The following is a 144,179-nucleotide window of genomic DNA, read 5'->3' on the forward strand; positions in this document are numbered from 1 at the left end:
TGTTCTCTACACACGCGATGACCTGTAATCTACATACGTGTTCTCTACACACGCGGTACCTGTTCTCTACAAACGTGTTCTCTACACACGCGGTGACCTGTGATCTACAGACGTGTTCTCTACACACACGGGTACCTGTGCTCTACAAACGTGTTCTCTACACGTGGGGACCTGTGATCTACATATGTGTTCTCTACACACAGGTACCTGTGCTCTACAGACGTGTTCGCTACACACACGGGTACCTGTGCTCTAAATACGTGTTCTCTACACATGCGGTGACCTGTGATCTACATACGTGTTCTTTACACATATAAATACCAGTGTTCTACATACATGTTCTCTACACACATGGTGCCCTGTGCTCTACATAAGTGTTCTCTACACACATGGGGACCTGTGCCCTACATACGTGTTCTCTACACACATGGGGACCTGTGCTCTACATACTTGTTCTCTCCACACATGGGGACCTATACCCTACATACGTGTTCTCTACACATATAGAGACCTTTGCTCTACATACGTGTTCTCTACACACACATGGGGACTTGTGCTCTACATACGTGTTCTCTACACACACATGGGGACCTGTGCTCTACATATGTGTTCTTTATACACACAGGGATCTGTGATCTACACATGTGTGTTCTCGTTACATACTTGGGACCTGTGATATACATATGTATTTTCTACACACACAGGGACCTGAGCCCTACATATGTGTTCTCTACACACATGGAGACCTGTGATCTACATACATGTTCTCTACAAACATGGGGACCAGTTCCCTACATATGTACATATTGGTTATACTGTGCATATAACAAGGCTGATACAGGAGAAGAGAGGTTATACTGTGCACATAACAAGACTGATACAGGACAGGAGAGGTTACACTGTGCATATAACAAGACTGATACAGGACAGGAGAGGTTACACTGTGCATACAACAAGGCTGATACAGGACAGGAGAGGTTATACTGTGCATACAGGGTCGGACTGGCCCACAGGGGTGCAGGATAAACCACCGGTGGGCCCTACTGCCTGGGGGCCCTCCTCCTCCTCTGGGCATCAGGTTCCATACTGTGCTGTTACTAATCTAGTACATTATCTTGCATGCACTACAGCATTTACTGTATATTTTTATCTAGGGGACCAGCACTTGCAAAATGGTTAAGCAAACCAATGTGGCGGCAGGGCACACCCCCTCTAGAGACTGGCCACACCCCTAAACATGGGCCCCTTACCACTGTATTCCCCCGGTGGGCCCTCCATGCCCCAGTCCGACACTGTGTGCATACAACAAGGCTGATACAGGAGAGGAGAGGTTATACTGTGCATATTACAAGGCTGATACAGGACAGGAGAGGTTATACTGTGCATATTACAAGGCTGATACAGGAGAGGAGAGGTTATACTGTGCATATAACAAGGCTGATACAGGACAGGAGAGGTTATACTGTGCATATAACAAGGCTGATACAGGAGAGGAGAGGTTACACTGTGCATATAACAAGGCTGATACAGGAGAGGAGAGGTTATACTGTGCATATAACAAGGCTGATACAGGAGAGGAGAGGTTACACTGTGCATATAACAAGGCTGATACAGGAGAGGAGAGGTTACACTGTGCATATAACAAGGCTGATACAGGAGAGGAGAGGTTATACTGTGCATATAACAAGGCTGATACAGGACAGGAGAGGTTATACTGTGCATATAACAAGGCTGATACAGGAGAGGAGAGGTTACACTGTGCATATAACAAGGCTGATACAGGACATGAGAGGTTATACTGTGCACATAACAAGGCTGATACAGGAGAGGAGAGGTTATACTGTGCATATAACAAGGCTGATACAGGACAGGAGAGGTTATACTGTGCATATAACAAGGCTGATACAGGAGAGGAGAGGTTACACTGTGCATATAACAAGGCTGATACAGGAGAGGAGAGGTTACACTGTGCATATAACAAGGCTGATACAGGAGAGGAGAGGTTACACTGTGCATATAACAAGACTGATACAGGACAGGAGAGGTTATACTGTGCATATAACAAGGCTGATACAGGAGAGGAGAGGTTATACTGTGCATATAACAAGGCTGATACAGGAGAGGAGAGGTTATACTGTGCATATAACAAGGCTGATACAGGAGAGGAGAGGTTACACTGTGCATATAACAAGGCTGATACAGGACATGAGAGGTTTTACTGTGCACATAACAAGGCTGATACAGGAGAGGAGAGGTTACACTGTGCATATAACAAGGCTGATACAGGACATGAGAGGTTATACTGTGCACATAACAAGGCTGATACAGGAGAGGAGAGGTTATACTGTGCATATAACAAGGCTGATACAGGACATGAGAGGTTATACTGTGCACATAACAAGGCTGATACAGGAGAGGAGAGGTTACACTGTGCATATAACAAGGCTGATACAGGAGAGGAGAGGTTATACTGTGCATATAACAAGGCTGATACAGGAGAGGAGAGGTTATACTGTGCATATAACAAGGCTGATACAGGAGAGGAGAGGTTATACTGTGCATATAACAAGACTGATACAGGAGAGGAGAGGTTATACTGTGCATATAACAAGGCTGATACAGGAGAGGAGAGGTTACACTGTGCATATAACAAGGCTGATACAGGAGAGGAGAGGTTATACTGTGCATATAACAAGGCTGATACAGGAGAGGAGAGGTTATACTGTGCATATAACAAGGCTGATACAGGAGAGGAGAGGTTACACTGTGCATATAACAAGACTGATACAGGAGAGGAGAGGTTATACTGTGCATATAACAAGGCTGATACAGGAGAGGAGAGGTTATACTGTGCATATAACAAGGCTGATACAGGACAGGAGAGGTTACACTGTGCATATAACAAGGCTGATACAGGAGAGGAGAGGTTATACTGTGCATATAACAAGGCTGATAAGGGAGAGGAGAGGTTATACTGTGCATATAACAAGGCTGATACAGGAGAGATTATACTGTGCATATAACAAGGCTGATACAGGACAGGAGAGGTTACACTGTGCATATAACAAGGCTGATACAGGAGAGATTATACTGTGCATATAACAAGGCTGATACAGGACAGGAGAGGTTACACTGTGCACATAACAAGGCTGATACAGGAGAGGAGAGATTATACTGTGCATATAACAAGGCTGATACAGGAGAGGAGAGGTTATACTGTGCATATAACAAGGCTGATAAGGGAGAGGAGAGGTTATACTGTGCATATAACAAGGCTGATACAGGAGAGGAGAGGTTATACTGTGCATATAACAAGGCTGATACAGGAGAGGAGAGGTTATACTGTGCATATAACAAGGCTGATACAGGAGAGGAGAGGTTACACTGTGCATATAACAAGGCTGATACAGGAGAGGAGAGGTTACACTGTGCATATAACAAGGCTGATACAGGACAGGAGAGGTTACACTGTGCATATAACAAGGCTGATAAGGGAGAGGAGAGGTTATACTGTGCATATAACAAGGCTGATAAGGGAGAGGAGAGGTTATACTGTGCATATAACAAGGCTGATACAGGAGAGGAGAGGTTATACTGTGCATATAACAAGGCTGATACAGGAGAGGAGAGGTTATACTGTGCATATAACAAGGCTGATACAGGAGAGGAGAGGTTATACTGTGCATATAACAAGGCTGATACAGGAGAGGAGAGGTTACACTGTGCATATAACAAGGCTGATACAGGACAGGAGAGGTTACACTGTGCATATAACAAGGCTGATACAGGACAGGAGAGGTTACACTGTGCTAGTGATGAGCGGGTTCGGTTTCCGAGAAACCGAACCCCCCCGAACTTTACCCTTTTTACACGGGTCCGAGCCATACTCGGATTCTCCCGTATGGCTCGGTTAACCCGAGCGCGCCCAAACGTCATCATCCCGCTGTCGGATTCTCGCGAGATTCGGATTCTATATAAGCAGCCGCGTGTCGCTGCCATTTTCACACGTGCATTGGAGATGATAGGGAGAGGACGTGGCTGGCGTCCTCTCCGGTTATATACTAGTAGAAGACAGTTGATCTGATTTCTTGTTTATTACTATAATTGTGGGGAGGATTGGGGAGCAGCTGTTAGGAGGAGTACAGTGCAGAGTTTTGCTGACAGTGACCACCAGTATACGTTGTCTGCCTGAAAAACACTCCTGTGGTGGCTTTTTTTTAGACTAGTTTAGCAGTTTGCTGACAGTGTCCACTAGGTCCAGTATACTGTATATAGCAGTACGGTAGGCCACTGCTGTACCTACCTCTGTGTCGTCACTCGTCATCCATTAAGTATACTATCCATCCATCTACATTGTATACCTGTGGTGGCTTTTTTTTAGACTAGTTTAGCAGTTTGCTGACAGTGTCCACCAGGTCCAGTATACTGTATATAGCAGTTCGGTAGGCCACTGCTGTACCTACCTCTGTGTCGTCACTCGTCATCCATTAAGTATACTATCCATCCATCTACATTGTATAACTGTGGTGGCTTTTTTTTAGACTAGTTTAGCAGTTTGCTGACAGTGTCCACCAGGTCCATTATACTGTATATAGCAGTACGGTAGGCCACTGCTGTACCTACCTCTGTGTCGTCACTCGTCATCCATTAAGTATACTATCCATCCATCCATCTACATTGTATACCTGTGGTGGCTTTTTTTTAGACTAGTTTAGCAGTTTGCTGACAGTGTCCACCAGGTCCAGTATACTGTATATAGCAGTACGGTAGGCCACTGCTGTACCTACCTCTGTGTCGTCACTCGTCATCCATTAAGTATACTATCCATCCATCTACATTGTATACCTGTGGTGGCTTTTTTTTTAGACTAGTTTAGCAGTTTGCTGACAGTGTCCACCAGGTCCAGTATACTGTATATAGCAGTACGGTAGGCCACTGCTGTACCTACCTCTGTGTCGTCACTCGTCATCCATTAAGTATACTATCCATCCATCTACATTGTATACCTGTGGTGGCTTTTTTTTGACTAGTTTAGCAGTTTGCTGACAGTGTCCACCAGGTCCAGTATACTGTATATAGCAGTACGGTAGGCCACTGCTGTACCTACCTCTGTGTCGTCACTCGTCATCCATTAAGTATACTATCCATCCATCTACATTGTATACCTGTGGTGGCTTTTTTTTAGTCTATTTTGGACTATTTTAGACTATGGATACTGGCATATAATTCCACACATTAAAATATGGAGAACAAAAATGTGGAGGTTAAAAAAATAGGGAAAGATCAAGATCCACTTCCACCTCGTGCTGAAGCTGCTGCCACTAGTCATGGCCGAGACGATGAAATGCCATCAACGTCGTCTGCCAAGGCCGATGCCCAATGTCATAGTAGAGAGCAGGTAAAATCCAAAACACAAAAGTTCAGTAAAATGACCCAAAAATCAAAATTAAAAGCGTCTGATGAGAAGCGTAAACTTGCCAATATGCCATTTACGACACGGAGTGGCAAGGAACGGCTGAGGCCCTAGCCTATGTTCACGGCTAGTGGTTCAGCTTCACATGAGGATGGCAGCACTCATCCTCTCGCTAGAGAAAAGAAAAGACTTAAGCTGGCAAAAGCACAGCAAAGAACTGTGCGTTCTTCGAAATCCCAAATCCACAAGGAGAGTCCAATTGTGTCGGTTGCGATGCCTGACCTTCCCAACACTGGACGGGAAGAGCTTGCGCCTTCCACCATTTGCACGCCCCCTGCAAGTGCTGGAAGGAGCACCCGCAGTCCAGTTCCTGATAGTCAAATTGAAGATGTCACTGTTGAAGTACGAAATTGACAAGGAGGATTCTGATGGTTGAGGTCAGGGGTGTATCTTCCTATTAGCCAGGATGGCACTCGCCAGGGGCGCCAGCCGAGGAGGGGCGCCATCCAGGGGTGCCACCCACGGGCAGTAGGTAGATTCACTTTTAGAGGCAGCAGCTATCCCCCCACCCCCGTGTAGTTTCTCACCAGCAGGGATGCCCAGTAATGATCACAGTATGCAGCAGCGGCTGCTGGGTGGTGTAGTTTATGTAGAGTTTCTTGTCTGTATTGTGGTGCGGTGCTGGACCCTGGCGTCAATTACAATGGCTGTTGCTGCATTCTTTGATCATTAATGGTCATCCCTGCTGTCGCCTCTAAAAGTGAATCTACCTAAAAGTTCTGCCTTTAATAGTAAAATCAACATGGGGGCCTATGTGTGTCTGGCACTGTGGGGGCATACGTGTATCTGACACTGTGGGGGCATAGGTGTATCTGACACTGTGGGGGCATAGGTGTATCTGGCACTGTGGGGGCATTTGAGTGTCCGGCACTGTGAGGGCATTTGAGTGTCCGGTAAAGTGGGGGCATTTGAGTGTCTGGCACTGTAGGGGCATACGAGTGTCTGGCTCGGTGGGGGCATATTTTTATCTGGCACCGTGGGGGCATATGTGTATCTGGCACTATACTTGGAGGCATTATGTGTATCTGGCACTGCACTACTGGGGTCATTATGTGTAACTGGCACTATACTGGGGGGACATTATGTGCATCTGACACTATACTGGGGACATTATGTGTAATGAGAACTACTGTGAGTATTGTGTGTAAGGCTGCTAATTGTGTGTGTGCATGTGTAGGGGGTGTGATTATATATTTATAGTTTGATATCATAATATAAAATTGTGAGGCCACGCCCACTTTCCCAGGAGCGTGCACGCCTTCCCATATATATATATGGGCACTACTGTGTGGCATAATGTGTATAAGGGGTACTACTGTGTAGCATAACGTGAATAATGTACAGTACTGTTCTGTGTAATGTGAGTAAGGCACACTACTGTGGTGTAATTTGAATTGGGGTACTATTGAGTGGCCACGCCCCCTTTTGTTGGCACACGTGCCTTCCCTATTTCAAATATGGGGGGGGGGGGGGCACCAGTCCTTTACTTTGCCAGGGGCGCTCGGACACCTGAATACACCCCTGGTTGAGGTGGTTTGTTTAAGTCAGGCACCCAGGGAGACACCTGTTGTCCGTGGGAGGAATATGGCCATTGACATGCCTGGTCAAAATACAAAAAAAAATCAGCTCTTCGGTGTGGAATTATTTCAACACAAATGCGGACAACAGGTGTCAAGCCGTGTGTTGCCTTTGTCAAGCTGTAATAAGTAGGGGTAAGGATGTTAACCACCTCGGAACATCCTCCCTTATATGTCACCTGCAGCGCATTCATCATAAGTCAGTGACAAGTTCAAAAACTTTGGGTGACAGCGGAAGCAGTCCACTGACCAGTAAATCCCTTCCTCTTGTAACCAAGCTCACGCAAACCACCCCACCAACTCCCTCAGTGTCAATTTCCTCCTTACCCAGGAAAGCCAATAATCCTGCAGGCCATGTCACTGGCAAGTCTGACGAGTCCTCTCCTGCCTGGGATTCCTCCGATGCATCCTTGAGTGTAACGCCTACTGCTGCTGGCGCTGCTGTTGTTGCTGCTGGGAGTCGATCGTCATCCCAGAGGGGAAGTCGGAAGACCACTTGTACTACTTCCATTAAGCAATTGACTGTCCAACAGTCCTTTTTGCGAGGAAGATGGAATATCACAGCAGTCATCCTGCTGCAAAGCGGATAACTGAGGCCTTGGCAGCCTGGGCGGTGAGAAACGTGGTTCCGGTATCCATCGTTAATTCAGAGCCAACTATAGACTTGATTGAGGTACCGTGTCCCCGGTACCAAATACCATCTAGGTTCCATTTCTCTAGGCAGGCGATACCGAGAATGTACACAGACCTCAGAAAAAGACTCACCAGTGTCCTAAAAAATGCAGTTGTACCCAATGTCCACTTAACCACGGACATGTGGACAAGTGGAGCAGGGCAGACTCAGGACTATATGACTGTGACAGCCCACTGGGTAGATGTATTGCCTCCCGCTGCAAGAACAGCAGCGGCGGCACCAGTAGCAGCATCTCGCAAACGCCAACTCGTTCCTAGGCAGGCTACGCTTTGTATCACCGCTTTCCAGGGTGTCCGGGGTTGGCGACGTGGCATTAGGGGGTAGGAGATCAGAGGTGTGTCATGGCTATTTTCGGGGGTGGTTTGCATTTGCTGCGTATGGAAAGATGGCAGCTGTGCCCCGATCTACGCAGCCAGGCTGCAACGGCAGGGGTCATACTCTATTCAATGCATTTGGAATTATATTTCGAACACATGGGGGGGAAGGGGGGGGGGGGGAGGGAGACCTTCAGCATATTAACCAGCTCTTAATAATCCCCAATGTTCTCCCAGTGACATGCGGTGATGTGCAGTGACATGCGGTGATGTGAGGTGATGTGAGGTGATGTGAGGTGATGTGCGGTGATGTGCGGTGACGTGTGGTGACATGCGGTGACGTGTGGTGACGTGCAGTAACGTGTGGTGATGTGAGGTGATGTGAGGTGACGTGTGGTGACATGCGGTGAGGTGAGGTGATGTGAGGTGACGTGCAGTGATGTGTGGTGACGTGTGGTGACATGTGGTGATGTGAGGTGACGTGCAGTGACATGCGGTGACGTGTGGTGACGTGTGGTGACATGCGGTGATGTGAGGTGACGTGCGGTGACATGCGGTAATGTGAGGTGACGTGCGGTGACGTGTGGTGACATGCGGTGATGTGAGGTGACGTGTGGTGACGTGTGGTGATGTGAGGTGACGTGTGGTGACGTGTGGTGATGTGAGGTGATGTGCGGTGACGTGCGGTGATGTGAGGTGATGTGTGGTGACATGCGGTAATGTGAAGTGACGTGCGGTGACGTGTGGTGACATGCAGTGATGTGAGGTGACGTGTGGTGATGTGAGGTGATGTGCGGTGACATGCGGTGATGTGAGGTGATGTGTGGTGACGTGTGGTGACATGCGGTGATGTGAGGTGACGTGTGGTGACGTGTGGTGATGTGAGGTGATGTGAGGTGACGTGCGGTGATGTGACGTGATGTGCGGTGATGTGAGGTGATGTGCGGTGATGTGAGGTGATGTGAGGTGATGTGAGGTGACGTGTGGTGACATGTGGTGATGTGAGGTGATGTGAGGTGATGTGAGGTGACGTGTGGTGACATGTGGTGATGTGAGGTGATGTGAGGTGACGTGCGGTGATGTGAGGTGATGTGCGGTGATGTGAGGTGATGTGCGGTGATGTGAGGTGATGTGCGGTGATGTGTGGTGATGTGTGGTGATGTGTGGTGATGTGTGGTGACGTGTGGTGATGTGCAGTGATGTGAGGTGACATGCGGTGGTGTGAGGTGACGTGTGGTAATGTGTGGTGACGTGCGGTGGCGGGAGGTGACGTGCGGTGATGTGCGGTAACATGCGGTGATGTGAGGTGACGTGTGGTGACGTGCGGTTATGTGCAGTGACGTGTGGTGACATGCGCTGATGTGCGGTGACGTGCGGTGACATGCGGTGATATGAGGTGACATGCGGTGATGTGTGGTGATGTGTGGTAATGTGTGGTGGTGTGCGGTGATGTGTGGTGACGTGTGGTGATGTGTGGTGACGTGAGGTGGCGTGCGGTGACGTGTGGGGACGTGCGGCGATGTGTGGTGACGTGCGGTGACGTGTGGTGATGTGCGGTGGCGTGTGGTGACGTGCGGTGACGTGTGGTGACGTGCGGTGATGTGTGGTGACGTGTGGTGACGTGTGGTGATGAGTGGTGACGTGAGGTGGCGTGCGGTGACGTGTGGGGACGTGCGGCGATGTGTGGTGACGTGCCGTGACGTGTGGTGATGTGCGGTGGCGTGTGGTGACGTGCGGTGACGTGCGGTGACGTGTGGTGACGTGCGGTGATGTGTGGTGACGTGTGGTGACGTGCGGTGAAATGAGGTAACATGCGGTGACGTGCGGTGGCGTGCGGTAACATGTGGTGGACTAAGAGCCCGGTGCTGGTTGTATAAATACTGGGGATACCTACACATCGCCCCCCCGGTATTTTATTTAACAACCAGGATTGGTTCTAAGAGCCTGAGGCTGGTTATACATAGGAGGGGACCCCACGCAATTTTTATTATTAACTATGTTAGACACTTTTACACAGAGAAGCGTGCCCGGATCTCACTGATCTGTATATGACTATCTGTCTGCAGTGATAGAGAATGCGAATACTTAGTAAATTCCTGGGTTGTATAAAATAACAGCCGTGTTTGACCGATGGTCTATTGATTCGTATTTGTGTGGTCAGCTGTGTATCTCAATACGAACACTGCCGAGATTTGTGTTTAGTAAATTCCCGAGATACCACTTAGAAAAAAAAGACAAACTAGAACGGATTTGGAACCTTAGTAAATTTCCACCATTGTGTGTAAATCTAGCTGTGGTACTAGCCAGTGCCTCCTGAGCCATTAACCTCTCCGCACCTCCCTGATCCTGGGCCTGATTGCGGGTCGTACACCGAGCCTGATGATGGAACGTCTTCCCTGAGATGTGACACTCACAGTAAACGTGACACAACGTCTCTGAGTGATTGTGCATTAGATGTGTAATAATAGTGTGTGCTGGAGCAGTCCCCGTCAGAGGAAGAGTGCAGGAGGAGAGGTCCTTTAGGAGCGTTCCCAAGCACACATCAAAGGCCAGCAGTATACCACACACCTGGGCGGAGGCCCTGTACACAGCGTGACACCCAGCTTTCATCTCCGGCAGGCCAGGGGAATAGTGCCTCCCTTTGATGTGTGCTTGGGAACCTCGTACCGCAGCATCATTATATAATCCCGTGCGCAGTCATTTCTGGGGGGAGATTACGGACCTTACCATGCGCACTCATAGGGCCTGAATCAGCCTTGTACGCACATGGCTTTCCTCATTGCGAGCGGGAACACAGCGGCACCTTGGCGCATGCGCAGTCTGCCAATAATCGCTCTGCTGCATGAACATCGGACACGGTGTACACACCTGAATTACGCCCATAGATGTTACCACCTTGTGTGATTTGTCATCTATCAATCTGGGGATGATCTTTTTGCTTTTAGTTTGGGGCTGCGGTTGTTAGTCTGGGGCTGCGGTTGTTAGTCTGGGGCTGCGGTTGTTAGTCTGTGGCTGCGGTTGTTAGTCTGGGGCTGCGGCGGTTGTTAGTCTGGGGCTGCGATTGTTAGTCTGGGGCTGAGGTTGTTAGTCTGGGACTGCGGTTGTTAGTCTGGGGCTGCGGTTGTTAGTCTGGGGCTGCGGCGGTTGTTAGTCTGAGGCTGTGGTTGTTAGTCTGGGGCTGTGGTTGTTAGTCTGTGGCTACGGTTGTTAGTCTGGGGCTGCAGCGGTTGTTAGTCTGGGGCTGCGGCGGTTGTTAGTCTGAGGCTGTGGTTGTTAGTCTGGGGCTGCGTTGTTAGTCTGGGGCTGCGGTTGTTAGTCTGGGGCTGCTATTGTTAGTCTGGGGTGGCGTTGTTAGTCTGGGGCTGCGTTGTTAGTCTGGGGCTGCGGTTGTTAGTCTGGGGCTGCGGTTGTTAGTCTGGGGTGGCGTTGTTAGTCTGGGGCTGCGGTTGTTAGTCTGGTGCTGCGTTGTTATTCTGGGACTGCGGTTGTTAGTCTGGGGCTGCGTTGTTAGTCTGGGGCTGCGGTTGTTAGTCTGGGGCTGCGTTGTTATTCTGGGGCTGCGTTGTTATCTGGGGCGGCGTTGTTAGTCTGGGGCTGCGGTTGTTAGTCTGGGGCTGCGGTTGTTAGTCTGGGGCTGCGGTTGTTAGTCTGGGGCTGTGGTTGTTAGTCTGGGGCTGCGGTTGTTAGTCTGGGGCTGCGGTTGTTAGTCCGGGACTGCGGTTGTTAGTCCGGGACTGCGGTTGTTAGTTTGGGACTGCGGTTGTTAGTCTGGGGCTGCGGTTGTTAGTCTGGGGCTGCGGTTGTTAGTCCGGGACTGCGGTTGTTAGTTTGGGGCTGCGGTTGTTAGTCTGGGGCTGCGGTTGTTAGTCTGGGGCTGCGGTTGTTAGTCTGGGGCTGTGGTTGTTAGTTTGGGACTGCGGTTGTTAGTCTGGGGCTGCGGTTGTTAGTCTGGGGCTGCGGTTGTTAGTCCGGGACTGCGGTTGTTAGTTTGGGGCTGCGGTTGTTAGTCTGGGGCTGCGGTTGTTAGTCCGGGACTGCGGTTGTTAGTCTGGGGCTGCGGTTGTTAGTCTGGGGCTGCGGTTGTTAGTCCGGGACTGCGGTTGTTAGTCTGGGACTGCGATTGTTAGTCTGGGGCTGCGGTTGTTAGTCCGGGACTGCGGTTGTTAGTCTGGGGCTGCGGTTGTTAGTCTGGGGCTGCGGTTGTTAGTCCGGGACTGCGGTTGTTAGTCTGGGACTGCGATTGTTAGTCTGGGGCTGTGGTTGTTAGTCTGGGACTGCGATTGTTAGTCTGGGGCTGTGGTTGTTAGTCTGGGGCTGCGGTTGTTAGTCTGGGGCTGCGGTTGTTAGTCTGGGGCTGCGGTTGTTAGTCCGGGACTGCGGTTGTTAGTTTGGGGCTGCGGTTGTTAGTCTGGGGCTGCGGTTGTTAGTCCGGGACTGCGGTTGTTAGTCTGGGGCTGCGGTTGTTAGTCTGGGGCTGCGGTTGTTAGTCCGGGACTGCGGTTGTTAGTCTGGGACTGCGATTGTTAGTCTGGGGCTGCGGTTGTTAGTCCGGGACTGCGGTTGTTAGTCTGGGGCTGCGGTTGTTAGTCTGGGGCTGCGGTTGTTAGTCCGGGACTGCGGTTGTTAGTCTGGGACTGCGGTTGTTAGTCTGGGGCTGTGGTTGTTAGTCTGGGACTGCGATTGTTAGTCTGGGGCTGTGGTTGTTAGTCTGGGGCTGCGGTTGTTAGTCTGGGGCTGCGGTTGTTAGTCTGGGGCTGCGGTTGTTAGTCCGGGACTGCGGTTGTTAGTCTGGGACTGCGATTGTTAGTCTGGGGCTGTGGTTGTTAGTCCGGGACTGCGGTTGTTAGTCTGGGACTGCGGTTGTTAGTCTGGGACTGCGATTGTTAGTCTGGGGCTGCGGTTGTTAGTCTGGGACTGCGGTTGTTAGTCTGGGGCTGCGGTTGTTAGTCTGGGGCTGCGATTGTTAGTCTGGGGCTGCGGTTGTTAGTCTGGGACTGCGGTTGTTAGTCTGGGGCTGCGGTTGTTAGTCTGGGACTGCGGTTGTTAGTCTGGGGCTGCGGTTGTTAGTCTGGGACTGCGGTTGTTAGTCTGGGGCTGCGGTTGTTAGTCTGGGGCTGCGGTTGTTAGTCTGGGGCTGCGGTTGTTAGTCTTTGGCTGCGGTTGTTAGTCTGGGACTGCGATTGTTAGTCTGGGGCTGCAGTTGTTTTTGGATGTGCTGCTACTTACTGTATCTTCATTTTGCTATAATTTATGCAAATGCTGCGTCTGGACGCACCCGGGAAACTTTCCCCAGCCTAATACCAGGGGCAGATTCTTCATCAGAGTGATGTGTGAGATTACAACCACTACAGTGACACATGCAATGACCATAACACGGACTATCTCCATGTGCACACATAGCCGCCACCCAGTCACCTCCCCTCCCAGTCACCACCCTGTCACCTCCCAGTCACCTCCCAGTCATGGCCCAGTCACCTCCCAGTCACCTCCCTGTCACCTCCCAGTCACCACCCTGTCATCTCTCTGTCACCTCCCTGTCACCACCCTGTCACCTCCCAGTCACCTCCCTGTCACCTCCCAGTCACCTCCCAGTCACCACCCTGTCACCTCCCAGTCACCTCCCTGATACCACCCTGTCACCTCCCAGTCACCTCCCTGTCACATCCCAGTCACTGCCCAGTCATGACCCAGTCACCTCCCAGTCACCACCCTGTCACCACCTAGTCACCGCCCAGTTACCACCCAGTCACCTCCCAGTTACCACCCAGTCACCTCCCAGTTACCACCCAGTTACATCCCAATCACCTCCCAGTCACCGCCCTGTCACCACCCTGTCACCACCTAGTCACCGCCCGGTTACCACCCAGTCACCTCCCAGTTACCACCCAGTCACCTCCCAGTTACCACCCATTTACATCCCAGTCACCTCCCAGTCACTGTCCAGTCACCGCCCTGTCACCACCCTGTCACCACCTAGTCACGCCCGGTTACCACCCAGTCACCTCCCAGTTACCACCAAGTTACATCCCAGTCACCTCTGAGTCACTGTCCAGTCACCGCCCTGTCACTACTCTGTCACCACCTAGTCACCATCCTGTCATCTCGCAGTCACCACCCAGTCACTGCCCAGTCACCTCCCAGTCACCTCCCTGTCATCTCCCAGTCATCTTCCTGTCACCTCCCAGTCACCTCCCTGTCATCTTCCAGTCATCTCCCTGTCACCGCCCAGTCATCTCCCAGTCATATCCCTGTCACCGCCCAGTCACCACCTAATCACCTCCCAGTCACCACCCAGTCACCTACTCACCACCCTGTCACCACCCAGTCACCATCCTGTCACCACCTAGTCACCGCCCAGTCACCACCGTCACCACCCAGTCACCTCCCTGTCACCGCCTAGTCACCGCCCAGTCACCACCCAGTCACCTCCCTGTCACCGCCTAGTCACCGCCCAGTCACCACCGTCACCACCCAGTCACCTCCCTGTCACCGCCTAGTCACCGTCCAGTCACCACCCAGTCACCTCCCTGTCACCACCGAGTCACCAGCCAGTCACCTCCCTGTCACCGCCCAGTCACCACCTAATCACCTCCCAGTCACCACCCAGTCACCTACTCACCACCCTGTCACCATCCAGTCACCATCCTGTCACCGCCTAGTCACCGCCCAGTCACCACCCAGTCACCATCCTGTCACCGCCTAGTCACCGCCCAGTCACCACCGTCACCACCCAGTCACCTCCCTGTCACCGCCTAGTCACCGCCCAGTCACCACCCAGTCACCTCCCTGTCACCGCCTAGTCACCGCCCAGTCACCACCGTCACCACCCAGTCACCTCCCTGTCACCGCCTAGTCACCGTCCAGTCACCACCCAGTCACCTCCCTGTCACCACCGAGTCACCAGCCAGTCACCTCCCAGTAACCGCCCAGTCACCTCCCTGTCACCTTCCAGTCACTTCCCTATCACCTCCCAGTCTCCGCCCAGTCACCTCCCTGTCACCGCCCATTCACCTCCCTGCAACCTCCCAGTCACCTTCCTGCCACCGCTCAGTCACGTCCAGTCACCTACCTGCAACCTCCCAGTCACTACCTTGTCACCACCCTGTCATCTCCCAGTCAGCACCCTGTCATCTCCCAGTCAGCACCCTGTCACCACCCAGTCACCTCCCAGTTACCCCCCAGTCACCTCCCAGTTACCACCCAGTCACCTCCCAGTTACCACCCATTTACATCCCAGTCACCTCCCAGTCACTGTCCAGTCACCGCCCTGTCACCACCCTGTCACCACCTAGTCACGCCCCGTTACCACCCAGTCACCTCCCAGTTACAACCCAGTTACATCCCAGTCACCTCCCAGTTACCACCCAGTTACATCCCAGTCACCTCCCAGTCACTGTCCAGTCACCGCCCTGTCACCACTCTGTCACCACCCAGTCACCATCCTGTCATCTCCCAGTCACCACCCAGTCACTGCCCAGTCACCTCCCAGTCACCTCCCTGTCATCTCCTAGTCATCTCCCTGTCACCTCCCAGTCACCTCCCTGTCATCTCCCAGTCATCTCCCTGTCACCGCGCAGTCATCTCCCAGTCATCTCCCTGTCACCGCCCAGTCACCACCTAATCATCTCCCAGTCACCACCCAGTCACCTACTCACCACCCTGTCACCACCAAAGTCACCATCCTGTCACCACCTAGTCACCGCCCAGTACCACCGTCACCACCCAGTCCCCTCCCTGTCACCGCCTAGTAACCGCCCAGTCACCACCCAGTCACCTCCCTGTCACCGCCTAGTCACCGCCCAGTCACCACCGTCACCACCCAGTCACCTCCCTGTCACCGCCTAGTCACCAACCAGTCACCACCCAGTCACCTCCCTGTCACCGCCCAGTCACCACCTAATCACCTCCCAGTCACCACCCAGTCACCTACTCACCACCCTGTCACCACCCAGTCACCATCCTGTCACCTCCTAGTCACCGCCCAGTCACCACCGTCACCACCCAGTCACCACCCTGTCACCACCCAGTCACCATCCTGTCACCTCCTAGTCACCGCCCAGTCACCACCGTCACCACCCAGTCACCTCCCTGTCACCGTCCAGTCACCACCCTGTCACCGCCTAGTCACCGCCCAGTCACCACCGTCACCACCCAGTCACCTCCCTGTCACCGCCTAGTCACCACCCAGTCACCACCCAGTCACCACCCAGTCACCTCCCTGTCACCACCGAGTCACCAGCCAGTCACCTCCCTGTCACCGCCCAGTTACCACCTAATCACCTCCCAGTCACCACCCAGTCACCTACTCACCACCCTGTCACCACCCAGTCACCATCCTGTCACCTCCTAGTCACCGCCCAGTCACCACCGTCACCACCCAGTCACCTCCCTGTCACCGCCCAGTCACCACCCAGTCACCTCCCTGTCACCGCCTAGTCACCGCCCAGTCACCACCGTCACCACCCAGTCACCTCCCTGTCACCGCCTAGTCACCGCCCAGTCACCACCCAGTCACCTCCCTGTCACCGCCTAGTCACCGCTCAGTCACCACCGTCACCACCCAGTCACCTCCCTGTCACCGCCTAGTCACCACCCAGTCACCTCCCTGTCACTACCGAGTCACCAGCCAGTCACTTCCCAGTAACCGCCCAGTCACCTCCCTGTCACCTCCCAGTCACTTCCCTATCACCTCTCAGTCTCCGCCCAGTCACCTCCCTGTCATCGCCCATTCACCTCCCTGCAACCTCCCAGTCACCTTCCTGCCACCGCTCAGTCACGCCCAGTCACCTACCTGCAACCTCCCAGCCACCACCTTGTCACCACCCTGTCATCTCCCAGTCAGCTCCCTGTCACCACCCACTCACAGCCCTGTCACCTCCCAGTCACCTCCCTGCCACCGTCCCAGGAATGCGCTGTATGTATTTAAGACATTTATTAGAGAGCTGCCGCCGAGTCTGTTCAAAAATGGCGATTTGAAGGGAATTATTTTCAGTCAGCAGTAATGTCCTGCTCTATATATGTGATGTCCTGCTCTATATATGTGATGTCCTGCTCTATATATGTAATGTTCTGCTCTATATATGTGATGTCCTGCTCTATATATATGTGATGTCCTGCTCTATATATGTGATGTTCTGCTCTATATATGTGATGTTCTGCTGTATATATGTGATGTCCTGCTCTATATATGTGATGTCCTGCTCTATATATGTGATGTTCTGCTGTATATATGTAATGTCCTGCTCTATATATGTGATGTCCTGCTCTATATATGTGATGTCCTGCTCTATATATGTAATGTCCTGCTCTATATATGGAATGTTCTGCTGTATATATGTGATGTCCTGCTCTATATATGTGATGTCCTGCTCTATATATGTGATGTCCTGCTCTATATATGTAATGTTCTGCTGTATATATGTAATGTTCTGCTCTATATATGTGATGTCCTGCTCTATATATGTAATGTCCTGCTCTATATATGTGATGTTCTGCTGTATATACGTGATGTCCTGCTCTATATATGTGATGTCCTGCTCTATATATGTGATGTCCTGCTCTATATATGTAATGTTCTGCTGTATATATGTCATGTCCTGCTCTATATATGTGATATCCTGCTCTATATGTGTGATGTCCTGCTCTATATATGTGATGTCCTGCTCTATGTATGTAATGTCCTGCTCTATATATGTGATGTCCTGCTCTATATATGTGATGTCCTGCTCTATATATGTAATGTCCTGCTCTATATATGTGATGTCCTGCTCTATATATGTGATGTCCTGCTCTATATATGTGATGTCCTGCTCTATATATGTCAGCCGTGCACGAATCAATGTTTCCAAAATTCAGATGAGGCTTCCTTTTATTCTCTTATTTTTATATCATTTATATTTTTAGTAACTTTGTTAAATGTTGGATGAACCTTATAATGGAAACAGGCTGCAGAGGTATTATGTCGCTCGCTAAAAGAGACCATGGGGGTCATTCCGAGTTGTTCGCTCGCAAGCTGTTTTTAGCAGCTTTGCACACGCTAAGCCGCCGCCTACTGGGAGTGAATCTTAGCATCTTAAAATTGCGAATGAAAGATTCTCAAAATTGCGATTACACACCTCTTAGCAGTTTCTGAGTAGCTTCAAACTTACTCGGCATCTGCGATCAGTTCTGTGCTTGTCGTTCCTGGTTTGACGTCACAAACACACCCAGCGTTCGCCCAGACACTCCTCCGTTTCTCCAGCCACTCCCGCGTTTTTCCCAGAAACGGTAGCGTTTTTTCACACACACCCATAAAACGGCCAGTTTCCGCCCAGAAACACCCACTTCCTGTCAATCACATTACGATCACCAGAACGATGAAAAAAACGTGAGTAAAATTCCTAACTGCATAGCAAATTTACTTGGCGCAGTCGCAGTGCGAACATTGCGCATGCGCACTAAGCGGAAAATCGCTGCGATGCGAAGAAATTTACCGAGCGAACAACTCGGAATGACCCCCCATACACAGTATTATTCACATTTCTGAAACTGTGTCTGCATCACAACTGCGACTCTGCACACAGACTCAGGACGCAGACGCAGTGACACTCTATGCACACAGACTCAGGACCCAGACGCAGTGTGACTCTGCGCAAAGAGACTCAGGACGCAGACTCAGTGCTATTTCCATGGGTAGAAAGGAGGAGGTCCGTATGAGACTTATTGGCGTCTAGCCCCTCTGGTACATATGTTCCTAAATTCACATGCCGGCGTAAGGCCACTAAGTCACCAGTATAATTTGGGGCTATTTGAGGAAGATACAGGCAGAACATACACACTGTGCGCACATAGCACCCTGGGCCAGCCTGGAGACACGCGCCCCGTCCTCTCCGGACACCTGCAGAGCAGAGTGTGTGTGACACCTGGCACAGGTAAGGTAGGAGGCCAGCTACAAGGAAGGAGCGAGGGGACCCGCCCGCCTGCAGATTCCTCAGCACACTTCCTTGTAGTCACAGTCTGCTGCTCCAGGTGCAGACACACAGGACGGGGATGGGGCTGACTATGTGCAAGAGACCCTGCTGCCCGTGTTCCTGCTGCAGGACCCCCTCACCGGTCACTGAGAGACCAGGCCGAGGTGTGGACATCAGAACCAGCAACACAGACATAAAGAGAGCCAAGCCCACCTTCCATTCCTTCATCACTCCCAATGCAGAAGACCAACCAGACAACAAAGAGGAGTCCCTGAAGATGTACAGACCCCATAACCCCAATCCCGCGCCCACTATTACCCTGCAAAAGATGGAGGATGATCTGTCCGGACTGGACAACCCAGGATACGTACCCGGCGCGGACTTTACTGAGAAATCCAGAGATGAGGGTCTGAAGAATCCCAATGGAAGACCCCCCAGCAACGAATTCGATGGCAGCAATCTCAGACTGAGTACCGGGGGGCTGAGGCGATCCACAAAGGTGTCTAGGTACAGTTACAAGCCCCGATCTGCCGATGACCTGGAGGTGGCCAAGGGGCAGCGTCTACAAATCATCAACTCCCTCGGAGAATGGCTAATTGCGCGGACGGTGAACCAGAACGGAGAGAGCAGAACCGGATACATCCCCCGGACTTATCTGGCCGACGCTGGGAGCCTGGAGGCCGAGGAGTAAGTCTTACACCACTAGAAAGCTGCTCTCTGGTTTGGGGAGTGGGGCCCCCCGCATTAGGCAGGGTGTACCACCAGGGCCACAAAACCAACCGGCTAAAGAGAAAATATCTGGAATAAGCAGCAGGCGTGACACAGATTCCTGCGTTATACTGGCGCACTGAGCCAGGGTGACAGGGGCAGAACCGCGCTGAGCACATACCTCCCAACATGACCCTCTCCAGCAAAGACACGGTACTCCCGTCTGTCACCTGTGCTGAACAGGTTATGGATGAGAGAGGTGTCAGCACAGGTGATGGTAATCTTACAGTGAGAGAAAAGTCCAGGGGCAAAGCATTGTGTCCCTGCTGGAGACGGTCATGTTAAGAGGTATGCTGAGCGGTAAGCCGCAGTTACTGAGAATCATATGTCATTGCACAGATCACATTGCACAGACCACATTGCACACACCACATTGCACAGATCAAATTGCACACACCACATTGCACACATCACATTGCACAGATCACATTAAACACATCACATTGCACAGATCAAATTGCACATATCATATTGCACAGATCACATTGTACACACCACATTGCACAGATCACATTGCACACACCACATTGCACACACCACATTGCACACATCACATTGCACAGATCACATTAAACACATCACATTGCACAGATCAAATTGCACATATCATATTGCACAGATCACGTTGTACACACCACATTGCACAGATCACATTAAATACATCACATTGCATGCATCACATTGCACAGATCAGATTGCACACACTACATTGCACAGATCACATTGCACAGACCACAATGCACAGATCACATTGCACAGGTCACATTGCACACACCACATTGCACAGATCACATTCCTCGCACCACATTGCACAGATCACATTAAACACATCACATTGCACAGATCACATTGCACGCATCACATTGCACAGATCACATTGCACGCATCACATTGCAAACACTACATTGCACAGATCACATTGCACAGACCACATTGCACACACCACATTGCACAGATCCCATTGCTCACACCACATTGCACAGATCACATTACACAGATCACATTAAACACATCACATTGCACAGATTACATTGCACAGACCACATTGCACTTTTCTTCTTCGTACTATTATTTATTTTATTTTATTGTCTTGCCCGGACCTAACATTGCTTTCCATAGTGATAGTATAGGTATTACTGTATAGGGGTGTGCTATAGGTACATCGCTTAACATACTGTCCCTTCATACTGGGACACTCATGGATTACACAGGTTCTGTGGCTGCTGACTGTATGGAGAGTACTGTATGATGTGTACAGTATGAAATGTCCTATATAGGGGCTCCGTATGGGGAGTACTGTATGGGGCGTACTGTATAGGGAGTACTGTATGATGTGTACAGTATGGAATTTCTGCTATGGAGAGTACTGTATGAGGAGTAATGTATGGAATGTCCTGTATAGAGGAGTACTGTATGGGGAGTACTGTATGATGTGTACAGTATAGACTGTCCTATATGGGGGCACTGTATGGGGAGTACTGTATGATGTGTACAGTATAGACTGTCCTATATGGGGGCACTGTATGCAGAGTACTGTATGGGGAGTACTGTATGATGTGTACAGTACAGACTGTCCTATATGGGGGCACCGTATGTGGAGTACTGTATGGGGAGTACTGTATGATGTGTACAGTATAGACTCCTATATGGGGGAACTGTATGTGGAGTACTGTATGGGGAGTACTGTATGATGTGTACAGAATAGACTGTCCTATATGGGGGCACCGTATGTGGAGTACTGTATGATGTGTACAGAATAGACTGTCCTATATGGGGGCACTGTATGGGGAGTACTGTATGGGGAGTACTGTATGATGTGTACAGTATGGAATGTCCTGTATGGGGAGTACTGTATGGGGAGTACTGTATGATGTGTACAGTATAGACTGTCCTATATGGGGGCACTGTATAGGGAGTACTGTATGGGGAGTACTGTATGATGTGTACAGTATGGAATGTCCTGTATGGGGAGTACTGTATGGGGAGTACTGTATGATGTGTACAGTATAGACTGTCCTATATGGGGGCACTGTATAGGGAGTACTGTATGGGGAGTACTGTATGATGTGTACAGTATGGAATGTCCTGTATGGGGAGTACTGTATGATGTGTACAGTATGGAATGTCCTGTATGGGGAGTACTGTATGATGTGTACAGTATGGAATGTCCTGTATAGGGAGTACTGTATGGGGAGTACTGTATGATGTGTACAGTATGGAATGTCCTGTATGGGGAGTACTATATGGAGAGTACTGTATGATGTGTACAGTATGGAATGTCCTGTATGGGGAGTACTGTATGATGTGTACAGTATGGAATGTCCTGTATAGGGAGTACTGTATGGGGAGTACTGTATGATGTGTACAGTATGGAATGTCCTGTATAGGGAGTACTGTATGGGGAGTACTGTATGATGTGTACAGTATGGAATGTCCTGTATGGGGAGTACTGTATGATGTGTACAGTATGGAATGTCCTGTATAGGGAGTACTGTATGGGGAGTACTGTATGATGTGTACAGTATGGAATGTCCTGTATGGGGAGTACTGTATGATGTGTACAGTATGGAATGTCCTGTATAGGGAGTACTGTATGGGGAGTACTGTATGATGTGTACAGTATGGAATGTCCTGTATGGGGAGTACTGTATGGGGAGTACTGTATGATGTGTACAGTATGGAATGTCCTGTATGAGGAGTACTGTATGGGGAGTACAGCATACTTGCTTACTTTTGAATAAGCATTTCAGGGAGATGTGAAAGTAACAGCTAGCAGTGCAGACGTGTATGGCTACATCTGACCGGCGTGTCATGAAAATGACTGACATGCAAATGTAAACGAGACCCAGCGTTAGTAAGATCTACTTGTTGAAGAAAAGACTCTGATATTTTGCAGGATGTGTTTGTGTATTGTGTTCTACAAGAGGTTCCATATACTGTAAGTGGCCACGAGAAACCTTATTTTATATGGTGCAGTTGAAGATTATTAAAGTAAGAGAAGGATAAGCACATGAGGGAAGAGGGCCCTGCTCGTCAGAGCTTAGATTTTAAAGGGGAGGGGCAGACGGGTGACACAGATGGAGTAGACAGTGAGCATAGAACAGAGAGAATGAGATTAGGTTGGGTTTGGTGAAGAAGTGGGTCTTGAGAGCACGTTTGAAGTTTTGTAGAGGTGGAGAGTCTGAGGGGGAGAGGTAGGGAATTCCAGAGAAAAGGAGCAGCACGTGAGAAATCTTGGAGGTAAGAGTGGGAGGAAGTAATCAGAAGACAGGAGAGATGGTGTGCATTAGCAGAGGGAAGAGGACGGGCGGGAGTGTAAGGGGATATAAGGGCAGAAATGTAAATGGGAGAGGAGTGGGTGAGGGCTTTGTAAGTGAGTGTGAGAAGCTTGAAATGGATTCTGAAAAGGAAGGGTAGCCAGTGAAGGTCTTGTAGGAGAGGAGAGGTGGACGTAGTGCATTTGGTGAGGAAGATGAGCCGGGTGCAGCATTGAGGATAGATTGGAGTGGAGAGAGGTAATTGCCAGGGAGGCCAGTCAGGAGGAGATTACAGTAGTCCAGTCTGGAGATGACCAGTGAGTGAATAAGGGACTCAGTGGCATCCTGGGTGAGAAAAGGTCTGATCCTGGTAATATTTGTGAGATGGAAGCAGCAGGTGTGTGATAGGAGCTGAATGTGTGGTTTGAAGGAGAAGGAGGAATCAAGGATTACTCCAAGACAGCGCACTTGGGGGCTAGAGGAGACAGTAGTGCCATCAATAGATAATGATATTGTGGGAGGTGAAGTTATGCGGGATGGAGGGAAGATGATCAGCTCAGTCTTAGACATTTTAAGTATAAGAAAGAGCTGGGACATTCAGGAAGACATAGCAGAGCAGCGGTGCAAGTGGGCAGGTACGGGTGGGTACGGCGTACCCTTAAGAATTTAGCCGTGGGTACGCCGTACCCACCGCTGACGGGCCGCCGCTCCTCGTCGCTTGCTCCCCTCCGTCGCTCACTGCTGCTGCTACATGAAGGGGTATATGCAATTGCGGTCGAATTCCCGAAAATGTCGAAAAACGGGACATTTTCGCCCAAAAAAAAATTCGACAATGCAATTCAGTACTTTCCGTCAAAAAAACGGACTTTCCAAATTCGACTTTTTGAAATTCGACATTTGTCAAATTCGACATTTCTGCAATGGTACAAATGCGGCAATTCGCCAAAAGTATATTCAATTGAAGTTTGTAAATTCGACAACAGTGCTTTTAGACAGTAAATTTGTCATTTTCAATCCGCCACAGTTTGGTGGCGGAATCTAATAAAAAAATTTAAAAACATGTTTTTTTTGGTGTTTTTTTATATTGGTAATAGCATATCTATTTATATTAGAAGGGATTAGGTACTTGGTTTGTCTATTTTGGAGGCACAAGTATTATTTATATATTTAAAAAATATATATTTTTTTTTTATTTTTTTTTAAATGGAATGGTAAAAATCAGAAAAAATATTGCGTGGGGTCCCCCCTCCTAAGCATAACCAGCCTCGGGCTCTTCGAGCCGGTCCTGGTTCTAAAAATCCGGGGTAAAAACTGACATTGGATCCCCCGTATTTTTAAAACCAGCACCGGGCTCTGCGCCTGGTCCTGGTGCAAAAAATACGGGGGACAAAAAGCGTAGGGGTTCCCCGTATTTTTTACACCAGCATCGGGCTCCACTAGCTGGACAGATAATGCCACAGCCGGGGGTCACTTTTATACAGCGCCCTGCGGCCGTGGCATTAAATATCCAACTAGTCACCCCTGGCCGGGGTACCCTGGGGGAGTGGGGACCCCTTCAATCAAGGCCCCCCCCAGCCACCCAAGGGCCAGGGGTGAAGCCCGAGGCTGTCCCCCCCATCCAAGGGCTGCGGATGGGGGGCTGATAGCCTTGAGAAAATTGAAAGAATATTGTTTTTTCCAGTAGTACTACAAGTCCCAGCAAGCCTCCCCCGCAATCTGGTACTTGGAGAACCACAAGTACCAGCATGCAGGAGAAAAACGGGCCTGCTGGTACCTGTAGTTCTACTGGGAAAAAAATACCCAAATAAAAACAGGACACGCACACCGTGAGAGTAAAACTTTATTTCACACATGTCGACACACATACTTACCTATGTTCACACGCCGACCTCTGTCCACTTGTCCAAGTAGAATCCACGTGTACCTGTGAATAAAATTATACTCACCGGCTGGTTATGCTTTGGAGGGGGGACCCCACGCAATTTTTTTTCGGGTTTTTCTGGGGATATGTGTATCTGGCACTGGGGGCATATCTGGCACTGGGGCATATTTAGCACTTGTGGGGCATGTGTATCCGGCACTGGGGGCATATCTGGCACTGGGGGCATATCTGGCACTGGGGGGACATGTGTACCTGGCATTGGGGCATAGCTGGCACTTTGGACATATCTGGCACTGGGGGCATATCTGGCACTGGGGGACATGTGTATCTGGCACTGGGGGCATATCTGGCACTGGGGGGACATGTGTATCTGGCACTGGGGGGACATGTGTATCTGGCACTGGGGGGGGGTGTATACCTGGCACTGGGGGGATATCTGGCACTGGGGGGACATGTGTATCTGGCACTGGGATCATATCTGGCACTGGGGGGACATGCGTATCTGGCACTGGGGGGCATATCTGGCCCTGGGGGGACATGTGTACCTGGCATTGGGGCATAGCTGGCACTGGGGACATATCTGGCACTGGGGGTATATCTGGCACTGGGGGACATGTGTATCTGGCACTGGGGCATATCTGGCACTGGGGGGACATGTGTATCTGGCACTGGGGGGACATGTGTATCTGGCACTGGGGGGGGGTGTATACCTGGCACTGGGGGGATATCTGGCACTGGGGGGACATGTGTATCTGGCACTGGGATCATATCTGGCACTGGGGGGACATGCGTATCTGGCACTGGGGGGCATATCTGGCCCTGGGGGGACATGTGTACCTGGCATTGGGGCATAGCTGGCACTGGGGACATATCTGGCACTGGGGGTATATCTGGCACTGGGGGACATGTGTATCTGGCACTGGGGCATATCTGGCACTGGGGGGACATGTGTATCTGGCACTGGGGGGACATGTGTATCTGGCACTGGGGGGACATGTGTATCTGGCAGTGGGGGGGGGGGCATGTATACCTGGCACTGGGGGGATATCTGGCACTGGGGGGACATGTGTATCTGGCACTGGGATTATATCTGGCATTGGGGGGACATGTGTATCTGGCACTGGGGGCATATCTGGCACTGGGGGGACATGTGTATCTGGCACTGGGGGCATATCTGGCACTGGGGGCATATCTGGCACTGGGGCGTATTTAGCACTGGGGGACATGTGTATCTGGCACTGGGGGCATATCTGGCACTCTGGGGATATGTGTATCTGGCACTGGGATCATATCTGGCACTGGGAGCATATCTGGCACTGGGGGGGACATGTGTATCTGGCACTGGGGGCATATCTGGCACTGGGGGGACATGTGTATCTGGCACTGGGGGGACATGTGTATCTGGCACTGGGGGGGTGTATACCTGGCACTGGGGGGATATCTGGCACTGGGGGGACATGTGTATCTGGCACTGGGATCATATCTGGCACTGGGGGGACATGCGTATCTGGCACTGGGGGGCATATCTGGCACTGGGGGGACATGTGTACCTGGCATTGGGGCATAGCTGGCACTGGGGACATATCTGGCACTGGGGGTATATCTGGCACTGGGGGACATGTGTATCTGGCACTGGGGGCATATCTGGCACTGGAGGGACATGTGTATCTGGCACTGGGGGGACATGTGTATCTGGCACTGGGGGGGGGGCATGTATACCTGGCACTGGGGGGATATCTGGCACTGGGTGGACATGTGTATCTGGCACTGGGATCATATCTGGCACTGGGGGGACATGTGTATCTGGCACTGGGGGCATATCTGGCACTGGGGGGACATGTGTATCTGGCATTGGGGGCATATCTGGCACTGGGGGCATATATGGCACTGGGGCGTATTTAGCACTGGGGGACATGTGTATCTGGCACTGGGGGGCATATCTGGCACTCTGGGGATATGTGTATCTGGCACTGGGGGCATATCTGGCACTGAGGGGACATGTGTATCTGGCACTGGGGGCATATCTGGCACTGGGGGGACATGTGTATCTGGCACTGGGGGCATATCTGGCACTGGGGGCATATCTGGCACTGGGGCGTATTTAGCACTGGGGGACATGTGTATCTGGCACTGGGGGCATATCTGGCACTCTGGGGATATGTGTATCTGGCACTGGGATCATATCTGGCACTGGGGGCATATCTGGCACTGGGGGGACATGTGTATCTGGCACTGGGGGCATATCTGGCACTCTGGGATATGTGTATCTGGCACTGGGATCATATCTGGCACTGAGGGCATATCTGGCACTGAGGGGACATGTGTATCCGGCACTGGGGGCATATCTTGCACTCTAGGGATATGTGTATCTGGCACTGGGGTCATATCTGGCACTGAGGGGGCATGTGTATCTGGCACTGGGGACATATCTGGCACTGGGGGATATCTGTATCTGGCATTGGAAGTATATCTGACACAGTGGGAACATTTGTGTATCTGGCACTGTGAGGCAATGTATATCTGGCACTCTGGGGGCATTTGTGCATCTAGCACTGGGGGCATATCTGGCACTGTGGGAACATGTGTATCTGACACTAGGGGCATATCTGACAATGAGGGCATATCTGGCACTGGGGGGACGTGTATCTGGCACTGGGGCATTTGTGTATCTGGCACTGTGAGGCAATGTGTATCTGGCACTCTGGGGGCATTTGTGTATCTGGCACTCTGGGGGCATTTGTGTATCTGGCACTCTGGGGGCATTTGTGTATCTGGCACTGTGAGGCAATGTATATCTGGCACTCTGGGGGCATTTGTGTATCTGGCACTCTGGGGGCATTTGTGTATCTGGCACTGTGTGGTAATGTATATCTGGCACTCTGGGGGCATTTGTGTATCTGGCACAGTGAGGCAATGTGTATCTAGCACTGTGGGGCAACGTGTATCTGGCACTATTGGGGTCATATGTGTATCTGCCCTCCCCATATGTGTATCATGCCCCCATTTTCATTGACCACGCACCAAGTGGCATTTGGCCACACCCATTTTTTGTCACGTGCACCTTCAGCGCTCTCATACAGTACCTATAAGACATATTTTCTACTTGCACCACTGTAGCAGAGAGACAGCTGGAGATATGAGTGAGGTGAGCCGGTGAGAGCTCCGGAGAGGAAAGGTAGATTTGAGTGTCAACAGCATAGATGTGATATTGGAAGTAAAAAGAGCTAATGAGTTGTCCTAGAGAGGACGTGTAGAGAGAGAGAAAAGTAGAGGACCAAGAACAGAGCCTTGGAGGGACACCTACAGTTAGTGGAAGTGGGGGGGAGGTAGTGTCATGAGAAGAGACAGAGAAGGAACGATCAGAGAGGTAGGAGGACAGCCAGGAGGGGGCAGTATCACGCAGACCAAGGTATGTGGGAATGTGAGGCCCTCAGCAGAGAGAGCAGCAGGAGTAGTGGGGTCAGTGGGGTAATCCAGGTTTCTGTAATGGCCAGGAGATGAATGGAGTTGAAGATGAAAAGATCTGGCATTCCAGAGGGCACAGAATAGGGGGTGTGAGTTTGAGAGAGAGATGTGAATGAGATTGTCATGGTTGCTGTAGTGTTGAGGTGATATTAATTTGTATGGCAGGGATAAAGTGGGCATAGTGTTGGTGCAGGCTTTTGAGCTAGGAGGAGAGACTGCAGGAGGAGTGCAGGGATGGAGTACAGCGTGATGTAGATGGAGATAAGGTGAGGTGACAGAGAATGGCGAGAGGGAACTGGGATGAGTGGTGGGGAAGTAGGACCATGGTGGGACAGAGGTGGCTGAAAGTGGGGTGACAGGAAGGTAAGGAGGGGAGGGAGAGGGGTGGATAGCAAACAGAGGAGGGGAGAGAGTAGGAGATGTAGGAGACTAGGGGGGAGAGATAGATGTGGAAGGAAGGTGCAGTAGAAAGAATTAGGTAGACAAGGGGTGATGGGGAGGGTAGATGTAAATTTGAACATAGTATGGGTGAGGTAAATAGGTGTAGATTTTTTTTTTTTTAAAAAGGGCAGCTCTGAAGGATGAGAGCATAAGTGTGAAATGGAGGAAGTCTTCCTTAGAGCGTGATTTCCTCCAGTGTCGCTCAGCAGTACGTGAGCATTTTTGCAGATATCTGGTGCATTTGGTGTGCCAGGGTTGAGGTGTTGATCTGTGAGGGTGAGTAGTGCTTGCTGGAGTCATGAGCAGAAGTAAGAGATGCATTGTATAGGGAAGTGGCTGGTTCAGGGCAAGAGAGAGACAGTATAGGAGAGAGAAGTGAGTTGAGTAGGGAGGATAGGGATGAGGTGTCAATAGCCTCAATGTTACGCTTAGGGATGGTAGCCTTAGGAGGTAGAGATGGGGAAGCAGAGAGAGATGAGGTAAAGAAGAGCAGGTGATGGTCAGAGAGGGGGAACAGGGAGTTGGAAAAATCAGAAATATCACAACAGTGAGTGAAGACCAGATCCAGTGAGCTCCCACTCACATGGGAGGGTGAGGAGGTCCACTGGGAGAGACCAAGTGAAGAGGTGAGGATAAGGAGTTTAGAGGCAGGGGATTGTGTGGGGATATCAATAAGGATGTTGAAGTCACCCAAGATATTGGAGGGAATGTCAGAAGAGAGGAAGTGAGGAAGCCAGGAAGCAAAGTTGGCGAGGAATTTGGAGACAATGCCAGGGGTCGGTAAATGACAGCTACTCTAAGATGGACGGGTTGTAAGAAGCATGTGGCATGGACCTCAAATGTAGAGAATGTAAGGGACGGTTCTGGGAGTTTATGTTGGTAGTAGGGAGGCCGATCCCGGAGCTTTTTTCCAATCCTGGGTATCGGAATTGATAAATGATCAGTCCTGGGATTCCCAGGATACCCGGGATTGAGTTGAAGATTTTAAAATTAAAATCTTTAGTGCTCCCCACCCCCTCTCGGACCCTCCCAGCCCACAGAACTACTCACCATCCTCTGGGAGTGCGGGCAGGTTCACTTGCTGCAGGTGGTGGGCGGTGAAGTGCGATCTGGGCAGCACGGTTGGCTGGTATCAGACTGTGCAGCGTGACCTCTGACTTCACATCACATTGCGCAGTGCGCACAGCTGGGGGCAGGAGGAGCCGAGAGGAGGGAACTGGGCAGCGTCTGAGCCTCCTGAGGATGCTCAACGCTGCCTGGCATTGAAAAAACAAGGGGGCTTTCTAATCCTGAAATCCCCGGGATTGGAAACTCGTCCCGGGATTGAATCCCAGATAATTTTAGGCCTAAATCTAATCCCAATCCCAGGATTGTCCACCCTAGTTGGTAGGAGTAGAGGATAAGAGGACCCCAACACTACCACCATGTAGGGGGTACTATATAAGGGTACCTTGTGATGTGTACAGTATGTGTAATAAGACACTGGTAGTCGTGTGTCGATGAGAGGGTTACACCTGTTTCCCGGCCATGCCTGCGGTCTCCCCTCCGCTGCTGCTTCCAGGATCCGATGGTGCATGACAGCGAGATGAGGACCCCCAAAAAACCCTGAAAAAATGAATAACTTGTGAGGACAGTGACTTGTAAGTGTATTACCTGAAACAAGGTGTCACTGTTCTGGGGTTTAAAAGGTTAACTTGGCAAAGGACATGCACAATATTACTCTCATGTAGGAGAACAATGGCTTCCTTATCTTCACTTGGTTTACGCACACAAAGCACACAATGGGGAATATCTCATCAATATTGCAGATTCTCAGCATCGTACACACGTCACAGAACCATAAGACGGCACACTCTACCCCGGCTCCCTGAGCGGCTCTGTAATAACGCCGGTGCTGGAGCCTAGAACTGTCTCTAGTCCTGTCCTTAGTCCTGTCTCTAGTCCTGTCTCTAGTCCTGTCCTTAGTCCTGTCTCTAGTCCTGTCTCTAGTCCTGTCCCTAGTCCTGTCTCTAGTCCTGTCTCTAGTCCTGTCTCTAGTCCTGTCCCTAGTCCTGTCTCTAGTCCTGTCTCTAGTCCTGTCCCTAGTCCTGTCCCTAGTCCTGTCTCTAGTCCTGTCTCTAGTCCTGTCTCTAGTCCACTCCCTAGTCCTGTCTCTAGTCTTGTCTCTAGTCCTGTCCCTAGTCCTGTCTCTAGTCCAGTCTCTAGTCATGTCCTTAGTCCTGTCTCTAGTCATGTCTCTCTAGTCCTGTCCCTAGTCCTGTCTCTAGTCCAGTCTCTAGTCCTGTCCCTAGTCCTGTCCCTAGTCCTGTCTCTAGTCCTGTCTCTAGTCCTGTCTCTAGTCCACTCCCTAGTCCTGTCTCTAGTCCTGTCTCTAGTCCTGTCTCTAGTCCTGTCTCTAGTCCTGTCCCTAGTCCTGTCTCTAGTCCAGTCTCTAGTCATGTCCTTAGTCCTGTCTCTAGTCATGTCTCAAGTCCTGTCCCTAGTCCTATCTCTAGTCCTGACCCTAGTCCTGTCTCTAGTCCTGTCTCTAGTCCCTCTAGTCCTGTCTCTAGTCCTGTCCCTAGTCCTGTCTCCAGTCCTGTCTCTAGTCCTGTCCCTAGTCATGTCTCTAGTCCCTCTAGTCCCTCTTGTCCTGTCCCTAGTCCTTTCCCTAGTCCTGTTTCTAGTCCTTTCCCTAGTCCTGTTTCTAGTCCTGTCCTTAGTCCTGTCTCTAGTCCTGTATCTAGTCCTGTCCTTAGTCCAGTCTCTGGTCCTGTCTCTGGTCCTGTCCTTAGTCCTGTCTCTAGTCCTGTCCTTAGTCCTGTCATGCCTCTAGTCCTGTCCTTAGTCCAGTCTGTTGTCCTGTCCCTAGTCCTGTCTCTAGTCCTGTCCCTAGTCCTGTCTCTAGTTCTGTCCCTAGTCCTGTGTCTAGTCATGTCTCCAATCCTGTCCCTAGTCCTGTCTCTAGTCCTCTCCCTAGTCCTGTCCCTAGTCCTGTCTCTAGTGCTGTCTCTAGTCCTGTCCCTAGTCCTGTCTCTAGTCCTGTCTCTAGTCCTGTCTCTAGTCCTCTCCCTAGTCCTGTCTCTAGTCCTGTCCCTAGTCCTGTCTCTAGTCCTGTCTCTAGTCCTGACTCTAGTCCTGTCCCTAGTACTGTCCCTAGTCCTGTCTCCAGTCCTGTCCCTAGTCCTGTCTCTAGTCCTGTCTCTAGTCCTGTTCCTAGTCCTGTCTCAAGTCATGTCCTTGGTCCTGTCTCTAGTCCTGTCCCTAGTCCAGTCTCTAGTACTGTCCCTAGTCCTGTCTCCAATCCTGTCTCTAGTCCTGTCCCTAGTCCTGTCCCTAGTCCTGTCTCTAATCCCTCTAGTCCTGTCTCTAGTCCTGTCCCTAGTCCTGTCTCCAGTCCTGTCCCTAGTCCTGTCTCTAGTCCTGTCCCTAGTCCTGTCTCTAGTCCCTCTAGTCCTGTTTCTAGTCCTGTCTCCAGTCTTGTCCCTAGTCCTGTCTCTAGTTCTGTCCCTAGTCCTGTGTCTAGTCATGTCTCCAATCCTGTCCCTAGTCCTGTCTCCAATCCTGTCTCTAGTCCTGTCCCTAGTCGTGTCTCTAGTCCTGTCTCTAGTCCTGTCCCTATTCCTGTCTCTTGTCCTGTCCTTAGCCCTGTCTCTAGTAATGTCTCTAGTCCTGTCCCTAGTCCTGTCCCTAGGCCTGTCTCTAGTCCTGTCTCTAGTCCTGTCTCTAATCCTGTCCCTAGTCCTGTCCCTAATCCTATCTCTAGCCCTGTCTCTAGTCATGTCCTTAATCCTGTCCCTAGTCCTGTCCCTAGTCCTGTCTCTAGTCCTGTCCCTAGTCCTGTCTCTAGTCCCTCTAGTCCTGTCTCTTGTCCTGTCCCTAGTCCTGTCTCAAGTCCTGTCCCTAGTCCTGTCTCTAGTCCTGTACCTAGTCCTGTCTCTAATCCCTGTAGTCCTGTCTCTAGTCCTGTCCCTAGTCCTGTCTCCAGTCCTGTCTCTAGTCCTGTCTCTAGTCTTGTCCCTAGTCCTGTCTCTGGTCCTGTCCTTAGTCCTGTCTCTAGTCCTGTCCTGTCCCTAGTCCTGTCTCTAGTCCTCTCCTTGATCCTGTCTGTAGTCCTGTCTCTAGTCCCGTCCACAGTCCTGTCTCTAGTCCTGTCCCTAGTCCTGCCCCTAGTCCTGTCTCTTGTACTGTCTCTAGTTCTGTCTCTAGTTCTGTCCCTTGTCCTGTCTCTAGTCCTGTCCCTAGTCCTGTCTCTAGTCCAGTCTCTAGTCATGTCCTTAGTCCTGTCTCTAGTCCTGTCCCTAGTCCTGTCTCTAGTCCAGTCTCTAGTCATGTCCTTAGTCCTGTCCTTAGTCCTGTCCCTAGTCCTGTCCTTAGTCCTGTCTCTAGTCCTGTTCCTAGTCCTGTCTCTAGTCCTGTCTCTAGTCCCTCTAGTCCTGTCTCTAGTCCTGTCCCTAGTCCTGTCTCCAGTCCTGTCTCTAGTCCTGTCCCTAGTCATGTCTCTAGTCCCTCTAGTCCCTCTTGTCCTGTCCCTAGTTCGTTCCCTAGTCCTGTTTCTAGTCCTTTCCCTAGTCCTATTTTTGGTCCTGTCCTTAGTCCTGCCTCTAGTCCTGTCCTTAGTCCAGTCTCTAGTCCTGTCTAGAGTCCTGTCCCTAGTCCTGTCCTTAGTCCTGTCCTGTCCCTAGTCCTGTCTCTAGTCCTGTCCTTAGTCCAGTCTGTTGTCCTGTCCCTAGTTCTGTCTCTAGGCCTGTCCTTAGTCCTGTCTCTAGGCCTGTCCTTAGTCCTGTCTCTAGTCCTGTCCCTAGTCCTATCTCTAGTCCTGACCCTAGTCCTGTCCTTAGTCCTGTCCCTAGTCCTGTCTCTAGTCCTGTCTCTAGTCATGTCCATAGTCCTGTCTCACTCTCTAGTCCTGTCCCTAGTCCTGTTCTTAGTCCTGTCCCTAGTCCTGTCCCTAGTCCTGTCTCACTCTCTAGTCCTGTCCCTAGTCCTGTTCTTAGTCCTGTCTCTAGTCCAGTCTCTAGTCCTGTCCCTAGTCCTGTCCCTAGTCCTGTCTCTAGTCCTGTCTCTAGTCCTGTCTCTAGTACTGTCTCTAGTCCTGTCTCTAGTGCTGTCTCTAATCCTGTCCCTAGTCCTGTCCCTAGTCCTGTCTCACTCTCTAGTCCTGTCCCTAGTCCTGTTCTTAGTCCTGTCTCTAGTCCTGTCCCTAGTCCTGTCCCTAGTCCTGTCTCTAGTCCTGTTCCTAGTCCTGTCTCTAGTCCTGTCCCTAGTCCTGTCCCTAGTCCTGTCCCTAGTCCTGTCTCTAGTCCTGTCCCTAGTCCTGTCTCTAGTCCTGTCCCTAGTCCTGTCCCTAGTCCTGTCCTTAGTCCTGTCTCCAGTCCTGTCCCTAGTCCTGTCCCTAGTCCTTTCTCTAATCCTGTTCCTAGTCTTGTCTCTAGTCCTTTCTCTAGTCATGTCCTTGGTCCTGTCTCTAGTCCTGTCTCTAGTCCTGTCCCTAGTCCTGTCGCTAGTCCTGTCTCTAGTCATGTCTCCAATTCTGTCCCTATTCCTGTCTCCAATCCTGTCTCTAGTCTAGTCCTGTCTCTAGTCCTGTCCTGTCCCTAGTCCTGTCTCTAGTCCAGTATCTAGTCATGTCTCCAATTCTGTCCCTAGTCCTGTCTCCAATCCTGTCTCTAGTCTAGTCCTGTCTCTAGTCCTGTATCTAGTCCTGTCCTGCACCTAGTCCTGTCTCTAGTCCTGTCTCTAGTCCTTTCTCTAGTCATGCTCTTAGTCCTGTCCCTAGTCCTGTCCTTAGTCCTGTCCCTAGTCCTGTCTCCAGTCCTGTCCCTAGTCCTGTCTCTAGTCCTGTCCCTAGTCCTGTCTCTAGTCCTGTCTCTAGTCATGCTCTTAGTCCTGTCCCTAGTCATGTCCCTAGTCCTGTCCTTAGTCCGGTCCCTAGTCCTGTCTCTAGTCCTGTTCCTAGTCCTGTCCCTAATCCTGTCCCTAGTCCTGTCCTTAGTCCTGTCTCCAGTCCTGTCTCTAATCCTGTCCCTAGTCCTGTCCCTAGTCCTGTCCCTAATCCTATCTCTAGCCCTGTCTCTAGTCATGTCCTTAATCCTGTCCCTAGTCCTGTCCCTAGTCTTGTCTCTAGTCCTTTCCCTAGTCCTGTCTCTAGTCCTGTCTCTTGTCCTGTCCCTAGTCCTGTCTCAAGTCCTGTCCCTAGTCCTGTCTCTAGTCCTGTACCTAGTCCTGTCTCTAATCCCTGTAGTCCTGTCTCTAGTCCTGTCCCTAGTCCTGTCTCCAGTCCTGTCTCTAGTCCTGTCTCTAGTCTTGTCCCTAGTCCTGTCTCTTGTCCTGTCCTTAGTCCTGTCTCTAGTCCTGTCCTGTCCCTAGTCCTGTCTCTAGTCCTCTCCTTGATCCTGTCTGTAGTCCTGTCTCTAGTCCCGTCCACAGTCCTGTCTCTAGTCCTGTCCCTAGTCCTGCCCCTAGTCCTGTCTCTTGTACTGTCTCTAGTTCTGTCTCTAGTTCTGTCCCTTGTCCTGTCTCTAGTCCTGTCCCTAGTCCTGTCTCTAGTCCAGTCTCTAGTCATGTCCTTAGTCCTGTCTCTAGTCCTGTCCCTAGTCCTGTCTCTAGTCCAGTCTCTAGTCATGTCCTTAGTCCTGTCCTTAGTCCTGTCCCTAGTCCTGTCCTTAGTCCTGTCTCTTGTCCTGTTCCTAGTCCTGTCTCTAGTCCTGTCTCTAGTCCCTCTAGTCCTGTCTCTAGTCCTGTCCCTAGTCCTGTCTCCAGTCCTGTCTCTAGTCCTGTCCCTAGTCATGTCTCTAGTCCCTCTAGTCCCTCTTGTCCTGTCCCTAGTTCTTTCCCTAGTCCTGTTTCTAGTCCTTTCCCTAGTCCTATTTTTGGTCCTGTCCTTAGTCCTGCCTCTAGTCCTGTCCTTAGTCCAGTCTCTAGTCCTGTCTAGAGTCCTGTCCCTAGTCCTGTCCTTAGTCCTGTCCTGTCCCTAGTCCTGTCTCTAGTCCTGTCCTTAGTCCAGTCTGTTGTCCTGTCCCTAGTTCTGTCTCTAGGCCTGTCCTTAGTCCTGTCTCTAGTCCTGTCCCTAGTCCTATCTCTAGTCCTGACCCTAGTCAAGTCCTTAGTCCTGTCCCTAGTCCTGTCTCTAGTCCTGTCTCTAGTCATGTCCATAGTCCTGTCTCACTCTCTAGTCCTGTCCCTAGTCCTGTTCTTAGTCCTGTCCCTAGTCCTGTCCCTAGTCCTGTCCCTAGTCCTGTCTCACTCTCTAGTCCTGTCCCTAGTCCTGTTCTTAGTCCTGTCTCTAGTCCTGTCTCTAGTCCTGTCCCTAGTCCTGTCCCTAGTCCTGTCTCTAGTCCTGTCTCTAGTCCTGTCTCTAGTCCTGTCTCTAGTCCTGTCTCTAGTACTGTCTCTAGTCCTGTCTCTAGTGCTGTCTCTAATCCTGTCCCTAGTCCTGTCCCTAGTCCTGTCTCACTCTCTAGTCCTGTCCCTAGTCCTGTTCTTAGTCCTGTCCCTAGTCCTGTCTCTAGTCCTGTCCCTAGTCCTGTCCCTAGTCCTGTCTCTAGTCCTGTTCCTAGTCCTGTCTCTAGTCCTGTCCCTAGTCCTGTCCCTAGTCCTGTCCCTAGTCCTGTCTCTAGTCCTGTCCCTAGTCCTGTCTCTAGTCCTGTCCCTAGTCCTGTCCCTAGTCCTGTCCTTAGTCCTGTCTCCAGTCCTGTCCCTAGTCCTGTCCCTAGTCCTTTCTCTAATCCTGTTCCTAGTCCTGTCTCTAGTCCTTTCTCTAGTCATGTCCTTGGTCCTGTCTCTAGTCCTGTCTCTAGTCCTGTCCCTAGTCCTGTCGCTAGTCCTGTCTCTAGTCATGTCTCCAATTCTGTCCCTATTCCTGTCTCCAATCCTGTCTCTAGTCTAGTCCTGTCTCTAGTCCTGTCCTGTCCCTAGTCCTGTCTCTAGTCCAGTATCTAGTCATGTCTCCAATTCTGTCCCTAGTCCTGTCTCCAATCCTGTCTCTAGTCTAGTCCTGTCTCTAGTCCTGTATCTAGTCCTGTCCTGCACCTAGTCCTGTCTCTAGTCCTGTCTCTAGTCCTTTCTCTTGTCATGCTCTTAGTCCTGTCCCTAGTCCTGTCCTTAGTCCTGTCCCTAGTCCTGTCTCCAGTCCTGTCCCTAGTCCTGTCTCTAGTCCTCTCCCTAGTCCTGTCTCTAGTCCTGTCTCTAGTCATGCTCTTAGTCCTGTCCCTAGTCATGTCCCTAGTCCTGTCCTTAGTCCGGTCCCTAGTCCTGTCTCTAGTCCTGTTCCTAGTCCTGTCCCTAATCCTGTCCCTAGTCCTGTCCTTAGTCCTGTCTCCAGTCCTGTCTCCAGTCCTGTCCCTAGTCCTGTCCCTAGTCCTTTCTCTAATCCTGTCCCTAGTCCTGTCTCTAGTCCGGTCTCTAGTCATGTCCTTTGTCCTGTCTCTAGTCCTGTCACTAGTCCTGTCTCTAGTCATGTCTCCAATTCTGTCCCTAGTCCTGTCTCCAATCCTGTCTCTAGTCCTGTCCTGTCCCTAGTCCTGTCTCTAGTCCAGTATCTAGTCATTTCTTCAATTTTGTCCCTAGTCCTGTCTCCAATCCTGTCTCTAGTCTAGTCCTGTCTCTAGTCCTGTATCTAGTCCTGTCCTGTCCCTAGTCCTGTCTCTAGTCCTGTCTCTAGTCATGCTCTTAGTCCTGTCCCTAGTCCTGTCCCTAGTCCTGTCCTTAGTCCTGTCCCTAGTCCTGTCTCCAGTCCTGTCCCTAGTCCTGTCTCTAGTCCTGTCCCTAGTCCTGTCTCTAGTCCTGTCTCTAGTCATGCTCTTAGTCCTGTCCCTAGTCATGTCCCTAGTCCTGTCTCTAGTCATGTCTCCAATCCTGTCCCTAGTCCTGTCTCCAATCCTGTCTCCAATCCTGTCCCTAGTTCTGTCCCTAAACCTGTCTCTAGTCCTGTCTCTAGGCCTGTCTCTAGTCATGTCTCCAATCCTGTCCCTAGTCCTGTCTCTAGTCCTGTCTCTAGTCCTGTCTCTAGTCCTGTCTCTCGTCATGTCCTTCGTCCTGTCCCTAGTCCTGTCCCTAGTCCTGTCTCTAGTCCTGTCTCTAGTCCTGTTTCTAGTCATGTCCTTGGTCCTGTCCCTTGTCCTGTCCCTAGTCCTGTCTCTAGTCCTGTCCCTAGTCCGGTCCCTAGTCCTGTCTCTAGTCCTGTCCCTAGTCCTGTCCCTAATCCTGTCCCTAATCCTGTCTCTAGTCCTGTCCCTAGTCCTGTCTCTAGCCCTGACTCTAGTCCTGTCTCTAGTCATGTTCTTAGTCCTGTCTCTAGTCCTGTCTCTAGTCATGTCTCCAATCCTGTCTCTAGTCCTGTCCCTAGTCCTGTCTCTAGTCCTGTCCCTAGTCCTGTCCCTAATCCTGTCCCTAATCCTGTCTCTAGTCCTGTCCCTAGTCCTGTCTCTAGCCCTGACTCTAGTCCTGTCTCTAGTCATGTTCTTAGTCCTGTCTCTAGTCCTGTCTCTAGTCATGTCTCCAATCATGTCCCTACTCCTGTCTCCAATCCTGTCTCTAGTCCTGTCCCTAGTCCTGTCTCTAGTCCTGTCCCTAGTCCTGTCTCTAGTCCCTCTAGTCCTGTCTCTAGTCCTGTCCCTAGTCCTGTCTCCAGTCCTGTCCCTAGTCCTGTCTCTAGTCCTGTCCCTAGTCCTGTCCCTAGTCCTGTCTCTAGTCCTGTCTCTTGTCCTGTCCTTAGCCCTGTCCCTAGTCCTGTCTCTAGTTCTGTCCCTAGTCCTGTCTCTAGTCCTGTCTCTAGTCCTGTCTCTAGTCATGTCCTTAGTCCTGTCTCTAGTCCTGTCTCTAGTCCTGTCCCTAGTCCTGTCTCTAGTCCTGTCTCTAATCCTGTCCCTAGTCCTGTCTCACTCTCTAGTCCTGTCCCTAGTCCTGTCCCTAGTCCTGTCCCTAGTCCTGTCCTTAGTCCTGTCTCCAGTCCTGTCTCTAGTCCTGTCCCTAGTCCTGTCCCTAGTCCTTTCTCTAATCCTGTTCCTAGTCCTGTCTCTAGTCCTTTCTCTAGTCATGTCCTTGGTCCTGTCTCTAGTCCTGTCTCTAGTCCTGTCCCTAGTCCTGTCGCTAGTCCTGTCGCTAGTCATGTCTCCAATTCTGTCCCTATTCCTGTCTCCAATCCTGTCTCTAGTCTAGTCCTGTCTCTAGTCCAGTATCTAGTCATGTCTCCAATTCTGTCCCTAGTCCTGTCTCCAATCCTGTCTCTAGTCTAGTCCTGTATCTAGTCCTGTCATGTCCTTAGTCCTGTCTCTAGTCATGCTCTTAGTCCTGTCCCTAGTCCTATCCTTAGTCCTGTCCCTCGTCCTGTCTCCAATCCTGTCCCTAGTCCTGTCTCTAGTTCTGTCCCTAGTCCTGTCTCTAGTCCTGTCTCTAGTCATGCTCTTAGTCCTGTCCCTAGTCTTGTCCCTAGTCCTGTTCCTAGTCCTGTCCCTAGTCCTGTCTCTAGTCCTGTCCCTAGTCCTGTCCCTAGTCCTGTCCCTAGTCCTGTCCTTAGTCCTGTCTCTAGTCCTGTCTCTAGTCATGTCCTTGGTCCTGTCTCTAGTCCTGTCCCTAGTCCTGTCTCCAATCCTGTCCCTAGTCCTGTCTCTAGTCCTGTCCCTAGTCCTGTCTCTAGTCCTGTCTCTAGTCATGCTCTTAGTCCTGTCCCTAGTCGTGTCCCTAGTCCTGTTCCTAGTCCTGTCCCTAGTCCTGTCTCTAGTCCTGTCCCTAGTCCTGTCCCTAGTCCTGTCCCTAGTCCTGTCCTTAGTCCTGTCCCTAGTCCTGTCCCTAGTCCTGTCCCTAGTCCTGTCCCTAGTCCTTTCTCTAATCCTGTCCCTAGTCCTGTCTCTAGTCCTGTCTCTAGTCCTGTCTCTAGTCATGTCCTTGGTCCTGTCTCTAGTCCTGTCTCTAGTCCTGTCCCTAGTCCTGTCGCTAGTCCTGTCTCTAGTCATGTCTCCAATTCTGTCCCTAGTCCTGTCTCCAATCCTGTCTCTAGTCCTGTCCTGTCCCTAGTCCTGTCTCTAGTCCAGTATCTAGTCATTTCTCCAATTCTGTCCATAGTCCTGTCTCCAATCCTGTCTCTAGTCTAGTCCTGTCTCTAGTCCTGTATCTAGTCCTGTCCTGTCCCTAGTCCTGTCTCTAGTCCTGTCTCTAGTCATGCTCTTAGTCCTGTCCCTAGTCCTGTCCATAGTCCTGTCCCTAGTCCTGTCTCCAGTCCTGTCCCTAGTCCTGTCTCTAGTCCTGTCCCTAGTCCTGTCTCTAGTCCTGTCTCTAGTCATGCTCTTAGTGCTGTCCCTAGTCGTGTCCCTAGTCCTGTCCTTAGTCCTGTCCCTAGTCCTGTCTCCAGTCCTGTCCCTAGTCCTGTCTATAGTCCTGTCCCTAGTCCTGTCTATAGTCCTGTCCCTAGTCCTGTCTCTAGTCATGTCTCCAATCCTGTCCCTAGTCCTGTCTCCAATCCTGTCTCTAGTCCTGTCCCTAGTCCTGTCTCTAGTACTGTCTCTTGTCCTGTCCCTAATCCTGTCTCTAGTCCTGTCTCTAGTCCTGTCCCTAGTCCTGTCTCTAGTCCTGTCTCTAGTCATGCTCTTAGTCCTGTCCCTAGTCGTGTCCCTAGTCCTGTCCTTAGTCCTGTCTCTAGTCCTGTCTCTAGTCCTGTCCCTAGTCCCTCTAGTCCTGTCTCTAGTCCTGTCCCTAGTCCTGTCTCCAGTCCTGTCTCTAGTCCTGTCCCTAGTCATGTCTCTAGTCCCTCTTGTCCTGTCCCTAGTTCTTTCCCTAGTCCTGTTTCTAGTCCTTTCCCTAGTCCTATTTTTGGTCCTGTCCTTAGTCCTGCCTCTAGTCCTGTCCTTAGTCCAGTCTCTAGTCCTGTCTAAAGTCCTGTCCCTAGTCCTGTCCTTAGTCCTGTCCTGTCCCTAGTTCTGTCTCTAGTCCTGTCCTTAGTCCAGTCTGTTGTCCTGTCCCTAGTTCTGTCTCTAGGCCTGTCCTTAGTCCTGTCTCTAGTCCTGTCCCTAGTCCTATCTCTAGTCCTGACCCTAGTCCTGTCCTTAGTCCTGTCCCTAGTCCTGTCTCTAGTCATGTCCATAGTCCTGTCTCACTCTCTAGTCCTGTCCCTAGTCCTGTTCTTAGTCCTGTCCCTAGTCCTGTCCCTAGTCCTGTCCCTAGTCCTGTCTCACTCTCTAGTCCTGTCCCTAGTCCTGTTCTTAGTCCTGTCTCTAGTCCTGTCTCTAGTCCTGTCCCTAGTCCTGTCCCTAGTCCTGTCTCTAGTCCTGTCTCTAGTCCTGTCTCTAGTACTGTCTCTAGTCCTGTCTCTAGTGCTGTCTCTAATCCTGTCCCTAGTCCTGTCCCTAGTCCTGTCTCACTCTCTAGTCCTGTCCCTAGTCCTGTTCTTAGTCCTGTCCCTAGTCCTGTCTCTAGTCCTGTCCCTAGTCCTGTCCCTAGTCCTGTCTCTAGTCCTGTTCCTAGTCCTGTCTCTAGTCCTGTCCCTAGTCCTGTCCCTAGTCCTGTCCCTAGTCCTGTCTCTAGTCCTGTCCCTAGTCCTGTCTCTAGTCCTGTCCCTAGTCCTGTCCCTAGTCCTGTCCTTAGTCCTGTCTCCAGTCCTGTCCCTAGTCCTGTCCCTAGTCCTTTCTCTAATCCTGTTCCTAGTCCTGTCTCTAGTCCTTTCTCTAGTCATGTCCTTGGTCCTGTCTCTAGTCCTGTCTCTAGTCCTGTCCCTAGTCCTGTCGCTAGTCCTGTCTCTAGTCATGTCTCCAATTCTGTCCCTATTCCTGTCTCCAATCCTGTCTCTAGTCTAGTCCTGTCTCTAGTCCTGTCCTGTCCCTAGTCCTGTCTCTAATCCAGTATCTAGTCATGTCTCCAATTCTGTCCCTAGTCCTGTCTCCAATCCTGTCTCTAGTCTAGTCCTGTCTCTAGTCCTGTATCTAGTCCTGTCCTGCACCTAGTCCTGTCTCTAGTCCTGTCTCTAGTCCTTTCTCTAGTCATGCTCTTAGTCCTGTCCCTAGTCCTGTCCTTAGTCCTGTCCCTAGTCCTGTCTCCAGTCCTGTCCCTAGTCCTGTCTCTAGTCCTCTCCCTAGTCCTGTCTCTAGTCCTGTCTCTAGTCATGCTCTTAGTCCTGTCCCTAGTCATGTCCCTAGTCCTGTCCTTAGTCCGGTCCCTAGTCCTGTCTCTAGTCCTGTTCCTAGTCCTGTCCCTAATCCTGTCCCTAGTCCTGTCCTTAGTCCTGTCTCCAGTCCTGTCTCCAGTCCTGTCCCTAGTCCTGTCCCTAGTCCTTTCTCTAATCCTGTCCCTAGTCCTGTCTCTAGTCCTGTCTCTAGTCATGTCCTTTGTCCTGTCTCTAGTCCTGTCACTAGTCCTGTCTCTAGTCATGTCTCCAATTCTGTCCCTAGTCCTGTCTCCAATCCTGTCTCTAGTCCTGTCCTGTCCCTAGTCCTGTCTCTAGTCCAGTATCTAGTCATTTCTTCAATTTTGTCCCTAGTCCTGTCTCCAATCCTGTCTCTAGTCTAGTCCTGTCTCTAGTCCTGTATCTAGTCCTGTCCTGTCCCTAGTCCTGTCTCTAGTCATGCTCTTAGTCCTGTCCCTAGTCCTGTCCCTAGTCCTGTCCTTAGTCCTGTCCCTAGTCCTGTCTCCAGTCCTGTCCCTAGTCCTGTCTCTAGTCCTGTCCCTAGTCCTGTCTCTAGTCCTGTCTCTAGTCATGCTCTTAGTCCTGTCCCTAGTCATGTCCCTAGTCCTGTCTCTAGTCATGTCTCCAATCCTGTCCCTAGTCCTGTCTCCAATCCTGTCTCCAATCCTGTCCCTAGTTCTGTCCCTAAACCTGTCTCTAGTCCTGTCTCTAGGCCTGTCTCTAGTCATGTCTCCAATCCTGTCCCTAGTCCTGTCTCTAGTCCTGTCTCTAGTCCTGTCTCTAGTCCTGTCTCTAGTCATGTCCTTCGTCCTGTCCCTAGTCCTGTCCCTAGTCCTGTCTCTAGTCCTGTCTCTAGTCCTGTTTCTAGTCATGTCCTTGGTCCTGTCCCTAGTCCTGTCCCTTGTCCTGTCTCTAGTCCTGTCCCTAGTCCAGTCCCTAGTCCTGTCTCTAGTCCTGTCCCTAGTCCTGTCCCTAATCCTGTCCCTAATCCTGTCTCTAGTCCTGTCCCTAGTCCTGTCTCTAGCCCTGACTCTAGTCCTGTCTCTAGTCATGTTCTTAGTCCTGTCTCTAGTCCTGTCTCTAGTCATGTCTCCAATCCTGTCTCTAGTCCTGTCCCTAGTCCTGTCTCTAGTCCTGTCCCTAGTCCTGTCCCTAATCCTGTCCCTAATCCTGTCTCTAGTCCTGTCCCTAGTCCTGTCTCTAGCCCTGACTCTAGTCCTGTCTCTAGTCATGTTCTTAGTCCTGTCTCTAGTCCTGTCTCTAGTCATGTCTCCAATCATGTCCCTACTCCTGTCTCCAATCCTGTCTCTAGTCCTGTCCCAAGTCCTGTCTCTAGTCCTGTCCCTAGTCCTGTCTCTAGTCCCTCTAGTCCTGTCTCTAGTCCTGTCCCTAGTCCTGTCTCCAGTCCTGTCCCTAGTCCTGTCTCTAGTCCTGTCCCTAGTCCTGTCCCTAGTCCTGTCTCTAGTCCTGTCTCTTGTCCTGTCCTTAGCCCTGTCCCTAGTCCTGTCTCTAGTTCTGTCCCTAGTCCTGTCTCTAGTCCGGTCTCTAGTCCTGTCTCTAGTCATGTCCTTAGTCCTGTCTCTAGTCCTGTCTCTAGTCCTGTCCCTAGTCCTGTCTCTAGTCCTGTCTCTAATCCTGTCCCTAGTCCTGTCCCTAGTCCTGTCTCACTCTCTAGTCCTGTCCCTAGTCCTGTCCCTAGTCCTGTCCTTAGTCCTGTCTCCAGTCCTGTCTCTAGTCCTGTCCCTAGTCCTGTTCCTAGTCCTTTCTCTAATCCTGTTCCTAGTCCTGTCTCTAGTCCTTTCTCTAGTCATGTCCTTGGTCCTGTCTCTAGTCCTGTCTCTAGTCCTGTCCCTAGTCCTGTCGCTAGTCCTGTCTCTAGTCATGTCTCCAATTCTGTCCCTATTCCTGTCTCCAATCCTGTCTCTAGTCTAGTCCTGTCTCTAGTCCAGTATCTAGTCATGTCTCCAATTCTGTCCCTAGTCCTGTCTCCAATCCTGTCTCTAGTCTAGTCCTGTATCTAGTCCTGTCCTGTCCCTAGTCCTGTCTCTAGTCCTGTCTCTAGTCATGCTCTTAGTCCTGTCCCTAGTCCTATCCTTAGTCCTGTCCCTCGTCCTGTCTCCAATCCTGTCCCTAGTCCTGTCTCTAGTCCTGTCCCTAGTCCTGTCTCTAGTCCTGTCTCTAGTCATGCTCTTAGTCCTGTCCCTAGTCTTGTCCCTAGTCCTGTTCCTAGTCCTGTCCCTAGTCCTGTCTCTAGTCCTGTCCCTAGTCCTGTCTCTAGTCCTGTCTCTAGTCATGCTCTTAGTCCTGTCCCTAGTCTTGTCCATAGTCCTGTTCCTAGTCCTGTCCCTAGTCCTGTCTCTAGTCCTGTCCCTAGTCCTGTCCCTAGTCCTGTCCCTAGTCCTGTCCTTAGTCCTGTCCCTAGTCCTGTCCCTAGTCCTGTCCCTAGTCCTTTCTCTAATCCTGTCCCTAGTCCTGTCTCTAGTCCTGTCTCTAGTCCTGTCTCTAGTCATGTCCTTGGTCCTGTCTCTAGTCCTGTCTCTAGTCCTGTCCCTAGTCCTGTCTCCAATCCTGTCCCTAGTCCTGTCTCTAGTCCTGTCCCTAGTCCTGTCTCTAGTCCTGTCTCTAGTCATGCTCTTAGTCCTGTCCCTAGTCGTGTCCCTAGTCCTGTTCCTAGTCCTGTCCCTAGTCCTGTCTCTAGTCCTGTCCCTAGTCCTGTCCCTAGTCCTGTCCCTAGTCCTGTCCTTAGTCCTGTCCCTAGTCCTGTCCCTAGTCCTGTCCCTAGTCCTGTCCCTAGTCCTGTCCCTAGTCCTTTCTCTAATCCTGTCCCTAGTCCTGTCTCTAGTCCTGTCTCTAGTCCTGTCTCTAGTCATGTCCTTGGTCCTGTCTCTAGTCCTGTCTCTAGTCCTGTCCCTAGTCCTGTCGCTAGTCCTGTCTCTAGTCATGTCTCCAATTCTGTCCCTAGTCCTGTCTCCAATCCTGTCTCTAGTCCTGTCCTGTCCCTAGTCCTGTCTCTAGTCCAGTATCTAGTCATTTCTCCAATTCTGTCCCTAGTCCTGTCTCCAATCCTGTCTCTAGTCTAGTCCTGTCTCTAGTCCTGTATCTAGTCCTGTCCTGTCCCTAGTCCTGTCTCTAGTCCTGTCTCTAGTCATGCTCTTAGTCCTGTCCCTAGTCCTGTCCATAGTCCTGTCCCTAGTCCTGTCTCCAGTCCTGTCCCTAGTCCTGTCTCTAGTCCTGTCCCTAGTCCTGTCTCTAGTCCTGTCTCTAGTCATGCTCTTAGTGCTGTCCCTAGTCGTGTCCCTAGTCCTGTCCTTAGTCCTGTCCCTAGTCCTGTCTCCAGTCCTGTCCCTAGTCCTGTCTATAGTCCTGTCCCTTGTCCTGTCTCTAGTCATGTCTCCAATCCTGTCCCTAGTCCTGTCTCCAATCCTGTCTCTAGTCCTGTCCCTAGTCCTGTCTCTAGTACTGTCTCTTGTCCTGTCCCTAATCCTGTCTCTAGTCCTGTCTCTAGTCCTGTCCCTAGTCCTGTCTCTAGTCCTGTCTCTAGTCATGCTCTTAGTCCTGTCCCTAGTCGTGTCCCTAGTCCTGTCCTTAGTCCTGTCTCTAGTCCTGTCTCTAGTCCTGTCCCTAGTCCCTCTAGTCCTGTCTCTAGTCCTGTCCCTAGTCCTGTCTCCAGTCCTGTCTCTAGTCCTGTCCCTAGTCATGTCTCTAGTCCCTCTTGTCCTGTCCCTAGTTCTTTCCCTAGTCCTGTTTCTAGTCCTTTCCCTAGTCCTATTTTTGGTCCTGTCCTTAGTCCTGCCTCTAGTCCTGTCCTTAGTCCAGTCTCTAGTCCTGTCTAGAGTCCTGTCCCTAGTCCTGTCCTTAGTCCTGTCCTGTCCCTAGTCCTGTCTCTAGTCCTGTCCTTAGTCCAGTCTGTTGTCCTGTCCCTAGTTCTGTCTCTAGGCCTGTCCTTAGTCCTGTCTCTAGTCCTGTCCCTAGTCCTATCTCTAGTCCTGACCCTAGTCCTGTCCTTAGTCCTGTCCCTAGTCCTGTCTCTAGTCATGTCCATAGTCCTGTCTCACTCTCTAGTCCTGTCCCTAGTCCTGTTCTTAGTCCTGTCCCTAGTCCTGTCCCTAGTCCTGTCCCTAGTCCTGTCTCACTCTCTAGTCCTGTCCCTAGTCCTGTTCTTAGTCCTGTCTCTAGTCCTGTCTCTAGTCCTGTCCCTAGTCCTGTCCCTAGTCCTGTCTCTAGTCCTGTCTCTAGTCCTGTCTCTAGTACTGTCTCTAGTCCTGTCTCTAGTGCTGTCTCTAATCCTGTCCCTAGTCCTGTCCCTAGTCCTGTCTCACTCTCTAGTCCTGTCCCTAGTCCTGTTCTTAGTCCTGTCCCTAGTCCTGTCTCTAGTCCTGTCCCTAGTCCTGTCCCTAGTCCTGTCTCTAGTCCTGTTCCTAGTCCTGTCTCTAGTCCTGTCCCTAGTCCTGTCCCTAGTCCTGTCCCTAGTCCTGTCTCTAGTCCTGTCCCTAGTCCTGTCTCTAGTCCTGTCCCTAGTCCTGTCCCTAGTCCTGTCCTTAGTCCTGTCTCCAGTCCTGTCCCTAGTCCTGTCCCTAGTCCTTTCTCTAATCCTGTTCCTAGTCCTGTCTCTAGTCCTTTCTCTAGTCATGTCCTTGGTCCTGTCTCTAGTCCTGTCTCTAGTCCTGTCCCTAGTCCTGTCGCTAGTCCTGTCTCTAGTCATGTCTCCAATTCTGTCCCTATTCCTGTCTCCAATCCTGTCTCTAGTCTAGTCCTGTCTCTAGTCCTGTCCTGTCCCTAGTCCTGTCTCTAGTCCAGTATCTAGTCATGTCTCCAATTCTGTCCCTAGTCCTGTCTCCAATCCTGTCTCTAGTCTAGTCCTGTCTCTAGTCCTGTATCTAGTCCTGTCCTGCACCTAGTCCTGTCTCTAGTCCTGTCTCTAGTCCTTTCTCTAGTCATGCTCTTAGTCCTGTCCCTAGTCCTGTCCTTAGTCCTGTCCCTAGTCCTGTCTCCAGTCCTGTCCCTAGTCCTGTCTCTAGTCCTCTCCCTAGTCCTGTCTCTAGTCCTGTCTCTAGTCATGCTCTTAGTCCTGTCCCTAGTCATGTCCCTAGTCCTGTCCTTAGTCCGGTCCCTAGTCCTGTCTCTAGTCCTGTTCCTAGTCCTGTCCCTAATCCTGTCCCTAGTCCTGTCCTTAGTCCTGTCTCCAGTCCTGTCTCCAGTCCTGTCCCTAGTCCTGTCCCTAGTCCTTTCTCTAATCCTGTCCCTAGTCCTGTCTCTAGTCCTGTCTCTAGTCATGTCCTTTGTCCTGTCTCTAGTCCTGTCACTAGTCCTGTCTCTAGTCATGTCTCCAATTCTGTCCCTAGTCCTGTCTCCAATCCTGTCTCTAGTCCTGTCCTGTCCCTAGTCCTGTCTCTAGTCCAGTATCTAGTCATTTCTTCAATTTTGTCCCTAGTCCTGTCTCCAATCCTGTCTCTAGTCTAGTCCTGTCTCTAGTCCTGTATCTAGTCCTGTCCTGTCCCTAGTCCTGTCTCTAGTCCTGTCTCTAGTCATGCTCTTAGTCCTGTCCCTAGTCCTGTCCCTAGTCCTGTCCTTAGTCCTGTCCCTAGTCCTGTCTCCAGTCCTGTCCCTAGTCCTGTCTCTAGTCCTGTCCCTAGTCCTGTCTCTAGTCCTGTCTCTAGTCATGCTCTTAGTCCTGTCCCTAGTCATGTCCCTAGTCCTGTCTCTAGTCATGTCTCCAATCCTGTCCCTAGTCCTGTCTCCAATCCTGTCTCCAATCCTGTCCCTAGTTCTGTCCCTAAACCTGTCTCTAGTCCTGTCTCTAGGCCTGTCTCTAGTCATGTCTCCAATCCTGTCCCTAGTCCTGTCTCTAGTCCTGTCTCTAGTCCTGTCTCTAGTCATGTCCTTCGTCCTGTCCCTAGTCCTGTCCCTAGTCCTGTCTCTAGTCCTGTCTCTAGTCCTGTTTCTAGTCATGTCCTTGGTCCTGTCCCTAGTCCTGTCCCTAGTCCTGTCTCTAGTCCTGTCCCTAGTCCTGTCCCTAGTCCTGTCTCTAGTCCTGTCCCTAGTCCTGTCCCTAATCCTGTCCCTAATCCTGTCTCTAGTCCTGTCCCTAGTCCTGTCTCTAGCCCTGACTCTAGTCCTGTCTCTAGTCATGTTCTTAGTCCTGTCTCTAGTCCTGTCTCTAGTCATGTCTCCAATCCTGTCTCTAGTCCTGTCCCTAGTCCTGTCTCTAGTCCTGCCCTAGTCCTGTCCCTAATCCTATCCCTAATCCTGTCTCTAGTCCTGTCCCTAGTCCTGTCTCTAGCCCTGACTCTAGTCCTGTCTCTAGTCATGTTCTTAGTCCTGTCTCTAGTCCTGTCTCTAGTCATGTCTCCAATCATGTCCCTACTCCTGTCTCCAATCCTGTCTCTAGTCCTGTCCCTAGTCCTGTCTCTAGTCCTGTCCCTAGTCCTGTCTCTAGTCCCTCTAGTCCTGTCTCTAGTCCTGTCCCTAGTCCTGTCTCTAGTCCTGTCCCTAGTCCTGTCCCTAGTCCTGTCTCTAGTCCTGTCTCTTGTCCTGTCCTTAGCCCTGTCCCTAGTCCTGTCTCTAGTTCTGTCCCTAGTCCTGTCTCTAGTCCTGTCTCTAGTCCTGTCTCTAGTCATGTCCTTAGTCCTGTCTCTAGTCCTGTCTCTAGTCCTGTCCCTAGTCCTGTCTCTAGTCCTGTCTCTAATCCTGTCCCTAGTCCTGTCCCTAGTCCTGTCTCACTCTCTAGTCCTGTCCCTAGTCCTGTCCCTAGTCCTGTCCCTAGTCCTGTCCTTAGTCCTGTCTCCAGTCCTGTCTCTAGTCCTGTCCCTAGTCCTGTCCCTAGTCCTTTCTCTAATCCTGTTCCTAGTCCTGTCTCTAGTCCTTTCTCTAGTCATGTCCTTGGTCCTGTCTCTAGTCCTGTCTCTAGTCCTGTCCCTAGTCCTGTCGCTAGTCCTGTCTCTAGTCATGTCTCCAATTCTGTCCCTATTCCTGTCTCCAATCCTGTCTCTAGTCTAGTCCTGTCTCTAGTCCAGTATCTAGTCATGTCTCCAATTCTGTCCCTAGTCCTGTCTCCAATCCTGTCTCTAGTCTAGTCCTGTATCTAGTCCTGTCCTGTCCCTAGTCCTGTCTCTAGTCCTGTCTCTAGTCATGCTCTTAGTCCTGTCCCTAGTCCTATCCTTAGTCCTGTCCCTCGTCCTGTCTCCAATCCTGTCCCTAGTCCTGTCTCTAGTCCTGTCCCTAGTCCTGTCTCTAGTCCTGTCTCTAGTCATGCTCTTAGTCCTGTCCCTAGTCGTGTCCCTAGTCCTGTTCCTAGTCCTGTCCCTAGTCCTGTCTCTAGTCCTGTCCCTAGTCCTGTCCCTAGTCCTGTCCCTAGTCCTGTCCTTAGTCCTGTCCCTAGTCCTGTCCCTAGTCCTGTCCCTAGTCCTTTCTCTAATCCTGTCCCTAGTCCTGTCTCTAGTCCTGTCTCTAGTCCTGTCTCTAGTCATGTCCTTGGTCCTGTCTCTAGTCCTGTCTCTAGTCCTGTCCCTAGTCCTGTCTCCAATCCTGTCCCTAGTCCTGTCTCTAGTCCTGTCCCTAGTCCTGTCTCTAGTCCTGTCTCTAGTCATGCTCTTAGTCCTGTCGCTAGTCGTGTCCCTAGTCCTGTTCCTAGTCCTGTCCCTAGTCCTGTCCCTAGTCCTGTCCTTAGTCCTGTCCCTAGTCCTGTCCCTAGTCCTGTCCCTAGTCCTGTCCCTAGTCCTTTCTCTAATCCTGTCCCTAGTCCTGTCTCTAGTCCTGTCTCTAGTCCTGTCTCTAGTCATGTCCTTGGTCCTGTCTCTAGTCCTGTCTCTAGTCCTGTCCCTAGTCCTGTCGCTAGTCCTGTCTCTAGTCATGTCTCCAATTCTGTCCCTAGTCCTGTCTCCAATCCTGTCTCTAGTCCTGTCCTGTCCCTAGTCCTGTCTCTAGTCCAGTATCTAGTCATTTCTCCAATTCTGTCCATAGTCCTGTCTCCAATCCTGTCTCTAGTCTAGTCCTGTCTCTAGTCCTGTATCTAGTCCTGTCCTGTCCCTAGTCCTGTCTCTAGTCCTGTCTCTAGTCATGCTCTTAGTCCTGTCCCTAGTCCTGTCCATAGTCCTGTCCCTAGTCCTGTCTCCAGTCCTGTCCCTAGTCCTGTCTCTAGTCCTGTCCCTAGTCCTGTCTCTAGTCCTGTCTCTAGTCATGCTCTTAGTGCTGTCCCTAGTCGTGTCCCTAGTCCTGTCCTTAGTCCTGTCCCTAGTCCTGTCTCCAGTCCTGTCCCTAGTCCTGTCTATAGTCCTGTCCCTAGTCCTGTCTATAGTCCTGTCCCTAGTCCTGTCTCTAGTCATGTCTCCAATCCTGTCCCTAGTCCTGTCTCCAATCCTGTCTCTAGTCCTGTCCCTAGTCCTGTCTCTAGTACTGTCTCTTGTCCTGTCCCTAATCCTGTCTCTAGTCCTGTCTCTAGTCCTGTCCCTAGTCCTGTCTCTAGTCCTGTCTCTAGTCATGCTCTTAGTCCTGTCCCTAGTCGTGTCCCTAGTTCTGTCCTTAGTCCTGTCTCTAGTCCTGTCTCTAGTCCTGTCCCTAGACCCTCTAGTCCTGTCTCTAGTCCTGTCCCTAGTCCTGTCTCCAGTCCTGTCTCTAGTCCTGTCCCTAGTCTTGTCTCTAGTCCCTCTAGTCCCTCTTGTCCTGTCCCTAGTTCTTTCCCTAGTCCTGTTTCTAGTCCTTTCCCTAGTCCTATTTTTGGTCCTGTCCTTAGTCCTGCCTCTAGTCCTGTCCTTAGTCCAGTCTCTAGTCCTGTCTAGAGTCCTGTCCCTAGTCCTGTCCTTAGTCCTGTCCTGTCCCTAGTCCTGTCTCTAGTCCTGTCCTTAGTCCAGTCTGTTGTCCTGTCCCTAGTTCTGTCTCTAGGCCTGTCCTTAGTCCTGTCTCTAGTCCTGTCCCTAGTCCTATCTCTAGTCCTGACCCTAGTCCTGTCCTTAGTCCTGTCCCTAGTCCTGTCTCTAGTCATGTCCATAGTCCTGTCTCACTCTCTAGTCCTGTCCCTAGTCCTGTTCTTAGTCCTGTCCCTAGTCCTGTCCCTAGTCCTGTCCCTACTCCTGTCTCACTCTCTAGTCCTGTCTCTAGTCCTGTTCTTAGTCCTGTCTCTAGTCCTGTCTCTAGTCCTGTCCCTAGTCCTGTCCCTAGTCCTGTCTCTAGTCCTGTCTCTAGTACTGTCTCTAGTCCTGTCTCTAGTGCTGTCTCTAATCCTGTCCCTAGTCCTGTCCCTAGTCCTGTCTCACTCTCTAGTCCTGTCCCTAGTCCTGTTCTTAGTCCTGTCCCTAGTCCTGTCTCTAGTCCTGTCCCTAGTCCTGTCCCTAGTCCTGTCTCTAGTCCTGTTCCTAGTCCTGTCTCTAGTCCTGTCCCTAGTCCTGTCCCTAGTCCTGTCCCTAGTCCTGTCTCTAGTCCTGTCCCTAGTCCTGTCTCTAGTCCTGTCCCTAGTCCTGTCCCTAGTCCTGTCCTTAGTCCTGTCTCCAGTCCTGTCCCTAGTCCTGTCCCTAGTCCTTTCTCTAATCCTGTTCCTAGTCCTGTCTCTAGTCCTTTCTCTAGTCATGTCCTTGGTCCTGTCTCTAGTCCTGTCTCTAGTCCTGTCCCTAGTCCTGTCGCTAGTCCTGTCTCTAGTCATGTCTCCAATTCTGTCCCTATTCCTGTCTCCAATCCTGTCTCTAGTCTAGTCCTGTCTCTAGTCCTGTCCTGTCCCTAGTCCTGTCTCTAGTCCAGTATCTAGTCATGTCTCCAATTCTGTCCCTAGTCCTGTCTCCAATCCTGTCTCTAGTCTAGTCCTGTCTCTAGTCCTGTATCTAGTCCTGTCCTGCACCTAGTCCTGTCTCTAGTCCTGTCTCTAGTCCTTTCTCTAGTCATGCTCTTAGTCCTGTCCCTAGTCCTGTCCTTAGTCCTGTCCCTAGTCCTGTCTCCAGTCCTGTCCCTAGTCCTGTCTCTAGTCCTCTCCCTAGTCCTGTCTCTAGTCCTGTCTCTAGTCATGCTCTTAGTCCTGTCCCTAGTCATGTCCCTAGTCCTGTCCTTAGTCCGGTCCCTAGTCCTGTCTCTAGTCCTGTTCCTAGTCCTGTCCCTAATCCTGTCCCTAGTCCTTTCCTTAGTCCTGTCTCCAGTCCTGTCTCCAGTCCTGTCCCTAGTCCTGTCCCTAGTCCTTTCTCTAATCCTGTCCCTAGTCCTGTCTCTAGTCCTGTCTCTAGTCATGTCCTTTGTCCTGTCTCTAGTCCTGTCACTAGTCCTGTCTCTAGTCATGTCTCCAATTCTGTCCCTAGTCCTGTCTCCAATCCTGTCTCTAGTCCTGTCCTGTCCCTAGTCCTGTCTCTAGTCCAGTATCTAGTCATTTCTTCAATTTTGTCCCTAGTCTTGTCTCCAATCCTGTCTCTAGTCTAGTCCTGGCTCTAGTCCTGTATCTAGTCCTGTCCTGTCCCTAGTCCTGTCTCTAGTCCTGTCTCTAGTCATGCTCTTAGTCCTGTCCCTAGTCCTGTCCCTAGTCCTGTCCTTAGTCCTGTCCCTAGTCCTGTCTCCAGTCCTGTCCCTAGTCCTGTCTCTAGTCCTGTCCCTAGTCCTGTCTCTAGTCCTGTCTCTAGTCATGCTCTTAGTCCTGTCCCTAGTCATGTCCCTAGTCCTGTCTCTAGTCATGTCTCCAATCCTGTCCCTAGTCCTGTCTCCAATCCTGTCTCCAATCCTGTCCCTAGTTTTGTCCCTAAACCTGTCTCTAGTCCTGTCTCTAGGCCTGTCTCTAGTCATGTCTCCAATCCTGTCCCTAGTCCTGTCTCTAGTCCTGTCTCTAGTCCTGTCTCTAGTCCTGTCTCTAGTCATGTCCTTCGTCCTGTCCCTAGTCCTGTCCCTAGTCCTGTCTCTAGTCCTGTCTCTAGTCCTGTTTCTAGTCATGTCCTTGGTCCTGTCCCTAGTCCTGTCCCTAGTCCTGTCTCTAGTCCTGTCCCTAGTCCTGTCTCTAGTCCTGTCCCTAGTCCTGTCCCTAATCCTGTCCCTAGTCCTGTCTCTAGTCCTGTCCCTAGTCCTGTCTCTAGCCCTGACTCTAGTCCTGTCTCTAGTCATGTTCTTAGTCCTGTCTCTAGTCCTGTCTCTAGTCATGTCTCCAATCCTGTCTCTAGTCCTGTCCCTAGTCCTGTCTCTAGTCCTGTCCCTAGTCCTTTCCCTAATCCTGTCCCTAATCCTGTCTCTAGTCCTGTCCCTAGTCCTGTCTCTAGCCCTGACTCTAGTCCTGTCTCTAGTCATGTTCTTAGTCCTGTCTCTAGTCCTGTCTCTAGTCATGTCTCCAATCATGTCCCTAGTCCTGTCTCCAATCCTGTCTCTAGTCCTGTCCCTAGTCCTGCCTCTAGTCCTGTCCCTAGTCCTGTCTCTAGTCCCTCTAGTCCTGTCTCTAGTCCTGTCCCTAGTCCTGTCTCCAGTCCTGTCCCTAGTCCTGTCTCTAGTCCTGTCCCTAGTCCTGTCCCTAGTCCTGTCTCTAGTCCTGTCTCTTGTCCTGTCCTTAGCCCTGTCCCTAGTCCTGTCTCTAGTTCTGTCCCTAGTCCTGTCTCTAGTCCTGTCTCTAGTCCTGTCTCTAGTCCTGTCTCTAGTCATGTCCTTAGTCCTGTCCCTAGTCCTGTCTCACTCTCTAGTCCTGTCCCTAGTCCTGTCCCTAGTCCTGTCCCTAGTCCGGTCCTTAGTCCTGTCTCCAGTCCTGTCTCTAGTCCTGTCCCTAGTCCTGTCCCTAGTCCTTTCTCTAATCCTGTTCCTAGTCCTGTCTCAAGTCCTTTCTCTAGTCATGTCCTTGGTCCTGTCTCTAGTCCTGTCTCTAGTCCTGTCCCTAGTCCTGTCGCTAGTCCTGTCTCTAGTCCTGTCTCTAGTCCTGTCTCTAGTCCTGTCCCTAGTCCTGTCTCTAGTCCCTCTAGTCCTGTCTCTAGTCCTGTCCCTAGTCCTGTCTCCAGTCCTGTCCCTAGTCCTGTCTCTAGTCCTGTCCCTAGTCCTGTCCCTAGTCCTGTCTCTAGTCCTGTCTCTTGTCCTGTCCTTAGCCCTGTCCCTAGTCCTGTCTCTAGTCCTGTCTCTAGTCCTGTCCCTAGTCCTGTCTCTAGTCCTGTCTCTAATCCTGTCCCTAGTCCTGTCCCTAGTCCTGTCTCACTCTCTAGTCCTGTCCCTAGTCCTGTCCCTAGTCCTGTCCCTAGTCCTGTCCTTAGTCCTGTCTCCAGTCCTGTCTCTAGTCCTGTCCCTAGTCCTGTCCCTAGTCCTTTCTCTAATCCTGTTCCTAGTCCTGTCTCAAGTCCTTTCTCTAGTCATGTCCTTGGTCCTGTCTCTAGTCCTGTCTCTAGTCCTGTCCCTAGTCCTGTCGCTAGTCCTGTCTCTAGTCATGTCTCCAATTCTGTCCCTATTCCTGTCTCCAATCCTGTCTCTAGTCTAGTCCTGTCTCTAGTCCAGTATCTAGTCATGTCTCCAATTCTGTCCCTAGTCCTGTCTCCAATCCTGTCTCTAGTCTAGTCCTGTATCTAGTCCTGTCCTGTCCCTAGTCCTGTCTCTAGTCCTGTCTCTAGTCATGCTCTTAGTCCTGTCCCTAGTCCTATCCTTAGTCCTGTCCCTCGTCCTGTCTCCAATCCTGTCCCTAGTCCTGTCTCTAGTCCTGTCCCTAGTCCTGTCTCTAGTCCTGTCTCTAGTCATGCTCTTAGTCCTGTCCCTAGTCGTGTCCCTAGTCCTGTTCCTAGTCCTGTCCCTAGTCCTGTCTCTAGTCCTGTCCCTAGTCCTGTCCCTAGTCCTGTCCTTAGTCCTGTCCCTAGTCCTGTCCCTAGTCCTGTCCCTAGTCCTTTCTCTAATCCTGTCCCTAGTCCTGTCTCTAGTCCTGTCTCTAGTCCTGTCTCTAGTCCTGTCTCTAGTCATGTCCTTGGTCCTGTCTCTAGTCCTGTCTCTAGTCCTGTCCCTAGTCCTGTCGCTAGTCCTGTCTCTAGTCATGTCTCCAATTCTGTCCCTATTCCTGTCTCCAATCCTGTCTCTAGTCTAGTCCTGTCTCTAGTCCAGTATCTAGTCATGTCTCCAATTCTGTCCCTAGTCCTGTCTCCAATCCTGTCTCTAGTCTAGTCCTGTATCTAGTCCTGTCCTGTCCCTAGTCCTGTCTCTAGTCCTGTCTCTAGTCATGCTCTTAGTCCTGTCCCTAGTCCTATCCTTAGTCCTGTCCCTCGTCCTGTCTCCAATCCTGTCCCTAGTCCTGTCTCTAGTCCTGTCCCTAGTCCTGTCTCTAGTCCTGTCTCTAGTCATGCTCTTAGTCCTGTCCCTAGTCGTGTCCCTAGTCCTGTTCCTAGTCCTGTCCCTAGTCCTGTCTCTAGTCCTGTCCCTAGTCCTGTCCCTAGTCCTGTCCTTAGTCCTGTCCCTAGTCCTGTCCCTAGTCCTGTCCCTAGTCCTTTCTCTAATCCTGTCCCTAGTCCTGTCTCTAGTCCTGTCTCTAGTCCTGTCTCTAGTCCTGTCTCTAGTCATGTCCTTGGTCCTGTCTCTAGTCCTGTCTCTAGTCCTGTCCCTAGTCCTGTCTCCAATCCTGTCCCTAGTCCTGTCTCTAGTCCTGTCCCTAGTCCTGTCTCTAGTCCTGTCTCTAGTCATGCTCTTAGTCATGTCCCTAGTCGTGTCCCTAGTCCTGTTCCTAGTCCTGTCCCTAGTCCTGTCTCTAGTCCTGTCCCTAGTCCTGTCCCTGGTCCTGTCCCTAGTCCTGTCCTTAGTCCTGTCCCTAGTCCTGTCCCTAGTCCTGTCCCTAGTCCTGTCCCTAGTCCTTTCTCTAATCCTGTCCCTAGTCCTGTCTCTAGTCCTGTCTCTAGTCCTGTGTCTAGTCATGTCCTTGGTCCTGTCTCTAGTCCTGTCTCTAGTCCTGTCCCTAGTCCTGTCGCTAGTCCTGTCTCTAGTCATGTCTCCAATTCTGTCCCTAGTCCTGTCTCCAAACCTGTCTCTAGTCCTGTCCTGTCCCTAGTCCTGTCTCTAGTCCAGTATCTAGTCATTTCTCCAATTCTGTCCCTAGTCCTGTCTCCAATCCTGTCTCTAGTCTAGTCCTGTCTCTAGTCCTGTATCTAGTCCTGTCCTGTCCCTAGTCCTGTCTCTAGTCCTGTCTCTAGTCATGCTCTTAGTCCTGTCCCTAGTCCTGTCCATAGTCCTGTCCCTAGTCCTGTCTCCAGTCCTGTCCCTAGTCCTGTCTCTAGTCCTGTCCCTAGTCCTGTCTCTAGTCCTGTCTCTAGTCATGCTCTTAGTGCTGTCCCTAGTCGTGTCCCTAGTCCTGTCCTTAGTCCTGTCCCTAGTCCTGTCTCCAGTCCTGTCCCTAGTCCTGTCTATAGTCCTGTCCCTAGTCCTGTCTATAGTCCTGTCCCTAGTTCTGTCTCTAGTCATGTCTCCAATCCTGTCCCTAGTCCTGTCTCCAATCCTGTCTCTAGTCCTGTCCCTAGTCCTGTCTCTAGTACTGTCTCTTGTCCTGTCCCTAATCCTGTCTCTAGTCCTGTCTCTAGTCCTGTCCCTAGTCCTGTCTCTAGTCCTGTCTCTAGTCATGCTCTTAGTCCTGTCCCTAGTCGTGTCCCTAGTCCTGTCCTTAGTCCTGTCTCTAGTCCTGTCTCTAGTCCTGTCCCTAGTCCTGTCTATAGTCCTGTCCCTAGTCCTGTCTATAGTCCTGTCCCTAGTCCTGTCTCTAGTCATGTCTCCAATCCTGTCCCTAGTCCTGTCTCCAATCCTGTCTCCAATCCTGTCTCTAGTCCTGTCTCTAGTACTGTCTCTTGTCCTGTCTCTAATCCTGTCTCTAATCTTCTCCCTTGTCCTGTCCCTAATCCTGTCTCTAGCCCTGTCTCTATTCATGTCCTTAGTCCTGTCTCTAGTCCTGTCTCTAGGCCTGTCTCTAGTCATGTCTCCAACTAGTCCTGTCCCTAGTCCTGTCTCTAATCCTGTCCCTAGTCCTGTCCCTAGTCCTGTCTCTAGTCCTGTCTCTAGTCATGTCCTTGGTCCTGTCCCTAGTCCTGTCCCTAGTCCTGTCTCTAGTCCTGTCTCTAGTCATGTCTCCAATCCTGTCCCTAGTCCTGTCTCCAATCCTGTCTCTAGTCCTGTCCCTAGTCCTGTTTCCAGTCCTGTCCCTAGTCCTGTCTCCAGTCCTGTCCCTAATCCTGTCCATAATCCTGTCTCTAGTCCTGTCCCTAGTCCTGTTTCTAGCCCTGTCTCTAGCCCTGTCTCTAGTCATGTTCTTAGTCCTGTCTCTAGTCCTGTCCCTAGTCCTGTCCTTAGTCCTGTCCCTAGTCCTATCTCCAGTCCTGTCCCTAGTCCTGTCTATAGTCCTGTCCCTAGTCCTGTCTATAGTCCTGTCCCTAGTCCTGTCTCTAGTCCTGTCTCCAATCCTGTCTCCAATCCTGTCTCTAGTCCTGTCTCTAGTACTGTCTCTTGTCCTGTCTCTAATGCTGTCTCTAATCTTGTCCATTGTCCTGTCCCTAATCCTGTCTCTAGCCCTGTCTCTAGTTATGTCCTTAGTCCTGTCTCTAGGCCTGTCTCTAGTCATGTCTCCAATCCTGTCCCTAGTCCTGTCCCTAATCCCGTCCCTAGTCCTGTCCCTGGTCCTGTCTCCAGTCATGTCCCTAATCCTGTCCCTAATCCTGTCTCTAGTCCTGTCCCTAGTCCTGTCTCTAGCCCTGTCTCTAGCCCTGTCTCTAGTCATGTCCTTAGTCCTGTCCCTAGTGTTGTCTCCAGTCCTGTCTATAGTCCTGTCCCTAGTCCTGTCTATAGTCCTGTCCCTAGTCCTGTCTCTAGTCCTGTCCCTAGTCCTGTCCCTAGTCCTGTCTCTAGTCCTGTCCCTAGTCCTGTCTCCAGTCCTGTCCCTAGTCCTGTCTCTAGTCCTGTCTCTAGTCCTGGCTCTAGTCCTGTCCCTAGTCATGTCCCTAGTCCTGTCTCTATTCCCTCTAGTCCTGTCTCTAGTACTGTCCCTAGTCATGTCTCCAGTCCTGTCTCTAGTCCCTCTAGTCCTGTCTCTAGTACTGTCCCTAGTCATGTCTCCAGTCCTGTCTCTAGTCCCTCTAGTCCTGTCTCTAGTCCTGTCTCTAGTCATGTCTCTAGTCCCTCTAGTCCTATCCCTAGTCCTGTCTCTAGTCCTGTCCCTTGTCCTGTCTCTAGTCCTGTTTCTAGTCATGTCCTTAGTCCTGTCTCTAGTCCTGTCCTTAGTCCTGTCTCTAGTCCTGTCTCTAGTCCTGGCCCTAGTCATGTCTCTAGTCCCTCTAGTCCTGTCCCTAGTCCTGTTTCTAGTGTAACCCTGATTTAGGGTTTAAACAACACTTATACTGAGGTAGTTATAATATGGTGACTAAAATGGAGTATAAGCATATATATTATTCATATAAAAGTTAATGGATGTTGTAATACTGTATGCATGTTTTGAGGTAAATAATACAGTTCACATATATGTAATTGTATGTACATTGATGTAAATGTAGTGGTGAATACAATTAAGGCTTATTTTATGGTTTCACAGTGTATCTAAAGGGTTAATGTCCTTGTGCTCCTAACTGTCAATCACCTAGTGGGGTGATTGCCAGTGGGCGGGGCATCACCTCAGAGTGGGTCATGTGACTACTAGAGAGGGGTGGAGAGGTGCTGTGAGTGTAGCTGGGGGAGAGACTGCATATCCCTTGGTGAGAGGACATAGTTTTTTGCTGCTCCGGGCGTCGCCCGCATTAGAGCTGAGCGGTATACATTGCGGCGGCCGGAGGGGGCTTAGTGTGTGTAGCCAGAACAGGGCTTCCTTACTGTAAAGGTGGTGACAGCAGCATTGAGACTCAGCACTGTTCATAGAACCCGGCATCAGCGCTAGTCAACTCACCCAGCAGTATTGGAAGGGCGCATCTATGACAGGGAGACAGAGAGAGTTCCTTCCTACCTATTACCGGCACAGACTCTGACAGCCACAACAAAGAAGCCAGGACCAGCAGCAGAGGCTCCATTCTGTGTGGCTGTAAGTGTAAGGGAGGAGTCGGGGGAGTGTCTGCAGGAGGCCGAGACTGAGCAGCAGCAGAGGCTCCATTCTGTGTGGCTGTCAGTGTAAGGGAGGAGTCGAGGGAGTGTCTGCAGGAGGCGGAGACTGAGCAGCAGCAGAGGCTCCATTCTGTGTGGCTGTAAGTGTAAGGGAGGAGTCGGGGGAGCAGTCTGCAGGAGGCGGAGACTGAGCAGCAGCAGAGGCTCCATTCTGTGTGGCTGTAAGTGTAAGGGAGGAGTCGGGGGAGTGTCTGTAGGAGGCGGAGACTGAGCAGCAGCAGAGGCTCCATTCTGTGTGGCTGTAAGTGTAACGGAGGAGTCGGGGGAGTGTCTGCAGGAGGCGGAGACTGAGCAGCAGCAGAGGCTCCATTCTGTGTGGCTGTCAGTGGAAGGGAGGAGTCGGGGGAGTGTCTGCAGGAGGCGGAGACTGAGCAGCAGCAGAGGCTCCATTCTGTGTGGCTGTCAGTGTAAGGGAGGAGTCGGGGGAGTGTCTGCAGGAGGCGGATACTGAGGAGCAGCAGAGGCTCCATTCTGTGTGGCTGTAAGTGTAAGGGAGGAGTCGGGGGAGGAGCATGCAGCAGCACCACTAGATGGTAGAAGTGTGAGTGTATAATCCAGCCATTTATATTACCCCTACACTAAGCACAGCAAGCCATAGGTGACTATGGTACATAGTCAATTTCATATTGGGACTAAGGACTCCAGGGCTAGGCCGCAATAATGGCTATTATGCAGGAGGATAGTAATGGGTCACAGTAGTCAGAGTGACCTATAATTACAGTTCCATGTATGGCTTAATCATAGTGCTAAGGAGAAGGTAGAAAGCACTGGGTATATATATGTAACAGGAGGAGTGGAGTGAAACTTGAACTGTTTAATGCTTCATAAATACAGTTTTAAAGCTCCCCCATATATCAGCATCACATCAGTCAAAGGAGAGCCAGAGACATTGTTCCGCAGCGCTAAATAGAAAGTAACACCCTAAAGCTGCCACCTAATGTGTGTATTTATGCCCCTGAATTAGCAGAATTAGAGGCAAGGACATTAAAGGTAGCCATACTACAGTGACATTGGATGAATGTTAAAGCCTCTCAGCCACAAAGGATTAGAATATCATCCCGATTCAAGGACTAGCTTGTGGCACTTTAATACAACTGTGTTATATGTATATTCGTGAACCCGTAAGAAGGACTGACACGTAAGAGACTATTAGTTATAAAGTTAAAGGATTTGAGCTCGCTGTGACTATGATAAGAGAAACCATCTCTTGCAGATATATTTAATATAGACTCATCCTAAGAGACAACAATAATTTGAGGCATACAGGAATCGAAAAGCTATATATGCTCTGAAATATAGAAAGCATCAGCTACTTCAAATGGACACAAGGACGCAGCATAGCAAAGGTTTATCATACCAGCTTCTTAGGAGTTTACTTTAATACTGGACAACTACGGTAACATTTTTACTGAGGAAAGGATACAGATTCCTTGGTAATCAACTGTTGATGTTACTATCTATGAGCTAAATAGATACTTTCTGTTATCTGCCAAGGAGGAACTATAAGTAACCTTATAGGACAGGCCTGGCCAACCTGTGGCTCTCCAGCTGTTGTAAAACTACAAGTCCCATCATGCCTTGCCACAGTTTTGCTATTAGGGAATGCTAAAACTGTGGCAGGGCATGCTGGGATGTGTAGTTTCACAACATCTGGAGAGCCACAGGTTGGCCAGGCCTGTTATAGGAGAAAGTAATCGCTACCATAAGTAGACTGAGCCAAACATCTTTCTCTTTAACTGAAGGGAGAACTGATAGTTGATACTAAAACATAGTGTCAGACATTCTGTATTAACTGCTGTTATTTTTAGGAAGTTTATGGGCCCTTATAGTGCACTATCATATTAAGAGTACCCGGGTCACTCTAACACCTAAGGGTGTCTTGAAAAGAAAAAGGATTTGTTGTATTGCATGCAGGTAGTGTGTATAGACCTAATTGACAGGGGGTTAGCATGGATTAATGACTTATAGGGGAATGTGTAATTGATGAAATGTTAATGTATACTTAATCCATTTGGTACTGGTCATTAAAGTGTTATACTTGCCATGTGTGTCTGGTCCGTCTGGAAGTTGATCTGAAGATCCAGGAAGAAAGAGACAGGTATATTAGATAATATATCTATGATATAAGGGAATCATCCCCTAAGGATAGAGATCAGGATTACTCAAGCAAGCCTTAACGGTAGTTAAATACTACACATAGCTTGAGTGGAGGCACAACTATTAGGTAACCATCCCTTAATAGAATACATAGACAGCTCTCGTTCAAGGTATTGAGGGTAGGGTTACATATAGTCCTCTCTCTAGTCCTGTCCCTAGTCCTGTCTCTAATCATGTCCTTAGTCCTGTCTCTAGTCCTATCTCTAGTCCTGTCCCTAGTCCTGTCTCCAGTCCTAGCCCTAATCCTGTCTCTAGTCCTGTCCTGTCTCTAGTCCTGTCCCTAATCCTGTTCTCAGGTGTCGTTAATGTGAGGTCCAGTACTATCCTCACTGGCCACAAGGTGGCAGTATGAGCTGATATGAAACAGCTCCCACATATAACAATGCTTGGTATTAACCACTGTATACACTGAAAGTCTGCAGACCTCCACCTGTAATTAATGTCTGAGCAGGCTACAGGGTGAATACAGTATATTTTACTTTCCTGGTAGCATATAAACTGGGCCACTGTCCATATCACTGGGCACTGAGCACAGGGACTGCCAGGCTGGTGCCCCCTGTACCGCGGGCTGGCTGCCACTCACTAGCAGACTGTCACTTCCCTTGTTACAGCTCACAAGTCTCTCCCTGGGCTAGATGAGGCGTGCTGTATGGGTGCTGGTGGAGGCTCGGACGAGGACTCTCTGCCTGTCTCACCCTGTCTGGCACGGGTGGGTGACACTCTCTGCCTGCTACTCCCAGTCTCTCACTGGGCTGGCTGGGGAAAAGGTGTGGGCGCTGTATGCCCCTGTCGCTCTACACTGGAGGGTCTGCCTGTGTGCCTCCTGCTGATGAGGCAGCTCTGCCCGGTTCACGGTGTGGCTCCCATCTCTAGGACTAGCACACCAACCAATGCCTGCTGCAAGTGCTGGAAGCCATTTCCAGGCGCCGTCCAAGAACTCGCACTCGCGGTGCCCTTCTCCATCACAACGGTGCACCTGCCCACAAGTCCAGGAGTGTGGTGGATTTTCTGGTCCATGAATGTATGTAAGGAGCCTAGTTATCTGCTGCACACTCCAGACCTTTGTGTTCCCACAAGTCAAGCACAAGATGTGTGGGAGTCATTGTGAGCAGAGTAGAAGACATACCTGCGTGTGACCGGGCCAGCTGATTCGCCAAGTGGTTGGAGCGCACGCAACTTTACACAGACTCCTCTGGGGAATACTTTAAAAAAAAAATGTGATTTCACGTTGGTTGTAAATATAATACATCTTGTGCATCTGGAAACTTAATGTACACCCCTCATGTGGGGAGTACTGTATGATGGTACAGTATGGAATTCCCTGTATGGGTATATCTCTATGATATTTACAGTCTGGAGAGTACTATATGGTGAATACTGTATGGAGAGTACTATATGGTGTGTACTGTATGGAGAGTACTGTAGGTGGAGTGCTGTATGTGAAGTACTGTATGGTGGATACTGTATGGAGAGTATTGTATGGTGGGTACTGTATGGAGAGTACTGTATGGGGAGTACTGTATGGTGGGTACTGTATGGTGGGTACTGTATGGAGAGTACTGTATGGTGGGTACTGTATGGTGGGTACTGTATGTGGAGTACTGTATGGTGGGTACTGTATGTGGAGTACTGTATGGTGAGTACTGTATGGTGGGTACTGTATGTGGAGTACTGTATGTGGAGTACTGTATGGTGGGTACTTTATGGAGAGTATTGTATGGTGGGTACTGTATGGTTGGTACTCTATGGTTGGTACTGTATGGTGAGTACTGTATGGTGGGTACTGTATGGTGGGTACTGTATGGAGAGTACTTTATGGAGGGTACTGTATGGAGAGTACTGTATGGTGGGTACTGTATGGAGAGTACTGTATTGGGAGTACTGTATGGTGGGTACTTGATGGAGAGTACTGTATGGTGGGTACTGTATAGGGAGTACTGTATGGAGAGTACTGTATGGTGGTACTATATGGAGAGTACTGTATGGGTAGTACTGTATGGAGGATACTGTATGGAGAGTACTGTCTAGAGAGTACTGTATGGGTAGTACTGTATGGCGAGTACTGTATGGAGAGTACTGTATGGGTATTACTGTGTGGTGGGTACTGTACGATGGGTACTGTATCATGGGTACTGTATGGGGGTACTGTATGGTGGGTACTATATGGAGAGTACTGTATCATAGGTACTGTGTGGGGAGCAATGTATGGTGGGTACTGTATGGAAAGTACTGTATGGAGAGTACTATATGGTGGGTACTGTATGGAGAGTGCTGTATGGTGGGTATTGTATAGGTAGTACTGTATGGTGGGTACTGTATGGAGAGTACTGTATGGAGGGTACTGTATGGAGAGTAATGTATGGTGGGTACTGTATGGTGGGTACTGTATGGAGAGTATTGTATGGTGTATACTGTATAGTGGGTACTGTGTGGAGAGTACTGTTTGGTGGGTACTGTATGGAGAGTACTGTATGGTGGGTACTGTATTTAGAGTACTGTATGAGGAGTACTGTATGGTGGGTACTTTATGGAAAGTATTGTATGGTGGGTACTGTATGGAGAGTACTGTATGGTGGGTACTGTATGGAGAGTACTGTATGGGGAGTACTGTATAGAGAGTACTGTATGGAGAGTACTGTATGGAGAGTACTGTATGGGGAGTACTGTATGGTGGGTACTGTATGAAGAGTACTGTATGGAGAGTACTGCATGGTGGGTACTGTTTAGTGATGTGCACCGGACAATGTTCGGGTTTTTGTGTTTTGGTTTTGGATTCGGTTCCGCGGCCGTGTTTTGGATTCGGACGCGTTTTGGCAGAACCTCACCGAAAAATTTTTGTCGGATTCGGGTGTGTTTTGGATTCGGTGTTTTTTACAAAAAACCCTAAAAAACAGCTTAAATCATAGAATTTGGGGGTCATTTTGATCCCATAGTTTTATTAACCTCAATAACCATAATTTCCACTCATTTCCAGTCTATTCTGAACACCTCACACCTCACAATATTATTTTTAGTCCTAAAATTTGCACCGAGGTCGCTGGATGGCTAAGCTAAGCGACACAAGTGGCCGACACAAACACCTGGCCCATCTAGGAGTGGCACTGCAGTGTCAGACAGGATGGCACTTCAAAAAAATTGTCCCCAAACAGCACATGATGCAAAGAAAAATGAAAGAAAAAAGAGGTGCAAGATGGAATTGTCCTTGGGCCCTCCCACCCACCCTTATGTTGTATAAACAGGACATGCACACTTTAACGAACCCATCATTTCAGCCACAGGGTCTGCCACACGACTGTGACTGAAATGACTGGTTGGTTTGGGCCCCCACCAAAAAAAGAAGCAATCAATCTCTCCTTGCACAAACTGGCTCTACAGAGGCAAGATGTCCACCTCATCATCATCCTCCGATTCCTCACCCCTTTCACTGTGTACATCCCCCTCCTCACAGATTATTAATTCGTCCCCACTGGAATCCACCATCTCAGGTCCCTGTGTACTTTGTGGAGGCAATTGCTGCTGGTGAATGTCTCCACGGAGGAATTGATTAAAATTCATTTTGATGAACATCATCTTCTCCACATTTTCTGGAAGTAACCTCGTACGCCGATTGCTGACAAGGTGAGCGGCTGCACTAAACACTCTTTCGGAGTACACACTGGAGGGAGGGCAACTTAGGTAGAATACAGCTAGTTTGTGCAAGGGGTTCCAAATTGCCTCTTTTTCCTGCCAGTATACGTACGGACTGTGTGACGTGCCTACTTGGATGCGGTCACTCATATAATCCTCCACCATTCTTTCAATGGTGAGAGAATCATATGAAGTGACAGAAGACGACATGTCAGTAATCGTTGGCAGGTCCTTCAGTCCGGACCAGATGTCAGCACTCGCTCGAGACTGCCCTGCATCGCCGCCAGCGGGTGGGCTCGGAATTCTTAGCCTTTTCCTCGCACCCCCAGTTGCGGGAGAATGTGAAGGAGGAGATGTTGACGGGTCACGTTCCGCTTGACTTGACAATTTTCTCACCATCAGGTCTTTGAACCTCTGCAGATTTGTGTCTGCCGGAAAGAGAGATCCAACGTAGGTTTTAAATCTAGGATCTAGCACGGTGGCCAAAATGTAGTGCTCTGATTTCAACAGATTGACCACCCGTGAATCCTGGTTAAGCGAATTTAAGGGCTCCATCCACAAGTCCCACATGCCTAGCGGAATCGCTCTGTTTTAGCTCCTCCTTCAATGTTTCCAGCTTCTTCTGCAAAAGCCTGATGAGGGGAATGACCTGACTCAGGCTGGCAGTGTCTGAACTGACTTCACGTGTGGCAAGTTTAAAGGGTTGCAGAACCTTGCACAACGTTAAAATCATTCTCCACTGCGCTTGAGTCAGGTGCATTCCCCCTCCTTTGCCTATATCGTGGCTAGATGTATAGGCTTGAATGGCCTTTTGCTGCTCCTCCATCCTCTGAAGCATATAGAGGGTTGAATTCCACCTCGTTACCACCTCTTGCTTCAGATGATGGCAGGGCAGGTTCAGGATTGTTTGGTGGTGCTCCAGTCTTCTGTACGCGGTGGCTGAATGCCGAAAGTGGCCCGCAATTCTTCGGGCCACCGACAGCATCTCTTGCACGCCCCTGTCGTTTTTTCAATAATTCTGCACCACCAAATTCAATGTATGTGCAAAACATGGGACGTGCTGGAATTTGCCCAGATGTAATGCACGCACAATATTGCTGGCGTTGTCCGATGTCACAAATCCCCAGGAGAGTCCAATTGGGGTAAGCCATTCTGCGATGATCTTCCTCAGTTTCCGTAAGAGGTTGTCAGCTGTGTGCCTCTTCTGGAAAGCGGTGATGCAAAGCGTAGCCTGCCTAGGAACGAGTTGGCGTTTGCGAGATGCTGCTACTGGTGCCGCCGCTGCTGTTCTTGCTGCGGGAGGCAATACATCTACCCAGTGGGCTGTCACAGTCATATAGTCCTGAGTCTGCCCTGCTCCACTTGTCCACATGTCCGTGGTTAAGTGGACATTGGGTACAACTGCATTTTTTAGGACACTGGTGAGTCTTTTTCTGAGGTCTGTGTACATTTTCGGTATCGCCTGCCTAGAGAAATGGAACCTAGATGGTATTTGGTACCGGGGACACAGTACCTCAATCAAGTCTCTAGTTGCCTCTGAATTAACGGTGGATACCGGAACCACGTTTCTCACCGCCCAGGCTGCCAAGGCCTGAGTTATCTGCTTTGCAGCAGGATGACTGCTGTGATATTTCATCTTCCTCGCAAAGGACTGTTGGACAGTCAATTGCTTACTGGAAGTAGTACAAGTGGTCTTCCGACTTCCCCTCTGGGATGACGATCGACTCCCAGCAGCTACAACAGCAGCGCCAGCAGCAGTAGGCGTTACACTCAAGGATGCATCGGAGGAATCCCAGGCAGGAGAGGACTCGTCAGACTTGCCAGTGACATGGCCTGCCGGACTATTGGCTTTCCTGGGTAAGGAGGAAATTGACACTGAGGGAGTTGGTGGTGTGGTTTGCAGGAGCTTGGTTACAAGAGGAAGGGATTTAGTGGTCAGTGGACTGCTTCCGCTGTCACCCAAAGTTTTTGAACTTGTCACTGACTTATGATGAATGCGCTGCAGGTGACGTCTAAGGGAGGATGTTCCGAGGTGGTTAACGTCCTTACCCCTACTTATTACAGCTTGACAAAGGCAACACACGGCTTGACACCTGTTGTCCGCATTTGTGTTGAAATAATTCCACACCGAAGAGCTGATTTTTTTTGTATTTTGACCAGGCATGTCAATGGCCATATTCGTCCCACGGACAACAGGTGTCTCCCTGGGTGCCTGACTTAAACAAACCACCTCACCATCAGAATCCTCCTTGTCAATTTCCTCCCCAGCGCCAGCAACACCCATATCCTCATCCTGGTGTACTTCAACAGTGACATCTTCAATTTGACTATCAGGAACTGGACTGCGGGTGCTCCTTCCAACACTTGCAGGGGGCGTGCAAATGGTGGAAGGCGCAAGCTCTTCACGTCCAGTGTTGGGAAGATCAGGCATCGCAAACGACACAATTGGACTCTCCTTGGGGATTTGTGATTTTGAAGAACGCACAGTTCTTTGCTGTGCTTTTGCCAGCTTAAGTCTTTTCATTTTTCTAGCGAGAGGATGAGTGCTTCCATCCTCATGTGAAGCTGAACCACTAGCCATGAACATAGGCCAGGGCCTCAGCCGTTTATTGCCACTCCGTGTCGTAAATGGCATATTGGCAAGTTTACGCTTCTCCTCAGACGCTTTTAATTTTGATTTTTGGGTCATTTTACTAAACTTTTGTTTATTGGATTTTACATGCTCTCTACTGTGACATTGGGCATCGGCCTTGGCAGACGACGTTGATGGCATTTCATTGTCTCGGCCATGACTAGTGGCAGCAGCTTCAGCACGAGGTGGAAGAGGATCTTGATCTTTCCCTATTTTAACCTCCACATTTTTGTTCTCCATTTTTTAATGTGTGGAATTATATGCCAGTAACTATCAATAGCAATGGTCTACTACTATATATACTGCGCACAACTGAAATGCACCACAGGTATGGATGGATAGTATACTTGACGACACAGAGGTAGGTAGAGCAGTGGCCTTCCGTACCGTACTGCTATATATACTGGTGGTCACTGTCAGCAATCTGCAAAACTAAAATGCACCACAGGTATAGAATGTAGATGGATAGTATACTTAATGACGACACAGAGGTAGGTACAGCAGTGGCCTTCCGTACCGTACTGCTATATATAGTATACTGGTGGTCACTGTCAGCAAACTGCAAAACTAAAATGCACCATAGGTATAGAATGTAGATGGATAGTATACTTAATGACGACACAGAGGTAGGTACAGCAGTGGCCTTCCGTACTGCTATATATAGTATACTGGTGGTCACTGTGTCAGCAAACTGCAAAACTAAAATGCACCACAGGTATAGAATGTAAATGGATAGTATACTTAATGACGACACAGAGGTAGGTACAGCAGTGGCCTTCCGTACCGTACTGCTATATATAGTATACTGGTGGTCACTGTGTCAGCAAACTGCAAAACTAAAATGCACCACAGGTATAGAATGTAGATGGATAGTATACTTAATGACGACACAGAGGTAGGTACAGCAGTGGCCTTCCGTACCGTACTGTTATATATACTGGTGGTCACTGTGTCAGCAAACTGCACAACTGAAATGCACCACAGGTATAGAATCTAGATGGATAGTGTGACAGGACGGTACCGTACGGAAGCACTCGCCGCTTGCCGCGTCCCGTCGACTGCGCACAGAATGGAAGGTCAAGCCGCACGAGGCCTGACCACATAGGGGATTCCCGCTTACCGTCAGTAACCGCCTGTTACTGACTCCACCCACTACGCTGTGGGCGGGTTCTCGCTGCCACCACCAAACTCCTAACCTGCCGTGGCGTTTGGAACCACGGTTCTGCTCTGTATGTGCCGACGCACTGCCTTACCACAGCTGTGTGGTGCTGATGAATCCCCACTAGCCACTTGCTAGGCCTCTACCGGTAGCTGGCGGAAGGCGGAGCTTGGAGACGTCAGGTGCTTCCCTGGACAGCCGGAGAACGGGGCTAGGTTTGGCCTAACCCTGTTGGTCACAAGATGAAGCAGTCTTCTTGAGGCAAAGATGTTTATTTGCTCAAATAACCTTTAAAAAGGCTCCTCCCTATTGCTAGGGGCAACAGCATACAATCAAGATGTTTTCAGCAGAAGAAGATGTTACAATACACAATCCTATGGGCCAACTGCCCTTCTTTTATCCCTCTCCAAGACCCCTTACCACAGGGGGTAAGCCCGCCCTGTGGTGTACAACCAATCAATGTTTACCCATGAGCTGTGCATGCTCTGGTCTCATGCACACCTTTACATTGTTCCCTATGGACAGTGGGGAGTGGTCGGTCTCCTTTGACCCTCCTATCTTGGAGATTCAGGATACTCCCACGGTGCCGTTCAGTCTGGCTGGGGGGAAGTTTTTCCCTCCTAAACTGACTTCCAGAAACCTGCCCGGGACCCCTCTCACTGCCTGCAGCCTGGATTTGGGCTCCAGAGCTGGGCAGCCTGGCTCCCCGGCCCAGGTTTCTTGGCACTACGGCTGATCTCCATGGAGCTCCAAGAAACCACTCAGCTTGTTTTATAGCTAAGCTGCTTCTCTTTCTCCCTGTACCCTTTGGAACTGTGAGGCTGGATGGGAAAACATTCCGTTTTTGGGGAAAGGGTCTGGGAGAATCCATCAGCCTGCACAGCTATGGATTCCCCCCTCCTGGGACACACAATCAAGTAAGTGCACTTTCTCTTTAAATATATTACATTTAAAATCCCACTGTACATTGCTGAGCCTGTGCCTTGCAGCGCTCACCCTTCTCCCCGGCGCGCACACTCCAGTGCGCCCGGGGCTACACTGACCGCTGCCGGGAGCGGAGCTCCCGGACTCCGGCGGTCAGCGGCTGCCTCCTCTCCCCCGGCGCGCACACACTGCTGAGCGCGCCGGGGGGCTGTCCTCCCTGCCGTGGTCTCCGGAGAGGTCCGGGACCACGGCACAGTTTAAAATTACAATTTAAACATATTTTTACAAACACGGCGCCTAGTGCCCAACACAATTCAAATTTGGCGCCAAGCGCCCCTTTGTCTTTAAAAATGGCGCCGGGCACTAGGGGTTAACCCCTTCAGTGCCGCAGGCGGCCATTTGCCTCGTGGCTGGGGCTCTCCGGCCACAGATAGTATACTTAATGACGACACAGAGGTAGGTACAGCAGTGGCCTACTGTACCGTAATGCTATATATTATATACTGGTGGTCACTGGTCAGCAAAACTCTGCACTGTACTCCTCCTATATAATATTATACTGGTGGTCCCCAGTCCCCACAATAAAGCAGCACACTGAGCACAGATATGGAGCGTTATTTTTCAGGCAGACAACGTATACTGGTGGTCACTGTCAGCAAAACTCTGCACTGTACTCCTGCTATATAATACAGCTGCTCCCCAGTCCCCACAATTAAGCAGTGTGAGCACAGATATATGCAGCACACTGAGCACAGATTTTCAGGCAGGTGGTCACTGATCAGCAAAACTCTGCACTGTACTCCTCCTATATTATACAGCTGCTCCCCAGCCCTCCCCACAATTAAGCAATAGTGCACAATCAAGTTCAACATAAACGGAGAGGACGCCAGCCACGTCCTCTCCCTAACATTTCCAATGCACGAGTGAAAATGGCGGCGACGCGCGGCTGCTTATATAGAATCCGAATCTCGCGAGAATCCGACAGCGGGATGATGACGTTCGGGCGCGCTCGGGTTAACCGAGCCATACGGGAGAATCCGAGTATGCCTCGGACCCGTGTAAAAAGGGTGAAGTTCGGGGGGGTTCGGTTTCCGAGAAACCGAACCCGCTCATCACTAGTACTGTATGGAGAGTACTGTATGGAGAGTACTGTATGGGGAGTACTGTATGGAGAGTACTGTAGGGAGAGTACTGTATGGCGGGTACTGTGTGGAGAGTACTGTATGGGGAGTACTGTATGGAGAGTACTGTATTGAGAATACTGTATTGAGAGTACTGTATTGAGAGTACTGTATGGTGGGTACTGTATGGTGGGTACTGTATGGAGAGTACTGTATGATGGGTACTGTATGGTGGGTACTGTATGGAGAGTACTGTATGGCAGGTACTGTGTGGAGAGTACTGTATGGGGAGTACTGTATGGAGAGTACTGTATTGAGAATACTGTATTGAGAGTACTGTATTGAGAGTACTGTATGGTGGGTACTGTATGGTGGGTACTGTATGGAGAGCTCTGTATGGGGAGTACTATATTATTTATTTATTAACAGTTTCTTATATAGCGCAGCAAATTCCGTTGAGCTTTACAATTTGAACTATATGGTGAATACTGTATGGAGAGTACTGTATGATGGGTACTGTATGGTGGATACTGTATGGAGAGTACTATATGGCGGGTACTGTATGGAGAGTACTGTATGATGGGTACTGTATGGTGGATACTGTATGGAGAGTGCTATATGGCGGGTACTGTATGGAGAGTACTGTATGGAGAGTACTGTATGATGGGTACTGTATGGTGGATACTGTATGGAGAGTGCTATATGGCGGGTACTGTATGGAGAGTACTGTATGGAGAGTACTGTATGATGGGTACTGTATGGTGGGTACTGTATGGAGAGTACTGTATAAAGAGTACTGTATGGCGGGTACTGTGTGGAGAGTACTGTATGGAGAGTACTGTATTGAGAATACTGTATTGAGAGTACTGTATTGAGAGTACTGTATGGTGGGTACTGTATGGTGGGTACTGTATGGAGAGTTCTGTATGGGGAGTACTATATTATTTATTTATTAACAGTTTCTTATATAGCGCAGCAAATTCCGTTGCGCTTTACAATTTGAACTATATGGAGAGTACTGTATGGTGGGTACTGTATGGAGAGTGCTATATGGCGGGTACTGTATGGAGAGTACTGTATGGAGAGTACTGTATGATGGGTACTGTATGGTGGATACTGTATGGAGAGTACTGTATGATGGGTACTGTATGGAGAGTGCTATATGGCGGGTACTGTATGGAGAGTACTGTATGGAGAGTACTGTATGATGGGTACTGTATGGTGAATACTGTATGGAGAGTGCTATATGGCGGGTACTGTATGGAGAGTACTGTATGGAGAGTACTGTATGATGGGTACTGTATGGTGGGTACTGTATGGAGAGTACTGTATAGAGAGTACTGTATGATGGGTACTGTATGGTGAATACTGTATGGAGAGTGCTATATGGCGGGTACTGTATGGAGAGTACTGTATGGAGAGTACTGTATGATGGGTACTGTATGGTGGGTACTGTATGGAGAGTACTGTATGGCAGGTACTGTGTGGAGAGTACTGTATGGGGAGTACTGTATGGAGAGTACTGTATTGAGAATACTGTATTGAGAGTACTGTATTGAGAGTACTGTATGGTGGGTACTGTATGGTGGGTACTGTATGGAGAGTTCTGTATGGGGAGTACTATATTATTTATTTATTAACAGTTTCTTATATAGAGCAGCAAATTCCGTTGCGCTTTACAATTTGAACTATATGGAGAGTACTGTATGGTGGATACTGTATGGAGAGTGCTATATGGTGGGTACTGTATGGAGAGTACTGTATGGAGAGCACTGTATGATGGGTACTGTATGGAGAATGCTGTGTGGGGTTTTACTGAATAGTATGTATTGTATGAGGTATACAGTATACAATGTCCTGTATTGGGAGTACTGTATGGAGAGTACTGTATGATGTATACAGTACAGATTGTCCTGTATGGGGAGTACTGTATGGGGAGTACTGTATGATGTATACAGTACAGATTGTCCTGTATGGGGAGTACTGTATGGGGAATACTGTATGGAGAGTACTGTATGATGTATACAGTATAGATTGTCCTGTATGGGGAGTACTGTATGGGGAATACTGTATGATGTATACAGTATAGATTGTCCTGTATGGGGAGTACTGTATGGGGAATACTGTATGATGTATCCAGTATAGAATGTACTGTATGGGGTGTACTGTCTTGGGGGTACAACATTGTATGCCCTGTATTCCATACAGTATGTGGCTCTTACAGTATGGGATGTACTGTGTATGGGCAGTGGCGAATTTCACATTACGCACGTGAGGCACGTGCCTAGGGGCGCCAGTGGTTTGGGGGCGGCAGTAAGATGCTTGTGTTGGTACTGTCAGAAACTGCTAAATATTTACACTGTACTGTACCATACACCATGGAGTGTAAATGGGATATGCACATGCTACGTCTATAAGCTGTCCTACTTAGTAAATATGTATACATATAGTAATTAAAAAAAGTCATAGTGGATTTTCAATTATTCTATTAAAATGAGGGCTTATAAGCAATCAATAAAAATAATTAAATTAGGCAAGGAGTCGGGGATGGGGGGCGTCGGGGGCGGCAGCTACTGTTGTGCCTAGGGGTCACCCGTAAGTACGCCCCTGTATATGGGATAGGATTGTGTACGAGTGTGGGATTCCATGGCGGTTTTCCGGTGTTATCAGTATACGAGCTCCCATACCTGGTGCATGTGAAGGGAGACACGGAATGTACCAGGGGGTACACACACACAGGGATGAGTGTACATTTATAGCTGCGGCTTTGTCATTACAAGCCAGGAGGGGTCTTATTTTACACCTAACAGTATTTAGAAATGAGATGTATTTACACATAACTACATCCCGAATCACACGCTGTATAAAACTACTACATTTATTGTACGGTTATATGATGACTGCAGCTGAGTACTCTGTATGGAGAACTGGAGCACATGAGACAGCGGTGGTGTACTGTGATCACCTACCTACAGTATATAGGGGCTCTGCGAGCTGTATGTTATTCTACCGGTATGTGTAACCCGGGGAGAATACCTGCAGCATGCGGTGATAAACAGTAACCGCTGTCCGCTGCCATCTCATTCCTATACTGATTACATGTTATATAGACTGTGCATGTGGTGTGCTGCAGTAATGTCCCCAGCAGGGGGCGAGAGAGGTAACCCAGGGTAGGCAAACATCCATCTATTGCCCAAGTGAGGGGCAGTATTATTGTACCTGAGCGTATGGGATGTCACCCTGAGCCGTGCCACGAGCAGACACGTCAGTGACCCACTGTTACTGAGCATTATAAAGGCCTGACATGCCCTGTTACCCCTTACTGGACCTTATAGGTACCCTACACTCAGATTATAATGACCTACCTGTTCCATCTATATTTATTACACTCTATAAATGCATGTAAGTACCTTTACCAGACGTTCCAAAAACTTGTCATTATCCACCTAACTACAGATGTGGCATGTTGCAGCTTCCATTGCTGGACATTATAAAGACCTGAGATGTTTTACCATAGTGCCTCCTCCTTCTTCCTTCTTACCACATTGGAAGAAAACCAAGTTCTTCTCTTCTTCTCCACCCTCAACCTGCCCCCCTGACCCATCCCCTCCCCAACCATCTGCCTCCACTTTCCTCCCATCTTCCTCCTCTCCTCTCTAATGGGATTTTCCCACCTTTCTTCAAACACAGCCTTGTGCCCCCCAGTCTCCTGAGACCACCACTACCATCCTCTATCTCTCCTCCCCTGTTCCCTGTAGATACCACGGTGGACATCAGTAAGGAATGGGCTAGTCATGGGGCTTACTGTCATAATTATGGGCCTCTGTACCCAGGGCTGCCAAGAGAAATCCTGGGCACCGGTACAAAAACTTCCCGGGCCTCACCCCTGAGTGGGTGTGGCCACAGTATGTATATTTATTTATTTCTATATATATAGGTAAATATATAAATCTATATACTGTATATCTATATAGAAATATATATAGATCCATTTATCTGTATAGAAATTTATATAGATCCATATGTATATTACTAACACTAATGGTAATGTATGGATGCACGTATTATAGAATATTTATATGGAATTTATAAGACGCAGTGCCGTGCCTGTCACTCACAGTTCTCAGCTCACAATGTCGCAGCCTAACATACTAGCTCCCGACGAGGTGACCAGCCCCGCTGCTGATTCTTACAACTGAGCTGAGCTGCGCCACTTCTTACACCCACAGGCCACGCCCAGCCAGCAGCACGCCTGCCCCTCCCAGTCCCTGCCCACCTCCCGGAGCTTGCTGAATCTGAAGAAGCGTTCCAGAGCTGGCTACAGAGATTTACTCGCAAGATGATGATATCATCCCGCGAGATCCAAAGCAGTGGTGTGGCAGGTGGAAGTGGCTGTGAGGTACGTCCATGACAAGGAACAAACAGCCAGGTGACACACACATACATCCCCCCTCCCAGCAGCCCGACCAGCTGCTCGCATGCCCACCCACTAATTTATAATAAAGGGGAAAAAACATTATCCCACCAAAAAAATGGCTACTGGTATGCTCTGTCCTGGGCCCCCTTGCATGCCTGGGCCCTGGTAATCTGTACCCCCTCTCTCGACACCACTGTAGGTACCAGCAGGCAGCCAATCAGCAGTGCTGATAATGATGATGTCTAATGAGTGGCCATTAACACTGTCTTCTGTTCTCCAGCTGGTATTCTGGTCCATTGACAAAGCTTGATGCCAAGCGCTACCTCCTGCAAGAGCAGAACAGAACCGGCTCATACTTGGTATGGAGACGGGAACAAGATAAATGCTACTATATCTCTGGTATGTCCCCCTTCCATTTAATTGTGTCCATTTTCCAACCCAAGTGTCTAACCCTAACCGATCTCTCTACAGCCTAACCATAACTCTACAGCAAGTGCCTAACCCTAACTGTTCCCTCTGGCAGCCCAACCCTAACCCTATACCAAGTGCCTAACCCTAACTGCTCCCTCTGGCAGCCTAAACCTACACCAAGTGTCTCACCCTAATTGCTCCCTCTGGCAGCCCAACCCTATCCCTACACCAAGTGCCTAACCCTAACTGATCCCTCTGTAAGCCTAACCCTATCCCTACATCAAGTGCCTAACCCTAACTGCTCCCTCTGGCAGCCAAACCCTAACCCTACACCAAGTGTCTAACCCTAACTGCTCCCTCTGGCAGCTTAACCCTAAACCAAGTGTCTAACCCTAACTGATCCCTCTGGCAGCCTAACCCTACACCAAGTGCCTAACCCTAACTGATCCCTCTGGAAGCCTAACCCTAACCCTACACCAAGTGTCTAACCCTAACTGCTCCCTCTGGCAGCTTAACCCTAAACCAAGTGTCTAACCCTAACTGCTCCCTCTGGCAGCCTAACCCTAACCCTACACCAAGTGTCTAACCCTAACTGCTCCCTCTGGCAGCTTTTCCCTAACCCTACACCAAGTGCCTAACCCTAACTGATCCCTCTGGCAGCCCAACCCTAACCCTACGCCAAGTGCCTAACCCTAACTGTTCCCTCTGGCAGCCCAACCCTAAACCAAGGGGTATATTTACTAAGCTCCTGATTTTGACCGAGATGATGTTTTTTCTTCAAAGTGTAATCTCGGGAATTTACTAAACGCAAATCTCGGCAGTGATAAGGGCATTCGTATTTTTTTTGAAGTCAAAGAAAAAAAAATACGAATGAATACACCATCGGTCAAATACGCCTGTTTTTTCATACAACTCGGTAATTTACTAAAAATTGTATTTCACAAATACTGCCGGCAATAGCCAAACACTGCCGTGAAAAAATACAAATTGTAAAAAAAAGCAGTTTTAAAACAGACCTGCTTTTTTTTTTATCGTGTTCTAATAGTCATGCACGGATCCATGATATCCGTGCATGTTTATCAGTGGGAAGAGGTGGGAAATGATATAAAATTAGAAAAAAAAAATGTGTGGGGTCCCCCCTCCAAAGCAAAACCAGCCTCGGGCTCTTTGAGCCGGTCCTGGTTGACAAAATATGGGGGGAAAAATGACAGGGGTTCCCCATATTTAATCAACCAGCACCGGGCTCTGCGCCTGGTCCTGGTGCAAAAAATACGGGGGACAAAAAGCGTAAGGGTCCCCCGTATTTTTTACACCAGCACCGGGCTCCACTAGTCAGAGAGATAATGCCACAGCCGGGGGACACTTTTATATAGGTCCCTGCGGCCCTGGCATTAAATCAGTAACTAGTCACCCCTGGCAGGGGTACCCTGGAGGAGTGGGGACCCCTTAAATCAAGAGGTCCCCCCCCTCCAGCCACCCAAGGGCCATGGGTGAAGCCCGAGGCTGTCCCCTCCATCCATGGGCTGCGGATGGGGGGCTGATAGCCAAGTGTAAAATAAAAGAATATTGTTTTTTGCACAAGAACTACAAGTCCCTGCAAGCCTCCCCCGCAAGCTGGTAACCCCCACAAGTACCAGCATGCGGGGGTTAAACGGGCCCGCTGGTACCTATAGTTCTTCTGCAAAGAAAATACCCAAATAAAAACAGGACACACACACCTTGAAAGGACAACTTTATTACATACATTCCGACACACACATACTTACCTATGTTCAGATGCCGACTCGGCCCACGTCTCGACGTCGATTCCAGGGTACCTGAAAATAAAATTATACTCACCTAAATCCAGTGTGTCGTGTCCTTTTTTTATAATCCACGTACTTGGCAAAAAAACAAACCGCATACCCGATCCATGCACTGAAAGGGGTCCCATGTTTACACATGGGACCCCTTTCCCTGTCTGCCGGGACCCCCCCTGACTCCTGTCAAAGAGGGTCCCTTCAGCCAATCAGGGTGCGCCACGTCGTGGCACCCTCCTGATTGGCTGTGACCTCCTGTAGTGTCAGTGAGGCTGTGCAGTGAAGATACAATGTAGCGCATAGGCGCTACATTATAACCAATGAAGGGAACTTTGCGGTCAGCGGTTGAGGTTACTCGCGGTCAACTGCTGACCGACACACTGGATTTAGGTGAGTATAATTTTATTTTCAGGTACCCTGGAATCGACGTCGAGACGTGGGCCGAGTCGGCATCTGAACATAGGTAAGTATGCGTGTGTCGGAATGTATGTAATAAAGTTGTACTTTCAAGGTGTGTGTGTCCTGTTTTTATCTGGGTATTTTTTTTGCAGAAGAACTATAGGTACCAGCGGGCCCGTTTAACCTCTGCATGCTGGTACTTGTGGTTCTCCAAGTACCAGCTTGCGGGGGAGGCTTGCAGGGACTTGTAGTTCTTGTGCAAAAAACAATATTCTTTTATTTTACACTTGGCTATCAGACCCCCATCCGCAGCCCATGGATGGGGGGGACAGCCTTGGGCTTCACCCCTGGCCCTTGGGTGGCTGGAGGGGGGACACCCCTTGCTTTAAGGGGTCCCCACTCCTCCAGGGTACCCCGGCCAGGGGTGACTAGTTAGTGATTTAATGCCAGGGCCGCAGGGACCTATATAAAAGTGTCCCCCGGCTGTGGCATTATCTCTCTGACTAGTGGTGCCCGGTGCTGGTGTAAAAAATACGGGGGACCCCTACGCTTTTTGTCCCCCGTATTTTTTGCACCAGGACCAGGCGCAGAGCCCGGTGCTGGTTGATTAAATATGGGGGAACCCCAGTCATTTTTTTCCACATATTTTTTCAACCAGGACCGGCTCAAAGAGCCCAAGGCTGGTTTTGCTTAGGAGGGGGGACCCCACGCAATTTTTTTTCAGACTTTAAACTTTTTTTTATTTTTTTAAAGATGCACAATAAAACCCTGCATGGATCTCACAGATCCGGCCGAGTTTCATTGTTTTAATGTCGGCAGTGTTTTACTATTCACTGCCGTAAAACACTGCCAAAAAATACGAATGACATCGACATCGAACAACTCGAAAATGTAAAATACGACATCTTAGTAAATGAGTCGTAATAAATTCAAAAAGTTGCAAAATTACACATTCGATGTCATTCGTGTTTAAACTTTAATCTCATTCTGAAAAATACGAATTTTAGTAAATATACCCCCAAGTGTCTAACCCTCACTGCTCCCTCTGGCAGCCTAACCCTATCCCTACATCAAGTGTCTAACCCTAACTGCTCCCTCTGGCAGCCTTTCCCTAACCCTACACCAAGTGTCTAACCCTAACTGTTCCCTCTGGCAGCCTAGCCATAACTCTACAGCAAGTGCCTAACCCTAACTTTTCCCTCTGGCAGCCCAACCCTAAACTTACACCAAGTGCCTAACCCTGACTGCTCCCTCTGGCAGCTTAACCCTACACCAAGTGTTTAACCCTAACTGATCCCTCTGGCAGCCTAACCCTACACCAACTGTTTAACCCTAACTGATCCCTCTGGCAGCCCAACCCTAACCCTACACCAAGTGTTTAACCCTAACTGATCCCTCTGGCAGCCTAACCCTACACCAAGTGTTTAACCCTAACTGATCCCTCTGGCAGCCCAACCCTAACCCTACACCAAGTGTTTAACCCTAACTGCTCCCTCTGGCAGCCTAACCCTAACCCTACATCAAGTGCCTAACCCTAACTGCTCCCTCTGGCAACCTAATCCTAACCCTATACCAAGTGTCTAACCTTAACTGCTCCCTCTGGCAGCCCAACCCTAACCCTACACCAAGTGCCTAACCCTAACTGCTCCCTCTGGCAGCCTACCCCTAACCCTACACCTAGTGTCTAACCCTCACTGCTCCCTCTGGCAGCCTAACCCTAACCCTACACCAAGTGTCTAACCCTCACTGCTCCCTCTGGCAGCCTAACCCTAACCCTACATCAAGTGTCTAACCCTAACTGATCCCTCTGGCAGCCCAAACCTAACCCTACACCAAGTGTCTAACCCTAACTGATCCCCGTTGCAGCCCAACCCTAACCCTACACCAAGTGTCTAACCCTAACTGATCCCCTTGGCAGCCTAACCCTAACCCTACACCAAGTGTCTAACCCTAACTGATCCCCTTGGCAGCCCAACCCTAACCCTACACCAAGTGTCTAACCCTAACTGATCCCCTTGGCAGCCCAACCCTAACCCTACACCAAGTGCCTAACCCTAACTGATCCCTCTGGCAGCTTAACCCTACACCAAGTGTCTAACCCTAACCCTACACCAAGTGTCTAACCCTAACTGATCCCTCTGGCAGCCTAACCCTACACCAAGTGTCTAACCCTAACTGCTCCCTCTGGCAGCCTAACTCTAACCCTACACCAAGTGTCTAACCCTAACTGATCCCCTTGGCAGCCCAACCCTAACCCTACACCAAGTGCCTAACCCTAACTGATCCCTCTGGCAGCCCAACCCTACACCAAGTGTCTAACCCTAACTGCTCCCTCTGGCAGCCTAACCCTAACCATACACCAAGTGTCTAACCCTAACTGATCCCTCTGGCAGCCTAACCCTACACCAAGTGCCTAACCCTAACTGATCCCTCTGGCAGCCTAACCCTACATCAAGTGCCTAACCCTAACTGATCCCTATGGCAGCCTAACCCTACATCAAGTGCCTAACCCTAACCCTACACCAAGTGTCTAACCCTAACTGCTCCCTCTGGCAGCCTAACCCTAACCCTACACCAAGTGTCTAACCCTAACTGATCCCCTTGGCAGCCCAACCCTAACCCTACACCAAGTGCCTAACCCTAACTGATCCCTCTGGCAGCCCAACCCTACACCAGTGTCTAACCCTAACTGCTCCCTCTGGCAGCCTAACTCTAACCCTACACCAAGTGTCTAACTCTAACTGATCCCTCTGGCAGCCTAACCCTACACCAAGTGCCTAACCCTAACTGATCCCTCTGGCAGCCTAACCCTACATCAAGTGCCTAACCCTAACTGATCCCTATGGCTGCCTAACCCTACATCAAGTGCCTAACCCTAACCCTACACCAAGTGTCTAACCCTAACTGATCCCTCTGGCAGCCTAACCCTAACCCTACACCAAGTGCCTAACCCTAACTGATCCCTCTGGCAGCCTAACCCTACACCAAGTGCCTAACCCTAACTGATCCCTCTGGCAGCCTAACCCTTCACCAAGTGCCTAACCCTAACTGCTCCCTCTGGCAGCCTAACCCTACACCAAGTGTCTAAACCTTTCTGCTCCCTCTGGCAGCCTAACCCTAACCCTACACCAAGTGTCTAACCCTAACTGCTCCCTATGGCAACCTAACCCTACACCAAGTGTCTAACCCTAACTGCTCCCTATGGCAGCCTAACCCTTCACCAAGTGCCTAACCCTAACTGCTCCCTCTGGCAGCCCAACCCTACACCAGTGTCTAACCCTAACTGCTCCCTCTGGCAGCCTAACCCTAACCCTACACCAAGTGTCTAAACCTAACTGCTCCCTCTGGCAGCCTAACCCTAACCCTACACCAAGTGTCTAACCCTAACTGCTCCCTATGGCAGCCTAACCCTACACCAAGTGTCTAACCCTAACTGCTCCCTCTGGCAGCCTAACCCTACACCAAGTGTTTAACCCTAAAATTATGAAAAAGTCATTAAAAAACCAATGTGTCAACCATTTCCATGTCAACCTTTTGACCCTGTTGACCTTTTTACTATCTACAGTATTTACTGTCCAGCTTCCATCCAGACACCTATAGCACTATAGGGACTTGCCGAGTTATTGGCCCATTGTCACAACTGAGGGCTGAGGCTGACCTGGGGAGGCCTCAGTTGTAGGAGCTGGAGTGTAAGTGAACCGGGATGGTTGGATAGGGTTTGTAGACATGCAGAGGATTAGGCACTGAAGCCGAAGGCGTGACGAAGACAACGTTGTAAAATATTTATTAAACACACAGTTCTGATACACCTAGGCAGTTCAGGTAATTCAATGGTAGATTGTGCAATAAAAACAACAGTACAGTTCCTTTAGCACAGTGGTAGAAGGATATTGTGGCAATATAGAATGAGTTGGTAATAAAGTCACTGCAAGACCCGGAGATGTAATGTCCATTGGCCACAACTAACCACTGTAGAGGGAAACAAGCAGGTACTGACCAGCAGGTTATACTCTGAGAGCCGGAGTCAAGATAGATGCACAGAGGTTGAGAATGTCAAAGTCAGAAAAATATCATGATGCACACTGCCATATTTGCACCTCATATGTGTCCTCGCTGCGCATGCGTGCGCTCTCCCGTGCGTGCGCATACCCGCCGTTACGTGCACCCGCAGGCGCACGGTATGCGCATTTACGGTAGAGTTTATGTGCGCCTAGCGTGCGACTCAATCGTTACATATTTTCACCATATAATGTATTTTGTAGATTATGGTCCCTTTGATAGAATCTGAAAGTTTAGTTAATGTAGCATGTTCATGGACAGAGAGATCCCTCTTTGTTTGATACGAAGGGTCAGACAAGGGTTATACAGTGGTGTTTAGTATCCATCGGAAGAGTATTTAATTAGCAATATTCCGGTGTTGGTTTGAAGCGGATTAATCGCTCGTGCGAATAGTTATGGACATAAGAAGTTTATGGACTTTTACTATATTTGCACTTTATTATCCATGCGGCGGGAAACCTAGTTTCCCACCCACCTGAGCAGTTGGAAATAGTCACAGCCCACCTGTATGAATTAACCTATGACCTTTTGTTATAATGCGAAGAGGAATTCCTGTGTCCAATGAACAATAAGAATATAGGACCATTGTACTGTATTATGTGTAGGGTATAAAAGGACAAGCCGATCTGGGCCAGCTCTCTATTCTCTTCAACGGTTCTCATTGCTGATAATCGGGAGCTGGATATCCAGAGGCGCATGCGATTGTTTCCCTTTGTGCGTAAGTTTTCTCCGCAATCATATTTTCTTTCTTGTTATTGTGAGCCATATCTCTCTCTTTCTCTCTCTTCTCTTTCTCTCTCGTTTCTCTTATATAGTTATTGTACTACTATTGTGTTTCATGTGTAGTTATCTGGTTAGGTAGTCTATGTTATATTGGTAGTGTATGACTTGTATTGTATTATTCTTTTGAACGTTCATTCATTTCCTTAAAAGGCGTTAGACCCTTAGACCGGTATTGTGTGTGTTCATTATATTGCAGTGGGTAATAGGAGCGTCTCTATCGCTCAAACAGCTTTAGTGTAAACCCGCTTACACTGTGTTGCATTTTCAACTTATCACTACGCAAGGGTTTACAGTATAAGAATATCATTTCTGTGTGTTACATTCAAGGTCTACTGATTGTTATCTTGTGAACGTCTGCGCCGCTCGTGATCTCCTCGTGGTCTCGAGCGTCCGCTACGCTGATAGCGTAGCATTACGGTAGTCGCTCACCTATAGTGTGCCCGATACCAACAGCGTATTCTCGCGAGCGTTTGTGTCGCTCAAGCGGCTCGCTCCCGATACAGCGTCCGCTACGCTAAGAGCGTACCCTTACGGTACCTCGTGCGCCAGTTGCGTACAGTGTTTCTTAACCTCTTTATAGTGTGTTATATAGGATAAATATTTGGCTTTATCTAGTCGGCAGCCTATAGCGTGCCTGCCTGTGATCTCTTGGCCGTAAGCGAACGTGACGCTCGAGCGTCTCGACTACGGCTAAGCGATTGTTACGCAACGTGCGTACCCTTACGGTATACCATACGTAAATAGCGTACTGTGTTCTTTGACCTCTTAAAGGGTTTAAAGTAAGATAAATATTCAGCTTTATCAATTGGCGGCTCGTCCATCCTTCACATATCTGCACTAGGTAATTTCAGCAGACATTATCCATCAGCAAAGGGCGGGAGGTCATATTCCTCGTAGTGCTGTCTGGATAAGCGTCTGCTTCGCTTAGTAAAGGGTGCTGAGGGAATCCGGAACCGGAGGTAAGAACAAAACGCTAGTGTCTTTTAAAAAAAAAAAACTGTTTATTTCTGTTTTGCTTACACACGCATATAGCTGCATTTCTTTTTCGTGTATTTTCATATCACTCTCCTGTTTGCCATTTCACAATTGATAACGTGCTGAGAAAGATTTGTTGCTATTGGTAGTTAAAGAGTAAAAGTAATGCATTAAAGGGTAATTTGTAAAACACACGCACAGCTTCGCCTGAGATACAAGGAGAGACCTGTGTGGTGCTTGGTAGATGATTACAGTTAAAGATCATCTACATTGATAAACGTGCTAATTGTATTTTTGTGGCCAGCGTACACGTGTCTCTAACAAAAGGGTGAGACTAGCGTACGCAACACAAAGGCCGACGCACGCAGCGTATATTACGCAACGGAGCGTCTGGGTACGCCCACCGAAAACTCAAATCGCACAATAGCATTGTTTTAGTGGGGGCGGTATAGTATAGCCACGCGATAATAGCACAAATTGATTTCAGTTTCCAAAACTTAGTTTAAATACCTTACTTTACTGTAATGCCTCTGGGGAGAGCTATCAGATTACGGGAAATGATTTTTCTGATCAGAAAACTATAGAATGTTAGTGTGGGTTGAAAACGGTATGAGTGTATTGAACTCCTCTTGGTGAAGTCTTGGTGAAGTCTTGGTGAAATCTTGGTGAAGTATGAGCACGGTCTAAGTGAAAACGTGCGACAGAGTGTGATAAAGTTTTCGTTGTATTACGCTCTGGCTGTTTTGGAGCAAAGTAGGGAGACTCCAATGATCCTACCATTTATGGGCAACAAGTGTCTATAAGTGGTACGATTGGACCGCACGGTTGTAGGTGTGACCAAATAACGCAACGTGATACGAGGTAAATTGCCCTCATACGTGTTGTGGGAAGCACATGCAAGCGTGATTTGTGTAAAGAAAAAGGAAGAGAATTTTCTCAGGAAAATCTCTAGAGGTAGGGCCTGCAACGGCTACACGTGTCTTCTAGAAGGCGGACCGGAGATACCCGGAGCAGAAGAAGCTGGTGGAAGAGCTTGGAGAACTCCCACCGTAGACTTCTGTGTTTGGTGCATTTTAGGAAGTTTTTCTGTGTTAAAAAGGTCCACAATGGCAGCCAAGTGCACAACACAGGGACGTTCAGCAGTCAGGGTTCAGACTGCAGAGGCTTGCAGACCCCGAGGGTCTGCTCGGTTAGTAATGTGGGGGAGATATGGTCCCCACACTGAGACCTTTTGTGACGAATGGACACGAATGACTGTGGGGGATAAAGCACCATTTCCTGGGATAGGTAGTTTTGACTCAGAGGTATTGCATAATTTAAGGCGAAGGATCTGTCTCATAAAATCCTGGAAACAACGAGTTAAACATTATGATTGTTTGCAGTTATGGCAACAGGAAAGTGAAATGCAAAGAAATTTAACTTACATACCTGATTTTCATCTTGAGAGGAGAGACATGGCAATGGAGAGGATTATGGTTGCGAAGAAAGGCACAATGTTGTACGATGAAAATGCACTTAGTAACTATATTAAGAATGAAAGTAACAAACGTAATAAGGTTTATAAAAATGAAAGTGTTAAATGTACAACTATTAACCCATGCAAGTCGCACCCCATGTTAAACTTTCCTCAGGATCACCAACAAGAAAGTGAGCCCAGCACGATGTCGGCACCTTTTCCAGCAGCCATCATACAAGACATCCAGGTGGACGCGACCAAATCGGTAAAGGCAGTAATCAAACCCCCTAATGGAGGGTCAGGTGAGGTCGTGTCCACAGGTACGTATGGTGTTATACATCACGCACAAACAAATGTACCTCATATTGTAGAATCAATTCAGAATGACGTCACTGGACTTAATCCTGTCAGGGTAATTGCAGTACCAAATGGGAAAACTGACACTTCAGGAGTCACTCCTGTCAGGAACATCGCCATGTACTGCCCCTTTTCCCGAACAGAATTAAGAACAATTTTGTCTGAATTCCCTGATCCCAGGGAAGACTTAGTTGCTTGTCAAAAGTATATTAGAGAGCTAGGAAATACTGCAGAGCCAAATGACAAAGATTGGAGGACAGTTTTGAGGGCATGCTTACCCCCCGATGTTGATTCATTGAAATTTATTGCTGATTGTAAGCTAGATGAGGAAGTACCACTAACAGACAAGTATAACCAAGATAATGTAAAAAGAATCAATCTACAGTTAGGAGTATATTTTCCTGCAGTAGTAAAGTGGAATAAAATCTTTACAATAAGACAAAAAGAAGGTGAATCCACACCAGAGTATTTTCATCGGGCTCTGCAGGATATGGCTAGGTACACTGGTATAGATGACATTGAAACTAATGTACACCACAGAGAGGTAGCTGTGTCCGTATTAATGGACGGCTTAAAAGACACACTAAGAGTCAGGGTACAAACATCTATACCTCACTGGAGAGGCATCTCGGTGGCTGCATTAAGAGAGTCCGCTATCGAGCATGACCGCAATATCCAAAGAACCAGGGAAGCACAGGGAGAGCGGTTGATGGTAATGAGCATCCAAGCACTAGAGGAGGCATCAAGTCGATCAAAACCCCAGGCCCCTAGCACATGGAGGAAGCCAAGGATTTGTTATCTTTGTAAAAGAGAAGGGCATTATGCCGGCAACTGTAACAGCCCACATAAAGTCAGACCCCCTAGACAAAGAAATGAGCAAAGTTATGACACACCAAATTATAATCAGGGATCACATAGGAAGAATTTTGGGCCGCACCCATAATATATAGTCAGGAAAGGTGATCATTAGGACTGATGGTAAGCCTGAGGTAACGGTTAATAAATTGGGAGGTCATTCCCTGAAGACACAGGAATGACCGGGTGAAACGTTGTAAATGTATCTGTTAAATGTTTTTTCTTCTCTCCCCATCTCTGACGATTATTGATAGGACTCAAACATTGCATATCTGCTTGGTCTTTGCAGAAGTCTACCAAACCCCAGCATGACCTATCCGCATCAATGTATCCTGGCCAGATACAGAGGGTGGAGTATGGAGGTGCTGGTGGGAGGGACTGCGCAAGGAAACCATTGGACATGTAGATATGACAGCCTGATGAACAATGTTTTAAAATGTTTGAAAAATGTTTTTTTCTGTTGTTGTTTATTGTTGATATATGTGATATGAACGGTTCTCTCTCTCTCGTTGTTTTTTTTTCTCTCTCTCTTCTTTCTCATGTTTTCATATTTTAAAGATGGTATGTCACACATCAGTTAGACAAATGGTAATGCAAGATTTTTGCTCCTTACAGAAAGATCGCTGGTTCGGAAGAAATATTGTATCACCGGAGTGTTCGGTTGGAAGACTGAGAGACAGCACCTTTGAGATGACAGCAGAACAAGAAGAACAACAAGACTAGAGAACTAATTATCGTAACAAGTTTCTCTCCCCCTCAAACTGTTTTCCTGTACCCCCATTACAAATTTCTCCTTTCTCCTCCTGTAAGATGGACTCGCCTCGAGAGACTGTGAGCCGTGTTTTCATGTTGACCCTGATGTTGACCAGAGCAGTCTGTTTCGGTGAGAGTACCAGTGAGGTCGAGAAAGGATCCAGAAAGGTTCTGATGACTGAGACGGAGGTGTAAATTTCCAATAGCAACACAACCACCAAGCAAAGGCGAGTACCGGAAACGATGTAGCAGCCATGTTATTTGTAAACATTGTTAGCTGAAAAGAAAACTGTATCTGTAGACTCTGTGACAATGTAGTTGAGGATGGGTGCCTTAAGAAATGCCAATCCAGTTTTAATATCCACATGGAGCGGCACCCCTTGAGTGACTATCACTCCTTAGTGGGTAGTGTGTTAAATCAGACAGATTGTTGGGTATGCTCTCAAGTACCTCAAGGTCATAGCAAATCAGGACTAGTACCATTTCCTTTAACGGTAGGGGAGGTACTTGAGCTAAGTGGTGGGAGGCCGGTGGACAGGAGGTTTAATATCTCCAGTCCTCCTAGTTTGAAGCTCCACCAATATCATGTGGATAAGTCCCTAATATGTTTTAACATTTCCAATCCCCGAAAGCCGGGAAATTGGGAAGTGTCATGGAGTAACCAAACCATGACCTTTTCATATAGAGCAGATAGAATGCCTACAGATACAGAGCTTATACGCCACATAGCCAGTAGAGAAAAATCTTTCCGATATAGGTATACCCTAGGAAGTAGGATTACGAGAGTTGGAGAGGTATCACCAGGATACTGTGCACATATCGTACAAACTGATACGTGTACTAGACAGATGGGAGAATTAGGGTTAGGAGATTTCACATGGAAGATGTGTAATATGGTTATGTCCTACTCCGTCCCATATGTTCTCCCCGATGATGCATATTTCATATGCGGGAGGAAGGCGTATAAGTGGCTTGCCCCAAACTCTGAAGGATTGTGTTATATTGGAAAAGTACTGCCTGAGGTAATGACTGTATCACATGCCAAAATGAAAGATATACACCGTGTTGCCCAAGCTCCTTATACTCATACTCATTACGAGCACGTTGTTAAACGGCACCTGATAGAAAGAACAGAGCATCCGGCCTCTGACATGATCCATGAATCCACCGGGATTCAGGTTCTACTTGCGCTAGATTTCACCCGCACCGCTAGAGGCGTGCTGAACTATAGATATATATCTGCGCTCGCAAATTTGTTAGACAATATCACAGAAATGTATGATGACACTTTAAGGTATACTGGAAGAGAGCTTCAAGCTTATAAAACAGAACTGGTTCAGCATAGAATGGTTCTCAATTATCTCACGGCAGTGACAGGTGGATATTGTGTCACACTGGCAACGCAGTACGGCGTGAAATGCTGCACATATATTACGAATAGTACCGAGGACCCGGTCGAGGTCATAGACCAAAAGATGGATGATATTCTCCAATTAAAGTGGGAATTTCGCAGGAGACACAATCTCACCCTTGCTGCTGTGGGTAATGAGTTGACCGGTTGGGTGTCATGGTTGAACCCGCGAAATTGGTTCTCTGGTTTAGGAGAATGGGCTCAAGGAGTCATAATGGATGTAGGGAAGTTTCTCCTATGTATCTTGGGTGTTGTCATAACGATTGGCTTGATATTTAGATGCGGTCAGGCTTTAATGAAGTGCAAACGTAGTACCAGGGTAATGAGTCTAAGGAGTGAGGAAATTGTAATTCCAATGGATTTGATTTATGACCCAACGGTAGAGACAATGATGTGATGAAAATGCGATTATACGGTCCGTTTCTTTCACCTGTTTTTCCGTTTTCTCCAAGGTAAAAAGACCCACTTGGACGAGGAATTTGATGATCCTGTATACAGACAACAGATGGATTAAAGAAGAAGTTTTGACAACCTTATACACAGATATTTGATGAACTATGCCATAGACCCCCAGTTTCCCTAGAAATTTTAAATTCACGCTAGCCCAACACTTTTGTAAGTCTATGGACATTGACAAAGCTTTTTGCCTGCACATTCTGGCAAAAGCCCAAAGAAGACTGCATTCAACAGACACCAGACAAGACTTCAACCGACAAATGTTCATTAACCTGACATAGAATACCACTGCATTTACCATAATTGTTTCTTATCTTCATCTCTACAACCTTCAGGTAAAGCACACACATAGGCGATAGGGAATACCTGCACAGATATCAGCATTCACATATTCCCCCATTCATGTATCATCAACTAAAATGTGCTCCCCCATTTTGTTGCAACCAAAAGCCGAAAAGAGCTCGGTAAAGTTTGACAGCCCATCCACAGACCCGTACCACGGGATAAGAAGGAATTCAAATGTATACTTCGCAATACCTCGAAGCTTGATTTAAGACACGTACGGCACAATGATACATGACCCCCCAAACATGGATTCATACACACATGCTTCTGCTATCTCACTAGGTCATACCCTTTTCCTACCTTCTCCTCTCCTCCCCTACCCAACCATAGAAATATTTACACATGACATATATTTTTCTCGTTTTGAAATGTTTTAGAAAGTGGCAGTTATTGGTGACTGCCAAAGGGTGGACTGTCAAAGTCAGAAAAATATCATGATGCACACTGCCATATTTGCACCTCATATGTGTCCTCGCTGCGCATGCGTGCGCTCTCCCGTGCGTGCGCATACCCGCCGTTACGTGCACCCGCAGGCGCACGGTATGCGCATTTACGGTAGAGTTTATGTGCGCCTAGCGTGCGACTCAATTGTTACATATTTTCACCATATAATGTATTTTGTAGATTATGGTCCCTTTGATAGAATCTGAAAGTTTAGTTAATGTAGCATGTTCATGGACAGAGAGATCCCTCTTTGTTTGATACGAAGGGTCAGACAAGGGTTATACAGTGGTGTTTAGTATCCATCGGAAGAGTATTTAATTAGCAATATTCCGGTGTTGGTTTGAAGCGGATTAATCGCTCGTGCGAATAGTTATGGACATAAGAAGTTTATGGACTTTTACTATATTTGCACTTTATTATCCATGCGGCGGGAAACCTAGTTTCCCACCCACCTGAGCAGTTGGAAATAGTCACAGCCCACCTGTATGAATTAACCTATGACCTTTTGTTATAATGCGAAGAGGAATTCCTGTGTCCAATGAACAATAAGAATATAGGACCATTGTACTGTATTATGTGTAGGGTATAAAAGGACAAGCCACTCTGGGCCAGCTCTCTATTCTCTTCAACGGTTCTCATTGCTGATAATCGGGAGCTGGATATCCAGAGGCGCATGCGATTGTTTCCCTTTGTGCGTAAGTTTTCTCCGCAATCATATTTTCTTTCTTGTTATTGTGAGCCATATCTCTCTCTCTCTCTCTCTTCTCTTTCTCTCTCGTTTCTCTTATATAGTTATTGTACTACTATTGTGTTTCATGTGTAGTTATCTGGTTAGGTAGTCTATGTTATATTGGTAGTGTATGACTTGTATTGTATTATTCTTTTGAACGTTCATTAATTTCCTTAAAAGGCGTTAGACCCTTAGACCGGTATTGTGTGTGTTCATTATATTGCAGTGGGTAATAGGAGCGTCTCTATCGCTCAAACAGCTTTAGTGTAAACCCGCTTACACTGTGTTGCATTTTCAACTTATCACTACGCAAGGGTTTACAGTATAAGAATATCATTTCTGTGTGTTACATTCAAGGTCTACTGATTGTTATCTTGTGAACGTCTGCGCCGCTCGTGATCTCCTCGTGGTCTCGAGAGTCCGCTACGCTGATAGCGTAGCATTACGGTAGTCGCTCACCTATAGTGTGCCCGATACCAACAGCGTATTCTCGCGAGCGTTTGTGTCGCTCGAGCGGCTCGCTCCCGATACAGCGTCCGCTACGCTAAGAGCGTACCCTTACGGTACCTCGTGCGCCAGTTGCGTACAGTGTTTCTTAACCTCTTTATAGTGTGTTATATAGGATAAATATTTGGCTTTATCTAGTCGGCAGCCTATAGCGTGCCTGCCTGTGATCTCTTGGCCGTAAGCGAACGTGACGCTCGAGCGTCTCAACTACGGCTAAGCGATTGTTACGCAACGTGCGTACCCTTACGGTATACCATACGTAAATAGCGTACTGTGTTCTTTGACCTCTTAAAGGGTTTAAAGTAAGATAAATATTCAGCTTTATCAAGAAGAACACAGAAGAACTGCCGGGGATGCCGGATGGAACCGGATCAGACGGGAAGGTGTAGCAGAACTCACCGATGATGTTAGAGTCCAATGGTGAGTATCGATAGTGATGAGTATCGATTGCGGAACACCGATGAAGCTGGAGATCGATGGCGGAACACCGATGGAGCTGGAGATCAATGGCAGAACACAGATGGAGCTGGAGAGCTGCAAACTACGAGAGTGTAGAGATACCAAACACTGCTGGATGCTGAAAGCCGTTGTAGGTATCACAGCAGATAACCAGGAAGCAGAGCTGGAACACTGCAGAAGTCAGGCTGCACCGCAAGCTGGTAACCGGTGCGGGTCTCTAAGTGGAGCTGAATCACAGGAGCTGGAATACCTGGAGACTCGAACTGTAGATTCCACAAACAGGAGAGACATGTGTACAAGGTTTGACAACCAAAGCACTGACAATTATCCAGCCCTGGAGCAGGATATTTATCCCAGCTGGTGAGCAGGGATTGGCTGGATAATTGAACAGAGTCCAGAGTGCAGCTGATAGGCTGTAAAGCAACATGTGATGAATCCAAACATGGCTGCGCCCATGTTTGAATCTGGAGGGAAAGTCTGTTTGAACTTTAGCATGTGAGAGACTGAGGCCATGTTACACAGCGTGCTGCACGCAGACAGCGCAGGTGGAATCCAGGCTTGGAGCGCTGGGCCAGTCTCAGGAGACACTTGGAAGGTAAGAAATGGTGATGAATTACCCGGATCGTGACACCCATGTCTGGTCTCATTAATGGTCTCGTAGAGGTACAGTATGAAGTGACCTTGTTACCTGTCATATGGGGAAGATTAGTTACTGCCCCTGTTCTACCATGTCAGCCCATTAAACACCAGTGCCCGGTAATCCGCTGCCAGTGAGATACATGCAGTATGCAGATGACCATTGCTTCTGTCCTTGCAGTGCGTGTGGACGACTTGGTGAGGCATTACAGAATATTGCAGGATCAGGACTCAGTTTACCTGGTGAAAAGGAAATCATTCTCCAGCATACCGGAGCTTGTCCAGTATTACCAGCAATCGTGCGACGGACTCTGCGCCAGGCTGGAGACGCCATGCGTCAAGGTGAGATAATACTAGGCCCTATGTAATGTATTCACAAATCATTCTCGCTTCTCCTCTGATAATGGTCCCCGGTCATCCCGAGTCTCAGCATCCACAATCTTATTCTGAGCCGGGCAACCAGCGCCGTTATTCTACTGACACTATAAGCCAATGCCGCTACAGGCGCTTCCTGCTGTACAGCCGTGCGTCTGACACTATAAGCCAATGCCGCTACAGGCGGTTCCCTGCTGTACAGCCGTGTGTCTAACACTATAAGTCAATGCCACTACAGGCGCCTCCGTGCTGTACAGCCGTGCATCTGACACTATAAGCCAATGCCACTACAGGCACTTCCCTGCTGTACAGCCGTGCATCTGACACTATAAGCCAATGCCACTACAGGCACTTCCCTGCTGTACAGCCGTGCATCTGACACTATAAGCCAATGCCACTACAGGCGCCTCCGTGCTGTACAGCCGTGTGTCTGACACTATAAGCCAATGCCACTACAGGCGCCTCCGTGCTGTACAGCCGTGCATCTGACACTATAAGCCAATGCCACTACAGGCACTTCCCTGCTGTACAGCCGTGTGTCTGACACTATAAGCCAATGCCACCACAGGCGCCTCCCTGCTGTACAGCCGTGCATCTGACACTATAAGCCATTGCCACTACAGGCGCCTCCGTGCTGTACAGCCGTGCATCTGACACTATAAGCCAATGCCGCTACAGGCGCCTCCCTGCTGTACAGCCGTGCATCTGACACTATAAGCCAATGCCGCTACAGGCGCCTCCCTGCTGTACAGCCGTGCATATGACACTATAAGCCAATACCACTACAGGCGCCTCTCTGCTGTACAGCCGTGTGTCTGAGACTATAAGCCAGTGCCACTACAGGCGCCTCCCTGCTGTACAGCCGTGCGTCTGACACTATAAGCCAGTGCCACTACAGGCGCCTCCCTGCTGTACAGCCGTGCGTCTAACACTATAAGCCAATGCCGCTACAGGCGCCTCCCTGCTGTACAGCCATGCGTCTGACACTATAAGCCAATGCCACTACAGGCGCTTCCCTGCTGTACAGCCGTGCGTCTGACACTATAAGCCAATGCCGCTACAGGCCCTTCCCTGCTGTACAGCCGTGCATCTGACACTATAAGCCAATGCCACTACAGGCGCTTCCCTGCTGTACAGCCGTGCATCTGACACTATAAGCCAATGCCACTACAGGAGCTTCCCTGCTGTACAGCCGTGTGTCTGACACTATAAGCCAATGCCGCTACAGGCGCCTCCCTGCTGTACAGCCGTGCATCTGACACTATAAGCCAATGCCACTACAGGCGCCTCCCTGCTGTACAGCCGTGCATCTGACACTATAAGCCAATGCTACTACAGGCGCTTCCCTGCTGTACAGCTGTACATCTAACACTATAAGCCAATGCCACTACAGGTGCCTCCCTGCTGTACATCCCTGCGTCTGACACTATAAGCCAATGCCGCTACAGGCGCCTCCCTGCTGTACAGCCGTGCATCTGACACTATAAGCCAATGCCGCTACAGACGCCTCCCTGCTGTACAGCCGTGTGTCTGACACTATAAGCCAATGCCACTACAGGCGCCTCCCTGCTGTACAGCCGTGCATCTGAGACTATAAGCCAATGCCACTACAGGCGCCTCCCTGCTGTACAGCCGTGTGTCTGACACTATAAGCCAATGCCACCACAGGCGCCTCCCTGCTGTACAGCCGTGTGTCTGACACTATAAGCCAATGCCACTACAGGCGCTTCCCTGCTGTACAGCCGTGCGTCTGACACTATAAGCCAATGCCGCTACAGGCGCTTCCCTGCTGTACAGCCGTGCGTCTGACACTATAAGCCAATGCCGCTACAGGTGCTTCCCTGCTGTACAGCCGTGCATCTGACACTATAAGCCAATGCCGCTACAGGCGCTTCCCTGCTGTACAGCCCTGCGTCTGATACTATAACCCAATGCCGCTACAGGCGCCTCCCTGCTGTACAGCCGTGCGTCTGACACTATAACCCAATGCCGCTACAGGCGCCTCCCTGCTGTACAGCCGTGTGTCTGACACTATAAGCCAATGCCACTACAGGCGCTTCCCTGCTGTACAGCCGTGCGTCTGACACTATAAGTCAATGCCGCTACAGGCGCTTCCCTGCTGTACAGCCGTGTGTCTGACACTATAAGCCAATGCCACTACAGACGCCTCCCTGCTGTACAGCTGTACATCTAACACTATAAGCCAATGCCACTACAGGCGCTTCCCTGCTGTACAGCCGTGCGTCTGACACTATAAGCCAATGCCGCTACAGGCGCTTCCCTGCTGTACAGCCGTGTGTCTGACACTATAAGCCAATGCCGCTACAGGTGCTTCCCTGCTGTACAGCCGTGCATCTGACACTATAAGCCAATGCCACTACAGACGCCTCCCTGCTGTACAGCTGTACATCTAACACTATAACCCAATGCCGCTACAGGCGCCTCCCTGCTGTACAGCCGTGTGTCTGACACTATAAGCCAATGCCACTACAGGCGCTTCCCTGCTGTACAGCCGTGCGTCTGACACTATAAGCCAATGCCGCTACAGGCGCTTCCCTGCTGTACAGCCGTGTGTCTGACACTATAAGCCAATGCCGCTACAGGTGCTTCCCTGCTGTACAGCCGTGCATCTGACACTATAACCCAATGCCGCTACAGGCGCCTCCCTGCTGTACAGCCATGCATCTGACACTATAAGCCAATGCCGCTACAGGCGCTTCCCTGCTGTACAGCCGTGTGTCTGACACTATAAGCCAATGCCGCTACAGGTGCTTCCCTGCTGTACAGCCGTGTGTCTGACACTATAACCCAATGCCGCTACAGGCGCCTCCCTGCTGTACAGCCATGCATCTGACACTATAAGCCAATGCCGCTACAGGCGCCTCCCTGCTGTACAGCCGTGCGTCTGAGACTATAAGCCAATGCCGCTACAGACGCCTCCCTGCTGTACAGCCGTGTGTCTGACACTATAAGCCAATGCCGCTACAGGCGCTTCCCTGCTGTACAGCCGTGTGTCTGACACTATAAGCCAATGCCGCTACAGGCGCTTCCCTGCTGTACAGCCGTGTGTCTGACACTATAAGCCAATGCCGCTACAGGTGCTTCCCTGCTGTACAGCCGTGCATCTGACACTATAAGCCAATGCCACTACAGGCGCCTCCCTGCTGTACAGCCGTGTGTCTGACACTATAAGCCAATGCCACCACAGGCGCCTCCCTGCTGTACAGCCGTGCATCTGACACTATAAGCCAATGCCACTACAGGCGCCTCCGTGCTGTACAGCCGTGCGTCTGACACTATAAGCCAGTGCCACTACAGGCGCCTCCCTGCTGTACAGCCGTGCGTCTAACACTATAAGCCAATGCCACTACAGGCGCTTCCCTGCTGTACAGCCGTGTGTCTGACACTATAACCCAATGCCGCTACAGGCGCCTCCCTGCTGTATAGCCATGCATCTGACACTATAAGCCAATGCCGCTACAGGCGCCTCCCTGCTGTACAGCCGTGCGTCTGAGACTATAAGCCAATGCCGCTACAGACGCCTCCCTGCTGTACAGCCGTGTGTCTGACACTATAAGCCAATGCCGCTACAGGCGCCTCCCTGCTGTACAGCCGAGTGTCTGACACTATAACCCAATGCCGCTACAGGCGCCTCCCTGCTGTACAGCCGTGTGTCTGACACTATAAGCCAATGCCACTACAGGCGCCTCCCTGCTGTACAGCCGTGTGTCTGACACTATAAGCCAATGCCACTACAGGCGCCTCCCTGCTGTACAGCCGTGCGTCTGACACTATAAGCCAATGCCGCTACAGGCGCTTCCCTGCTGTACAGCCGTGTGTCTGACACTATAAGCCAATGCCACTACAGGCGCCTCCCTGCTGTACAGCCGTGCGTCTGACACTATAAGCCAATGCCGCTACAGGCGCTTCCCTGCTGTACAGCCGTGTGTCTGACACTATAAGCCAATGCCACTACAGGCGCCTCCCTGCTGTACAGCCATGCGTCTGACACTATAAGCCAGTGCCGCTACAGGCGCCTCCCTGCTGTACAGCCGTGTGTCTGACACTATAAGCCAATGCCGCTACAGGTGCTTCCCTGCTGTACAGCCATGCGTCTGACACTATAACCCAATGCCGCTACAGGTGCTTCCCTGCTGTACAGCCGTGCATCTGACACTATAAGCCAATGCCGCTACAGGCGCTTCCCTGCTGTACAGCCATGCGTCTGACACTATAACCCAATGCCGCTACAGGCGCCTCCCTGCTGTACAGCCAAGCGTCTGACACTATAACCCAATGCCGCTACAGGCGCCTCCCTGCTGTACAGCCGTGTGTCTGACACTATAAGCCAATGCCACTCCAGGCGCTTCCCTGCTGTACAGCCGTGTGTCTGACACTATAAGCCAATGCCGCTACAGGCGCCTCCCTGCTGTACAGCCGTGTGTCTGACACTATAAGCCAATGCCACTACAGGCGCTTCCCTGCTGTACAGCCGTGTGTCTGACACTATAAGCCAATGCCGCTACAGGCGCCTCCCTGTTGTACAGCCGTGTGTCTGACACTATAAGCCAATGCCGCTACAGGCGCTTCCCTGTTGTACAGCCGTGTGTCTAACACTATAAGCCAATGCCGCTACAGGCGCCTCCCTGCTGTACAGCCGTGCATCTGACACTATAAGCCAATGCCACTACAGGCCCTTCCCTGCTGTACAGCCGTGTGTCTGACACTATAAGCCAATGCCACTACAGGCGCTTCCCTGCTGTACAGCCGTGCATCTGACACTATAAGCCAATGCCACTACAGGCGCTTCCCTGCTGTACAGCCGTGCGTCTGACACTATAAGCCAATGCCGCTACAGGCGCTTCCCTGCTGTACAGCCGTGTGTCTGACACTATAAGCCAATGCCGCTACAGGCGCTTCCCTGCTGTACAGCCGTGCTTCTGACACTATAAGCCAATGCCGCTACAGGCGCCTCCCTGCTGTACAGCCGTGGGTCTGACACTATAACCCAATGCCGCTACAGGCGCCTCCCTGCTGTACAGCCCTGCGTCTGACACTATAAGCCAATGCCGCTACAGGCGCCTCCCTGCTGTACAGCCATGCATCTGACACTATAAGCCAATGCCACTACAGGCGCCTCCCTGCTGTACAGCCGTGTGTCTGACACTATAAGCCAATGCCACTACAGGCGCCTCCTTGCTGTACAGCCGTGCATCTGACACTATAAGCCAATGCCGCTACAGGCGCCTCCCTGCTGTACAGCCGTGCGTCTAACACTATAACCCAATGCCGCTACAGGCGCTTCCCTGCTGTACAGCCGTGTGTCTGACACTATAAGCCAATGCCGCTACAGGCGCCTCCCTGCTGTACAGCCGTGTGTCTGACACTATAAGCCAATGCCGCTACAGGTGCTTCCCTGCTGTACAGCCGTGTGTCTGACACTATAAGCCAATGCCGCTACAGGCGCCTCCCTGCTGTACAGCCATGCATCTGACACTATAAGCCAATGCCGCTACAGGCGCCTCCCTGCTGTACAGCCGTGTGTCTGACACTATAAGCCAATGCCGCTACAGGCGCCTCCCTGCTGTACAGCCGTGTGTCTGACACTATAAGCCAATGCCGCTACAGGCGCCTCCCTGCTGTACAGCCGTGTGTCTGACACTATAACCCAATGCCGCTACAGGCGCCTCCCTGCTGTACAGCCGTGCGTCTGACACTATAAGCCAATGCCACTACAGGCGCTTCCCTGCTGTACAGCCGTGTGTCTGACACTATAAGCCAATGCCGCTACAGGTGCTTCCCTGCTGTAAAGCCGTGTGTCTGACACTATAAGCCAATGCCGCTACAGGCGCCTCCCTGCTGTACAGCCGTGTGTCTGACACTATAACCCAATGCCGCTACAGGCGCCTCCCTGCTGTACAGCCGTGTGTCTGACACTATAAGCCAATGCCGCTACAGGCGCCTCCCTGCTGTACAGCCGTGTGTCTGACACTATAAGCCAATGCCGCTACAGGCGCCTCCCTGCTGTACAGCCGTGTGTCTGACACTATAAGCCAATGCCGCTACAGGCGCCTCCCTGCTGTACAGCCCTGCGTCTGACACTATAAACCAATGCCACTACAGACGCCTCCCTGCTGTACAGCCGTGCGTCTGACACTATAAGCCAATGCCGCTACAGGCGCTTCCCTGCTGTACAGCCGTGTGTCTGACACTATAAGCCAATGCCACCACAGGCGCCTCCCTGCTGTACAGCCGTGCGTCTGACACTATAAGCCAATGCCGCTACAGGCGCTTCCCTGCTGTACAGCCGTGTGTCTGACACTATAAGCCAATGCCGCTACAGGTGTTTCCCTGCTGTACAGCTGTGTGTCTGATACTATAAGCCAATGCCACTACAGGCGCCTCCCTGCTGTACAGCCGTGTGTCTAACACTATAAGCCAATGCCGCTACAGGCGCTTCCCTGCTGTACAGCCGTGTGTCTGACACTATAACCCAATGCCGCTACAGGCGCTTCCCTGCTGTACAGCCGTGCGTCTGACACTATAAGCCAATGCCGCTACAGGCGCTTCCCTGCTGTACAGCCGTGTGTCTGACACTATAACCCAATGCCGCTACAGGTGTTTCCCTGCTGTACAGCCGTGCATCTGACACTATAAGCCAATGCCACCACAGGCGCCTCCCTGCTGTACAGCCGTGCGTCTGACACTATAAGCCAATGCCACTACAGGCGCTTCCCTGCTGTACAGCCGTGCGTCTGACACTATAACCCAATGCCGCTACAGGTGTTTCCCTGCTGTACAGCCGTGTGTCTGACACTATAAGCCAATGCCACTACAGGCGCTTCCCTGCTGTACAGCCGTGCATCTGACACTATAAGCCAATGCCACTACAGGCGCCTCCCTGCTGTACAGCCGTGTGTCGGATACTATAACCCAATGCCGCTACAGGTGTTTCCCTGCTGTACAGCCGTGTGTCTGACACTATAAGCCAATGCCGCTACAGGCGCCTCCCTGCTGTACAGCCGTGTGTCTGACACTATAACCCAATGCCGCTACAGGTGTTTCCCTGCTGTACAGCCGTGTGTCTGATACTATAAGCCAATGCCACTACAGGCGCTTCCCTGCTGTACAGCCGTGCATCTGACACTATAAGCCAATGCCACTACAGGCGCCTCCCTGCTGTACAGCCGTGTGTCTGACACTATAAGCCAATGCCGCTACAGGCGCCTCCCTGCTGTACAGCCATGCGTCTGACACTATAAGCCAATGCCGCTACAGGCGCTTCCCTGCTGTACAGCCGTGTGTCTGATACTATAAGCCAATGCCACTACAGGTGTTTCCCTGCTGTACAGCCGTGCGTCTGACACTATAAGCCAATGCCACTACAGGTGTTTCCCTGCTGTACAGCCGTGCGTCTGACACTATAAGCCAATGCCACTACAGGCGCCTCCCTGCTGTACAGCCGTGTGTCTGACACTATAAGCCAATGCCGCTACAAGAGCAATCAACTCGGAATGACCCCCGATGTGCAAAGTGATGACAGAGCATGTGTAGTCTTACGATAATCACTCAATTGCATGAATATCGATATTACGTGCAAATATGAATTAGTCCCCTACTTTCAAAACACTTCAAGCAAGGGATTCTATCTCCAAACCTCCTGTACCATATTCCTACCCTTTACTTGTGAGCTACCAGTAGTATTATTTATGTGCACGCTGTCATTCAGCTATGTCCTCTGGTATTTATAACACACATTTCTCAGCATGCCATCCCTGGGACTCCAACTCTCAACCTCATACACCACGGTTATTTGATCCAGCATAGGAAGTCTGGCAATTGTATATATATGAAGATATGTGTAATTGTTAGTGTAAACCCTAGCAGGTGCGGTAGGTAGACCTATGTTGTGTGCAGCTACACATCCAATCCCCTGCAGCCACACACTACACAGATCTACTTACCTGCAGGTCCTCCATGACCTTGGGTTGCGTATTACTGAATCTGAATTTGGTGGTTAAAGTATGCGGCAGATGTAGTAAAACACAATAAAATGAGCATATGAAGCGTTCCGGGGTGTGACCTGGTCATGGAAGGGAAACTGTGCCAGGATGAGAGTCCAGAGCAAAGACTTCCATGCGTTATGTCTGAGCTAATTGTCATCTCCTGTTTCCTCCGCACAGCTGGACCTTCCATCTGTTGAGAGCATCTCCCACACCACTGTGGAACACCTGGAGATAGACCCCAGCTCCATAGAGAAGGTGCAGAAATTGGGCAGTGGCAAGTTCGGCATGGTCTGGCTGGGCCTGTGGAACGGGACCACAGAAGTAGCCGTGAAGGAACTTCAAGGTGACCCCAGGCACCCCTAACCCCAAGCTGTGCCCCAATGTGTAATCTCTTCCAGCCCCATCATTGTATTACGCTCTGCAGACCAGGCCTTCTCCCCATGCTGTGACTGCCCTCACCATCCTCCAACCAGAGCTAGCTACAGTAGGACAATGCTGGAATGCAGATTGTCAACAAACAGGGGGAGGTGCAGGAAGCCGTGGAGAGAGATAAGGGCGGCAGAGCACCCAGCCAGGGTCTGTCATTTCATAGACTGTGCCAGGCAAATGAGAGAGGTCTATGTGGGCAACTTTCCCCCTCTTTCACTTAGGAAAGGATTGATACATCTCCCCGAGAGCCATAGCTACACCTTTTGGTGCCCCATGGCAAGAAAATGGATTTGGACACAAATCCTATTTATACCACAGTCCTGCACTTTCCTTGAGAGCTTGTTGCTATTCAGTTACAATACTCTTTATTAAATAACACATTTCAATATACTGCCATACCCAGGATTCACACCTATAACCTGTTGCATTCCAGTCAAACACCCTACTCATTGAGCTATGTGATCCTGCATCTGAACACTATATGAAGCTACTGGTACTTTGTAATATAATAATCAGCATTGTAATTGAGCAGATCTATGTAGTGTGCAGCCACACATCCAATCTCCTGCAGCCAGACACTACATAGATCTGCTCAGCCTCAGTGCTGATCATTTATTCACAAAGTACAAGGTAAGCTTCAAATGGTTAGAATTATCTAGCCTAGAATTATCTACCTTTCTATGTAATGGAAGATAGCTCAATGTGTTAGGCGCCAGGGTCCGCTCGTCGGTGCGGCCCGGCGCCTAGCAACCAGGGACGCCGTGCGCGTACAGCCGCCGGCTCCCTGGCAACGCTAGACGCCGGGCGCACGGAGCCGCACGGACCCTAGCAACGGGGACGCCACTTACGGACTGCGTTTCCCCGTTGCTGGGTTCAATTTAATTAATAGATATCTGTTTTCCTGGCCATGCAGCTTGGCAGCTGTATGGCATCTAATCCAATCAGCCTCCAAACAGCTGATTGGAGGACTCCCTGTTAATAAATACACTTCCTGGGCTTCTCACAGACGCCGGTAATAGCTTCCTGCATGCTGAATCTGTTTGCTGTGAGAGTTTCCAGTCCTGCTGTATCCGGTCGTTCCTGTTCTCAGTTGTCCTGTACTCGGAAGTCGTCATCTGTTCCTGGAGTCCTGACTGAGCACCTTTTGAACATCCAGTGGTGTTCGTGAGTCACGGCGTAGCCGTGTGTTGCGGCTTGGGCAGCTTTATTATTTGTCATTTATTATTTGTGTTTCGGAGCTTTTGCGGAGGATTCCGCTCCCACAGATCCACTCTGGTATCCAGCGGTGCTGGGTAGGAGTACGGACTAGTGGATTTTGGTTGTCCTTTTCCCTGGCGGGTTACCGCACATACCTCAGGTTTAGTCAGTTAGCTTGTAGCCCCTGGCCTGGTTGTTTAGTCAGAGGGCCCCTTGTTATCACCCTGTCTCGGATTTCCCTTTGTCTCCCATTAAGACCTGAGGGGGCATCGGAGTTGGGCAGACATAATCCGCCCTTCAAACGCGGCTGCCATGGGCTCAAGCAACCATAGTCTCGCAGGGGATTTCTGACAACACGGACGAGACAACGGAGTTAGGGCGCCAGGGGCTACTTTCTATTCCCGCTCCCTTCCCCAGCATTCCGTTCCAGTGCTCCGGTCCTTGCAATAGGACCACCTCAGACCAGAGTGCTGGAATCATAACACAATGAATAGATTGCCTGACTGCAATGCCACAGGCTATGGGTTTGAATCCTTCTTGATATGTAATAAAGGACAGTGTGACTAAATAACGAGGAATCCTCAAGTTGAGTTCATGAATGTTGTGTAGGTATTAGCGACAGAAGGGGTCAGGGTAGGAGACACGGGAGGTCAGGAGATGATGGGCTTCAAAAAGGGGGGAGGCTGCAAGTGAAAGTAATTGCAACAGATCATTGACAAGTGCCGCCAACAGCGCCCCCTACCCTGCAGCGCTTTGTGCCCCTTCCGCACACACCTAGTTACGGCCCTGCATCTCCCCGAGGGTCTGATCGCGTTCATATACAGATAAATGATAAGATCCATGACGTGGGGCAGGAGATGGTCAGCAGGTGGCCCGGTATGGGTCAGTACCAGCACCTACATGACCCTCAGTCTCTTGTCCCTATGACAGTTACGCCGGAGTCCCTACATAAGTCGCTGTATGGCGAGGCAGAGACCATGTGGAGGCTGAGCCACGAGAAGCTGCTGAAGTTGTATGCAGTTTGTCTGCGAGCGGAACCCGTCTTCATCGTCACTGAGTACATGAAACATGGCACCCTGAAGAAGTACCTGCGAGGTGGGTAAGCTAGGGAACAGAATGCCATCGCTACGTCGTGGCCAGTGAGCCTGATGCCAACCTGTACGCACAGCCAATGGTTTACCCATGTGCGATATTACCCTCACTTACCCACAACATGGTAGCTGCTGCACTGAGGCGGCTTAGCTGGGGTGGCAACCACATCCATTTCACAAGATGGCAGCATGTTGCCCCCGCTTTATAGGCGAGCCGCGCCCAGGGTCCGCATCGCTATAGTGATCCGATGCTGCACCCTAGGACGTGGCACTCGGATCACAGATGCATGCAACCATAGGGGATCTCACACGCTACCCTCGGTACCCCAACAGGACATGTTTTCCAGGTCTCTTAATAGACTCTTAAGTGAAATAATTAGCTTCACCTGTGTAATGATAATACCCATGCGCCTGCTAGGCAATCTGGAAAACATGAACTGCTTGGGGTCCTGAGGACCGAGTGTGAGAACCTATGTGCTGCACACACCTAATGCCTCATGTGCATTTAATTTATATTTCTATGGTACTGCAGACGTGCAATCCCTTACACATCACAGTCAGGCCCATTCATCATTGTGTCTTCTACTGTGTATAGTGCCCCGCACATATCACTCTATTTACTACACTGTCTAATGGTGGAGTACAAAACAGCCACTGTGCATCAGCAGGCAGGAGGTGCTACTACTATAGTCCATCATAGGGTATGACTGAGGAAGATGGGTGCTACTACTATAGTCCATCATAGGGTATGACTGAGGAGGATAGGTGCTACTACTATAGTCCCTCATAGGGTATGACTGAGGAAGATGGGTGCTCCTACTATAGTCCCTCATAGGGTATGACTGAGGAAGATGGGTGCTACTACTATAGTCCATCATAGGGTATGACTGAGGAAGATGGGTGCTACTACTATAGTCCATCATAGGGTATGACTGAGGAAGATGGGTACTACTACTATAGTCCATCATAGGGTATGACTGAGGAGGATCGGTGCAACTACTATAGTCCATCATAGGGTATGACTGAGGAGGATGGGTGCTACTACTATAGTCCATCATAGGGTATGACTGAGGAGGATGGGTGCTACTACTATAGTCCATCATAGGGTATGACTGAGGAGGATGGGTGCTACTACTATAGTCCATCACAGGGTATGACTGAGGAGGATCGGTGCAACTACTATAGTCCATCATAGGGTATGACTGAGGAGGATGGGTGCTACTACTATAGTCCATCATAGGGTATGACTGAGGAGTATGGGTGCTACTACTATAGTCCATCATAGGGTATGACTGAGGAAGATGGGTGCTACTACTATAGTCCATCACAGGGTATGACTGAGGAGGATAGGTGCTACTACTATAGTCCATCATAGGGTATGACTGAGGAAGATGGGTGCTACTACTATAGTCCATCATAGGGTATGACTGAGGAAGATGGGTGCTACTACTATAGTCCATCAAAGTTTATGACTGAGGAGGATGGGTGCTACTACTATAGTCCCTCATAGGGTATGACTGAGGAGGATAGGTGCGACTACTATAGCCCATCATAGGGTATGACTGAGGAGGATAGGTGCTACTACAACAGTCCATCAGAGGGTATGACTGTGGAGGATGTGCGCTACTACTGTAGTCCATCATAGGGTATGACTGAGGAGGATGGGTGCTACTACTATAGTCCATCATAGGGTATGACTGAGGAGGATAGGTGCTACTACAACAGTCCATCAGAGGGTATGACTGTGGAGGATGTGCGCTACTACTGTAGTCCATCATAGGGTATGACTGAGGAGGCTGGGTGCTACTACTATAGTCCATCATAGGGTATGACTGAGGAGGATAGGTGCTACTACAACAGTCCATCATAGGGTATGACTGAGGAGGATGTGCGCTACTACTATAGTCCATCATAGGGTATGACTGAGGAGGATGGGTGCTACTACTATAGTCCATCATAGTTTATGACTGAGGAGGATAGGTGCTACTACTATAGTCCAACATAGGGTATGACTGAGGAGGATTTGTGCTTCTACTGTAGTCCATCATAGGGTATGACTGAGGAGGATGGGTGCTACTACAACAGTCCCTCATAGGGTATGACTGAGGAAGATGGGTGCTACTACTATAGTCCATCATAGTTTATGACTGAGGAGGATGGGTGCTACTACTATAGTCCAACATAGGGTATGACTGAGGAGGATTTGTGCTTCTACTGTAGTCCATCATAGTTTATGACTGAGGAGGATGTGTGCTACTACTATAGTCCATCATAGGGTATGACTGTGGAGGATGTGCGCTACTACTATAGTCCATCATAGGGTATGATTGAGGAGGATGGCTGCTACTACTATAGTCCATCATAGGGTATGACTGAGAGGATGGCTGCTACTACTATAGTCCATCATAGTTTATGACTGAGGAGGATGGGTGCTACTACTATAGTCCATCATAGGGTATGACTGAGGAAGATGGGTGCTACTACTATAGTCCATCATAGGGTATGACTGAGGAAGATGGGTGCTACTACTATAGTCCCTCATAGGGTATGACTGAGAGGATGGCTGCTACTACTATAGTCCATCATAGTTTATGACTGAGGAGGATGTGTACCACTACTGTAGTCCATCATAGGGTATGACTGAGGAAGATGGGTGCTACTACTATAGTCCATCATAGGGTATGACTGAGGAGGATGTGTACCACTACTGTAGTCCATCATAGGGTATGACTGAGGAAGATGGGTGCTACTACTATAGTCCATCATAGGGTATGACTGAGGAGTATGGGTGCTACTACTATAGTCCATCATAGGGTATGACTGAGGAAGATGGGTGCTACTACTATAGTCCATCATAGGGTATGACTGAGGAGGATGGGTGCTATTACTATAGTCCATGATAGGGTATGACTGAGGAGGATGGGTGCTATTACTATAGTCCATCATAGGGTATGACTGAGAGGATGGCTGCTACTACTATAGTCCATCATAGTTTATGACTGAGGAGGATGGGTGCTACTACTATAGTCCATCATAGGGTATGACTGAGGACGATGGCTGCTACTACTATAGTCCACCTAGGGTATGACTGAGGAGGATGTGTACTACTACTGTAGTCCATCATAGGGTATGACTGCGGAGGATGGGGCTACTACTATAGTCCACCTAGGGTATGACTGCGGAGGATGCGTGCTACTACTATAGTCCATCATAGCTTATGACTGAGGAGGATGGGGCTACTACTATAGTCCACCTAGGGTATGACTGAGGAGGATGGCTGCTACTACTATAGTCCACCTAGGGTATGACTGAGGAGGATGGACACTACTTCTGTAGTCCATCATAGGGTATGACTGAGGAGGATGGGTGCTACTACTATAGTCCATCATAGGGTATGACTGAGGAGGATGGGTGCTACTACTATAGTCCATCATAGGGTATGACTGAGGAGGATGGGTGCTACTACTATAGTCCATCATAGTTTATGACTGAGGAGGATGGGGCTACTACTATAGTCCATCATAGGGTATGACTAAGAAATGATAATGCAGGAAAAGGGCACGTGTTTAAGTCGCAAAAGCAAAGTATTTCTATTTAGGTGGGGTGTGTGCGGTGTTCAAACTGAAATCTAAATTGCAGTGTTAGAATAAAGCAGGCAGTATTTACCCTGCACAGAAACAATATAACCCACCCAAATCTACCTCTCTCTGCACTGTGTTTCCCCTGTCTTATTCTAAGGAGGCCCCACTAATCTTGTTCATTATAGCTACATACATATAACGCATGGAAATTTCAATTCATCGGTCATGTTACATCTATAGGTTCCATGTTGCTGCATTTTTCATGTTACATGTGTATGTTCCGTGTAGCTGCCTTTTTCATGTTACATGTGTATGTTCCGTGTTGCTGCATTTTTCATGTTACATGTGTATGTTCCGTGTTGGTGCCTTGGTCATGTTATATAGACTATATACTGACTATATATCATATTTCTGAAAGGACTTTTCCGCTTCCATCCCCAGCTCATCAGAAGGACAGAGACCTGGCGTATCACCAGCTGGTGGACTTTGCGGTGCAGGTGGGTACATTGCGTCCTGTTACATCTGGGAATTCTGTATATGGACAATGACTACAGTGTATTAATGAAAAAAATCCAGTGATAATATATAAGAGGTACTCCGACAGCCAGCGTGTAGTAATATGTTACATATGATGATATATAAGAGGTACTCCGACAGCCAGCGTGTAATAATATGTTACATATGATGATATATAAGAGGTACTCCGACAGCCAGCGTGTAGCAATGTTACATATGATGATATATAAGAGGTACTCCGACAGCCAATGTGTAGTAATATGTTACATATGATGATATATAAGAGGTACTCCGACAGCCAGCGTGTAGTAATATGTTACATATGATGATATATAAGAGGTACTCCGACAGCCAACGTGTAGTAATATGTTACATATGATGATATATAAGAGGTACTCCGACAGCCAGCGTGTAGTAATATGTTACATATGATGATATATAAGAGGTACTCCGACAGCCAACGTGTAGTAATATGTTACATATGATGATATATAAGAGGTACTCCGACAGCCAGCGTGTAGTAATGTTACATATGATGATATATAAGAGGTACTCCGACAGCCAGCGTGTAGTAATGTTACATATGATGATATATAAGAGGTACTCCGACAGCCAACGTGTAGTAATATGTTACATATGATGATATATAAGAGGTACTCCGACAGCCAGCGTGTAGTAATATGTTACATATGATGAGATATAAGAGGTACTCCGACAGCCAGCGTGTAGTAATATGTTACATATGATGATATATAAGAGGTACTCTGACAGCCAGCGTGTAGTAATGTTACATATGATGATATATAAGAGGTACTCCGACAGCCAGCGTGTAGTAATATGTTACATATGATGAGATATAAGAGGTACTCCGACAGCCAGCGTGTAGTAATATGTTACATATGATGATGATATATAAGAGGTACTCCGACAGCCAGCGTGTAGTAATATGTTACATATGATGATATATAAGAGGTACTCTGACAGCCAACGTGTAGTAATATGTTACATATGATGAGATATAAGAGGTACTCTGACAGCCAGCGTGTAGTAATGTTACATATGATGATATATAAGAGGTACTCCGACAGCCAGCGTGTAGTAATATGTTACATATGATGATATATAAGAGGTACTCTGACAGCCAGCGTGTAGTAATATGTTACATATGATGATATATAAGAGGTACTCCGACAGCCAGCGTGTAGTAATATGTTACATATGATGAGATATAAGAGGTACTCTGACAGCCAGCGTGTAGTAATATGTTACATATGATGATATATAAGAGGTACTCCGACAGCCAGCGTGTAGTAATATGTTACATATGATGAGATATAAGAGGTACTCCGACAGCCAGCGTGTAGTAATGTTACATATGATGAGATATAAGAGGTACTCCGACAGCCAACGTGTAGTAATATGGGCTCAGGTGAATGCAGTGTAAGGACTCAGGTGAATGCAGTGTAGGGACTCAGGTGAATGCAGTGTAAGGACTCAGGTAAATGCAGTGTAGGGACTCAGGTAAATGCAGTGTAGGGACTCAGGTAAATGCAGTGTAGGGACTCAGGTAAATGCAGCGCAGGGACTCAGGTAAATGCAGCGCAGGGACTCAGGTAAATGCAGCGCAGGGACTCAGGTGAATGCAGCGCAGGGACTCAGGTGAATGCAGCGCAGGGACTCAGGTGAATGCAGCGCAGGGACTCAGGTGAATGCAGCGCAGGGACTCAGGTGAATGCAGCGCAGGGACTCAGGTGAATGCAGCGCAGGGACTCAGGTGAATGCAGCGCAGGGACTCAGGTGAATGCAGCGCAGGGACTCAGGTGAATGCAGTGCAGGAACTCAGGTGAATGCAGCATAGGGACTCAGGTGAATGCAGCGTAAGGACTCAGGTGAATGTAGTGTAAGCACTCAGGTGAATGCAGTGTAAGCACTCAGGTGAATGCAGTGCAGGGACTCAGATTAATGCAGTGCAGGGACTCAGATTAATGCAGTGCAGGGACTTAGGTGAATGCAGCTTAGGGGCACAGGTGAATGCAGTGTAAGGACTCAGGTCAATGCAGTGCAGGGACTCAGGTGAATGCAGTGCAGGGACTCAGGTGAATGCAGTGCAGGGACTCAGGTGAATGCAGTGCAGGGACTCAGGTGAATGCAGTGCAGGGACTCAGGTGAATGCAGTGCAGGGACTCAGGTGAATGCAGTGCAGGGACTCAGGTGAATGCAGTGCAGGGACTCAGGTGAATGCAGTGCAGGGACTCAGGTGAATGCAGTGCAGGGACTCAGGTGAATGCAGTGCAGGGACTCAGGTGAATGCAGTGTAAGGACTCAGGTGAATGCAGTGCATGGGGCTCAGGTGAATGCAGCGTAAGGGCTCAGGTGAATGCAGTGTAAGGACTCAGGTAAATGCAGTGTAAGGACTCAGGTGAATGCAGGGGGCTCAGGTGAATGCAGCGTAAGGACTCAGGTGGATGCAGTGTAAGGACTCAGGTGGATGCAGTGTAAGGACTCAGGTGAATGCAGTGTAAGGACTCAGGTGAATGCAGTGTAAGGACTCAGGTGAATGCAGCACAGGTGGATATGGTGTTGGTACTCTCTGACTTGTTATTGTTTTCCAGATCTCCCAGGGAATGGCGTACATGGAACAGAAGGGCTATGTACACCGGGACCTGCGCTCGGAGAACATCCTCCTGTCCGCCATGATGTCCTGCAAAATTGGAGACTTTGGCATGGCGCGTTTCACGGATAGTGCCTCCATTGTTATCTCTGCAGGTCAGATTTAAGTTCCTACAGGTGCCTCACTATAACAGTATGCACCCAGCTTCCGTATTGCCAAGGAAGCCTCAGTTATATTCTGAGGCCTGATGATGAGACCTTAAGTGTCAGCTAAATGTGGGACAGAAAGGATGGGTAGGATAACATATTGGGATGGAATAATTGGCTAACCAGTATACAGTACAATACCATTGGGTGAGGATCAGTGTGATGACATCATTGGGTAGGGATCAGTCTGGTGACCTCATCAGGTGAAGATCAGTGTGGTGACATCATTGGGTAGGGATCAGTCTGGTGACCTCATCAGGTGAGGATCAGTGTGGTGACCTCATCAGGTGAGGATCAGTGTGGTGACCTCATCAGGTGAGGATCAGTGTGGTGACATCATCGGGTGAGGATCAGTGTGGTGACATCATTGGGTGAGGATCAGTGTGATGACATCATTGGGTGAGGATCAGTGTGGTGATATCATTGGGTGAGGATCAGTGTGGTGACATCATTGGGTGAGGATCAGTGTGGTGACATCATTGGGTGAGGATCAATGTGATGACATCACTGGTTGAGGATCAGTGTGATGACATCATTGGGTGAGGATCAGTGTGGTGACATCATTGGATTGGTTTCAGTTTGATTACATCATTGGTGTGTTGACATCATGGGAAGATTTGGTCCCTATCTGTTCTCTTTGTCACTGGCAGCCAGACTTCTGATATTGGTGATAAAGAACACATAGTGGAATCCCCCCTTTATGATGGCATATTCCACATGTATTCTGCTTGTATGCACCTTATTACTGACAGGTCTCTTCTTACTGACAGATGCTCAGATTCCTATTAAGTGGATGGCACCAGAGGTTTTCCTGCAGCAGAAATACTCCAGCAAGTCAGACGTCTGGTCATTTGGAGTCTTGCTAAGTGAGATTATGACGTACGGAAAGATGCCTTTCCCAGGTGAGAGATGATCTGCCAGGGTGTGAGCAGGACATGCCATTCCCACCACATAGCAAATATGAGAGTAGCCAGCATTCCCAGCAGCGGATGCAGTAAGACGAGTAGAGTGGTGAGGACCTAACGTCAGGCACATACTGCAGACGACACCATTAAGGAGCACTGAAACGTTTCTGAAAGGTCTACTGCATACATGGGAGGAGCTAGAGGGGTTTATTCCAGCAGCCGAATCTTTATGCAGATACAAAGCCCTTCCTTGGTGCAGATCCGTGCGTCCAAATGTGCAGGGAGTCGCCCGCCGTCAGCACCCTTACACGATGATCTATCGATTAATGCATCTTTAGACGCCACCATCCAAGTATGGCCTCCAAAGTGAACTATCTCTGGCAAGCCTCCGTCACTTCCATATGATGCAATATCTCTGGCCACCCCGTTACCTCTGAGTCACCGCCCAGGAGCGCCCCTCACATTTCTGCTACCACGAGTCTGCGTCCGTGGAATCCTCATAGTCAGAATACTTACAGATCCCAAATGTGAGCATTAGTGTTAGGGATAGGCACTGTGGGGTTGGATCAGGATGCCAAAGGGGACGGTTAGCGTTAGGCCATGGGAGGGATGGGTTAGGGTTGGAAATCTCACCAAAATTCTACAGGATTCAGCCGTCAGGATTGTGACTGTCACCGCCGGAATTATCTATACAAATGACACACTCAGATGTACACCAGGTACTGATACTGGCATCAGCACAAAGTCACAGACGCACCTACAGCAAAAGGCGCTAAGGCAGTGCCAGCATCGTGCGACCCAGGATCAGCCCCCAGTGATGTAATCTGTACATCATGTAGGACATGGCAGCATTACACCAGATACTATGACCAGAGCAGTGTAATATAGGGACCACTTTTATAAACTGTCACGGGTTTCTGTAATGAGAGTCTTCTTGTTGTCCACAGATAAAACAAATGGAGAGTATCGGCAGCTCATACTGGAGAGAAGAGCTCTAGACCCACCCGTTGAAAGCCCCAATGAAGTGTCACATATCATGACCATGTGCTGGAGGCATCAGCCAAACACCCGACCCTCGTTCTCTGAGATAGAGCGCTTCCTCATGGACCTGCTGGACCCAATGCTGGTGGATGACACAGTGGAGTGAAAGGCTCTGCAGCAGAGCGGTTTGATGTTCTGCAGATCATGAAGGAAGACACACACTGATGTGGCGGAGCTTCCACATTGTCATATAGGGACCTGGTGGCAGCTATACACAAATTTCCACAGCAGGGACTACACTGAGAAAGTATGGCTGCCTCTCCAGCAGCCCTATCCCCTGCCTTGGCGTATGAGGACCCGCCATAGGCACATCTCTTACAGAAATGCCCCTGCCTTGGCGTCTGCGGACCCAGCATAGGATCATCTCCTGCAACCCTCTCCCCTGCCTTAGTGTCTGAGGACCCGGCATCAGCCCATCTCCAGCAGCCCTGCCCCTACCTTAGCATATGAGGACCCAGCATAGGCCCATCTCCTGCAGCCCTGCCCCTGTTTTAGTGTCTGAAGACCTGGCAAAGGCTCATCTCCTACAGCAATGTCCCTGCCTTAGCATCTGAAGACTCGGCATAGGCCCTACTTTTACAGCAATGCCCCTGTCTTAGTGTCTGAGGACCTGGCAAAGGCTCATCTCCTACTGCAATGCCCCCTCTTAGCATCTGAGGACACAGCATAGGCTCATCTTGTACAGCAATGCCACCTCTTAGCATCTGAGGACCTGACATTGGCCCATCGCCTACAGCAATGCCCCTGTCTTAGTGTCTGAGGACCAGGCATAGGCCCATCTCCTGCAGCAATGCCACCTGCGTTAGTGTCTGAGGACCAGGCATTGGCCCATCTCCTACAGCCATGTCCCTGCCTTAGTGTCTGAGGACCCAGCATAGGCCCAACTTCTACAGCCCAGACCTTGCCTTAGCATCTGAGGACTTGACATAGGCCAATCTCCTACAGCAATGCCCCTGTCTTAGTGTCTGAGGACCAGGCATAGGCCCATCGCCTACAGCAATGACCTTACCTTAGAGTCTGAGGACACTGCATAGGCTCATCTCCTACAGCAATGCACCCTCTTAGCATCTGAGTACCCGGTATAGGCTCATCTTGTACAGCAATGCCACCTCTTAGCATCTGAGGACCTGACATTGGCCCATCGCCTACAGCAATGCCCCTGTCTTAGTGTCTTAGGACCAGGCATAGGCCCATCTCCTGCAGCAATGCCACCTGCGTTAGTGTCTGAGGACCAGGCATAGGCCCATCTCCTACAGCCCTGTCCCTGCCTTAGTGTCTGAGGACCCAGCATAGGCCCATCTTCTACAGCCCAGCCCTTGCCTTAGCATCTGAGGACTTGACATAGGCCAATCTCCTACAGCAATGCCCCAGGATGAGAGATCTATACCAGGACTAAGGGCAGTTTGTGACTAAGGCTTGTAAGAGGGTTCCATTTGCAGAAGGTCCCTCACAATGTCATGTAGGGCCACTGCACAGTAGCACTTCTCTTGCGTTGTATCTACTCCTGCTCTCTGTGTTTGGACAACTGCCTTGTTCTCCCGTTCTGTATGCTAGGTGTAACACCCATTGCACCATCTGTTCCCCCTCACAGTGGCAGAACAGTCCTTCATGTTTAATCTCAGTATTTGCTGCTGGTGTGATGGCATAGCCGCCAGCTTAGTGCCACTTCTCCATGTAGTTCCCAGGATGCATTCTCACATCCTGGCAGGATGACATCTCCAGCACGCTGGCGGTGTAGGTCTCAGTATCTGCTGCTGATGTGGTGGTATGGCAGCCAGCTCAGTGCCACTTCCCAGATGTATTCTCCATCTAGGTCTCAGGATAGATTCTCTGTTACAGGATACAGGTAATAAAATTGTAATGAGACTGTATCCTGGAGGCGTGTGTAACGTCCTATGTCCCTCTGCATATGACATCACATATGGCGCATGAATCGGTATTCCGCAGCACTGAGAGAGGAAGGGGTGGCAGCTGCCTGGAATGGTGGATGTCCAGTTTCCATGATATCCTGTCAGATTGGGAGAGCGGTTCTGGGCTAATTACTGGGGCTGTCCTATAGATATACCCGTATCAGAGACATGGGGTCTTGTCTGTGCCTCACTGAGTGTTTCCACATATGCCCACAATTCTGTGTCATGCATCGCAGGGTGTCCACAGTCATCCATTGTCATCATACACCTCAGGCAATGACATCGAAGAAAGAGCCAGGGATGGACCTCCTGACCATAATCCTGACATAGGGGTGATCTCTGCTCTGGACCAATTTCCTAGTATCCGCGCTAAGAAATAAAGGGCAAGGCCATCGAGCGCCTATATGGTGCCGCCATCTGCTCCTTGTCATCAGACGTGTGTATAGTGTCAGATGTCAGACAGCGCCACCAGCTGGGGAGTGTAGGAACGTGGATGCAGGTAATGAGCTCTGGGTCTCTGGTGGTGTTCCCTATCGCACTGATTATAGCCCGTACACACACATATATATTATATATACTTTTATAAATATATTTACCTGTGATAATGAAGTTTGCTAAGACCTGTGCTGTGATTACGCTCTGCTTCCACCATATGTAAATCTATCAAACAAATAAAATCTATATATAGCTGGCATGTGTATTTCTGTGCAGTAAGGGGGTGTAGTGTTCATAGTGATGTCCAGTAAAGGTAAGTCCAGGGACAGTGACATTATGGGAGATGTGAGGGCAGTGAGTGTGTACTGGGTGTTAGGGCAGAGGACAGGTAAGAACTGGGACAACAGCATATGAAGGTGTAAGTGGATGAAGTCATTTATTGATGCCCCTCAGATGGGTAATAGACCTGGAATCTTATCTGTAGGGCGTCGAAGATGGAGATGTACAGTCATACCTATAGGATTTACAGGAAATTACACCTTAACATTCAGAGATAGTAGAGTAAGTGGAGGCAGGGAGAGTTATGGACTGGGAGGACACAGGAGAAGGTGGTAGAGTAAGTGGAGGCAGGAGGAGTTATGGACTGGGAGGACACAGGAGAAGGTGGTAGAGCAAGTGGAGGCAGGAGGAGTTATGGGCTGGGAGGACACAGGAGATGGTGGTAGAGTAAGTGGAGGCAGGAGGAGTTATGGACTGGGAGGACACTGGAGAAGGTTGTAGAGTAAGTTGAGGCAGGAGGCGTTATGGACTGGGAGGACACAGGAGAAGGTAGTAGAGTAAGTGGAGGCAGGGGAGTTATGGACTGGGAGGACACAGGAGAAGGTGGTAGAGTAAGTGGAGGCAGGAGGCGTTATGGACTGGGAGGACACAGGAGATGGTGGTAGAGTAAGTGGAGGCAGGAGGAGTTATAGGCTGGGTGGACACAGGAGATGGTGGAAGAGTAAGAGGAAGCAGGAGGAGTTATGGGCTGGGTGGATACAGGAGAAGGTAGTAAAGTAAATAGAGACAGGAGGAGGTATGGGCTGGGTGGACACAGAAGAAGGTGGTAGAGTAAGTGGAGGCAGGAGGAGTTTTGGGCTGGGAGGACACAGGAGATGGTGGTAGATTAAGTGGAGGCAGGAGGAGTTATAGGCTGGGTGGACACAGGAGATGGTGGAAGAGTAAGTGGAAGCAGGAGGAGTTATGGGCTGGGTGGACACGGGAAAAGGTGGTAGAGTAAGTGGAGGCAGGGAGAGTTATGGACTGGGAGGACACAGGAGAAGGTGGTAGAGTAAGTGGAGGCAGGAGGAGTTATGGACTGGGAGGACACAGGAGATGGTGGTAGAGCAAGTGGAGGTAGGAGGAGTTATGGACTGGGAGGACACAGGAGAAGGTTGTAGAGCAAGTGGAGGCAGGAGGAGTTATGGGCTGGGAGGACACAGGAGTTGGTGGTAGAGTAAGTGGAGGCAGGAGGAGTTATGGACTGGGAGGACACTGGAGAAGGTGGTAGAGTAAGTGGAGGCAGGAGGAGTTATGGACTGGGAGGACACAGGAGAAGGTTGTAGAGTAAGTGGAGGCAGGAGGAGTTATGGGCTGGGAGGACACAGTAGATGGTGGTAGAGTAAGTGGAGGTAGGAGGAGTTATGGACTGGGAGGACACTGGAGAAGGTGGTAGAGTAAGTGGAGGCAGGAGGAGTTATGGACTGGGAGGACACAGGAGAAGGTTGTAGAGTAAGTGGAGGCAGGAGGCATTATGGACTGGGAGGACACAGGAGATGGTGGTAGAGTAAGTGGAGGCAGGGGGAGTTATGGACTGGGAGGACACAGGAGAAGGTTGTAGAGTAAGTGGAGGCAGGAGGAGTTATGGACTGGGAGGACACAGGAGAAGGTGGTAGAGTAAGTGGAGGCAGGAGGAGTTATAGGCTGGGTGGACACAGGAGAAGGTGGTAGAGTAAGTGGAGGCAGGGGGAGTTATGGACTGGGAGGACACAGGAGAAGGTTGTAGAGTAAGTGGAGGCAGGAGGAGTTATGGACTGGGAGGACACAGGAGAAGGTGGTAGAGTAAGTGGAGGCAGGAGGAGTTATGGGCTGGGTGGACACAGGAGAAAGTAGTAAAGTAAATAGAAACAGGAGGAGTTATTGGCTGGGTGGACACAGAAGAAGGTGGTAGAGTAAGTGGAGGCAGGAGGAGTTTTGGGCTGGGAGGACACAGGAGATGGTGGTAGAGTAAGTGGAAGCAGGAGGAGTTATAAGCTGGGTGGACACGGGAGAAGGTGGTACAGTAAGTGGAGGCAGGAGGCGTTATGGGCTGGGAATACACAGGAGATGGTGGTAGAGTAAGTGTAAGCAGGATGAGTTATGGACTGGGAGGACACAGGAGAAGGTGGTAGAGTAAGTGGAGGCAAGAGGAGTTATGGGCTGGGTGGACACGGGAGAAGGTGGTAGAGTAAGTGGAGGCAAAGTAAGTGGAGGCAGGAGGAGTTATGGGCTGGGTGGACACGGGAGAAGGTTGTAGAGTAAGTGGAGGTAGGAGGAGTTAAGGGATAGGAGGACATAGGAGATGGTGGTAGAGTATGTGGAAGCAGGAGGAGTTATGGCTGGGTGCACAAAGGAGAATGTGGTAGAGTAAATGGAGGCAAGAGGAGTTATGGGCTGAGTGGGCACAGGAGAAGGTGGTAGAGTAAGTGGAGGCAGGAGAAGTTATGGGCTGGGGGGACACAGGAGATGCTGGTAGAGTAAGTGGAAGCAGGATGAGTTATGGGCTGGGTGGACACAGGAGAATGTGGTAGAGTAAGCGGAGGCAGGAGGAGTTATGGGCTGGGTGGACACAGGAGAATGTGGTAGAGTAAGCGGAGGCAGGAGGAGTTATGGGCTGGGAGGACACAGGAGAATGTGGTAGAGTAAATGGAGGCAAGAGGAGTTATGGGCTGAGTGGGCACAGGAGAAGGTGGTAGAGTAAGTGGAGTCAGGACAAGTTATGGGCTGGGAGGACACAGGAGAAGGTGGTAGAGTAAGTGGAGGCTGGAGGAGTTATGGGCTGGGTAGACACAGGAGAATGTGGTAGAGTAAGTTGAGGCAGGAGGATTTATGGGCTGTTAGGTTCCTGGTGCTCAGAACAAGGGAGATGTTATGAAGCGAGTCCAGAGCACCAGGACGGAATGCTGGGAAAGGGGAATGGAAAGGGAATAGCCCCTGGCGCCCTATCTCCGTTGTCTCACCCGTGCTGTCAGTACACTCTTGCGAGACTATGGTTGCTTGAGCCCATGGCAGCCGCGTTTGAAGGGCGGATTACGTCTGCCCAACTTCGATGCCCCCTCAGGTCTTAATGAGAGACAAAGAGTGAACCGAGACAGGGTGATAACAAGGGACCCTCTGACTAAACAACAAGGCCAGGGGCTACTAACAAACCTAAAACCAAAGTATGTGCGGCTTGCCGCCAAAGGAAAAGAACAACAAAGGAAATGCTGACCACACGCCGACAATACTTTTGTGTACCGGCGGTGACAGCATAAGCAGAACCCTCTGCAAAACACCAGTGACAGAAATAATAAGGGAATACAGCAGCCGAGGCCGACGGACGCGGTAGTGCCGCTACTCACGGAACCGGTACGAATACTGGCAAACGGACAGGAACTCCCAATGCTGCTGACACAGACTCTCAGAACTGGAGGACAGGCAGAATCCCAAACGGCAGACCGGTGGACACCAAGAAGCCAGAAACTTGCACAGGCAACGGTACTGGACCTCAGGACAGGAACGCCTCACGGCAGTACACGGGATCAGACATAGGAATCGACACAGGGACTGACAGGAATCGACACAGGAAGCTCAGGAACTAGCAGGAACCAAGCTCAGAACTCAAGCAGACTGCAAACCAAGGAATATCACCAGCATCTGTGAATTGCAAACAGCCAGCATATAACAGAGAGGCCTAATTAATAATCCCATGCAGCTGCCTTGTTGCAAGATTCCAAACTGACCAGATGCAATTAGCAGCCAGGTGAGGCTGAACACAAGGGAACAAGCTGCAATTGCACAGACTCACCAGCGGCAGCAGACAAGAGTATTCTAAAACAGAGCAACAGGAAATCCTGGCATGCAAGACAACTTTATAAACATAAAATAGGAATGAACCACTACCTGTGGTTCATAACAGTATCCCCTCCTTAAGGGTGAGCTCCGAGCACCCCATGACACCCACGGGGAACATAAACAGAAGTATAACATGAAATACAGAACAAAACTGCAAAACAGGAATGAGCCACAGCCGTGGCTCATAACATTACCCCCCCCCCCCTTGAGGAGGGGTCAAAAGACCCCAAAATTCAGACTATCCAGAACAAGGGATACAAAAAAAAAACCCTGACACACTGGTCTAACAGACAAGAAAACAAAAACAAGCTGTAGCAACAACTTGTAACAGTGCCCTCCCCTTGATGGTGGCCACTGGACACAAGACAAGGGGAAAAAACAAAAAAACTTTTTTTTTATCAAGGCAAGAGTCAAAAATTATTTCTTTTTCTTCTTCTTCTTTTTACAAAGCTCTTTAGGTCTGACCAAGGTAATTCCCCACACATTGTCTGAACTGATGGTACCACCCAGCAAGGCTGCGTTCAAATCAGAGACAGGTCTCTTACCCTTGGGAGCTGAACTTTCTGGTAAAGTACTATTATTAGAAGAAGAAGTCAGAAAAGCACATCCTGCAGTCAAAACAACGGGCTGAGACTCTTGTGCTGAGTTTACAGTATTTGGTGGACTCTCAGTATATAAGACGGGTGACCTAGAGGAACCTGAACCAATTTCTTTGGAACCATATCTTTTAATAATTGCATCACTGAATGCTAGGGGATCCTGAAGAATGGGATCTTCAGCTTTCATTAGGCTGGTCGCCCACTCAAAAGGCTCTCCTCTAAAAGAATAAATCATATAAAGCACAATGTTCTCTGAAGTGATGCCCAGAAATGGTCTAGACAACATAATAATGTAATAGTGTTTGTAAAGTGTCAAAAATTGGGCTAAATCCCCATCAAAGATTATGGATGTTGAGATATTAGAGTCAGGATCTGTTTCCTTCTCATCTGACTGACTGGAGTGCTTTGCTAGGACCTGGTCACTATTGACCTTACTCGAGGCTGAGACTCTCTGAACCCCACCCGGGGCAGTGACTTTCTGAACCCCACCCGGGGCAGTGACTTTCTGAACCCCACCCGGGGCAGTGACTTTCTGAACCCCACCCGGGGCAGTGACTTTCTGAACCCCACCCGGGGCAGTGACTTTCTGAACCCCACCCGGGGCAGTGACTTCCTGAACCCCACCCGGGGCAGTGACTTCCTGAACCCCACCCGGGGCAGTGACTTCCGGGAACCCCGCCGGGGCAGTGGCCTCCGGGAACCCCGCCGGGGCAGTGGCCTCCGGGAACCCCGCCGGGGCAGTGGCCTCCGGGAACCCCGCCGGGGCAGTGGCCTCCGGGAACCCCGCTGGGGCAGTGGCCTCCGGGAACCCCGCTGGGGCCAGCACCTCGGATTCTTTTACTGGGACCGGGCCGTTGGCCTCCCTGACTGGGATCGGGCCATCGGCCTCCCTCTCCGAGTCGATAATTATCGAAAGTTCTCCCGGGACTATGACTTCCGGGACTTTTGCTGAAGCAATAACGTTCAGATCCTCCACTAATGCTATGCTTCTTAAGTTCTTTCCTGGGGAAGCGACTTCTAGACCCTTCTTTGGGGCTGCGTCTCTCGAGACCCCACTTGGGGATATTACTTCAAAGATCCCTTCTGGGGTTTTGCTTCTCGAGTTCCCTTCAAGAACTATGGTTTTAGAGACCCTTTCTTGGGTTGCGCTTTTCAAGTCCCTACCTGGGGTGACAGCTTCTGAGACCCCTTCCGGTATGGACACCTGAACTATAATATTTGATGTCCCTCTATAAGCTAGGGCATCGGGTACCGCTCCAGCACTCTGGGCATCGGGTACCGCTCCAGCACTCTGGGCATCGGGTACCGCTCCAGCACTCTGGGCATCGGGTACCGCTCCAGCACTCTGGGCATCGGGTACCGCTCCAGCACTCTGGGCATCGGGTACCACTCCAGGACCCTGGGCTACGGGCACCACTCCAGGACCCTGGGCTACGGGCACCACTCCAGGACCCTGGGCTACGGGCACCACTCCAGGACCCTGGGCTACGGGCACCACTCCAGGACCCTGGGCTACGGGCACCACTCCAGGACCCTGGGCTACGGGCACCACTCCAGGACCCTGGGCTACGGGCACCACTCCAGGGGCTTGCAACTCCGCTTCCACAGGAACCTCAAGAGAGGAGAAAAACATTCTTTTTTGATTCCTGAATCTATAATGGGGCTCCCTTGCCCAAGGACCCCAATTACAGGACAGAGAGCTTTTTAGTGTGGGTTGTGTGACAAGTACCTCTGCCACAGTAGAGACAGGAGTAGGTCTTGTATCCTGACTCAACTTGGCCAGAGGGCAAGACTCGTCACCACACTTTGGCTTGCGCAACTCACAGGTCTGCAGATAGTGGCCTAAACCCCCACAATATAGGCACAAGTTTAAGTTTCTGCGACGCAGACGCTCCTCTTCTGAGAGCCTGGGCCGCAGAAAACTTTTAAATCTTTTCTCTTCAATTAAACCAGAGGATTCTCTTGTCACCATACTGTGAACAAGAGTCTCTTTAGAGATAGATGTACTCTCAACGACTTCTGGCAAGATGAGCAAGATTTTAGTCAGTAGGTTTTGCAGTTGCTTTAGGGATTGCTGCAAAACTTCTAGTCGCTCTGGTCTCAAAGCACTGAATACAGAGTTCAGGGCTGCGAGAGATGCCTGCAGGGCTTGCATAGTAGACATAGGAGGATTTAAAACTAGACAAGACAAGACAAGACAAGGCAAGACAAGGCAAGACTAAATTTTGCTAAACAAAACAAGACTTTTTTTTTTTTTTTTTTTTTAACACCGGACTGGATTCTAAACACCGGACTGGATTCTAAACACCGGACTGGATTCTAAACACCGGACTGGATTCTAAACACCGGACTGGATTCTAAACTAGACACTGGACTGGGCCAAAAAAGAAAAAAGTTTTATTTCTTTTTTGTGGTATGGCTGGTGATAATGTTAGGTTCCTGGTGCTCAGATCAAGGGAGATGTTATGAAGCGAGTCCAGAGCACCAGGACGGAATGCTGGGAAAGGGGAATGGAAAGGGAATAGCCCCTGGCGCCCTATCTCCGTTGTCTCACCCGTGCTGTCAGTACACTCTTGCGAGACTATGGTTGCTTGAGCCCATGGCAGCCGCGTTTGATGGGCGGATTACGTCTGCCCAACTTCGATGCCCCCTCAGGTCTTAATGAGAGACAAAGAGTGAACCGAGACAGGGTGATAACAAGGGACCCTCTGACTAAACAACAAGGCCAGGGGCTACTAACAAACCTAAAACCAAAGTATGTGCGGCTTGCCGCCAAAGGAAAAGAACAACAAAGGAAATGCTGACCACACGCCGACAATACTTTTGTGTACCGGCGGTGACAGCATAAGCAGAACCCTCTGCAAAACACCAGTGACAGAAATAATAAGGGAATACAGCAGCCGAGGCCGACGGACGCGGTAGTGCCGCTACTCACGGAACCGGTACGAATACTGGCAAACGGACAGGAACTCCCAATGCTGCTGACACAGACTCTCAGAACTGGAGGACAGGCAGAATCCCAAACGGCAGACCGGTGGACACCAAGAAGCCAGAAACTTGCACAGGCAACGGTACTGGACCTCAGGACAGGAACGCCTCACGGCAGTACACGGGATCAGACATAGGAATCGACACAGGGACTGACACAGGAATCGACACAGGAAGCTCAGGAACTAGCAGGAACCAAGCTCAGAACTCAAGCAGACTGCAAACCAAGGAATATCACCAGCATCTGTGAATTGCAAACAGCCAGCATATAACAGAGAGGCCTAATTAATAATCCCATGCAGCTGCCTTGTTGCAAGATTCCAAACTGACCAGATGCAATTAGCAGCCAGGTGAGGCTGAACACAAGGGAACAAGCTGCAATTGCACAGACTCACCAGCGGCAGCAGACAAGAGTATTCTAAAACAGAGCAACAGGAAATCCTGGCATGCAAGACAACTTTATAAACATAAAATAGGAATGAACCACTACCTGTGGTTCATAACAGTATCCCCTCCTTAAGGGTGAGCTCCGAGCACCCCATGACACCCACGGGGAACATAAACAGAAGTATAACATGAAATACAGAACAAAACTGCAAAACAGGAATGAGCCACAGCCGTGGCTCATAACATAGGCTGAGTGGACACAGGAGAAGGTAGTAAAGTAAGTGGAGGCAGAAGGAGTTATGGGCTGGGTGGACACAAGAGAAGGTGGTAGAGTAAGTAGAGGCAGGAGGAGTTATGGGCTGGATGGACACAGTTGAAGGTAGTAAAGTAAGTGGAGGCAGAAGGAGTTAAGGGCTGGGTAGACACAGGAGAATGTGGTAGAGTAAGTGGAGGCAGGAGACGTTATGAGCTGGGTGGACGCAGGAGAAGGTGGTAGAGTAAGTGGAAGCAGGAGGAATTATGGGCTTAGTGGACACAGGAGAAGTTAGTAAAGTAAGTGGAGGCAGGAGGAGTTAAGGGCTGGGTAGACACAGGAGAATGTGGTAGAGTAAGTGGAGGCAGGAGAAGTTATGAGCTGGGTGGACGCAGGAGAAGGTGGTAGAGTAAGTGGAAGCAGGAGGAATTATGGGCTTAGTGGACACAGGAGAAGTTAGTAAAGTAAGTGGAGGCAGGAGGAGTTAAGGGCTGGGTAGACACAGGAGAAGGTTGCAGAATAAGTGGAGGCAGGAGGAGTTATGGGTTTGGTAGAGGCAGGAGGAGTTAAGGGCTCGGTGGAGGTAGGATGAATTATGAGCTGAATGGAGGTGTGAGGATAGCAGGTATATATTTGTGGTTTATGTGCAGTCAGCCCTGGCTGGTCTCCCAGAAGACCTTATGTACTACCAGAGGGCATCTGGTTTCTCTAGGACAGTGACCTCATACACTCCTGAGGCCACATTGCGTTGCCCTCTAACCTTTGAAGGGTTGCACACTTTTCTTAATCTTAGTATTGAGTTATTATATTTAATCAAGGAAAGAGACACATTACTGTAATAGCATTTCAGGACTTAAAAACAGTTTTGCAAGTTATATGAATAAAAATATGACAACAAAGGAGGAGGGAGCGGGAGTTGCAAGTGGAGGGTGGTAGTGAGGTCCTAGGGTCGCCTTTTGCCCTCACTGCTCTGAGTTCACAATCACTTAGGTAAACAAGAAAAAGGCCAAGTGTATTTATTTGATATAAAAACAGATATATATGTACAGTATATACAAGGCACACAGGCTTTTTATCATTATTATTATTAATCTTTATTTATAGATGACCTCATTCAGGGTCATCTGCTTCTCATGCAGAAAGTAACGATTATCAGTATTTGGGCATGTGCAGGACCTCTTCTACACGTGTGTGATTGGGCCCTGCGATGTAGGAAGCAGGACAGCAGCAGTGCGATGGTGGTGGAGACATCCGATGCCTGCGTCTTTTCTCGGATCACTACTGCAGCAGGAGACGTCTGCGTGTAATCAGTGCCTCCTGCTGCATCACCATACAGAAGTGACAGCACCTCCAACCTCATCTGAGATACCCCCAGAGTACCCCAAAGGGTCCAATGCACCTAAGAGATCATATATGCGGCTATTGGGGGTCATTCTGAGTTGTTCGCTCACTAGCAGTTTTTAGCAGCCGTGCAAACGCTATGCCGCCGCCCTCTGGGAGTGTATTTTAGCTTAGCAGAAGTGCGAACGAAGGGATCGCAGAGCGGCGGCAAAGATTTTTTGTGCAGTTTCTGAGTAGCTCCATACCTACTCAGCGCTTGCGATCACTTCAGACTGTTCAGTTCCTGATTTGACGTCACAAACTCGCCCTGAGTTCGCCCAGCCACGCCTGCGTTTTTCCTGGCACGTCTGCGTTTTTCCGAACACTCCCTGAAAACGGTCAGTTGACACCCAGAAACGCCCACTTCATGTCAATCACTCTGCGGCCAGCAGTGCGACTGAAAAGCTTCGCTAGACCCTGTGCAAAACGACATCGTTCTTTGCAATAGTACGACGCGTGTGCGCATTGCGCCGCATACACATGTGCAGAAGTGCCTTTTTTTTGCATCATCGCTGCGCAGTGAACGAATGCAGCTAGCGATCAGCTCGGAATGACCCCCATAGTGAAACCATAAGAGAATATATATAGTATAGCACACAACATTCACATACAAAGCATCAATCAACCTAAAACGAGCACATTCTACATTCTGCCATTCTGTATATTGGGGGTCATTCCGAGTTGATCGCTCGCTGCCAATTTTCGCAGCGCATCTCAGGTAAAAAAAAGCCAAAACTGCGCATGCGTATGCACCGCAATGCGCATGCGCGTCGTACGGGTACAAAGCGGATCGTTGCTGAGCGATGGATCTAGCGACGATTCCATTCGCACAGCCGATCGCAAGGAGATTGACAGGAGGAGGGCGGTTATGGGTGTCAACTGACCATTTTCTGGGAGTGTCTGGGAAAACGCAGGCGTGGCCAGGCGTTTGCAGGGTGGGTGTCTGACGTCAATTCCGGGACCTTCGTCGCTGGATTAATCGCACAGGATAAGTAAGTACAGGGCTGATCTTGTTCTGTACAAAATGTGTTTGCAGGCGCTCTGCTACACAGGCGTTCACACTCCTGCAAAGTGAAAATACACTCCCCTGTGGGCGGCGACTATGCGTTTGCACGGCTGCTAAAAGTAGCTAGCGAATGATCAACTCGGAATGAGGACCGTACAGTTACCGGGCTCTGGTCAGTATCTCCATGTGATCAGACGGTTCTCTCTCTGGCAGCAATGACGCAGTCACGTGAGAGAGATCCGTCTCATGTGCGTGTCCTGGCGTGTAGCTATGTTTCCGTGTGATTCTGAGCTGTGTGCCTGACCGATCTCCGGTACCCAGCATGGGGCACATGACAATACTAATGACATCTCTCCCAACATGTAGCAGTTGGGAGTCCTTCGCAGCGCCTAAGTTGCATCCGCCCAAAAGGGGGGGTGGCCTCAGGAAAAGGGGGTGTGACTTTGCGGGAATGCTGCGATCGTATCCATGCCTCCTGTTATCATCACTGTTGGAGCGTGGGCAGCGCTCTCATAAACCCAGCCCCTCTCTAACTATTCACCCACTGAGAGGGGGGGTTTCCCAACTGCCCCCCCCCTTTCCTCCCCCACCCCCCACAGCAGGACACTGCAGCCTGCAGGTGGGACACCAGGAGAGTCCCAGAAAAACTGGACTGTCCTGAAAAAATCGCGACAGTTGGGAGGTCTGTAATGATGACCTCCTGGAGCCACACAGACAGTGGTGCCGAGAGAGGGGGGGGTACAAATTACCCGGGCCCAGGTCTGATGGAGGGGCCCAGTGAGGGTCCAGTAGGGGCCCAGGCCCCCTCCCCCTTACCTCAGAGCCGGCCTTAGGCATAGGCAAACTAGGCAATTACCTAGGGCATTTGATATACCTAGGGGCATCAGCAGCTTCTGCTGATTAAAATGATATGCAGCATGCCTATATTCTGTGTGTAGCATTTCATATGCAGATACAGCTACAGTCTCACACAGTATATAGGCATGCTGCATATCATTTTAATCAGAAGAAGCTGCTTGTGCATCCTAGCCACATAGCAATGCAAATAAGATGCATTGAGGCAAGATTTATGAGGACACATCTGTATCCAAGCAGAGGCAGAGGTCACAGTGTTAGTGGCAGTGTGAGTGCTGTGTGCATGTGAGTGGGTTGGTTGTTCAGTAGTGTTCGGAATATGTGTAAGGAGCATTATGTGTGTCATGTAAACATGCATTAATAACGTGCAACATATGTGTAAGGGGCACTATATGTGTCATTATGTGTATAGGGGCACTAATAATGTGCAGCAAATGTGTAGGGGGCACTATGTGTGTCATTATGTGTATAAGGGCATTAATAATGTGCGGCATATGTGTAAGGGACATTATGTGTAAAAGGGCATTAATAAAGGTTGTCATAATGTGTAAGGTGCATTATGTTTATAAGGACATTAATGTGTCTCATATGTGTAAGGGGCATTACTGTGTGGAATTACTGTGTGGCACACCCCCAAAATGCCGAAAACGGGTCCGTAGCGCTCGCCCACGCCCACCCCGCAGATGCCACGCCCCTTCCACTGAAAGCCACGCCCCATTTTGGGTCGCGCTCGGGCAAGGGTCACTCTTCCTCCTCCTTCAAAGTTGGGAGGTGTGCTGCAGTGTGGCCATGGAGGCGCTTAAAATACTATTTTTTTCAGTATTTTTTTCTAAGGGTGCATGACTACACCTCCTGTGATTAGGCCACACCCCATGAATAGTACTTGGGCCCCGCACGGCTGTCAACTGCCCTGCATACAGATTCGCACAAGGGGCCTAAATGCATTACTAATGTGTGGCATTATGTGTATAAGGTGCTCTACTATGTGGCGTTGCGTATAGAAAGGGCACTACTGTGTCGTCTAATGTGAATAATGAGCAATAAGGTGTGGTGTAATGTGAATAAGGATCAATTCAGTGTGATGTAATGTGAATAAGGAGCAATTCAGTGTGATGTAATGTGAATAAGGGGCTCTACTGTGAGGAGTAACGTTTATAAGGTAAAGTGATACTACTGTGGGATGTAATATGAATTATGGACACTATCGCAAGATAAAATGTGAATAAAGTGCAGTACTGTGTGCCGTAATTGGAATTGGGGGTACTATTGTGTGGCCATGCCCCTTGCCAGCAAAAACACACCCCTTTTTGGGCTGTGCGCCAAATGTGCAAACTGTTCCTATTTAAAATATAGGAGGTACAAACACCAAAATAAGGACTGCTATGGCTGAGGGATGATGGTTCTGGGAAAGAAGTGGAAGGTCAGAGGCGGAACCAGCGGTGGTGCTAGGGGGCACTAGCCAAAATCTTGCCTAGGGCATCATATTGGTTAGGGCCGGTTCTGCCTTACCTGGCAGCAGCAGCTGCAGCTCTTCTCCTCAGCCCAGCATACGCTGCTGTGTACTGAGCTGCAGAATACCTCCCAACAGTCCCGCTATATGGACCCTATCCCGCTGTCCCTCCCACGGGTTGCAGTGTCCCGCGGGCGGGAGGACATTTGGGGGAGGCTTTAATCACCCGCTGCTCTGCTCTGCAAAGCAGCCGATGATCACTGAATAGATGCCGTGCGCACGCGCACGGCATCTATTCAATGCTGGGAGGGGAGCCAGGGGCTGCCAAGCTGCTCGGGGAGCGCTGGGCACACCCCCAAAATGCCGAAAACGGGTCCGTAGCGCTCGCCCACGCCCACCCCGCAGATGCCACGCCCCTTCCACTGAAAGCCACGCCCCATTTTGGGTCGTGCTCGGGCAAGGGTCCCTCTTCCTCCTCCTTCAAAGTTGGGAGGTGTGCTGCAGTGTGGCCATGGAGGCGCTTAAAATACTATTTTTTTCAGTATTTTTTTCTAAGGGTACATGACCACACCTCCTGTGATTAGGCCACACCCCATGAATAGTACTTGGGCCCCGCACGGCTGTCAACTGCCCTGCATACAGATTCGCACAAGGGGCCTAATTCAGACCTGATCGTAGCCCTGCTATATTTAGCACATCTACGATCAGTTACACAGACATGCGGGGGGACGCCCAGCACAGGGCTAGTCCGCCCCGCATGTCAGGCCCGACCCCCTGCACGTGATGTCACGCAGCCACCGCGGCTCGCCCCCGCATGGTCCAGGCATTTCTGCGTTGCCCGGGCCGTGCCCCCTAAACGGCGGCCAAACACTGCCGGCCCGCCCCCTCACGCCCATTGACCGTCAATCAGGCAGAGGCGAACGCAGGGCTAAGACAGCCGTTGGCGCACTGCGGCACTGGTGCATGCGCAGTTCAGACCTGATCACCCACTGTGCGAAAACGCAGAGCAGCGATTGGGTGCGAATTAGACCCATTGCCATAACATAGAAAATCTAGCTGCTGCGGCTGCCACAGTTCCAGGCATTACGCAGTGTGACCCACAATCAGGGCACTGGCCATTATAATATACAGCAGCCCTTGTAGTGTTCGTGCTGAAACACACTACCCGGTTTTTGCCGGCCGGGAAAAAGCCGGACGGCTTTTTCCTGTGCCGGCATTGTAGTTAACAGTGTGAGGGCTAGGGTCCCTTCACACTGCACGGCCCCGGCCCGGCTGCCGGGTTGCAGCCGGGTCTCACCACTGGAAGGTCCGGCGGCCGGGAGGCCGCCGGGCCGTCTTTGGAGCCAGTAAACCATGTGTGTGAAGGGGAGCTTTCACACACAACGGTTTCTTCTGCAGCCGTGTCTGATGCTGCGCATGCGCACAGCATCACACACGGCTCAAAGCCGTCCTGTGTGATAGACACTGCCAGTTTCTCCCGGATGGCAAAAAGCCGGACAAAGTTTGTCCGGCTTTTTGCCATCCGGGAAAAACCGGAGTGTGTGTTACAGCCCTTCTAATCATTTCTACAGGGAAAATACAACAAATGTGCAGCGCTCTGCTCAGTGTAATGCTCTGCTCAGTGTAATACTCTGCTCAGTGTAATGCTCTGCTCAGTGTAATGCTCTGCTCAGTGTAATGCTCTGTATAGTGTAATGCTCTGCATAGTGTAATGCTCTGCTCAGTGTAATACTCTGCTCAGTTTAATGCTCTGCTCAGTGTAATGCTCTGCTTAGTGTAATGCTCTGTATAGTGTAATGCTCTGCATAGTGTAATGCTCTGCTCAGTGTAATGCTCTGCTCAGTGTAATACTCTGCTCAGTGTAATGCTCTGCTCAGTGTAATGCTCTGCTTAGTGTAATGCTCTGCATAGTGTAATGCTCTGCTCTGTGTAATGCTCTGCTCAGTGTAATACTCTGCTCAGTTTAATGCTCTGCTCAGTGTAATGCTCTGCTTAGTGTAATGCTCTGTATAGTGTAATGCTCTGCATAGTGTAATGCTCTGCTCAGTGTAATGCTCTGCTCAGTGTAATGCTCTGCTTAGTGTAATGCTCTGCATAGTGTAATGCTCTGCTCAGTGTAATGCTCTGCTTAGTGTAATGCTCTGCTCAGTGTAATGCTCTGCTTAGTGTAATGCTCTGTATAGTGTAATACTCTGCTCAGTGTAATGCTCTGCTCAGTGTAATGCTCTGCATAGTGTAATACTCTGCTCAGTGTAATGCTCTGCATAGTGTAATACTCTGCTTAGTGTAATGCTCTGCTCAGTGTAATGCTCTGCATAGTGTAATGCTCTGCTCAGTGTAATGCTCTGCTCAGTGTAATGCTCTGCATAGTGTATTGCTCTGCTCAGTGTAATGCTCTGCATAGTGTAATGCTCTGTTCAGTGTAATACTCTGCTCAGTGTAATGCTCTGTATAGTGTAATACTCTGCTCAGTGTAAAACTCTGCTCAGTGTAATGCTCTGTATAGTGTAATACTCTGCTCAGTGTAATACTCTGCTCAGTGTAATGCTCTGCTCAGTGTAATACTCTGCTCAGTGTAATGCTCTGCTTAGTGTAATGCTCTGTATAGTGTAATACTCTGCTCAGTGTAATACTCTGCTCAGTGTAATGCTCTGCTTAGTGTAATGCTCTGTATAGTGTAATACACTGCTCAGTGTAATGCTCTGCATAGTGTAATGCTCTGCTTAGTGTAATGCTCTGTATAGTGTAATACTCTGCTCAGTGTAATGCTCTGCATAGTGTAATGCTCTGCTCAGTGTAATGCTCTGCTTAGTGTAATGCTCTGTATAGTGTAATACTCTGCTCAGTGTAATGCTCTGTATAGTGTAATACTCTGCTAAGTGTAATGCTCTGCATAGTGTATTGCTCTGCTCAGTGTAATGCTCTGCATAGTGTAATGCTCTGCTCAGTGTAATGCCCTGCATAGTGTAATACTCTGCTCAGTGTAATGCTCTGCATAGTGTAATGCTCTGCTCAGTGTAATGCTCTGCTTAGTGTAATGCTCTGTATAGTGTAATGCTCTGCTCAGTGTAATGCTCTGCATAGTGTATTGCTCTGCTCAGTGTAATGCTCTGCATACTGTAATGCTCTGCTCAGTGTAATGCCCTGCATAGTGTAATACTCTGCTCAGTGTAATGCTCTGCTCAGTGTAATGCTCTGCAAAGTGTAATGCTCTGCTCAGTGTAATGCTCTGCATAGTGTAATACTCTGCTCAGTGTAATGCTCTGCATAGTGTAATGCTCTGCTCAGTGTAATGCTCTGCATAGTGTATTGCTCTGCTCAGTGTAATGCTCTGCTCAGTGTAATGCTCTGCATAGTGTAATGCTCTGCTCAGTGTAATGCTCTGCTTAGTGTAATGCTCTGTATAGTGTAATACTCTGCTCAGCGTAATGCTCTGCATAGTGTATTGCTCTGCTCAGTGTAATGCTCTGCATAGTGTAATGCTCTGCTCAGTGTAATGCCCTGCATAGTGTAATACTCTGCTCAGTGTAATGCTCTGCTCAGTGTAATGCTCTGCATAGTGTAATGCTCTGCTCAGTGTAATGCTCTGTATAGTGTAATACTCTGCTCAGTGTAATGCTCTGCTCAGTGTAATGCTCTGCATAGTGTAATGCTCTGCTCAGTGTAATGCTCTGCATAGTGTAATACTCTGCTCAGTGTAATGCTCTGCTCAGTGTAATGCTCTGCATAGTGTATTGCTCTGCTCAGTGTAATGCTCTGCTCAGTGTAATGCTCTGCATAGTGTATTGCTCTGCTTAGTGTAATGCTCTGTATAGTGTAATACTCTGCTCAGTGTAATGCTCTGCATAGTGTATTGCTCTGCTCAGTGTAATGCTCTGCATAGTGTAATGCTCTGCTCAGTGTAATGCCCTGCATAGTGTAATACTCTGCTCAGTGTAATGCTCTGCTCAGTGTAATGCTCTGCATAGTGTAATGCTCTGCTCAGTGTAATGCTCAGCTCAGTGTAATGCTCGGCATAGTGTAATGCTCTGCTCAGTGTAATGCTCTGCATAGTGTAATACTCTGCTCAGTGTAATGCTCTGTGTGACAGGACGGGACCGTGCGAAAGCACTTGCCGCTTTCGTGTCCCGTTGACTGCGCACAGACTGGAAGGTCAAGCCACACGAGGCCTGACCACATAGGGGATTCCCGCTTCCTGTCAGTAACCGCCTGTTACTGACTCCACCCACTGCGTTGTGGGCGGGTTCTCGCTGCCACCACCAAACTCCTAACCTGCCGTGGCGTTTGGAACCACGGTTCTGCTCTGTATGTGCCGACGCACTGCCTTACCACACCTGTGTGGTGTTGACGAATCCCCACTAGCCACTTGCTAGGCCTCTACCGGTAGCTGGCGGAAGGCGGAGCTTGGAGACGCTAGGTGCTTCCCTGGACAGCCGGAGGAAGGGGCTAGGTTTGGCCTAACCCTGTTGGTCACAAGATGAAGCAGTCTTCTTGAGGCAATGATGTTTATTGCTCAATGATAACCTTTAAAAAGGCTCCTCCCTATTGCTAGGGGCAACAGCATACAATCAAGATGTTTCAGCAGAATAAGATGTTACAACTACAACTCTGGAGGCACGCAGGTCTCCTTTTTATGTCAGTTTTCCACACAGTACCACAGGGGGGTAAGCCCTCCCTGTCTTCTCCAACCAATCAGGTTATTTTACAAAATACCAATAAATTACATTTTACAAGGATATAAGTGCAATAAAACAATATCCTCCTTCCTGTCACCCAGACAACGTTTGGTATCAGATTAACATTCACTATTGATAAATTTATCACATATCTTCAAAATACAGATATTTCTGGTCATTCACATCTCCAGGCAATCCCAGTCTTTGAGATTACAACAGGAATGGCTACAATACAAACAAACGGTCTTCCTTCCTGTATCTGCCATTCAGGGATCGTATATCAAATCGCCTACATGAAACAGATTCCAAGCCCATAGACCCAGTGATTAGTATCTCTCTCTAAGGAACTTACACATCAAAAGGTATTGTCCTTCACACCTCGCTGCTAGGACAGGGCCCTTAGCATGCCCCTTCCTATTTCCAGAGGATAAGAGATGCTTATTCAGACATCTATAGTAACTGCATTTTTCCTTTAAATACATTTCATTTAAACACGTGTTTCCCTTTAAATATACACTAAGCCTGTCTTGAATATAAAATAAATACATTTAAACATGTCTTCCTGCAATGGTGCACAGAGCACTACATATGACATGTTAAAACACATCATTCAACAAACTTTTAAACAGTCCGCAACATGGCGATGGGCACGAGGGTTAACCCCTTCAGTGCCGCAGACGCCATTACACGTGTGGCTGGCTAGTCTCTCCGGCCACATTCCTTCCCCCCCATTCAAGCGGGTCAACCAGGGACCCATGTCCCAACGATTTGGGTCCTGGTCCCGCAGTCCCTTGTGTTGAAGGGGACGCTACCTAGGGTGTGTAGGCTCCGGCCTAGACAGTTCATCCATAGTGCAGTGGGCCTCTCTTCGTGGGTGCACAATGTTCAAATAGTCCACCTGAAGTCCAAGTGCAAGGCTCCACCACAAAAGTCTGTCCAATTTCCCCAAGGTAGGTTGCCGCCACCTAACGGGTAGGTGGTAAGTCACCACGGTGGGGGGCCGGTTACAAACAAGTGCCACCCAAGGTGTCCCAATCGTGGCATACCCCACCTCCCACAATAGCAGTATACTGCTCAACCAGGCCACAGGGTGCTCCTGCCCATATGGCTCTTTCTGGCTCGGTACAGCTCCCAGTCCGTGCAGTGGCGCAATAGTTCGTAACACACAGTCCTGGTCAAGAATGTGCGCCATCAGCACTGGAGCGGGTACCCGAGCCTCCTTCAATGACTGGAATGCCAACTCGCAAGCGGGTGCAAAGTCCACTGACTTGGGAATGCCCTTCCTAGCCATCTCTGTCAAGGGGTTCACTACAGGACTAAAGTCAATGACAACATGTCCGTAGGGCCTTACAGGTTCTAAGGTCAGTACCGGTCTGGGTGATGTGGGCCGGGGACAGCCTCTGGTTGCCTCCACCCCCTCTGTGTTGGGCCTACCCCTGTCTCCTCCCACATGGTGCCCCAGGCACTGCACCTCCGTCATACCTATCTGGCAACTGTCTGCCCTAACTGTCAGACCTGCCCTCCCATCCTCCTCTGTCGACCTATGACTCGGGAAACCTACCCTGTCACCTAGGCCTACTCCTTCCTCCTCGTCCGCTACCTGTGCCACAGTGATGGCGGCCAGACCACCAGCCTCTGGATCCTGTGTGGCATCCACTACAGGGAGGCTGCGTGTCTTCCCCGATCTACTGCGCACAGGCAGGGGACCTGCTATGTCCACAGCAACTTGCTGCAAGGGTTCTCCTATGGGCAGAGGCCTAGAGACAACACAACCGCTGGAGTGCCCCGGCTGCCAACGCATGGCACCAGCCTTACAGTTGGTCTGGGCGTCATCCGACATTCCAGACCAGGGTAAGCACTGTGTCAGGCACTTCAGGGTACGGTCTGTCTCCGGGTTACTGTCCAAAGGGGTTTCGCTGGCAACCGACACCGGTTGCGCAGGAACGTTCCCTGAGGGGACCAGTTGGACACATTCCCTATCTGGTCTATCCCCTCCCACTTTCCTGGCTACCCTGTACCTTAACCCTTCCCGCCAGGTCAAACTCTCCGCCCCAACCCCGTCAAGGCCGCTGCCAGAGTGGCACCTCATGCCTTTCGGGGATGGGTCAGAGAGTTGAGCCTCCCTAAACTTCTGCCTGTGGCCCTCAATCTCTCCTAAATTGGGACACTCTACAGGGGGATCTAGGTGGGGACTACTAGGGTCAGTCTGGTAGGGGTCAGTCATGGAAAAGTCAGTGTGGTTTCTCATACTCACCGCCGGAGTTGGCAAACCACTTGGGTCAGGAGCATCATTGGGCACCCCCACAGGATCAAACGAGCTGGACCCGACATCCTCTGCGTTGCTAGGGGACGTAGGCATACCAGAGGCAAAAGGCATGCGGGGTCGATGTACCGATCTAGCCGCTGTAATCTTTTCCTCTGGGCTGGTTGATGCTGTGGTTGGCTCTGCTGGCAGTTGTCTTGCAGCTGTAGTCTTTTCCTCTGGGCTGGGCTGTGCTGGAGTAGCTGATGTCAATGGTGGTTGTGGAACTTGACTCCGGGGAATGGCGCCAACAAACGTAGTGACGATCCCACCACTCAGATCATTTCCTAGGACCACATCAGTTGGGAGACCATCCATGACGGCAACTTCTCGCAACTCTGGTCCAGCTCCCCAGTCCAGGTAGACTCTTGCCATGGGAACCGCTCTCTCTGTTCCTTCTGCCAGGGTGACCGTGGCAGTGCGACCCTGCAATACTGCAGCAGGATCTATAAGGTGGGGGCTCACCACAGTGATTGAGGCCCCAGAGTCTCTTAGGCCTTCTCCCTGCAGAGGTCCCACGTGGACTGGCTGCAGGTGCCTCCACATGTTGTGTAGGGGCTGTTTGGCCATGCAGGTGACTCTCTCCGCAGAGTGCACCTGTCTCTCGCCACGCTTCATCGGACTGACTGGAGGGGGAACAGTCTCTGTAGGCTCATCTCCTCTCGTCAAACAAGCGATCCGGGCTCCAGCACTCGGATTTGGGGCACGAGTCTGGGGTGTTTGGGATGCAGGACAGTTCATCCTCAGATGTCCGATTTTCCCACAGCCGTAGCACTTCTTCTCCAGTCGTGGCACTGATGACCTCTGATCACTTGCAGGGACGCTGCGGTGCGGTTGCTGGCCAAGAGCACCCGGGTTGGAAGATGCTTGTCTTTGGGGGTGATGAGCTGAAGAGGGGGGTCCCCTTGGTGGTACAGTCTGTTGGAGCTGGCTGCTGGCTGGGCGCTTCTGCCCCTGTGGCCGAATTGCCACATACTTGTCTGCTAACTGGGCAGCCATCTTTAAGCTGGGTGGCTCCCGATCTAGCACCCACTCCTTCACTTCTTGGGCGCACCTGCGGTAGAACTGCTCCCTGCAGATCAGGTCGATCAGTGCGTCCCATGTAGTGGCTTCCGAATCCTTCACCCACTTCACCACGTACTGCCGCAGCTGGGTGGCGAAATGCTCATGGGTGCAGCTAGGATTCTTGGGCAAGTCTCTGAACTTCTTCCTGTAAGACTCTGGAGTGATGAAGAATCGCTGGAGGAGGGCCTTCGTGACATCGTCGTAGTTCCCACAGACCTCCGTGTCCACTCCTCGATAGGCCTCCAAGGCCTCTCCATGCAGAGTGGGCACAAGGTGTCTCACCCACTCTGACTCGGGTAGATCGTGTAGTTTACAAGTCCTTTCAAAAACTTGCAAATGTCCATCAATGTCCCCATTACTGTCTGCAAACTTGGCAAACTGAATACGTCCTGATCTGTGTACAACAGCTGACAACGGCTCCCGGGGTACCACGGCTTGTGATGCCCGCTCCGCATGCCACATCCGAATGACAAGCATGCGTTCTTGCTCCGTTGCCCTTTCCCCCAATTCCGCTAGCCGATCTGCTAGGGTATCCGGGCCGCCCCCCCTGGGACGTTGGGATCCTGGCCCTGCTAGGGATTGCTGGGAAACATTGCTGCTGTGAGAGAGGGCGGGGCTTGTGGTTCTCACCGGTTCCTTACGAAGGTCCACTGTTGGGCCGTCCTCTGCGATGCTGACGCCGTCAGTGCTTTCCACCTCCGCCCGATGAGACTCCTCCACGCTCCTGAGCGCCGCCTTCATGACGCTTCTGGAAGCGTTGGAAGGGATATCCACACCCTTCCCCTGGCATACGATCTCCAGATCCTCCTTGGACATTCCGCTGAATTCCGCCATCTTGTGCGTTCTCTTGCGCTGCAGTTACTCCTCTCCTGAGTAACTCGGCTTCTCCAATCGGGTGATGAAAAGCCGCCTGAGAATATCCCACCACTATGCCACCAATTTCTGTGACAGGACGGGACCGTACGAAAGCACTTGCCGCTTTCGCGTCTCGTTGACTGCGCACAGACTGGAAGGTCAAGCCACACGAGGTCTGACCACATAGGGGATTCCCGCTTCCTGTCAGTAACCGCCTGTTACTGACTCCACCCACTGCATTGTGGGCGGGTTCTCGCTGCCACCACCAAACTCCTAACCTGCCGTGGCGTTTGGAACCAAGGTTCTGCTCTGTATGTGCCGACGCACTGCCTTACCACACCTGTGTGGTGTTGACGAATCCCCACTAGCCACTTGCTAGGCCTCTACCGGTAGCTGGCGGAAGGCGGAGCTTGGAGACGCTAGGTGCTTCCCTGGACAGCCGGAGGAAGGGGCTAGGTTTGGCCTAACCCTGTTGGTCACAAGATGAAGCAGTCTTCTTGAGGCAATGATGTTTATTGCTCAATGATAACCTTTAAAAAGGCTCCTCCCTATTGCTAGGGGCAACAGCATACAATCAGATGTCTTCAGCAGAATAAGATGTTACAATACACTACAACTCTGGAGGCACGCAGGTCTCCTTTTTATGTCAGTTTTCCACACAGTACCACAGGGGGGTAAGCCCTCCCTGTCTTCTCCAACCAATCAGGTTATTTTACAAAATACCAATAAATTACATTTTACAAGGAGATAAGTGCAATAAAACAATATCCTCCTTCCTGTCACCCAGACAACGTTTGGTATCAGATTAACATTCACTATTGATAAATGTATCACATATCTTCAAAATACAGATGTTTCTGGTCATTCACATCTCCAGGCAATCCCAGTCTTTGAGATTACAACAGGAATGGCTACAATACAAACAAACGGTCTTCCTTCCTGTATCTGCCATTCAGGGATCGTATATCAAATCGCCTACATGAAACAGATTCCAAGCCCATAGACCCAGTGATTAGTATCTCTCTCTAAGGAACTTACACATCAAAAGGTATTGTCCTTCACACCTCGCTGCTAGGACAGGGCCCTTAGCATGCCCCTTCCTATTTCCAGAGGATAAGAGATGCTTATTCAGACATCTATAGTAACTGCATTTTTCCTTTAAATACATTTCATTTAAACACGTGTTTCCCTTTAAATATACACCAAGCCTGTCTTGAATATAAAATAAATACATTTAAACATGTCTTCCTGCAATGGTGCACAGAGCACTACATATGACATGTTAAAACACATCATTCAACAAACTTTTAAACAGTCCGCAACATGGCGCTGGGCACAATGGGTTAACCCCTTCAGTGCCGCAGACGCCATTACACGTGTGGCTGGCTAGTCTCTCCGGCCACACTCTGCATAGTGCAATGCTCTGCTCAGTGTAATGCTCTGCATAGTGTATTGCTCTGCTCAGTGTAATGCTCTGCTCAGTGTAATGCTCTGCATAGTGTATTGCTCTGCTCAGTGTAATGCTCTGCATAGTTTAATGCTCTGCTCAGTGTAATGCTCTGCATAGTGTAATGCTCTGCTCAGTGTAATGCTCTGCATAGTGTATTGCTCTGCTCAGTGTAATGCTCTGCATAGTGTATTGCTCTGCTCAGTGTAATGCTCTGCTCAATGTAATGCTCTGCATAGTTTAATGCTCTGCTCAGTGTAATGCTCTGCATAGTGTAATGCTCTGCATAGTGTATTGCTCTGCTCAGTGTAATGCTCTGCATAGTGTAATGCTCTGCTCAGTGTAATGCTCTGCATAGTGTATTGCTCTGCTCAGTGTAATGCTCTGTGTAGTGTTATGCTCTGCTTAGTGTAATGCTCTGCATAGTGTAATGCTCTGCTCAGTGTAATGCTCTGCATAGTGTAATGCTCTGCTCAGTGTAATGCTCTGCATAGTGTTATACTCTGCTCAGTGTAATGCTCTGCATAGTTTATTGCTCTGCTCAGTGTAATGCTCTGTGTAGCGTTATGCTCTGCTCAGTTTAATGCTCTGCATAGTGTAATGCTCTGCTCGGTGTAATGCTCTACATAGTGTTATACTCTGCTCAGTGTAATGCTCCTCTGTGTAGTGTTATGCTCTGCTCAGTGCAATGCTCTGCGTAGTGTAATGCTCTGCTCAGTGTAATGCTCTGCATAGTGTAATGCTCTCCTCAGTGTAATGCTCTGCATAGTGTAATGCTCTGCTCAGTGTAATGCTCTGCATAGTGTTATACTCTGCTCAGTGTAATGCTCTGTGTAGTGTTATGCTCTGCTCAGTGTAATGCTCTGCGTAGTGTAATGCTCTGCTCAGTGTAATGCTCTGCATAGTGTAATGCTCTGCTCAGTGTAATGCTCTGCATAGTGTAATACTCTGCTCAGTGTAATGCTCTGCATAATGTAATACTCTGCTCAGTGTAACCCCACATGAATCATTGGGTTCCTATATGTGTGTGTAATATGGCTCTCATGCTGGTCAGTGCCTCCCTAGCCAGGTGGGAGGAGGAGGAGGTAATGGTAAGTTACACCAGAGCTTCTCATATCCAGACCTTGGTATACCCTAACAGTCCATGTTTTCCAGGTCTCCTCACAGAATCACAAGTGAAATAACTAGCACCACCGATAGGTCATAAAATGTGTGACTCTCCGTAAAGCTGTGTACACACTACATGATTTGTCGTGCAATCCGCGTGTGTACACTCAGGCCCTCATTCTGAGTTGTTCGCTCGTTAGTTTTTTTCGCAACGGAGCGATTTGTCGCAAACTGCGCATGCGCAATGTTCGCAGTGCGTCTGCGCCAAGTAAATTTGCAAAAAAGTTAGGTATTTTACTCACGGCTTAACAAAGAATTTTCTTCGTTCTGGTGATCGTAGTGTGATTGACAGGAAGTGGGTGTTTCTGGGCGGAAACTGGCCGTTTTATGGGTGTGTGCGGAAAAACGCTACAGTTTCTGGGAAAACGTGGGAGTGGCTGGAGAAACGGAGGAGTGTCTGGGCGAACGCTGGGAGTGTTTGTGAACGAAACTGACTGAACTGATCGCAGATGACGAGTAAGTCTGGAGCTACTCAGAAACTGCTAAGAAGTGTCTATTCGCAATTCTGCTAATCTTTAGTTCGCAATTCTGTAAAGCTAAGATTCACTCCCAGTAGGCGGCGGCTTAACGTGTGCAAAGCTGCTAAAATCAGCTAGCGGGCGAACAACTCAGAATGAGGGCCTCAGTGCGGCCCCATCTTCCCAGCTGATGTGCTGCGCAGCCGATGGAGCGATGCAATGTGAGATGCGGTGTGGTTACATTAATCATGTGACGAGGTATCATGCCGTCGGACAGTGTAGCGTGTATGCGGTCATGATATAGAGTTACATCGTACTGGACCATCGCGAGATCACCGGGTTATCCAAATGTGTACCCAGACCACAATTATCTGTCCAACCAAACAGCTATCTGGTGGGAACGTGTGCCCAGATCACAATTATCTGTCCAACCAAACCGCTAGCTGGTGGAAACGTGTAACCAGATCACAATTATCTGTCCAACCAAACAACTAGCTGGTGGAAACGTGTAACCAGATCACAATTATCTGTCCAACCAAACAGCTAGCTGGTGGGAACGTGTACCCAGATCACAATTATCTGTCCAACCAAACAACTAGCTGGTGGAAACGTGTAACCAGATCACAATTATCTGTCCAACCAAACAGCTAGCTGGTGAGAACGTGTACCCAGATCACAATTATCTGTCCAACCAAACAGCTAGCTGGTGGGAACGTGTGCCCAGATCACAATTATCTGTCAAACCAAACAGCTAGCTGGTGGGAACGTGTGCCCAGATCACAATTATCTGTCCAACCAAACAGCTAGCTGGTGGGAACGTGTACCCAGATTACAATTATCTGTCCAACCAAACAGCTAGCTGGTGGGAACGTGTAACCAGATCACAATTATCTGTCCAACCAAACAGCTAGCTGGTGGGAACGTGTGTCCAGATCACAAGCACAATTATCTGTCCAACCAAACAGCTAGCTTGTGGGAACGTGTACCCAGATCACAATTATCTGTCCAACCAAACAGCTAGCTGGTGGGAACGTGTAACTAGATCACAATTATCTGTCCAACCAAACAGCTAGCTGGTGGGAACGTGTGCCCAGATCACAATTATCTGTCCAACCAAACAGCTAGCTGGTGGGAACGTGTGCCCAGACCACAATTATCTGTCCAACCAAACAGCTAGCTGGTGGGAACGTGTGCCCAGATCACAATTATCTGTCCAACCAAACAGCTAGCTGGTGGGAACGTGAGCCCAGATCACAATAATCTGTCCAAGCAGACAGCTAGCTGGTGGGAACGTGTGCCCAGATCACAATTATCTGTCCAACCAAACAGCTAGCTGGTGGGAACGTGTGCCCAGATCACAATTATCTGTCCAAGCAGACAGCTAGCTGGTGGGAATGTGTACCCAGACCACAATTATCTGTCCAACCAAACAGCTAGCTGGTGGAAACGTGTAACCAGATCACAATTATCTGTCCAACCAAACAGCTAGCTGGTGGGAACGTGTGCCCAGATCACAATTATCTGTCGAAGCAGACAGCTAGCTGGTGGGAACGTGTGCCCAGATCACAATTATCTGTCCAACCAAACAGCTAGCTGGTGGGAACGTGTGCCCAGATCACAATTATCTGTCCAAGCAGACAGCTAGCTGGTGGGAACGTGTGCCCAGATCACAATTATCTGTCCAGCCAAACAGCTAGCTGGTGGGAACGTGTAACCAGATCACAATTATCTGTCCAAGCAGACAGCTAGCTGGTGGGAACGTGTACCCAGATCACAATTATCTGTCCAACCAAACAGCTAGCTGGTGGAAACGTGTAACCAGATCACAATTATCTGTCCAACCAAACAGCTAGCTGGTGGGAATGTGTACCCAGATCCAGAGCCGGCCCTAACCAATATGATGCCCTAGGCAAGATTTTGTCTGGTGCCCTCTAGCACCACCGCTGGTTCCGCCTCTGACCTTCCACCTCTTTCCCAGCACCATCACGCCTCACCCATAGCAGTCCTTATTTTGGTGTTTGTACCCCCTATATTTTAAATAGGAACAGTTCACACATTTGGCGCACAGCCCAAAAAGGGGTGTGTTTTTGCTGGCAAGGGGCATGGCCACACAATAGTAACCCCAATTCCAATTACGCCACACAGTACTGCAACGTTATTCACTTTTGATCATGCGATAGTGTCGATAATTCATATTACATCCCACAGTAGTATCACTTTACCTTATAAACGTAACTCCTCACAGTAGAGCCCCTTATTCACATTACATCACACTGAATTGCTCCTTATTCACATTACACCACACCATATTGCTCTTTATTCACATTAGATGACACAGTAGTGCCCTTTCTATACACAACGCCACATAGAGCACCTTATACACATAATGCCACACAGTAATGCCCCTTACACATATGAGACACATTATTAATGTCCTTATAAACATAATGCACCTTACACATTATGACAACCTTTATTAATGCCCTTTTACATGTAATGTCCCTTACACATATGCCGCACATTATTAATGCCCTTATACACATAATGACACACATAGTACCCTCTACACATTTGCTGCACATTATTAGTGCCCCTATACACATAATGACACACATACAGTAGTACCCTGTTACACATATGTGTTTTTGCTGGCAAGGGGCATGGCCACACAATAGTAACCCCAATTCCAATTACGCCACACAGTACTGCAACGTTATTCACTTTTGATCATGCGATAGTGTCGATAATTCATATTACATCCCACAGTAGTATCACTTTACCTTAAACATTACTGCTCACAGTAGAGCCCCTTATTCACATTGCATCACACTGAATTGCTCCTTATTCACATTACACCACACCTTATTGCTCTTTATTCACATTGGACGACACAGTAGTGCCTTTTCTATATGCAACGCCACATAGTAGAGCACCTTATACACATAATGCCACACATTAGTAATGCATTTATACACATAATTCCACACAGTAATGCCCCTTACACATATGCGACACATTATTAATGTCCTTATAAACATAATGCACCTTACACATTATGACAACCTTTAATAATGCCCTTTTACACATAATGTCCCTTACACATATGCAGCACATTATTAATGCCCTTATACACATAATGACACACATAGTGCCCCCTACACATTTGCTGCACATTATTAGTGCCCCTATACACATAATGACACACATACAGTAGTACCCTGTTACACATATGCCGCACATTATTAATGCCCTTATACACATAATGACACACATAGTGCCCCTTACACATATGTTGCACATTATTAAAGCATTTTTACATGACACACATAATGCTCCTAACATATATTCCGAACACTACTGCACAACCAACCCACTCACATGCACACAGCACTCACACTGCCACTAACACTGTGACCTCTGCATCTGCTTGGATACAGATGTGTCCTCATAAATCTTGCCTCAATGCTAACTTCGGGCACCTTTTTTTTAATGAAAATGCATCTAATTTGCTATGTGGCTAGGATGCACAAGCAGCTTCTGCTGATTAAAATGATATGCAGCATGCCTATATACTGTGTGAGACTGTGGCTGTATCTGCATATGAAATGCTACACACAGAATATAGGCATGCCGCATATCATTTTAATCAGCAGAAGCTGCTGATGCCCCTAGGCATATCAAATGCCCTAGGCAATTGCCTAGTTTGCCTATGCCTATGGCCGGCTCTGCCCAGATCACAATTATCTGTCCAAGCAGACAGCTAGCTGGTGCGAACGTGTAACCAGACCACAATTATCTGTCCAACCAAACAGCTAGCTGGTGGGAACGTGTGCCCAGATCACAATTATCTGTCCAACCAAACAGCTAGCTGGTGGGAACGTGTACCCAGATCACAATTATCTGTCCAACCAAACAGCTAGCTGGTGGGAACGTGTGCCCAGATCACAATTATCTGTCCAACCAAACGGCTATCCTGTGGGAACATGTACCCAGATCACAATTATCTGTCCAACCAAACAGCTAGCTGGTGGGAACGTGTGCCCAGATCACAATTATCTGTCCAACCAAACAGCTAGCTGGTGGGAATGTGTACCCAGATCACAATTATCTGTCCAACCAAACAGCTAGCTGGTGGGAACGTGTAACCAGATCACAATTATCTGTCCAACCAAACAGCTAGCTGGTGGGAACGTGTGCCCAGATCACAATTATCTGTCCAACCAAACAACTAGCTGGTGGGAACGTGTAACCAGATCACAATTATCTGTCCAACCAAACAGCTAGCTGGTGGGAACGTGTAACCAGATCACAATTATCTGTCCAACCAAACAGCTAGCTGGTGGGAACGTGTGCCCAGATCACAATTATCTGTCCAACCAAACAACTAGCTGGTGGGAACGTGTACCCAGATCACAATTATCTGTCCAACCAAACAACTAGCTGGTGGGAACGTGTACCCAGATCACAATTATCTGTCCAACCAAACAACTAGCTGGTGGGAACGTGTAACCAGATCACAATTATCTGTCCAACCAAACAGCTAGCTGGTGGGAACGTGTGGGAGCAAATCATAGTCAGCCATACATACTGTATGTTCCTCAATGCCAGAAGATTGAACCCGTTTATCTTAATGACCATTTCTGTCCATTTTCCGGCATTTCGGAGCGACTCGTCGTTTGCCATTGCACCACACATTACCAGACTCTCCTTCCAGTCAGCCGACTAGTTGTTTGGTTGGACAGATAATGTTAAAGCCATGCCTGGGCCACAGCACACTAGTAGCCATTATCTGTTTTATAAATCAGTGGGTGGGATGTGAGTGGCGTGTCGGGCCACTGGGGGTGGGTGTCAGGGGGGGGTGTATATGTGTGTCTCAGGGCTCTGTACCATATTGGTGGAACGTCCCTTGTAACCATTAGATATCTATCAAAAATCTCGTCCAAAGAAGTGCTGCCATGCCACTAACATGCTGTGGCCACACACCCTTCTGGGGGGGAGTTGTACCAGAGCCCAGAATTTCTCTTGGCAGCCCCCGGCTACTTATAAGAAGTCACAACTG

General features: G+C 49.6%; 1 protein-coding gene across 1 annotated transcript; it reads left to right on the forward strand.

The window, feature by feature from the left end:
- Positions 1-19,075: 19,075 nt before the first annotated feature.
- LOC135040603 (tyrosine-protein kinase SRK3-like) lies at positions 19,076-114,349 on the forward strand. The gene is made up of 9 exons (XM_063954845.1): positions 19,076-19,694; positions 75,244-75,362; positions 91,980-92,140; positions 100,357-100,522; positions 102,736-102,900; positions 106,919-106,974; positions 109,606-109,759; positions 110,581-110,712; positions 111,663-114,349. The coding sequence occupies exons 1-9, from the start codon at positions 19,087-19,089 to the stop codon at positions 111,860-111,862; spliced, it is 1,761 nt and encodes a 586-aa protein (XP_063810915.1). The 5' UTR covers positions 19,076-19,086; the 3' UTR covers positions 111,863-114,349.
- Positions 114,350-144,179: the final 29,830 nt, after the last annotated feature.

Source organism: Pseudophryne corroboree, unplaced genomic scaffold (genome assembly GCF_028390025.1).
Source record: "Pseudophryne corroboree isolate aPseCor3 unplaced genomic scaffold, aPseCor3.hap2 scaffold_752, whole genome shotgun sequence".
Taxonomy (NCBI): Eukaryota; Metazoa; Chordata; class Amphibia; order Anura; family Myobatrachidae; genus Pseudophryne; species Pseudophryne corroboree.

Bases quoted from the DNA above. Each gene is read 5' to 3' on its own strand.
- LOC135040603 (XM_063954845.1), top strand. From the start codon at position 19,087: ATGGGGCTGACTATGTGCAAGAGACCCTGCTGCCCGTGTTCCTGCTGC. The intron at 92,141-100,356 runs GTGAGATAATAC...TCCTCCGCACAG, and splicing joins TGGAGACGCCATGCGTCAAG to CTGGACCTTCCATCTGTTGA. The intron at 110,713-111,662 runs GTGAGAGATGAT...TGTTGTCCACAG, and splicing joins CGGAAAGATGCCTTTCCCAG to ATAAAACAAATGGAGAGTAT.